Source organism: Drosophila pseudoobscura, chromosome 4 (genome assembly GCF_009870125.1).
Source record: "Drosophila pseudoobscura strain MV-25-SWS-2005 chromosome 4, UCI_Dpse_MV25, whole genome shotgun sequence".
In the NCBI taxonomy this organism is placed as follows: domain Eukaryota; kingdom Metazoa; phylum Arthropoda; class Insecta; order Diptera; family Drosophilidae; genus Drosophila; species Drosophila pseudoobscura.
The window spans coordinates 29648089-29779771 of NC_046681.1; the positions used below are offsets into that span (position 1 = coordinate 29648089).

The 131683-nt window shown below is 45.1% G+C and overlaps 26 protein-coding genes and 5 long non-coding RNA genes across 52 annotated transcripts; 15 read left to right on the forward strand and 16 right to left on the reverse strand.

Moving 5' to 3' along the window:
• Positions 1–3691: 3691 nt before the first annotated feature.
• Positions 3692–10951, reverse strand: Wdr81 (WD repeat domain 81). The gene is made up of 4 exons (XM_001357125.4): positions 8723–10951; positions 6243–8668; positions 4388–5969; positions 3692–4325 (listed from the first exon to the last, which is right to left on the reverse strand). Exons 1-4 carry the CDS (start codon positions 10393–10395, stop codon positions 4091–4093), a joined length of 5916 nt encoding a protein of 1971 aa, XP_001357161.3. The 5' UTR covers positions 10396–10951; the 3' UTR covers positions 3692–4090.
• A 1100-nt stretch (positions 10952–12051) lies between these two features.
• On the forward strand, positions 12052–13212 carry LOC26533932 (uncharacterized). 3 transcript variants are annotated; one of them, XR_001451038.2, is made up of 5 exons: positions 12052–12221; positions 12276–12520; positions 12595–12803; positions 12880–12992; positions 13045–13212. It is a non-coding gene; the product is annotated as an uncharacterized lncRNA (long non-coding RNA). The 3 variants fall into 3 exon arrangements; XR_001451037.2 differs by having other exon boundaries at positions 12056–12221; positions 12902–12992; XR_004469213.1 differs by lacking the exon at positions 12276–12520 and having other exon boundaries at positions 12059–12221; positions 12902–12992.
• Positions 13213–17536: 4324 nt separating this feature from the next.
• Positions 17537–24673, forward strand: dmGlut (Dietary and metabolic glutamate transporter). Its single transcript, XM_001357124.4, has 5 exons — positions 17537–18160; positions 22397–22578; positions 22635–23081; positions 23147–23770; positions 23836–24673. The coding sequence occupies exons 1-5, from the start codon at positions 18121–18123 to the stop codon at positions 24067–24069; spliced, it is 1527 nt and encodes a 508-aa protein (XP_001357160.2). The 5' UTR covers positions 17537–18120; the 3' UTR covers positions 24070–24673.
• An 864-nt stretch (positions 24674–25537) lies between these two features.
• On the forward strand, positions 25538–27487 carry LOC6903304 (putative inorganic phosphate cotransporter). Its single transcript, XM_002132456.3, has 3 exons — positions 25538–25677; positions 25744–26558; positions 26620–27487. Exons 1-3 carry the CDS (start codon positions 25638–25640, stop codon positions 27361–27363), a joined length of 1599 nt encoding a protein of 532 aa, XP_002132492.3. The 5' UTR covers positions 25538–25637; the 3' UTR covers positions 27364–27487.
• Positions 27389–29871, reverse strand: Tom70 (translocase of outer membrane 70). The gene is made up of 3 exons (XM_001357123.4): positions 29717–29871; positions 28534–29540; positions 27389–28478 (listed from the first exon to the last, which is right to left on the reverse strand). The coding sequence occupies exons 2-3, from the start codon at positions 29507–29509 to the stop codon at positions 27694–27696; spliced, it is 1761 nt and encodes a 586-aa protein (XP_001357159.2). The 5' UTR covers positions 29510–29540; positions 29717–29871; the 3' UTR covers positions 27389–27693.
• A 136-nt stretch (positions 29872–30007) lies between these two features.
• On the reverse strand, positions 30008–32107 carry LOC4817804 (endoplasmic reticulum lectin 1). The gene is made up of 4 exons (XM_001357122.4): positions 31824–32107; positions 31641–31758; positions 30757–31586; positions 30008–30694 (listed from the first exon to the last, which is right to left on the reverse strand). The coding sequence occupies exons 1-4, from the start codon at positions 31968–31970 to the stop codon at positions 30200–30202; spliced, it is 1590 nt and encodes a 529-aa protein (XP_001357158.2). The 5' UTR covers positions 31971–32107; the 3' UTR covers positions 30008–30199.
• Positions 32108–32196: 89 nt separating this feature from the next.
• On the reverse strand, positions 32197–35425 carry LOC4817799 (uncharacterized). The gene is made up of 3 exons (XM_001357121.4): positions 33379–35425; positions 32630–33320; positions 32197–32568 (listed from the first exon to the last, which is right to left on the reverse strand). Exons 1-3 carry the CDS (start codon positions 34026–34028, stop codon positions 32245–32247), a joined length of 1665 nt encoding a protein of 554 aa, XP_001357157.3. The 5' UTR covers positions 34029–35425; the 3' UTR covers positions 32197–32244.
• A 1454-nt stretch (positions 35426–36879) lies between these two features.
• LOC4817798 (nuclear protein 1) lies at positions 36880–37490 on the reverse strand. Its single transcript, XM_001357120.4, has one exon. It carries the CDS (start codon positions 37340–37342, stop codon positions 37136–37138), a length of 207 nt encoding a protein of 68 aa, XP_001357156.1. The 5' UTR covers positions 37343–37490; the 3' UTR covers positions 36880–37135.
• Positions 37491–37941: 451 nt separating this feature from the next.
• On the reverse strand, positions 37942–40169 carry Plzf (Promyelocytic leukemia zinc finger). Of its 2 annotated transcripts, XR_001451036.2 has the most exons (3): positions 39576–40169; positions 38504–39516; positions 37942–38434 (listed from the first exon to the last, which is right to left on the reverse strand). XR_001451036.2 is itself a non-coding variant. In XM_001357119.4 (2 exons), the coding sequence occupies exons 1-2, from the start codon at positions 40086–40088 to the stop codon at positions 38587–38589; spliced, it is 1443 nt and encodes a 480-aa protein (XP_001357155.2). In that variant the 5' UTR covers positions 40089–40169; the 3' UTR covers positions 37942–38586. The 2 variants fall into 2 exon arrangements, 1 of the variants encoding a protein (XP_001357155.2); XM_001357119.4 differs by having other exon boundaries at positions 37942–39516.
• A 303-nt stretch (positions 40170–40472) lies between these two features.
• PLCXD (Phosphatidylinositol-specific phospholipase C X domain containing) lies at positions 40473–43046 on the forward strand. The gene is made up of 3 exons (XM_001357118.4): positions 40473–42092; positions 42154–42427; positions 42489–43046. Exons 1-3 carry the CDS (start codon positions 41147–41149, stop codon positions 42724–42726), a joined length of 1458 nt encoding a protein of 485 aa, XP_001357154.2. The 5' UTR covers positions 40473–41146; the 3' UTR covers positions 42727–43046.
• Positions 42755–48440, reverse strand: JhI-21 (Juvenile hormone Inducible-21). Of its 2 annotated transcripts, none has more exons than XM_015180195.2 (8): positions 48316–48440; positions 47107–47356; positions 45125–45320; positions 44761–44863; positions 44429–44696; positions 43814–44138; positions 43622–43746; positions 42755–43555 (listed from the first exon to the last, which is right to left on the reverse strand). In XM_015180195.2, the coding sequence occupies exons 2-8, from the start codon at positions 47304–47306 to the stop codon at positions 43282–43284; spliced, it is 1491 nt and encodes a 496-aa protein (XP_015035681.1). In that variant the 5' UTR covers positions 47307–47356; positions 48316–48440; the 3' UTR covers positions 42755–43281. The 2 variants fall into 2 exon arrangements, with proteins under 2 accessions (XP_015035681.1, XP_001357153.1); XM_001357117.3 differs by lacking the exon at positions 48316–48440 and adding an exon at positions 47983–48214.
• Positions 48441–48576: 136 nt separating this feature from the next.
• Positions 48577–49692, forward strand: RpL7-like (Ribosomal protein L7-like). Its single transcript, XM_033380084.1, has 3 exons — positions 48577–48705; positions 48772–49420; positions 49483–49692. Exons 1-3 carry the CDS (start codon positions 48695–48697, stop codon positions 49594–49596), a joined length of 774 nt encoding a protein of 257 aa, XP_033235975.1. The 5' UTR covers positions 48577–48694; the 3' UTR covers positions 49597–49692.
• On the forward strand, positions 49684–54091 carry LOC6903301 (WD repeat-containing protein on Y chromosome). The gene is made up of 6 exons (XM_002132453.3): positions 49684–50328; positions 50391–51630; positions 51694–52130; positions 52192–52390; positions 53057–53257; positions 53320–54091. The coding sequence occupies exons 1-6, from the start codon at positions 49719–49721 to the stop codon at positions 53975–53977; spliced, it is 3345 nt and encodes a 1114-aa protein (XP_002132489.2). The 5' UTR covers positions 49684–49718; the 3' UTR covers positions 53978–54091.
• On the reverse strand, positions 53988–58564 carry Rab3-GAP (Rab3 GTPase activating protein). The gene is made up of 7 exons (XM_001357115.4): positions 58440–58564; positions 58066–58375; positions 56217–58013; positions 55921–56137; positions 54581–55861; positions 54328–54525; positions 53988–54264 (listed from the first exon to the last, which is right to left on the reverse strand). Exons 1-7 carry the CDS (start codon positions 58513–58515, stop codon positions 54088–54090), a joined length of 4056 nt encoding a protein of 1351 aa, XP_001357151.3. The 5' UTR covers positions 58516–58564; the 3' UTR covers positions 53988–54087.
• Positions 58565–58697: 133 nt separating this feature from the next.
• firl (firelighter) lies at positions 58698–61425 on the reverse strand. Of its 4 annotated transcripts, none has more exons than XM_015180193.2 (6): positions 61323–61425; positions 60314–60455; positions 59719–59875; positions 59506–59660; positions 59079–59445; positions 58698–59018 (listed from the first exon to the last, which is right to left on the reverse strand). In XM_015180193.2, the coding sequence occupies exons 2-6, from the start codon at positions 60334–60336 to the stop codon at positions 58755–58757; spliced, it is 966 nt and encodes a 321-aa protein (XP_015035679.2). In that variant the 5' UTR covers positions 60337–60455; positions 61323–61425; the 3' UTR covers positions 58698–58754. The 4 variants fall into 4 exon arrangements, with proteins under 4 accessions (XP_015035679.2, XP_033235974.1, XP_033235973.1 ...); XM_033380083.1 differs by having other exon boundaries at positions 58755–59018; positions 61248–61409; XM_033380082.1 differs by having other exon boundaries at positions 58755–59018; positions 61207–61409.
• Positions 61426–64023: 2598 nt separating this feature from the next.
• On the forward strand, positions 64024–65953 carry LOC4817732 (uncharacterized). Of its 3 annotated transcripts, none has more exons than XM_001357113.3 (2): positions 64024–64251; positions 64772–65953. In XM_001357113.3, exon 2 carries the CDS (start codon positions 64786–64788, stop codon positions 65797–65799), a length of 1014 nt encoding a protein of 337 aa, XP_001357149.2. In that variant the 5' UTR covers positions 64024–64251; positions 64772–64785; the 3' UTR covers positions 65800–65953. The 3 variants fall into 3 exon arrangements, with proteins under 3 accessions (XP_001357149.2, XP_015035677.2, XP_015035676.2); XM_015180191.2 differs by lacking the exon at positions 64024–64251 and having other exon boundaries at positions 64280–65437; positions 65509–65736; XM_015180190.2 differs by lacking the exon at positions 64024–64251 and having other exon boundaries at positions 64288–65437; positions 65497–65736.
• Positions 65954–71898: 5945 nt separating this feature from the next.
• Positions 71899–77903, reverse strand: prd (paired). 2 transcript variants are annotated; one of them, XM_015180189.2, is made up of 2 exons: positions 77252–77903; positions 71899–74080 (listed from the first exon to the last, which is right to left on the reverse strand). In XM_015180189.2, the coding sequence occupies exons 1-2, from the start codon at positions 77286–77288 to the stop codon at positions 72207–72209; spliced, it is 1911 nt and encodes a 636-aa protein (XP_015035675.1). In that variant the 5' UTR covers positions 77289–77903; the 3' UTR covers positions 71899–72206. The 2 variants fall into 2 exon arrangements, with proteins under 2 accessions (XP_015035675.1, XP_001357148.2); XM_001357112.4 differs by lacking the exon at positions 77252–77903 and adding an exon at positions 74536–74923.
• Pex19 (peroxin 19) lies at positions 75379–84751 on the forward strand. 2 transcript variants are annotated; one of them, XM_015180188.2, is made up of 5 exons: positions 75379–75541; positions 83495–83606; positions 83681–83984; positions 84041–84204; positions 84271–84751. In XM_015180188.2, exons 1-5 carry the CDS (start codon positions 75535–75537, stop codon positions 84515–84517), a joined length of 834 nt encoding a protein of 277 aa, XP_015035674.1. In that variant the 5' UTR covers positions 75379–75534; the 3' UTR covers positions 84518–84751. The 2 variants fall into 2 exon arrangements, with proteins under 2 accessions (XP_015035674.1, XP_001357147.1); XM_001357111.4 differs by lacking the exon at positions 75379–75541 and adding an exon at positions 83360–83408.
• LOC4817727 (probable ribosome production factor 1) lies at positions 84662–86044 on the reverse strand. Its single transcript, XM_001357110.4, has one exon. The coding sequence runs from the start codon at positions 85947–85949 to the stop codon at positions 84753–84755; it is 1197 nt and encodes a 398-aa protein (XP_001357146.3). The 5' UTR covers positions 85950–86044; the 3' UTR covers positions 84662–84752.
• A 21-nt stretch (positions 86045–86065) lies between these two features.
• On the forward strand, positions 86066–87238 carry Mt2 (methyltransferase 2). The gene is made up of 2 exons (XM_033380081.1): positions 86066–86183; positions 86240–87238. The coding sequence occupies exons 1-2, from the start codon at positions 86123–86125 to the stop codon at positions 87220–87222; spliced, it is 1044 nt and encodes a 347-aa protein (XP_033235972.1). The 5' UTR covers positions 86066–86122; the 3' UTR covers positions 87223–87238.
• Positions 87239–87244: 6 nt separating this feature from the next.
• On the forward strand, positions 87245–88764 carry LOC117184044 (uncharacterized). Its single transcript, XR_004469210.1, has 2 exons — positions 87245–87730; positions 87812–88764. It is a non-coding gene; the product is annotated as an uncharacterized lncRNA (long non-coding RNA).
• LOC6903299 (histone-like protein 18C) lies at positions 88737–89461 on the reverse strand. The gene is made up of 2 exons (XM_002132451.3): positions 89219–89461; positions 88737–89156 (listed from the first exon to the last, which is right to left on the reverse strand). Exons 1-2 carry the CDS (start codon positions 89369–89371, stop codon positions 88800–88802), a joined length of 510 nt encoding a protein of 169 aa, XP_002132487.3. The 5' UTR covers positions 89372–89461; the 3' UTR covers positions 88737–88799.
• A 1353-nt stretch (positions 89462–90814) lies between these two features.
• On the forward strand, positions 90815–91324 carry LOC117184046 (uncharacterized). 2 transcript variants are annotated; one of them, XR_004469215.1, is made up of 2 exons: positions 90815–90901; positions 91001–91324. It is a non-coding gene; the product is annotated as an uncharacterized lncRNA (long non-coding RNA). The 2 variants fall into 2 exon arrangements; XR_004469214.1 differs by having other exon boundaries at positions 90815–90897.
• Positions 91325–93147: 1823 nt separating this feature from the next.
• Positions 93148–93550, reverse strand: LOC117184045 (uncharacterized). 2 transcript variants are annotated; one of them, XR_004469211.1, is made up of 2 exons: positions 93475–93550; positions 93148–93371 (listed from the first exon to the last, which is right to left on the reverse strand). It is a non-coding gene; the product is annotated as an uncharacterized lncRNA (long non-coding RNA). The 2 variants fall into 2 exon arrangements; XR_004469212.1 differs by having other exon boundaries at positions 93471–93546.
• A 701-nt stretch (positions 93551–94251) lies between these two features.
• On the forward strand, positions 94252–94996 carry LOC6903300 (histone-like protein 18C). The gene is made up of 2 exons (XM_002132452.3): positions 94252–94514; positions 94577–94996. Exons 1-2 carry the CDS (start codon positions 94362–94364, stop codon positions 94931–94933), a joined length of 510 nt encoding a protein of 169 aa, XP_002132488.2. The 5' UTR covers positions 94252–94361; the 3' UTR covers positions 94934–94996.
• An 858-nt stretch (positions 94997–95854) lies between these two features.
• On the reverse strand, positions 95855–97192 carry LOC26532583 (uncharacterized). 5 transcript variants are annotated; one of them, XR_001451031.2, is made up of 5 exons: positions 96676–96891; positions 96531–96608; positions 96326–96410; positions 96171–96237; positions 95855–96114 (listed from the first exon to the last, which is right to left on the reverse strand). It is a non-coding gene; the product is annotated as an uncharacterized lncRNA (long non-coding RNA). The 5 variants fall into 5 exon arrangements; XR_001451034.2 differs by having other exon boundaries at positions 95855–96111; positions 96510–96608; positions 96676–96885; XR_001451033.2 differs by having other exon boundaries at positions 96510–96608; positions 96676–96881.
• Positions 97193–97308: 116 nt separating this feature from the next.
• On the forward strand, positions 97309–107485 carry LOC4817780 (ubiquitin-conjugating enzyme E2Q-like protein CG4502). 2 transcript variants are annotated; one of them, XM_015180187.2, is made up of 6 exons: positions 97309–97810; positions 104424–104515; positions 105749–106277; positions 106359–106479; positions 106546–106895; positions 106982–107485. In XM_015180187.2, exons 3-6 carry the CDS (start codon positions 105964–105966, stop codon positions 107064–107066), a joined length of 870 nt encoding a protein of 289 aa, XP_015035673.2. In that variant the 5' UTR covers positions 97309–97810; positions 104424–104515; positions 105749–105963; the 3' UTR covers positions 107067–107485. The 2 variants fall into 2 exon arrangements, with proteins under 2 accessions (XP_015035673.2, XP_001357144.3); XM_001357108.4 differs by lacking the exon at positions 104424–104515.
• A 431-nt stretch (positions 107486–107916) lies between these two features.
• Positions 107917–110979, forward strand: LOC4817765 (flocculation protein FLO11). The gene is made up of 3 exons (XM_001357107.4): positions 107917–108065; positions 108618–109527; positions 109596–110979. Exons 2-3 carry the CDS (start codon positions 108644–108646, stop codon positions 110260–110262), a joined length of 1551 nt encoding a protein of 516 aa, XP_001357143.1. The 5' UTR covers positions 107917–108065; positions 108618–108643; the 3' UTR covers positions 110263–110979.
• A 2413-nt stretch (positions 110980–113392) lies between these two features.
• LOC4817742 (zinc finger protein 70) lies at positions 113393–116585 on the forward strand. Its single transcript, XM_001357106.4, has 3 exons — positions 113393–114136; positions 114248–115031; positions 115102–116585. The coding sequence occupies exons 2-3, from the start codon at positions 114251–114253 to the stop codon at positions 116073–116075; spliced, it is 1755 nt and encodes a 584-aa protein (XP_001357142.3). The 5' UTR covers positions 113393–114136; positions 114248–114250; the 3' UTR covers positions 116076–116585.
• Positions 116569–119778, reverse strand: MICU1 (Mitochondrial calcium uptake 1). 4 transcript variants are annotated; one of them, XM_002132450.3, is made up of 9 exons: positions 119377–119778; positions 119118–119310; positions 118498–118660; positions 118331–118368; positions 118154–118268; positions 117937–118097; positions 117729–117737; positions 117007–117466; positions 116569–116944 (listed from the first exon to the last, which is right to left on the reverse strand). In XM_002132450.3, exons 1-9 carry the CDS (start codon positions 119670–119672, stop codon positions 116790–116792), a joined length of 1590 nt encoding a protein of 529 aa, XP_002132486.3. In that variant the 5' UTR covers positions 119673–119778; the 3' UTR covers positions 116569–116789. The 4 variants fall into 4 exon arrangements, with proteins under 4 accessions (XP_002132486.3, XP_015035669.2, XP_015035670.2 ...); XM_015180183.2 differs by lacking the exon at positions 118498–118660 and adding an exon at positions 118808–118967 and having other exon boundaries at positions 119377–119775; XM_015180184.2 differs by lacking the exons at positions 117729–117737; positions 118498–118660 and adding an exon at positions 118808–118967 and having other exon boundaries at positions 119377–119774.
• Positions 119779–128060: 8282 nt separating this feature from the next.
• Positions 128061–129068, reverse strand: LOC6903297 (beta-1,3-galactosyltransferase 5-like). The gene has a single exon (XM_002132449.3). It carries the CDS (start codon positions 129066–129068, stop codon positions 128061–128063), a length of 1008 nt encoding a protein of 335 aa, XP_002132485.2.
• Positions 129069–131683: the final 2615 nt, after the last annotated feature.

A 131683-nucleotide genomic window follows, 5' to 3' on the forward strand; every position in this document is an offset into this window, starting at 1 on the left:
CATTTCCCCACTCTTCGGATAATCCAATTTGTTTACTGTACACTGACGCGCAGAAGAAGAAGTGGCCGCATTCGTTTGTTTGCACCATTTTCTGTGTCGTTTTCGACATTCCTCTTATTGTGTGCGGAGCGACTTGTTGCATGTAATAATAATAATAACGAACGAAACGGTATCTCGTAGCTGTTTAGTGGATGATTAAACTGAATTTAATCGTTTGCGAACAGGCGCACAGCGTCGGCCAGTCCCTCGTTCGGCCATTATTGCTGCATTGCGTTTCTCGAAATGAAATCCATACGATTTTAAATTGCCTCTTGCCTACAGAATGGGCGCAACACACCATAGAGCTGTCCCGCTCACACACTCGTTTGTCTGGTGACGTCAGCATGTTGAATCCCGTTAGCGAATTTGCCATGCACTTTTCGGTTAGAATTGTTCTAAAACAAGAGCATGGAGTATTACGACTCTTTTAGCATTTATTCCATTGGACAGATGTAAATATAATATATTTCCTCTGTCACACCATGTCCCTTAAAATTATATCATGTAATAATTACCAATATCTTTACTCCTTAAATTTTGAAGACTGCTTTCTGTTTTCCTTTCCTGCAATGTTTCCCCGTTAAATGTTAATTTTAATGTGTTGTGTTATTATATATTTAGATTATTATGCACTGGAACTATATTAACATTAAAGGCTGATGAAAGAGCTCTAGCAATTATCAGTATCTTAGAATGGAGAATATTCTGTTTTATCCAGCTAGCCAATTGGCAACTCGGACTAAAACTAATAAATAGTATATCCATCTCACTTGCTCTCGTAGAGACTGACGCCTGAAGAATGAACCGAAAGTACCTCTCTCAGCGTTAATCGTCTTGCTATGATTTTGGCAATCCTAATAATGCCATTTCATGGGGTGGGCGCCTGTTAACTAGCAGCAGGCATTCAGCATTAACATGTCGCAAAAATCAATAACAGATGACGAAAACAAAACTGTGCGGCGCCAAAAAAACACACACCCTGCCGCACAGCTTATTTCTTCTGTGGCTCTGTTACCATTTGAACGTTAAAAATTCGATTTTATAGAGTTCCAGCAACGCCCACAAAACCAAAAGCCAACGACGGCTACCAGCAGCGGCATCCAAAAAAACGAACAGCGACCTGTGGAAGAGAGAGGCGTGTTGTTTACTGCTAATTATACAAATACAAACACCAATGGCGGCCTTTCGAGATGATGATGACGGTGTGTTGGTTGGGGTCTGAGTTCTGCGGCCTGGGGGACTGGGGCACCTGGGGAGTTGGGGAGTTGGGGTTCGCGTTCGCCTTGGCTTGACTTTAGTGGTAACAGTGTGTGGGTTGAACGCTAACAGTACAGCAGCTACGCATTCTGCGCGCCTCTTAGTTATTATGTCAGATCTGCAATGTGCGACTATAAAATACGTATGCGGCCGGCGAGAATTTATTGACTCGTCGCCCCCGGCTGTGGGTGTGAGTTATAAAATTGATGGCATAAACTGTCTCTCTTGAATTTATAAACAAGGGGCTCTCTATCGTCTCGATGCATTTGCATTTCCTGTTCGCCTATTCCGGTTTTTCGAGTGTATGGTAACATTTTGTAGACATTTTCATGCGCGTTTGCACTGCTGCCACTTTGCCACCACCAGACCCAGGGTCCATGGATGGATCAGGGGAATGGAAAGGTGGCTTCTATACTCAGCCGCTCTCTCGCGCGTTCACGATTTGCATTTGCTGATCGCCTGGTTGGATTTTTCGGTTGTATGTTGGTAACATTTTGTGGTCCTCAAAAGTGTTTGCTCTGGCAACGCTCCACGTGCCGTCTCCCTCGCTCTCGCTGGCATGTCGCGAATGTTAAGCGGCTGAATGTAAAAAAAAACTCACACCACACACGGACGGACCGCATTCTTTTCGAAATATTTGGAATGGCAGCATGCTTGCATGTGTGTGTGGGAGGAGCGTGGGGTGGGCGCGCTGGGAAGCTAGGGTTGTCAGACCACCTGTTGTGATCGTCGGCAGTCCGGTGGCCGCCACCAAAACCGCACTCTGACAACCCTGGACAACCATTGCGCTCACAACTGACAAGCATTCCGAGCATAACAATGCCGTCTGCTTTTTACGCTGCTTGCCTGTTCGGGCAACTAAGTGAAATTTCATGCAATACAATTCTCGGAAATTTCGAATTCCCCACATATTTTCATGTCGTGTCTGGCATTTTTGTTATTCGTTCACCGCGCATCGTGATCATGATGTTAGCGTCACTGGGGGGTTGGCTTTTGTGGGCTTTTGATGAGTGTATGTATGTCTGTCAGCTGCAATGAGAAGCTTGAATGTTGGGGAAGGTCAGACTGTGGGAATTCTGAATTAGGGAAAGGAACTCAAGGAGGAGAAGAAGAACCTTAACGGGAAAAATGTAAAGGAAATTTTAAAAATAACCTGTTGCTATTTATTTTGTTTGATGAATGTTTATGAATGAAAGCGGATGGCTATTATCAACTCTAATGACGTTTGATGTAAATGGTAATTTAATATGATAATTTACAAAAAGTAGAGAATTACAAAAGGAATTAAGTGTTTCTTAAGAAGATTAAAGAGAAAACCTAACAAAATAGGCCTTAATCCCAGTTATTTGATTAGAAAAAGTAGAATTTCGAATGCGGAAAGAATTACAATTTGGATAAGATTTAAACCAACTTAAACAAAAAATAAAAAATTAAAAAAAAATTTAACTAATTTTAACTCACATTATTTTATGTCCGGTGCCTCCGTTACTTACTTCCTTTTATATGCGAGTAAATTCAACGTATATTTGTCGTACATTTCCAACAGGTCCAACTAGTTTGATTCAGTGGAGAATAAGGGCCGGGCACTGGCTCTGGCTCGGGCTCCGTTACTCACATCACCCCTCCACGCATTCAGAGTTTACGCACTACATCCACAGTGCGATATAAAGACGACTCGACTCCTTAAAGTCAAGGTGACAGCCTAAGCAAAGCATCGCATCGGATCCCAGTGCAGTACGGAGCACACTCCAATCCCGAACTGGGTGGAAGTAGGGGCCCTGCTGGAGTTAGACGCACTATTGTCCTCTGTAAATCCTCATTGTAACAAGCGCCCAGAATCATTGTCTTACGCATACGTCGACGACCTGACTCCAGAAACTCGGAAATTGCAGCCGGCAATAACAACAGCAGCAACAACAAAAATTCCAATGCAAAAAAGTTGCCATAAAAAGGCGACAGCATGCCCCCATCTCCACATCGTTGTCGGGGCATCGCCCAAAAATAAATGCAACGCGTTCGAACGGACGATCTCCCATATAGTATACGTCCTCTACGCATACTACCAGACGGCCCTGTCCTCTATCCCTCTCGCTCTCTGCTTCTCCACACAGCCTCAAAGATCTCGGCATTGTCGGATGCAACGTCCGCTGCTGCTACTCCCGTCAGTTCATTGGCCCAATCCAAGGCAATGTGCAAAAGGAAATCAAGAAAAAAAGCAAGGCATTAAAAACGAGGGAGCAAATCATTTTGATCGCGTCCCGTAAACTGGTTTCAGGGCAGACCTCCAGTCAGTGGAGATCGAAAGTTGGTGCTGAAAATTACATACATATCGAATCGAGTAGATTTGGGTATATTTCTATATAAATAAATTTTACCTCTTTCCAGCTTAAATAAATATTTTTAAATACATATTTATATATTGTTTTGTACGTACTAATGGAGAGTACATACATACATATGTATGTCTGTAAGGGCATATCTGGAATGCTCACATTTTATAATCGTGAATGTTCATAATTTGGATAATTTTAGAACAATTTCTTTATGTTATAAGGACACGCCTCAAAAGCATACACTGACCAGACTGACTGAATTGTGCGAGAACTCTTAAACATATCGTATTGTAGTAAATTCCTTCAGTTTACAGCAAACATCTATAGACAGTCAGTGGAAATTGAAACGTGTCTTGCGTTAAAGTAATATTTGGTGCCATTGAGTATATAGAGAGAGTAAACTAAATATATATAGTGTAGTATAATGTCATAATATTGTACAAGCATTGCTTCCGCTGAGGCTAGCAGAGCAGGGCAATGTTTCCGCTTTCGTTGCCAGTGAGAAAGGCCCGATTCAATGGCAACACAGCCAGGGAGGTGAGGACGCCACGGAAAGTTTCCGAACGGAGTTTTGTAATCGTGTTAAAGGCATGCGAGTCGGCCACATCTGCATAGACACCCACACGATTGCCGGTGGTGGCATACACCAGGGCAGGACCCACACTCTGCAGAAAGTGAGCGGGTTCCGGTGGTGGTCTATAGGAAAGATATCTCTGATTAGTTGCAAATTTCGCTACAATAATATTCATGAAACTCACTTGAGCTGATAGTGCATGATCCCATCCAGAGCATGCCACACGGCCAGGCTATGATCCAAGGCGGAGCTGACCAAAAACTGATCACTTGGCGCCGTCAGCTGGAGTAGATCGCATTCCATGGGTCGCCAGGAGTTCAGAACCATGCCGGTTCTCGTGTCCAGCATCACAATACCGCCAGAAGAGAGGCCAGCGGCCAGCCAATTGCCCGAGGGAGCAACGGCCAGGCAGCGAACGGTCGCATTGGGCAGGGCCGGGTGACAGACGCGCCACTCGTTGACGTACTCCATGGATCTAGCATCGATCACCTTTACCGTGGACTCGGCTGTCCCCGCAATCACCAGAGGGGAGTGGGAGGGCAGGCACTTGACCACGGTCACGGCACTGTGTCGGGGAGCGTCTAAGATTCCAAGAGGTCGTCCCATGAACGGATCCCATAGATGCACTCCCGAGTCACAGGACACCACGAAGCGCAGCGACTCCAGGAAGCTCAGCGAGTGTATGGACTTCTTGTGGGCCGTGTAGGTAAACTGGCAGGCGGTGGTCTTCCTGCCGTCTCCCTCGCTGCGCAGCGACCACAACTTCACCGTCTTATCCTTGGAGGCAGACACGAAACTGTTCTCGTTGTCCAAGGCGTAGATGGCCCGCACAGAATTTGTGTGTCCGACGAACGATTGCAGGCGGATCTGCTTTAGGTTCAGGGCCTGATTGTCCTTCTCGCTGCGTGTGGTCTCGTGCCGCCAGTAGGCCAACCAGTTGCCCTTGAGATGGCGACTGCTGGGAAGCTGATCCAACTTGTAGGCCACCATGTCGAGGAGTTCCATGCTACTTCTGACCACCTGGAGGCGATTGCCAACGATCTGGGTGCCAAAACTGTTGGCAGCCAGCTCGCAGGAAGTGTCTACGGTGTCCTCATCTTGTCCGGGTATCACACTGGAAGCCAGATTAGATTTTTTCTGGCCGCCGCCACTTGGTTGCTCGTGCTCGTGGCACAGGGTCAGCACAAACTCCAGATTGGTGAGCGTCCTCTGCATGATGGCTTCGCCCAGGAAGCGCAGGAATGCCAGGTAGGCGGTGTGCGCCAGTTCCGGACCAAAAACATCCCTCAACTCCTCCAGGGCACGCTCCCGCTGAGTAGCACCGCCCACCAGGGACAGATGTGCCAAGTCGCAGCCGAACTCGTTGGGCAGACCAAAGGCCTTGTTGAATATAAGAAAGAAGGGGCAGAGCAGCGACTGGCAGAGATGTTCGCGCGTCATATCCGATCCCAGGCGCACACTCAATGCGTAGATGGCATCCAGGAACTTCCGTGCCAGCAGCGAACGACCCAGATAGCCGCTCGGCATCAGGAGATTGGTGGAGCTAAGCAGCCGCAGAATGGGCAGTAGGATGGCGTCCAGCAGTATGTGCTGCAGATGCTCCATTATACTCGAATCCGTCAGACAGGGCACCATGAACTTGAGCAGCTGGAGCGAACTAATGATGGCCCCCTCCAGGCTGCCAGTGATTCGCTTGGAGCACAGGCCAATCAGCTCACTGATGTGCGGGAAATACTGCAGAAGGAGAAAGTTTTCCCCATAGAGAGCTGGAACATACAGACATAAATGCATATGTGATTGTGAGGAGGGTTTCTAGTGGAGCCCTGCATGAACAGGCAACCGAATCGATTCGCTTCTTGTTTCAGCTTACTCGTTACTTTTTTAGTGATTCGGGCTGATCCGAATCTGACTGAAGGAAGGATTCGTAATGATGGAAAGCGTTAAAGAGGCTTGAGTATAGCTGGAGTACTGTGGATTGGACTCATGCAGGGCCCTTGTTTCTAGAGATGACATGACATTCTTTAATGTGGCACACTCACCAGCTATGGACATCAGGCACTCCAGTACACGGGCCGCACTCCTATCCCCCACAACGCGTGCATTGGCAATGCTAAAAAAGTTCAGGTTTGCCGCTTCAGGGGAAGAACTAACGCCATCATCATCCAACTCCGGCAGGAGGTTCTCCTGCCCCACATAGCACAGGGAGAGCAGTTTCAATAGGTTCCTGGTTATGTGCCGAGATGTGAGCACCGGACCCAGTCGATGCGACAGCCACACTAGACTCTCGGCACTCATCTCGCTAATGCGATTGTTCTGCAGGGCCTTGGCCTCGGACATCCTCGATATAACCGAAGCCTGTAAGGAGTCTGATCCCTCCGCCTCCCCTCCGCTAGCCGCTGCTGGCTGTGTTGCCTCCTGCTGAACCGCCTGAGTGATCATCTCGAAGCTGTCCACGCTCTTTCGCGAGCCAATGTCGCAGTCGATGGCGCTCAGCTGGAAGCTGCGTCGAATGCCGATCGTGGGATTGGGTATTTCAATGGTGGGAGAACGCGGTCCCAGGACGGGTGGGGGGGCCAGAATTGGTGGTGTTTGACCCTCTTGTAGGGAGAGTTTGTCCGGCGAGAGTTTGGCTCCGTAGATGAGCTCGTTAATGACCAGTTTGTCGGGTGATCCGCCACCATCCGACTCTCGCGCCTCCTCCGCACTGGTGGCGGTGGCCGGGCGCATGTCAAACGAATCGATGGATTTGCTTTCCTGACTGGATATTCTATCCTGATCCTCCTCGAACGTAAAGAGCTCTTCGATGTCTGGCTTGGAGGCTTCCGCCTCCGCTGCTGGCGGTGGCTGTGGCTGGCGCTCATCCTCCTCGGCGGCAAAGTTAAGATTCTTGCTGGTTCGTCGACTGCCGCCGCTGTGGTAGTGATATCCGTTGCCCTGCTCCGGTTCCTTGTAGCCGCCCACCGCCTCGATTAGGGGAGCGATAAAGTGCTGCAGGAAGCAGCGCAGGCCGAAACGCACAATCAAGCGGAGAAGGAAGCTGTGGTGGTAGAGCTTCACCGACTTGCGCGACTTGAAGGAGCTGCTGGAGGAGAAGCGCAGGTGTCCGCCATTGGCTGCCCCTCCAATGGAAGTGCCATCATCGGTGACACTCGTTCCATCCACATCGTACAGCTTGAGCAGGGGCTGCAGTAGATGCTGCTGGGTCTGCGCCACACCCAGAGCCTGGGCAATCGAATCAAAGAGATTCCACGCGGTCAGAATAGAGGTGCGCTCATCCCTAAGCAGATCAATAATGTGGGGTAGAAGCAACTCCACGGGCGTGTACTGCTCGTAGGCAAAGGCCACGGGTTCTAGGAGCCTCCGGACATGCGCACAGCATGACATGACCTTGCATTCGGCTATCTTCCGGTCGAACAGCACTCGCTGGCGATCCATCTCCGTGTAGCGCGCACACTCCCTACCACCCTGGCAACTGAAGTGTGTGTGCAGCTCCAGTAGGATGGCATTTAGCTCGAAGGCGTGCAGAGATCTCACCAGGGCATAGACGGCTATGTAGTGGCTGGGGAAGGGCAGCAACAGGTTGGCGAACATCGGTTCCACCAACTGCGCCGGGCTGGGGGGCTGCGGCAGGCCTTGATCCTTTTCCTCATCCGTTTCCAGTTGCAGCAGCAGTCGGACCACATGGCGTACTGGTTTCGGCAGGTCCTGGCGATGCAGTTGGGCCACGGTGCGGCAGGCGGCCAGACGAGCCTCAAAGGCCGCCGTCAATCCGCTGCCCATAAGGAGCGGCCGCAGACGTTGCATCGCAAACAGCTCCACAATGAGACAGCCCAGGACTTGCAGCTCGCGTTCCCTGCGCACACCTAACAGATGCAGCAGCGAGCTCTTCTTCTCCCGCAAGAGATTCTTGGACTTGGTGTGGATCTCGGCGCCGGCAAACAGTTGATTCGTGAACGAATGATCCGCCGAGTTCTGCTCGAACATGAGATCGCTGTTGATCATTTTTTCCTCAGGATTCGCAGAGGCCCTCTGCTGTGGGAATGTGCGGGCATAGAAGGCCTCCAGCGTCTCCAGATTCTGCAGCAGCACGGTGGGATTGTAGTTATCGGGCAGGTCTATAAAGTTGGTGATGGCATAAAAGTTGGAGGCGGAGGCCGAGGCCGAACTGCTGTGGACGGAAGCTCCGCTCGACGAATCGTTGTTGGGGCGCAGTGAAGTGTTGGAGGAGGAACTGAAATCCGCATTCAAGTTCTCTGTGCTCCTGGCCAGACGCTTGGAGGGGCTGCCATACAGTTGACTCATCCGCGGGGCGGTCTTGTTGAACCACGGCGTGGCGTACCGTCGTGGCGGATGGGCCTGGGTGAACAGCTGCACAATGCCGCGCTGGCTGAGATTCCGATGCTGGTCCACCAAAGTAAGGCAGACATTCTTCGACTTGACAGCCGCCTTTCCACTCAACTTGTAGCTGGACAAAGCAAAGAACAAGTTAAAAGAAACCTCTAGGGGACACAAAACTCACCCAAAGTTCAAGTCAATCCAATGATGCAGTCGCTCGCTCACATACTGCGACTCCAGGGCCTCGCGATGCTTGCAGATAAAGTCCTCCGGACAGGTGGCCCATGCAGGCAGCTCCAAGTCCGGCAGATCCTCGTGTATGCTCTTGAAGATCATTGGATCCGAGTAGAATTCCGGTATGCATTCATCGGGGGTCCACTCCTGCAGTCGCTGTATGGACACCGGGTACTCTGCCGGCACCCAAATGGGTCGCACATGGGCGCAGAGTATGGATTGTGGCGTCCGTCTGGCCATGTACACAAAGTACGTAATTTCGGAGAGAAAATCCGAGACATGATGGGGTACTTGTTCCCCACCCAAGCCATCGACAGCTCCATGCTGGCTAGCATGGGCATACATGAGATCAAGGTGAACATCGCCCTTGTTCAGCCGGTACTTGCTTCTGGACAGATCCCGCCAGTTGGCTCCATTGCGGCCGGCAAAGTCTGTGACCCAGGGCATTATATGGTGATGGGCGGCATTCGTGAGGCTACGTCCACAGGCATTGTTCAGGATGGTGAGGTAATCAAAGTTAGACAGCTGTCCACTGCACCACATCTCCGCGTACTCCCGCAGATTGAAGTGGGCAGGATCGTAGGCGAGCTTCAGGTCGAACACGGTACTGCTCGTGGGTAAGTGCAGGTGCAGGGGCGGATCGGCCAGATCGCCCAGCTCGGGCGTGGTCAGCGGTGTGAGGGGCGACATGTCGGCGCCCGCACCGGCTGTGTCCTCCTCTAGGAGATTGCACTGCAGCCGTGGCAGGACCTGCAGCCAAAGATTCTCCCGCAACACAATGTGTTGCAGCCGAAGATCGCCCAGGAAGAAGCCCTGGCTCTGGAGCTGCTTGGAGAGCTGAAGGATTTGGTAGATGATGAACAGCGTTTTGTTGTAGCCCTTGCCTAGTAGCGCCGGGCTGTAGGTGATGCAGTCATAGAGGCTGCACTCCAGTGCTGGTGGGTAGAAGAACACACTGAAGTGCGTGGAGGACTCGATGGCTACCAGGGCGGGCAGAATATTGGGGTGACAATTGGTTGTAAAATCCGTTCCAGCGGCAGTCGGAGAGACTGCCTCTCCTCGATCCGCCTGACAGTGCAGCACAGGGCAGTGGTAGACACGCTGAATAAGCTCCTTGAGCACCATATCATGCGGCTGCAGCTGTCCCTGTCCAGTGATTGGCTTGGACGACGACAAAGTGGCTGCAGATCTGCAGAGTTTGACATGGGCCCCATTATACTTCTTGTATGCCTCCTCCCACAGCTGCTTAAAGTTGCTGTTGGCTACAAATGCCACCGCCTGGGAATACGACATCGGCAGAGCGTCTAGAGCATGTCCATTCCCGCCGCCGCCTGATGATCTCGGCAGGGGGTATACCCTACGTGGGGGCTGCTTGCGGTATGTCTGCACAAGGATGCGGGTCCAGGGGTGCTCCAGTTGCCCTGTGGGATGCGCTCGTCGATCCAATTTCGGCCAGCTGCTGAAGCTCGTCAACTTTCGGTGCTTCTCCAGCGCCTGCAGCCACGACTTGTCGCATATGACCTGATAGCGCCCCTCGCTGCTCCCATCGCCTGACTCACACACATGTTGCAGATCAATGCCGATTTCTTGCCATATCTGCTCACTCTCGCTATCGCCCATCATTTTTTATTGCGTTTTTGGGTCTGCTTCCGAGCCTCACTTTTGTTACACCACCACTTACAATGCGGTGTGCTGGTGCTGCGGCGGCACTGAGAATCACATTTTATGACTGTGCAGTCCTCGAATTGGGAGGGGAGGGCTTTCGAATATATAATCCACCGATTTGTTTGGATTTTCTTATCTTTGTCATAACAATTTTCGTTGGGACCGCAATTTACACCTAACGAGACGACGTCACAAATTTCAAAATATACCGTAAATATACTGGCGAATTATTTGTATGCAAGTTGCATCACATTGCTCGTTTTGGATATTCCGTGGAATATAACTAGCTAGCTAAGTCCTGAGGGTCTAAACTCATAAATTTATCCGATTATTACATCCTACAATACTGGTTAATTTTAAGCTCTCATCATTATCGGATTGTTTATAAAATAAGGTTTGAACAAAACCGCTCAACAACAATTTCCAATAAACTAACTTAATTACACGGTAACTACACATTCGCTACATATTAACTACATTTTCATGTAATTACCAAAGGCGACACCTGAAGGGGAAATGTGTACGTTTCAAAAATTTTTGCCCGTTTTTTTTTTCATATAAGCCCCATGGAAGCGCCAGTGTGAAAAACCTCCGTTATACATGACTTTTTTCCGACATTTTTGAAAAAATTGAGATTTTGACGGCAAACGATCAGGAGTTCGATGCTGATCACGAATTAGTATTCGATGTTGCCTGGAACATGGCTCTAAGTGGCATTTCTACACGGTTTCTACATTGGTGCATTGGACAAGAGGGTGAGTCCATAACGCGTCTTAAAATATACTGGAAAATACTAGGAAAAACTATGAAAAGTATAAAAATTGTGAGGTGTGTGAGCTAGACGTGGTGGCAAGAAAACAAGAAAATCCGATGAAGTATACGGTCTGACCCTCAGAAATATACCAAAATATATGCGATGAAAAACCGAACTTAGCCCACTTAGGCCCCCTCTACTTAAATAGTTCAACAACTTGAGGTAAATGGCGGAAAATATTAGAGATTGTTAATTCTTCTTGTAGATTCATGCCATCTTTTTTCTGAACTTAAAAAAAAACACGATATTTTCCACCTGAACTGCGCTACATTATTAAATTTTCATCATTTTCGGTGGCAAATTGAAATAATCCCTTGGCCTATAATAGGCTAATCGTTCTCCGTCAAGGATTGGAAAGCATATTGCTCAATTTTGATGTTTCGCCTAAGATTATTAGCTATATAGAACATTTAGCCATGCCCAAGTAGTTTTATACGATTGATGACTCAATTTTCTACTTAACTGGCTTATTCTTAATACTGGCTTTTATTGGATCTTGCGCAAAAAAAGGTTATAGCGAAATAGATAAGTGGAATGTCATTTCTTACATTTCTTACTTACTCAACCGGAGTAAGGGGTTTTATTATAACCTATTTTGTTAATTTAATATGAAGATACTGTTTTTCCAAGTTCTAAATTGATTTAAAACATAATTAATAAAGAAATTATCTCCAAATTGATATGTTTTAGACATTTTCATGCATATGGTTAGGGTCTTGTAATATGTAATATGTATCTATGATATAATTCTATTATATAATATTCATTTCCCCACGGTATGCAGGATGTTGCTCAGCCCGACCATGTTGAGGAACAATGCTGCTCGAATTCTCGGCACATGATTTCTCACATTCGTGTAGAATAGAGGGCGCCTGTGTATGTAAGAGAAAAACAGTTGCTGGCCGATAATAAACGCCATAGTTATCTGAATTCAAGCTATCAAAAAACAAATTTCACAAGTATTCACAAGGTATAACAACAAAGTAAATATTTGTATCCCCAAAATGATTGTAATTTGCTTTAGATTTGGTGGATCGGGTCAGCTGTTTGCAGCTTTTCCACACAATAGCCACACGTGACTAGACTGTAGAGAACAAAATGAGACCGTTCTGAAATGAAATACAACCGAAATCCATTCTTGGGAGATTTCGTGGTCTGTCGAAAACAATAGACGCACGTGCCTGTAATAAAGTTGTCTAATGCAGATGCATACCCATGACAATGACAGCAAAACATTGTTGAAGAATTTATGCATACAAAAAACTAAAAGTAATTAGTTTTAAAATATTACTTTGAAATAATACAAAGTTGTGGTCTACCTCCTCTGTTTACTTTTCGTGCAGCAATTCCCACGCTCCTCTGCCCGAAATCTCTCTGGTTTCCTCCAAAACCTAATCTTATCAATACGCCATCCAGATCTATACAGTGCCGCCTTCGGGGTTCTGTTCATAATGTACTGTTTGCACTGTCGGCATTTGAAAGAACTCCAAAGCCAGCATCCACATAGCGACATTTGTCGCTGCGGTCGAAAGGTCAAGGTGGGCCATTGTCTGTAGGTATTTTTCTTACATTTTGAGTAGTTTGAACAGTAGTAGTAGTAATTTTCTACTATATTTATACTAATACAGTAGCAACTGGTTTTTTGGGCAGGCCAGGCCCCAAGAGAGTGCCCCAAAATGATCTGGCGAACCTTTCCCAATTGGAATTACCGAATTCACTTCCGTTTTGCACAAATTAGCAGGTTAAATATTGTTTATAAATAACAGAATCACGTGTTAAAGGCTTGCCTCCAGTTCCAGGTTCAGCTTCTGCCCCGCAGATCACTCGCAACCCGGCAGCTGAGACGTGTTTGCGTGCTAAAAGTTCTTACAACTTTTCACACTTTAAATGAGTTCTGACGACAATTAAAATACTTGCATTTATATTACATATTTACAATAAATGTATATACATATAGTATATGGCTGTAGAATGCCGGCCCCCAAATTGGGGAATAATGAAGTTTTTAAAAATACTCGTACTTCCCTTGGATATGGCTGTGCCGCGCTTTCGCCCACTATTAAAGCCCAATCATAAAGCGGCGCACACGACTCGTGGTGTTCATTGCAAGCCAATTTGGCAATTAAGTTATTAAAAACACCTTATCGATGACACATACATACGATCGCAGACCCGGCTCCAGAGTGGGACTGACTCCCGCCCATAAATCGAGTATCAATGGGACTTGACTTATTGTATTTTAAGTCGAAAAAGTCACATGCTGAGCTTTATGCCTCCGATTTGCAGGAACAGAATGGTTTGTCCTCAGTTGGTGTGGAGATTCCCATCTGGCCTCTTTGCCAATCTTATCTCAAGCCGAAGGCTTTGGTACAAAAGTCATTGTATTTTTTTGTTCACTCTAGCATTGTAAAGTCTCTGTCGGCTATAAAGATTAGAGCCGATATTATGGTTAGTACCATTGTAAAAGACATATTTAAGATAGCTAGCTTTGCTCGCCGCTCCTCGCCCAGTTTTTTTTTTTTTTTATTATTTGGCGGACGCAAATATGGCCGTAGTATCAATCGGGCAACAGAAGAAAAAACCCAGAACCAACGTAACCCCATGACCCATTGGTGGTGGTCAGCCTTCGTCTCAAGCGAGAGCACTCAACGCTCAATACCTCCCCCCCAGCTCCAACTCCAGCTCCCACTTCACAGCAAGCCAATCCACTCCATTCCACACTCCAATTTGTGGTCTCAGTTTTTGTATATCTCTCGGCTTCGATGACCCTCGAAATGTCAATTGGTATGGCAATTTCCTTGCCGCCACAATTCGTTTTTCGTCTGTGGCAACTATTTTAATTATTTAAGTATTTACTTACGTATTTTTACTAAAATTGTTCTCGCCTTAACCGGCGTCGATCAATCAGTATGATTTCGTTTGATTGATTTATTGTTGAGAGCGAAACTTGTTTGCGCCTCAAAACGTTTCGATCGTTTTTGTGGCTACTACGGATTGGAATCGTAATGTATACAGGCTACAGATCTCGAAACGAAATCACTAAACTGGCGAGAAAGTTACCTTGGGATAAGCCAGTGCATGAGTACGTCAGGAATATGAAGAGTATCTAAGTTAGAATCATGTGTTGGCAGATAAATCATATCTTATCTGCACAGTAATCACACAATCGAGATATTTTTAGTTTACAACATTAAGATCCCTATGATAAAGATGGGTTTTGATAAAACTTTTACTTCCATGTGTCAGCCAAAGATATATTCGTTTTAAATGATGAATATTCATCAGGCATGTTTTATGGTTGATAGTAACATTCCACTACTTTCTTAGTGCTTTGACTTGTGTCCTGTTCTATTGCAACTCTTTCCTTTCCCGAGATAAAAATTCACATTTAACTGCCTGTAATATGTTGCGTTCTTTTTGATATGAGCTGCTCGTACATTGATTCAAAGGTCTTGGCTGTTTGCTTGACAAATCGAGTTTACATTTGCCAGGTCGAAGCTATTAATACTCTTTTATTTATTGTTTGAATATATATGAGAAAAATTATCATATTTATATTTAGTTAAAATGGTATCCGATCAAAATGTGACCTATGAATTTTGTGGATAAGAATTTGTCTTTTAGCCTTATCCATTCCAGTCTTTGCCTAAAATATCAAAAACTTGAGTACTGTAGGGTACGCTAGGGAATTACCGTATGAATATTTGTATCATTTTATTTTGGCGCCCCATCGCATCCCATTTAATGGACATCAAATATAAAAGACTTTCTGGCCGCTTCAATTAATTTGCTGTACGAGTATATAACGCAAAATATTTTGTATGCGAGCTAAATATTGACTGCTATGTTTTCTGTCCGTCCGGTTACCAGTTCAAGCTGGTAACATTTTCGGTCATGGACGATGAAGCCAGTTTGAGCTAGATTTTGGATATATGTAGTAGCGTGTGCCAGGGGGGGAATGGGACGGGACCCGAGGGAGCCTCAGACAACCGTATATTTATATTTTTGGGTTGATATTCAGAATTTTCAGATATTTATTTGAGCAAACATTTCAATTGCAGAGTTTCGATTCGCGTAGCATGATATGGTATGGTTCGCTGACTCAATTGGAAATGACAATGCTAAAAAATAGAAAACAACTTTGAAGATCATCTCAGCATAGTGAGAGCTTTACACAGCTTATAGTGTCGTATTGCTTGGATCGTGCTGGATGGTATCCGATCCGATGTACATTTGTTGCATGTGCGTGTGGTTAATTGTTTGGGCGAGCAATTATTGAAGTTTGTCACTTTTCATTAAGCAAAAGATGGAAAAATCCCAGTACACAGATGCCAGAATGTGTACAAGGAAAGTTCTATGGAACGGAAAGACACCTAAATGGAGTATCTTCAGCACTTTAGTATCTTTATCGAGCAATTACTGCTCGTACCAGCGTAATTATCTTGTAATCAAGTTGATCTCAAGTCTGGAAAAAGTGTGCCATCGATAAGGTCGAAGATAAACCAGGAATGTAAGTCGAAATTCTTGCGAATCTGATTTACAATGTGGAAAGTACCAGATTATCTAACTATATATCAGCTGACTGATATAGAAAGATAGGTCTCGAATTGCTCATAGAGTCTCTCCCTCTCTTTATTTTAATATAACCGGAAAGTACTACTATGTGGGGAGGAACTTCTCACAGCTCCATCGAATATTTGCAGTTTCCAGTGAACTAATTTCGGAAATGATCTGACAATGGCTAGTCATTAAGATCGCTCATTAACTCAGCCATCTCTTAAAACAAATATACATAGACAGAGATATAAATATATACCCCAGAGATACAAATACAAGTCTATATATTTATGCCATGACTCGACTGCATTGAACCGCATCTGTAACTGGTAAAATCAGACAAAAAGTTTCTGTGTTGTGTGCACCAATTTATGCAGATAATTATAAAAATTGAAACAGCATTTGACTGGATCGGAATTGAGCGAAAAATGCGATGCACAATAGAAGAGCGTCAGTGGGGGTGAGGGTGAGGTGGTTCGAGGTGGTTCAACCGACTAAAACGATAAGCACACTCCCTTTCTCCGTCTCTCACGCTCACGCCTCCGTCCCGTTCCGTTCCGATCCGTCTACGTCTCCGTCTCCGTCTGTTTTGCACTAAATTGCATTGCATAAAGCCCGAAACCCGCCTCTAACCGGTAAACGTTACTAACTAACTATCTAACTATCTATGTCTCTGGTCGGCAAAAACAGCAGCAACAGCAACAGCAGCAACAATACTAATTCTATTGGAGATACAACAAGTTGTCGCATATATTGGACGCACACCCTACACTCCACACTTTGGGGAATGTGCGATCGCTGTAATATTCGCTGACCAGAGAATTCTGTCAACAATTTGGATTATCTTTATACATATATTCATACATAGTATACTCATCAAAAGACATTTAAAGTCCAAGTATATATGTTCATATGTATTTCGTGTTGTTTTTTGAGTTCTTCAAAATAATCTACAGTATTTCTTACATATAAATATATGTATGGTAGGGAAAAACTTTTGTTTTTTTCAAGTAATCAAAATAAGTAAAAGTTCTTGATATTATATTTATACAAAATTTAAGAAGAAATGTGTTTTTCTTTTTGTTGGGGATTATAATGCCATGATAGTGCGGGCATTCCACTTGATCTCAAATATTTAAAAAAGTCTTTAAAATGTTGTATATATGTATGTATGTACATATGTATGTATGTACATCCCTTAAAAATGTTTACAGTCTACGCGGATTCCCATGAAGAGCAGAGTGCATTGAAATGTATGTAGTTTTTTTTTGTGGGTTTTTATGGCTGCTGTGTATAGAACGGGATATAAAACAGGCGCGTGCAGTTCAACGACGGCAACGGTGTGTTCCGCTAAGTATTCAGCGCATAATCGATTGTTCCTATAAACTGAAATCGAAATCGAGTTTGAAATGAGCAAATAAAATAAAGTTCCTTGGGCGGCGGCACAGTTAGACTTTTGGGGTTCACGCTTTACGCATGTAGACGGCGTCTATGTCGATCGATTAAGATAGCAACAGTTTTTATGATCATACATATACGTATGTACATATATACTATATATGTATGACAAATCAACTCCTTGATCCACGATCGTTGGTTGACGAACCGAACCCCGATGTCGCGCTAATAAAAAAAAAAAACTCCAGCAGCAGCAGCAGCAGGCAGGCAGCAGCAGCGACACCAGCGCCGATCGTCGCTTATCTGCTCACATATAAACTAAAGTCGGGGGGAATAATTTCTCATTTGTAATTTAACAGGCGGCGTGCGCGGATCGAGCAGAGAACAAAGCGCCAAAAGCGGGGATCGAAGATCGTTAACAGTTTTACAGTTGTTGCGTTTACGTGTGTGTGTGGAAAACATTGCTAAAACCAAATTCGACTCAAACACATAGACACACACACAGACACACTCCTCAGTCTTAACTCCACACACAGAGAGAGAGAGCAGAGCGGTGCAACACTGAATAACGGAAGAGGGGCCAAAGCCAAAGCCCAAGCCAAAGCCAAATCCAGAGCGAAAGAGAATCAAAGAAGTGCGTGGAGGAGCCGGAGTCGGAGTCGGAGAGCCCCCATTGCCGTTTCGTTCTCGCTGCGTGTGGTTTTTAGTTGCGTTTTGTAATTGTTACGCATGCGCCAGAGCCAAGTGTTAAGGAAGTAGAATTTCTTCTGGAGAGAGATACAAAATTGTGTTTTGTGTGTGTGCTCGTGTGCGTGTTCGCGTGATATCCTTCACCTATATAGCTGAACCGATCCTGTGTAATCGTGGCGAAGGAACTGAGCAACTTGCTAACGTTGAAAAGCAATAATCCCGAGATGACACAACAGCCGCAATGGGGCATAAACCTATCACGGTGTAAGTGTCCCATGCCCAAGCCCCTGCCTTCGGGGGGATCCGCCATCAAAAGTTATTTGGCAAAAACTTTCTGTGTTATCTTCCACATCCGTAAACCCCGAGCCCAACTTTGGGAGTGTGCTTTATTGAATAATAAATACGAATCGATGGGGATGGGGTTGGGGCTGGATACGTTGAACTCCGATCGGAGCATTCTTGAAATTAAATGATTTAACAAAGTATATTTGAGTGGTTTAACCGACATTGACCGACAACAAAATAAATTCCTAAATATATAATACACACACATACCCATACGCTGTATACAGCGGTCCGATGTATAATGCATAAATGAAAACAATGACAGATACAGAAACAGAAACGCTTCTGCCAGCCACTTCCGATTCAGTTAGTGGATTTATTTAGTATTTCGTGTCTCGAATTTTACGCTCTTTTATTTCGGTTTTTTCGGTTTTTGTTTGTTGCCATTGTGGACTGCTTCTTTTCCTCTCATGTCCGAACTGTTGGCATTCCCGGCACGCGTTAACATAATTCACATAAAATCGTGTATATATTTTGCATTCGATTTGCATGTGAAGTGACTCGTGGAACGGGGAAGTCGGTGCGTCAGGTGTGCAGGGTGTTCCCAGTGCCCAGTGCCCAGTGCCCAGTACCCATCAATCGGGCCCGTCAATTTTCATAATCGCTATGCCATGGAACCCATTATAACGAAAAACAGTTATTTATTAACTGGGAATTAATGGGAAAACAGTTAACCCTGTTTCCTCTGACACCCCCTCAGTTAGTTATTCTTTTGGACAAGGTCAATGCTATTTAATAAATGTTTATCCTGCGCGTTGTTCTTTTGTAAGGGATCGTTTCTTTTGTAAGAACTTGCCTACTGCGTTACACAAAGATTTTGCATACCCTTGTAGATCCATATTTTTGTAGGATCTATCTGCTGATGAGTTTTGAATGTTCCCTCTCTGGAATGTCCAATAATTACAGTTTCATTCTCTCGTTTGTTAGCTTTTACTTTGGCCATACAATCAATAGCCTGTGGCTGTTGTTATTTGCCTAGAAAACAAACACAGAAAGTCGAATGTGCCTGGGAATGGGTTTAGTTTAACATCTCGAAACGGGCAAACGAAACCCCCACATGATTAAACGTGAGTTCTAAAGTATTTTGTTAGCCTAATGAGTTGTTAAGTCTATGACTTGGCCATAAATCATCGGATGCAGGGCATTGATTGGCACTCCAATGAATAATACCCGAGTGCCCAAACACCGAAAAGTCCATTCCCAAGCTAATCGCTTTGTTTCATCACTTTCCCTGCACGCACTCGTCGTCTGCCCCAATTGTTCTATGCGATGCACGCTTATCGAACATGTGGAGGACGGGCGGGGAGGCTCGGGTAGGTGGTGAGGGCCACTTGCCTCTGAAGGGGCATATCTCGTATGCAGCAATCGCACATTACACTCGCCCCCAGCCCGCCCATTGACATAATTTTCGCAAGACCGCGGAAATGCAATGCAAGCGCCCCAAGAAAATGAAGTAAAAATGTGAAAATGGAATATTTGTATTTGTGCCGAGGCCGTGCTATCAATGCTATGATCTGGGACTGGACGCTATAGATTGTCTGGAACTATATAATATACATGTATGTATATATGTAATTATGAAGACAAAGAGTCGGAGAGTCAGAAATGTCAACAGACAGACAGGAGATTGTTTTATTCTTTTTCACTTTCCCATTATTGCAATGATTGCATGGACCTAACACATTGCTGTATATATACATATGTACATATATGTAAATGCATATAAATAATTACTGATATATTTCGGATGGATACAAACTTTTCCATGCTAGGAGTTTTCCCAGTATGAACTTATCTTCTGGAAAGTTTTACTCGACTACTATGCATATTCTAGAAGTTATTGGAATTTTCTTTAATACAATATTTACTCTATGCTTCAATGATGTCCTACGAGTCCCTTATTTATGAAGTTCTCATTGGAGATTGTACGATTTTTCTTGCTTATAAAGTACTCAAAGTAATACCTAGCACCAGCTTTATATGCGATAAGACTGTGGGTACTACACAATTCTGATTAGATCTTAACCAGCTTATCGTGTGAAGTGATGGGACTTGCATCGAGTGTGGTCATATATTAACGCCAATAAGCGTGATTGGTCAAGTGAAATATAGCCATACTTCTCGAAATGAACGAGAAATATGATTAGCGCCTGTATTTACATACATATGTATAGAAAGACGGTGGCCTAATCAACTTATCACTTGGGGGAATTGTATGAAAAGGAGGTTGTTTTTTTGATTTTTTACTTTTTATTTGACACTCGTGCGACTGGTGCGCGTATAAAGTTTCTTGTCGGCTTCGTTAAGCGATTTGTCAAATATTGACACATTGTTAATTTAGCCAGTTTTGGAGTTTCGCTTTTTCAACCAGCAGCACTCATGCAAAATATTTAATAACAATGTTAATTTATAAACAAAATAAGATGCTAGCCAGTGACGTCTGTGACACCCACCGGGCTATCAAAATAAAAGAGTGGTTTCATTATAAAATCAAACAGCGCGCTTTTTGGATTTTACGTAGGTAAAATGGATGGGGAAATGCCAATAGATGATCTAATAATACTCATGAATTGGACTGCGATTATATTTGCCTTAGAACGATGCAGACCCTCTGTATCGTCAGCAATATTGTTTGTTTGCTCTTCTGGTTAGAGCGGATCTCTTCATATATGTAGGTCAATGTTGACCCTTATTCTTAGCAAACTCTATCAATTAATTGATCAATTTAACCTTCAAAACTGATGAACTTGATCCGGATCCGAATCGCCCAATTAAGGAGGTTCCTCTGTCCCAAAATGGGAGCCCTATAAATGTACACTGAAGACCAATTAATTGGCAGTGCCCTCAGTCCGTTGTTTTATGGTCATTGTGGTACTCCGCTTGAAATACTCGAGATTGTGCCATACACACTCAAAGTATTTTATCGCAGATCTATCACACTTGGAACCTTATCAAGGCATAATTCCGCTTAACAATTTGATTATGATATGAGGGTCGTATAACCCGCTCGCTTCATCGATGGTTCACTTGCTCGAAGGCGCTTGGTGATTGATAATGGCCCAAAAAACAAGTGCATAGCGCCGTTCATATAGCGCCTAATCGCGTGCCGAATGTTTTCCATGGGTCATAAACAGCACAGGAAGCACACGTATAGGGCCATAATATTCACAAAAAATTCCTTAAATTCCATTGAGTAACAATATAGTACAATAAAATAATCTATACATGATGGCCAATAAATTTCAACGAATTTAAAAGAACACTTGACTTTAGAGACGGTACATAATACTCATATATTATTTAAATGGTTTGTATTAAATGATTTAAATGAATATATGGCTATAATATAATATGTGTTGTCAAGGCAACCACTTTTCCGAGAGGCTGTAGATAATTATATGACGAATGATCGTGCTTGCGAAATGTATGTTCCTTGCATTTTTTTTTTTAATGCAACGGAAAAGATCTCTGGATATTTTTACTTATATATATTTTTAAACTTTACGTATTAGGATTCATTTAGCAGTCGCAATGTATGATAAAAGATGCAACAATAAATCTTCTACCCCTAATTATAGGTATTTCCTATGAAGAATAAGGAAGATTCTATCATATAGCCTGTGAATGCGATGATGCTATCAGAATATTTGTAGAATATTTTATCCATGTGGTCTAGAAACCAACAGTGGATAAAGTTTTTAAAGTTATAACCGTGTGAAGGAATAGATTGTAGAATATTTTAAATCAGGGGGAATAATCAATCACTATTCTTTAGGTGCAATCTTGTGAAAGTTAGGTCGTGCGAGATAAATGATGTGATGATCACCACATGTGTATGTACATGTGTACGTTCTGGTGTACGCTCAACTACTCGTATGAAATTGATACTCGCATAACGCTGTAGGGCAATCAACTGCAATTTGAAGTTTATCAGCGCAAATTGATTTGTACCCAATTGACCAGCCCCGCCATGAAGAGCAACTCGTCAAACTATTTATTCGCACGCTAACCAAATTAAATTGTCTAAAATTGTTTAAAACAATATGCGATGATACCCTGAGATGGAAACGTTTGACGCAGACAATTAATACACAATACAAATGTTCGATTCACTCTCTCATCTGTCCATTTGGACGCTTCTTTTCTGTGTTGCAGATTTTATAATACCGCAACGTGTTATATTGGCCATCATGGGGTTTCTGGCGATCCTCAACGCCTACACAATGCGTGTGTGCCTCTCCCAGGCCATCACAGTGCTGGTCATAAAGAAGAACGTCACGGATGAGGATAGTGATGTGGCCATCTGCGAGCCGGATGAGCTGGATGATGGCGTCAGCGTAAGGGTCATCACTTGCCGTAAAAGAAACCCATTTTAATCCTAATATCTCTGCAGAGTGGCGGCGAATACGATTGGTCCGAGGAGCTGCAGGGCCTGATCTTGTCCTCCTTCTACATTGGTTACATTGTCACGCACATTCCTGGGGGTCTGCTGGCCGAGAAGTTTGGTGGCAAATGGACCCTGGGCTTGGGAATCCTCTCCACAGCCGCGTTCACTATGCTCACACCTTTAGCTATTCAGCAGGGAGGCTCCGACTGGCTAATCGTTTCCCGTGTGCTAATGGGTCTGGGGGAGGGCACAACCTTCCCCGCACTCAGTGTGCTCCTCGCTGCTTGGGTCCCCGCAAACGAACGTGGAAAATTGGGTGCTTTGGTCTTGGGTGGCGGACAGGTGGGAACTATCATGGGTAATATGTTATCGGGCGTCTTCCTGGATTCATACGATTGGCCATTTGTGTTCTACTTCTTTGGCGGCCTGGGTGTCGTTTGGTTCGTCATCTTTGTAAGTATCACTCACCTCATCCTCTACTCTGTCGGGCGCTAACAATTTCCCTTACTTTTCAACAGGTTTTCCTCTGCTACAGCGATCCCGCCAGCCATCCTTTCATCAAGCCGAGCGAAAAGGAGTATCTTGCGAAGGAGATCGGGACAATTGGCCGAAACGAGAGCCTGCCGCCCACGCCCTGGAAGGCCATCCTTACTAATTTGCCCATGTTTGCCCTGGTCTCTGCCCAGATTGGCCACGATTGGGGCTTCTACATCATGGTGACGGATCTGCCCAAGTACATGGCCGATGTGCTGCAGTTCTCAATCAAGGCCAACGGCCTGTACTCTTCCCTGCCGTATGTGATGATGTGGATTGTGTCCGTGGGCAGCGGCTTCGTCGCCGATTGGATGATCCGCAAGGGCATCATGAGCACGACAAATACCCGGAAGGTGATGACGGGTCTGGCCGCCTTTGGGCCTGCCATCTTCATGGTATCCGCCTCGTACGCCGGCTGTGATCGCGTCTTGGTTGTGATCCTTTTCACCATTTGCATGGGCCTGATGGGCGCCTACTACGCAGGTATGAAGCTCAGTCCCTTGGACATGAGTCCAAACTATGCTGGCACCCTGATGGCCATTACAAACGGCATTGGAGCGATCACGGGCGTGATAACGCCGTATCTGGTGGGAGTGATGACACCAAATGTGAGTGCAATAGCTCGTTTTTAGTCACGGATATCCAATCTAAACTGATTTTCCCTCTGATTTAGGCCTCGCTGCTCGAATGGCGCACTGTGTTCTGGGTGGCCTTTGGCGTGCTGTGTGTCACCGCAGTTGTCTACTGCCTGTGGGCCTCGGGAGAGGTACAGCCGTTCAACAATGCACCCATTCAGCCCCGATCCATGGACTTTGAGGCCGAGGAGCGCAAGACCACAGCCTTCAAAGAACCCGAGTACAACGACAGCAGTACAGGAGTACAGAAGCGAATGGAGCGAAGCTCCTAAATCGGCATCGCCTTAAGAATGTGCCATATTGTACTCTAGTTCAAAATGCTGTCCCCGTTCACGAGTCGAGGTTCCATTTATATACAATGTAGATATACGTATACGCCCTTACTGCTGTTCAGATAGCTAGTTTTATAGTATTTCCGATCTGGCCGAGATACCCGGCCCAGGGGGGCACAGGGCCACCAACTAATTAACTTTAAGCAAAGAATTTACTTACTCACCAAAAAAAGAAAGAAGTAAAAGAACGCGCATGGCAGTGCGTACTTCTATATGTACAATATTCCCGTTGTAGGTAGGATAATCCCTAATTAATACTGTCCTGTCCCCCGCTCATGTCCCCGTACATGCAACGTACTCTCTTAATTATTATTTAGTATTTAATCGAAACCTGAAGCAGCAGCTGAACCCGATTTCAACGTTTAAGATTAGATAGAGCAAGTGTATACCGAGTTCGTATTTCCGTACCGTGCTGTAAAACACCTTCCCTGAGTTTTAAATTGTTGATCAATGTGTAACGCCAAAACGTGTTTTTAACAAACTCCGTTAAGACATAACTGTTTTTATGATGTTAGCAAAATAAAGTGCATAAAGAAAAAAATGAGCAATGAAATCGAGAGACCTGGCCCAAAGTGACACACCTCCCTGAAAGACCTTTCTGGCCAGGTGTTTGCCTTGACTTTGAGTTTATCTTTCGGTACCCACGCTTTCTTTACTTAAAAGGATTACAACTTAAAGGATTACCATTAAGCATCTGGCTTTCTTCTGTTCTTGCTGCGGAACACCTCTAAAGGCCTTCCAGGACAAACTCAACGCTAAATGACATGGGAGCTGCCATATCAGTGCTCTCTTGTTAGATGCCTTTTTGATTCATAAACTCAGCGGTGGGCACGTCTATGACCATGTTCCCAAACTACATCTATTGATGGAATTTGTTTAAATTCTCCAAGAAAGAAAATACATGTCGCGTGCCTGACGAGGAATATTGATGCTCGACTCATGGCCGCTCGCCGCCTTTAAGGGTTCTATTTCGATGCTGTTATTGCTGCTCCCAAATTCAAAAAGCTTTCATATCTTGAATCTGGTGGATCTGATCTGTCAGAGTAGCTAAACAACATATTGACCCGATACATATACTTTTAGCCGAGTTTATCATACAGCACCGCTCAATTGCTTTGGTGTTTTTGATGTTTTGGTACGAACTGCATTTTCGGGTCGCCATTTCGAGGCGGCATGAAGATGGGATGCTGGGAGGGTTGTAGGTCTGCAAAAACCCGAGTCTTTGAGTTTCAATAATCCCTCGATTATTGTTTGGGGCAGTTTTGCACTGCAGTTTACGGCTGATTTTTAAACGAAAATTAGTTTTGACCGTTGTCACATTAAGCGGACAAATTTTGTACACTTATGTTTTATGGGTTACGGGGCTAAGTATTTTTTCGAAAGAGATTTTCGAAATTACAGAGATACCATTATGTTGATCAATCAATTGTCCAGTTTTTTGTCAAATATTTGAGTTGATTCAAACAAAACTATTTTTTCTTTGTGCATTTTACATAAGTGATTTACAAATGTTCTCCATTCAGCGTATGCTACGCGTTCTGTTTAGCTGTGAGTATTCTGAAGGATAATCCATCTCGAGGTATCGTTTTTGATATGTTTCCATCATCAAGGAAGATTTGAGGGTGCAGCAGCGTGTGGTCCTTTGCTGCTTCAGCCTCCTGGCCATCATCAATGCATACACGATGAGACTGTGCCTGGACCTTTCCCTAAATCGAATTGTCCTGGAAGGTTGTGCGCATTCTTCGCATGCAGTTGCAAAGGTCAAGCCACACAATTGGTTAACAGAACTGGGCGTCCGATTGAATCAGACTGAAAACCTAATAAGAGCCAGACTCCGGGCTGGCAGGGAACATTTTTACCACCCACCGGAGTACCGCCCACCGGAGTACCGCCCATCGGAGTGGAAAGGGCGTTTTGCAGCAATCAAGCAACCGGTAAAAGTGCCATCTATTGAGCCGGTTTCCGTATCATCTCGCCAGCGCATTAGCTGCTCCGAGATGTGGTCGAGACAGACCCAAACCCTGGTCACGGCGGCCTTCTATGCCGGCTACATGCTCACCCACGTCCCCGGCGGTCGTCTGTCGGAGTGTTGTGGCGGCAAATGGATCCTTGGAACAGCCATCATGTCCTCGGCCATTCTCACGCTCCTGACTCCGGTTGCAGTGCGTCATGGTGGTCCGTATGCCCTGATGGCCATCCGCCTCGGCATCGGACTTTGCGAAGGCCCCACCTTTCCGGCGGTGTCTGCCATGTTGGCCCAGTGGGTCCCAGAGGGAGAACGCGGACTGCTGGCCAGCGGTGTTCTGAGTGGTGGAGAGATTGGCATTACCCTGGTGCAGCTCCTCAGTGGGCTGGTAATGGCGGAAGAGGATTGGCCGGTGGCCTTCTACGTGGTCGGTGGTGGCGCCGTTGCCTGGTTCCTGGGATTCGTGAGTTACGTGTACGACAGCTTGAGCAGTGGATCTCTAACTTTTTCCTGTTGTTCCATAGACCCTGATCTGCTATAGCAAACCCGACAACTGTCCGTACATTCAGAGCGAAGAGCGGGAGTACATTAGGAGCCATGTCAGTGCCACACTGCTGGTAACATCCAGCTCCGCGGGAGAGGACCGTGATGAGCTCCAACCACCGTCGAATGCGCCCTGGAAGAGAATGCTGATGAGTACCCCGCTGTGGGCGCTGATTTCCGCCTCCATGCAGCACGATTGGAGTGAGCAGCAGTTCGCTCAGGAGCTGCAGAAGGTGCTGGAGGATCTCAGATCTAAGGGCAGCACTCTGTGGGATGAGCTGGAGGCCAGTATAAAGGTGACGGCTCCCCATGTCGGCAATTGGCTGGTCTCTCTAACCACGGGCACCCTGAGCGATTTTCTCATAGCCGAGCGAATCCTCAGTCGCACGGAGACGCGTCGACTCATGTCCTGGCTGGTGTTTTTCTGCGGCTCCATGTACATGGTCTCCTTGAAATCGGCTGGCGCGCGTATCTGGAGAGTCCTGGCCGTGGGTGCCTACTACGCGGGCATCAAGCTGCTGCCTCTGGATATGAGTCCCAATTACGCTGGCACTCTGATGGGTATCTCAAATGGTATGGGTGCGCTACCTGGCCTACTGCTGCCCTACCTCCGGGAGTTCGAGGCGGACCATGCCATTGTGGGGAGCGTGCGGTCCGCCCTCTTGCTAATCTGTTCCGCATATATATCTGCCGAAGTGCAGTCTTACAACCAACCGGCAGGCTAAGTGAGTGGGTCTTAAATAACGGCGATACAGCTTGTACTTATTTTAATCTTACGCTTAAGCATAGGCTATGTGTTTGTTTGTTTAGTGGTTTCCTTAGGCAACAAAGATTTTACATACAAATGAATCTAAACGCTTCAACGGCGAGATATCGTCATCGTCGTTAAATTTTATGCTAGAACTAAGAAGGGCGCACAAAAAAGCATTCGTTTTTATATATATAAATAACAGCATAAACTTAACTACAAATAATTGGGTCTGCTTCCCGGTGGTGGTGGTGGTGTCCGGCATGCCAAATGCTAAATGCACATCTCTGCCGATGAATACGCTACTCTACATGCCCGTGCCGCACATTTGACTCATGGCCGAGATGGCGTTCATGTCAATGCCCAGGTTCTTGGTGACATTGATTTGAGCAATGGCCGCATTGCGCAGCGAGTAGGCATGAACGACCTCTTCAAAGCTTTTGGAATAGCGAATGGCCTGCTCAAAAAGTTCAACAGCTCGCTTCAGGTTCGCCCGCTGCACTTCGACGGTTCCCAGAGTCTCGTAAGCCTGCTCACATCTGGGATCCAGCTCAATGGCCTTGTTGAGCGTATCAACAGCCGACTCAACATCGCCACGCCACTGCAGAGTCATGACGGCCTGGTGCACAAACAGTGCCGCATTTGTGGGCGCCAATTTCATGGCCTTATCATAGTATTGCTGTGCCTGGTCGAAATTCTGCTGGTCGGCCATCACCTGGGCCAACATGCTGTAGCACTCTACACACTTGGGGAACTGATCGATTGCCTGCTCCAATTGGCGGACGACACTCTCCAGACCTTGCTGGTTGTTGGTCATGAGTGCCAGACGGTACTTTGTATAGCATTTCTGGACGTAAGCGATCGCATGGTTGGGGGCCAAGCGTACTGCCTTTTCGAACTGTTCCAGAGCAGGATTAATGCTGTCCAATAGGAGCAGGATCTGGGCACGCTGATGGTATACATCGGGACTGTCGGGCTTAAGCTTCTCTGCTGCATCGAAATCGGCCAGTGCTTCGTCGCGCTTATTCACCTGCATGTAGAGGGAAGCACGCTTCATATAGGCATAGGCGCGGATTGTGTCATCCGCATCGACTGGAAAGAGAATCCTGTTATGGATAGAGACCATATTTAAAACAGAAATTCTTACCATTGCCTATTATGGCATCAAAGTCTAGTTTGCTCTCTGTGTAGGTGCCACAAAGAAGATGGACTGTGCCGCGCAATAGCAGGGCCTCCACCTTGTACTGGGACTCGGATTCAGAGGATTCAATTTCCTCTGTGCAGGCAGGTATAATGTCTTCAAACTTCTCTTTTCGGAAAGCGCTATGGGCACGCAAGAAGCCGCGCGCCGGTGTGTCCGCCTCAGTCGATGGCGGCAGGTTTATAGTCTGCAGGGGATCTGCTACAAATGATTGCAAATATGTCCTTATAAAGGAAGTGGAGGGCACTACAGGAACCCGGTTGAGCATATGCTTTTCGGCATCCGTGCGTCCCGTCTCCTTGAGCACGCGATCCGCATATATTATGCTCTGGTTGTTCTGGAACATTTCCAATATACAGGTGGCAGTGACATCGTTCAAGCACTCCAGCATGTCTTTTGTTGCCTCGTGGGCCCGAGCACGACGGAAGTAGGCCTTTGCATAGCGATGATTGTATGCCAAGGAGCTGGTGCAGTCTTCCTTCACTTTACTCCACTTTTGTAGCTTCTCATAGGAGGCGGCGCGGTTCTGGTAAAAGATTGCCATGTCGGTACCGTTCTCGGGGGGGCACTTGTCAATGGCCTTGTCGTAGAAGGTAATTGCCTCGTCGTATTTGCCATTGCGATAGCAATTGTTGCCCTCGTTCTTGTAGCTATTGGCCTCCTTAACGGGAGACAATTTCTCCCCCAGCTCGGCAGATTTCTGCTTTAGCTCCAGTTCCTTGTCCGGCGCTGTTCCGTCAATGGATGTCGCTTGCTTGTCGATTTTCCCCTTGGACCGCTTCTTTTCCTCACCCTTAGACTCGCCACCGGGCGCGCACATCCTTCTGACCACATAAGTTCCCAGGCCGATGGCCAGGGGTGTGCCGATAATGAACGCAATATGCCATTTGCTCAAATTTACTGAGTGAAAGTTATAGGCCATTCCGATGCTATAGAGTGTGTCTACTGTTGGGCTGCAAATAAATAATACAACAAATTGTGTAATAGTCCGTTTGCTTATCAATGAGCGCGGGTCGGGCTGAGCTCCGCTAAATGCCGGGGCGCACCGTGCACGTCTCCCTAACCCTCAACCCCATTGATTTTTTCACACACTCATTTACGCCACTCAACGCCACGGCACAGTACTTACTCTTTCACGAACTTTACACTAAAGTCAATTTAGCAAATAAGAGTTGTTATTTGTCCTATTTTCCTTTTAGGATTGTGGATTATACGTTAAAATTGTATTTCAGGGCCTGCTGAGAAATGGAAAACAGACTTATCGGTGAGATATGCTTAACCCTCTTAAGCCCCCTTCTTTTCAAACAGGTGAACAACGTGAGTTAAGCCTCGGAAAATAACACCAATAATAATTATTTTTGTAGATCCATCCTATCCTTCCTCCTGAATTAAAAAACCCCACAAAATCTTTCACCTGGACTTCCCTCTATTACTTCAAGATTTATTACAATGGTCTACAATGGGTTAATCGTTCTTCGATTTGATACTTGCGCCGACGGTACATGTGCGCTGGCAGCTGTTGCGTGCCACTCACACTGTAACGTAAATTTGGCAAAAAAAATGCCGTTTCATTTACATTTACATGTATTTAAAATTAATTCACTACAACAGCCTATGAGCGTATTTTCTCTTCAGAGTCATCAGTGGTCCCATCCGTGGCAGGTGCGGGACTCTCTGGCTGGCGTTCGTCACTAGTGAAGACCTTGTAAAGGTTTTCGGGTTTGACCAGACCGTGGGAGTCTGCATAACGCAGGAGATCACAAACGATGGGCGATTCCACGACCAGGATATACTGGCATGTCTTTGGCTCCAGCAAGTACATAGACACTGCTGTTCCACTAGTGGCCACGGGGGTGCACGTCAACTTGACATCCACCTCCCGCGGCTGTTTGGTGCGATCACAATGTGTTCCCTTCACATAATGGTGCCAAATGGATGAGGAGAAGCCGGTGCGCCGGGCTCCTTTATCGGGATTGGCGATGGCCCACTGGCGGTGTGACTCCTCTGAGAAGTAGCCAAGAAACAGCTCAATTTCACTATTCTTATCCTTGTGGAATTGTCGCACATGCTTGCCATAGCAGAACTCATACCTCCACCAACCGTTGCCCTGCAAAAAAGATAACATTGCGTAAATTGATTTCACCGAAATGCTTTGGCGAGAATTCTCACCCCAGTTAGACAGTTGGCGCCAGATATGAACTCTCTGATGGGCGTAAGCTCATCGATGGGGGTTGGTTGTGTTCCAAGAGTAGCCCCTGCTTTGGCGAGCAATAGCTGTTGGTATTCTTTTTCGGAGTCGACGCCACCTTTGTTCATCAGCTCCATTATGATTTTGTCCACATCTCCGCTATGCTTGAAGGTTACTACCTCCCCTTCCTTTGGCCACGCCTTAGAAACGGGCTTATTTTCGGTCCCCTTTGAGAGAATCAGATCGGACTCATTTTCAGCCCATTCGCTTAGCTCTGAGCGCAGCATGCTCAGTGGCTTATGGGGCTCTGTTTCCGAATTAAAACACTTGATGGTGGTCTCCTTGGTCTCCTCCGCATGGAAGGCAGGAATGACACACAATGCAGAAGTGAGTATAATGGCCTCATAGTTGCACGAGGAAGTCTCTTTGAAGGAGTAAATATCGTCCTTGCCATGGGGGTAGCACACATAACGAACCAATGTGGTGCGAGTACCTTCGATAATGTCACACATAGTTCCATCGCTAAACTCCATTTCAAAATACGGATAGCGAGTGTTGTCAATCTTGATAGTCTTGTACTTGTGCTTTCCCCCATCCTTCTGTTCCGACTCCCACGCCCTTGACAGCAGTTCCGTCTTCTCCTCGCTCCATTTGCCCAGATAGTACTCTTGAAACTTGACGGACTTGCCCTCGCGCTCTTCGTGATACTGGCGCACATGATGGCCATGGCAAATCTCGTAGGACCAATAAGCTTCGATGCGGTACGAACAGGTTTGCCCAGAGAAAGTCGGTTTCAGCAAACTGATTGGAGCTGCAGGAAACGTACATTTGGAGAAATCCGATTTGTCAAATTAATATCGCTTACACAACTCCGTCTTGTCGGACTTCTCCTCCTCCTTCGGTTTCTCCAGGGCGGGTATAAGACACTCGTATTTCTCTTTGTCGGTCGTAATGAAAGATGTCAATCCTTCGTTGCCCAAGTCCTTATAAACATACAAAAAATATTAGCTATATACCTGGGTCTTATATGTATTATCCATAGACTTACTGGTGAACCACCAATTAAATCTGGCACGGCCCAGTCAATTCTGTACAAGATTGAATCGTCAAAATCTTTGGCTTCGTGGCACGCCGCAACAGACAGTAGGCCCAGCAGCAGTGCTATTTTTATTGCATTTACTTGAACGTCATTCATGTTAACAGTTTAAAGGTTGCCTACTTTGAGTATTTTCATGTCAAATGCAAGGGCAAAATATAAATAAATACGTGTTGTTTTCTTCAAAAAATGTTGAACAGCTGTTTGATAAAGCCTCAGGTCTGTGAATGTTTGATCAGAAAGAAGAAGACGTCACAAATGGTTACGTGGCACTGTGAATTAAAAAATAATCCATTGTAGCCGCCATAAGTTAAAAACGGTTATGTTCATTTTTATTTTTTTTTTATTTTCATAAGCAAATATAGTGGGTACCCTAAGTCGTTTCCTCTGCCGTCGCTGTTTCCGTGCTCCCCCAGCCTGGTTCTTTCGTCTCCCCATGATCCAGTGGCATCTTTTCAATGGCGTCTAAAATGAATTTTACGGAATGCGCTGTGCGTGGTAGCCACTCCATGATGCGGGATGTGGTTGATACCGGTGGCGGCGCATCGGCATCATCAACGAAATCAGCATCACCGCCAGATAGCGAGCGCACACCACCCAGGTAATCTGTATAATCGTAGTCGCTGGTCAAGGGATTTACTTTGGAATAGTAAATGGCAGCGAATGTCGAATAGATAATCAAAAGAGCTGTGCCCACCTATTGGTTAGAGGATTTAGTAAGTAGCGGGTAGGATTCAGCTGAGGAGATGTCAACTAACCTGAAAGGCAGCCCAGAATTTGTAGGAGCCCTCCGTAATGACGAAATCGTAGTAACCCTTGAGGGGATCACCCTTGATGTAACGACCCTCACCCACATCCGTGTCAGCCCTGTCCCCTTCCGCCGCTTCACGTCTCTGGCGGAGGCCGCGAACGGAGCTCACATCAGCCTTCTCCCCCTTCTGAGGCTCTGGCTGGGCTGATGGGGTTGATAATGTCGCTTCTTTCTCCTGCTTCTCCTCCTCCTCAGAGCTATCCGCAGCCGGAGTCGTACTCGAAGTGGATGTCGGCCTTTTCGTTGTGGTGCTCTTCTTGTTTTGATTCTTTTTGTCTCCTTCGATACGCGGTGGCTTCTTGGAATTAATCCTCAGTTTTTGTTGCTGCTGCTGACGCAGGCGATCCTTATCGGCCTGTTTTTCCGCCTGCTCCTTCCGGAATTTCTCGGTGCTCTTTTGATGACGCTCAGCCATGGAATTCCAGGCGCTCATTAAGGCCTGGTAGAGATCCCAGAGTTGCTTTAGACTCTTGAGAACTGTTACCAAAGTAGATTCCTCCTGAACGGGAACAATAGCGGTATGTTGTGTAGGTTGGGGTTGGGTTTGGGCCTGCTTGGCCAGCGGTGTCTCTGCCTGTGGGCGACGTTGGAAACCCATGGGATAGTCGTACACCTCATCGTAGGCAGGGTAAGGTGCTCTGTAAATGATAAAAGTTCGGGTTGGCTCTAGCTTTAAGAAATAAATTGTATTCTTACCGATTTGGAGGAGCTTGGAGCTTCCTGTTGTTTCCATCAGCCGTAGGACGTGATGCCACGGGCGATGCTTTCCAGGGCGCGTAAAAGCCATCGTAGGGACGAGGCTGAGCCGCTCTGCCCTCAGAGGAGCCATCTCCATCTCCATAGAAATTCTCCTCCGACTGCTGTGGCTCCTCCTGCTGATATGGATAATGTCCTGGCCCGTAATCATCGGCAGCATCATAATAGGGATCCTGTTCGTTGGAATCTTCTCTGCTCTGGGGTGGACCAAATGAATCTTGACGCTGTGCCACAATGGGATCCATGCTCTCTGCATTCACCACCACCGCCCGCTGCTCCTCATAGAAGTCCTTACTCTGCCTGGTTGTTTCCAAAGGCTGGTTGGGAACACTCGAATTACTGGCCTCCCTCGCTATGCGCTCCACAGTGGCAGTTTCTTCTTTCGTGTCGTTTCGAGTTGCCGTTTGAAAATGGCTCCACATGCGATTCAGTATTAACACGTCAGCATCACCAGACTGTGCCCGTTCAGCCTCGATCAAAGCCACCACCGTGAGGGTCGACACGAAGAGCAGCAGGGTGAGCAGAAGGAGCCATATGGACGAGAGACGCTGCTGTGGCTGCTTCTGTGACATATCTTCGTAAGCTGACATTGTCCGTACTCTATTGTTTTCTTCCTGAACTAAGGTTTTTATTTTTCTGGAATCCTTAATTTTGGATTTCGAGGCGCGGCACGGCCAGTCGGCTTGCGGTTAAGTCGTCAACTAAACGAAGAATCTCCAGCGATGCTCCAGAAAAGCCTTGTACCATCGATGGCCAGTGCGATGGTGTTAATACAACGGAAATGTATCCACATTTACTATCTAGAACATCTTCGCTGGGCCCCATCTTCATCTCGTTGAAAGGTGCTAATCCGTGTGCCGCGTGCATCATCGTTATTGGGCCAGTGCTCCAGTTTCCGTTTAACGGTTCATTCGCCATCGAGTGCCACACCAATTAACATGTCCCCAACATCCAGTATGTCTTTGGTCCATCTCCATTCATTTTGATGCATAATTCCCGACATTGTTGTTGACCAGAAATTCGTTTTTTTTCGCGGTGAAAGTGTGCAATACTCGTAGGATTCTATGGGACACAGAATATGGGAGTAGTAGATCTTGGCCTCTCGCCCAATGACGCGTCGTGGTGCATTGTCTGACGTGTGGCACGCGCACACGCACGATTTGTGGAGTTTACATATTGACGAACAGAGCATAACAGAGTATACATACATATATGTACATAAACATAATTACAAGACGAGCGTGTGTCTTTGATTAAGGCAAAGATACATGTCTACAATCAAGATGTCTTTGGGTACCACAAAAGTGGCTGATCCGAGTGTAAGGAATGCGGCAGGTATTGATTTCGGCTTGGAAGACCTGATACAGGCATTCTAGCTTTTAAGTGAGTATAGTATCCCCCGAAATCTAGTATTTTCTAGAAGCTGCTTCCAGACAGGCCTCTGGTATCTGGTATCTGGCATTGATTGTCTTTTATTTGAACTCTTTGGGGGATCTGAAACCCTTCGAATACAATGAGATTTATTTTATTGATAAAAGGTTTCATAATATAACAAATTATTATTTAGAAATCTTTCTATACTTGAAAATGTTGTGTGTGTGAAGTAATCAACAAAGCTTTTACTGTAGTGTTTGCCATTTCAATTCTAATGTTTTCTTCTAGATTGTGCTGAATTTCTAATGCGTCATTTTTTTACCGCAGAAAACGCAACGCGACAAACTAGTTTCATTACCCCCAAAATTGTTTATATATAATTCTCGAGATAATATCCAGATGGCTCTCCTCTAAAAAAAGCTCTATCACTTTTTGTATTTATTGTTTGTTTGAAAACTACAACGTGGTGATGGCAGCGTGATCTTGGTTTCTCTTTCTCACGAGCGCCTAGGTTACGATATTGGACATGACCCGAAGTGCATCCGTTAGAAGATGGGACAAATACACTTATGGTCTTTTTCAACAAATAAATAAAGTAAGCTAAGTACAAACATTTATAAAAAAAACACTATACATACATATGTACATATGTATGACCATATATTTACATATATGTACATATATTGTCATGTCGTGGTCACGCAAGCATCTCTAATTCAAACTAAAACGTACTGTCAGAGAAAAAGCGATTTCTGGAAATAATGCGTGAATACGGTGTTGTTTGAAACAAAGCGATGCATCGTGAAATTCAAGTAATTGAAGTATATTGCTTGGTAGTATCTCATGATGATTAATATTAATATTCAGCACATCATATGTACATATATGTACATACGTACATATGTAGAGAAACCACCTGATATGCCGCCTGTTTTATTGTTTACCAAATACCGAATATAAACAGAAACAACGCAATAAAAAGCCGGCAAATTGTGCAAAGAGAGGGAGAGAATTCCATTAGAGTGGACCTGTCTCGAAAAGTGGCTTTGGGATACAAAGGTTTATGAACAAAAAATACAACAAATCTATATGCTTTATTTATAAGCATTTTAGTAAATAAAGACATTATAAAGTATCATACATTCATATTTTGTTGCTTTCTTACTACCGTATGTAAGCTTCAGGCGGAAGAATTACATACATACGCGTGTAAGCATGAACTTTAATGGAAGGTCAGGGGAATATTTCCGTTTTGAAGGCAATTTCTAAATACATACATACGTATGCACAGATGTATTACGTATGTGTGATACTGCAAGTGGTTGCGTTGATAAGTGAAAACAAAGAGATCACTTGGTGTAACAATTGCATTGGCGGTCGTCGCTGATACTTGAAGATCGACGAGACGGCTGAGCTGAGTGCAAATGAGTTCAACTAAAAGGCTATAAATATGCACTCAGATCGTACGCATTCGCTCACGACTACACGGAGGGGGACGTGGTGGGACGCAACTACACACCGCCACATACACAAACATATTCGTCGACAAGGTGCATTCATATAAGGTGAGCATTGTAGTTGGTGGGTCGCCTGTAACTTTTTAGCTCATGTTGTTTTTGTGTGTCTATATGTAATATGCGATGCGAGAGTGGGAAACCAAATACAAGGTGATGCCTCCATATTTGGTTAATACACCTTCTGCATATGTACATGTATGTATTCATACATGTGTGTATTAGCATGAATACAAACACCACCTGGGAGAGCGTTGATTCCAAATTCTGGAAAGTTCTCGGCAAACAAACACACAATACAAATGCAACACCTGGGCGAATCGATGTTGTGTGGGTTTCTGGAAACTTCTTTAGCAAAAATGCAATAAATTCAGTATTGTGTTTCTCTTTATTGTAAATGTAATATCTAAATCAAACTTCATAATGTGAAACTCACTATAGCTTATTAACTAGAAATTGTAAGTCTGAATTAAGTTTAGCAAATAGTTTAAGCTAAGAATAATCTTTTTTTGTTTGTGAAGTTATAAGCAAATAAAATTATTATAATTTTCACAAAATTTTTTTCCGCTGCTTCGCCTGCTTCATGGAAATGCAATGCTTTTATTTCCAGTGGCTGTTGCGTTCCACTCTCTTTTCTTTCACCAAACGCAACTGCGACACAGCCCGCTGCGCTGCTTTGATTTTCAATTTCTTCTTGTTGCCTTTTCTTCTCGTTTGCCTTTTAGTAACTTAAATTCGATTATTTCTTCGTTTTCTACTCTCTTCAACTCCTTTCCTTTCTTTGATTCCGCGTTAGCGGCAGCCCTGCATCAGTTTTTGCAGGCCTTCTTAATGTTGTTGGTGTTGGTGTTCATCAGTTTGGTTAGGATTTTTCTGGAGTGACCGGAGGGGTCGAAGTGGTTGGTGTGCACACTGGCCTCCTTCTTGGAGCGCTGCTTGCCGCCGTGGCCAGAGAAAATGTGCTTATCATAGTCGAAGTTGTAGTGCTCGTACTCATCAAAATGCGACTCGGACATGGTTGTTTGCTTTTTCTTTAAATTTGACTAAAACAATTGCAATATATTGCGCTTTTTTGTTGTTTTTCTTTGCTGTGGCCTTTTGGCTGCAACTCTGGACGAATTTTTCACCGTGAAACTTTCCCCTCGATACAGATATTGAACTTTTTAGTGCTTTGGCGGACCTTTATATACACCAAGAAGCTTTTCGAGCTGACAGAGAGCGATATGTCAAAGGCTCCAAGAAACTTTTAAACGGTCAGAGAGTTTTGTCAAATGTTCTCACGTGAAGTTGCCAGACTGTCTGCGAAAAATGAGTTTTGTGGTCTCAAAAAAGCAATATAATACATTTAATGGAATAGTTTCGATTGAAAAGACAGTCTACATAAAAGATGTCTTAAGATATTTATTATATTTGGTGATAAAATGCACATTTCAGCTTTTTCAAATCTGAAAAATATTCTTCAACAGTATGGCAGCACTATCACAACACTCTCTCTCACTCTCTCAGCCAAAGAGAGTAACGAGCAAAGCTTTTCACAATTTTTGCTGCGCAATTAAATTGTTGTTGCTTTATTTACAAAGTGCGCGGTAAACAAAAAAACACACAACGCCAAACATATTTTTTTTGCCTTGTCCATTTATTTAAATTATTTCAGAATATTCTCATAATATACACGTTTTCAAACAGCTGGAGGGGCAGGTAGGGCCGAGCAAGCGGTTGTTATATAAACTTTTCGCTTGCCACCCACCTTGGTCCGCCCTCATGTGACCCCGAGGGTGCATTCAAATTGCATCATCGTCGGAAACGTTCCGTTACATTTCAAATACTATTTTTGACTTTGATCGGGAAACGTGATCGTACGCACATATCTACATATAGAAGTGGGCTTGTCAGAACCCGATCCGCTGACCCAGTTCTCTCTCACTCCAATCCATTTTTGTTTATTTTGATATAAAGCTTTTAATTGGTTTTGCTCTAATTGTTTTTTATGAACAACACTGGTTACGTACGGATCCCTCCTTCGGTCTGATAAGATAGTGCTGTCAACTATTGCTCTGGTTATGGTTCATTAGTCACTTGAGGTAGCAGATGCCGTGGAGTTCCACCTGCTTTGAGAGAAACAACGCAATAGAACGGAATCGTTATCGCATTCCTCGATAAGAAAGCATTCCCCTTACATAGTATTGAGTCTACATTGTAGAGTATATAACCTTTCACAGAATATCATCAATCAGTTTGACTTTTCAATTTAAGCGCTATCCTATTTGAAACTTTCTTTGGGGAGCAGCGTTTTCAGGCGCTTCTGGCTTGATGAAGTGTTTTCTTCCGTCTGCTTGCGGGAACCTTTGGGTTCTCTTTGCTTCTTTTTGCCCGGCGGCAGAGTGTCTTCGATCATGGGGAGGTCGAAATCATCTGGCATTTTGTTCTCAAATGAACTATCCACTGATTCGGACAGTTCCAGCTGCACCGCCTTCTCGGTGTGCACACGCTGCACATGCTCTTTCATCTTGTCGGATCGATGACTACTAAAGCCACACAGCTGGCATTTGTAGCGATTCAGACCGTTTTCCGTGTGCTTGAGAGCATGTCGCTTGAGGTTCTTGCTCTGGCTAAACTTGCATCCGCATATTTCGCAAATAAAGTCCCGTCCCTGCTTATGCGTCTCTATGTGCAGCTTCAAGTTCTCCTTGCGATTGGCCCGATGCTTACAGCCCGACACGGTGCAGGCGAAGAATTCGCCCGTGTGGAGCAATTTGTGCGACTTGAGTGCCTTCATATGGGTGGTGCTATAGCCGCACACATCGCAGAGCATTTGCTTCTCCGGATTGTGGACTAAAATGTGATTACTAAGGCCCTGTTTCCACTTGAAGCCCTTCCCACAGTGCGGACAGATGTGCGGCGTTTCCGTAGAGTGCTTGGGCTGGTGTACCAGGAGAGCAGCTCTGGTGGTAAAGTGAATCCCGCATTCTAGGCAAAAGAAGGGCTTGCGCAGATCTCCAGAGTGGCGGCGAAGATGCTTGTCATGCTCTCGCCAGTCCAGGAAGCCGACCTCGCACAGGGAACAGGTTAGATGCGAGGGCTCACAGCTGCTCATGTGCTCAATCATCTTCTGCACTTGGTAGCATTTGAAGTCACAGCCAATACAATAGTTAACCTTGCTGCTGGATTTTACTGCCCGGGGATTCTTCAGCTACAAAACCAGAGAAATTTAATGAATAAAAGATAATAACAACAAGCTCCACAGCATACCTTGAAGAAGCTCTGTTGATTCTCAAATAGATCTTCGGGTTTCTTTGTGGTTTCCAGGTTTACCTCAGCCTCTCCGGAGGTCGTCGCCTCGCATGTGTCTCTAACCTCGTCCACGGGCTGCATCTGGTACAAGTTTAAGAGCTCCGTCACGGCCAATATCTTAGCCAGCTCCCGGAAATGCTCCTCATGCTCCTTGGAAACGGACACAATGTCCTCGTAAAAAAAGTCCACAATTGTGTGCAGGCATTGAGTGCAGGCGAAATTGCGAATGGTTATCTTCAGCGGATTGTGTATGGAGAACTGCTGCTGCTTTTGGTTGGTGCCAATGAGCTTACTCTGAGCGGCCAGGACACAAAAGTGCACGCTGAGGCTCAACGCCTCGTCCGAATCCAATTCCAGCAGCAAATCACAGAACTGGCCCGTGCGTCGCTGATTGTTGAGGTAATTGGATACCTTCGAGTGGAGCGGCTGGTGTAGGGTGGGCAGAGATTGGACAGCTGGTGCCAGTAGCATTTTATAAAACAAAAATTTAGATGTTTTCGCAATAAAAATTGTTTGTTTTGTTTGTATCGCAACAGCTGATCAGCGCAATGTGACCAGGGGCTCGGAAGATCAAAAATACCATGTAATACGTAGTAACGCATTATTTAGGTGTCCGTTAAATTAAACTGGTTTATCTTTCGGTTTCATAAATGGAAATGAACCATTACAAATTAAAAATTCCAGTTTTTACACCTTAAAAGATGCATTTAAAATTAGCATTTTAAATAAAACACACAAACAGAAAGTTTTTCATCAAAAGAACCCGGTTAAATAAGCTCTTGGACATCTCGAGGCATGGGTTTCAGTTGAAAAGCCAAACTGGTCTTTGAAAGACCTCTCCACGGATCCCGCTTATGTGCGGTGTTTATTTAAAAAAAGTTTATTAGAGGGCAACGTTTCTATTGTTTTGGTTTCCATTTTTATAAACAAATCTTACACTGCCAATTAAAAACGAGCACGAATAAATAAGGTGATACATTCTTGAGAATTTCTCGCAGCCATTGTCGGGAGTTTTATCAGATTGTAGTCAATTGTTGTTCCATTTACGCAAACAATAAAAAACAGTCTCGTTGCGATTTCAACTCAAATTGCATGCAGATTCTATATTGATTGTCGGATTAGACTAATTGGATGTGATCATATCGTATAGAAAGTCTAACCTTTAATTACTGGAAATCCCAACATAAACATACTCGTAGAGGAAGTCTATTTACGCTTCTCACTAAGCTATCGTATCGCGTTGGATTCCAATTGTTTGTATACCGGACGGACGACTTGCTTGCACATGTACTTATAGGGGCACCCAACACCCAAGCAAGCAAGAAGAGGCTGATGATGATGATGGGGCTGGCTGATTCCGATCATAACGCTTAAGTCTGGTGTTGCGAGCAGTTGATCTCTCGTATCGCGTCACGATTCAGATTCCCACTGCCGTCGCCCGCTGATTAACGCGGAACGCAATCAGAGCAAATCAGCATTAATTCAATCAAAGATTAAGACTGACAGGGATCGTCAGCTGTGCACAGAAGATGTTCCTTCAAACGATTATATTCATCCTGGCCCTGACAGGGCCTGCCACTGCCGGTCTGCCAGAGGTGCAGACAATCAAAGCGGCCCGGACCGATGACGATGGTAATAGACTGAAGCTCTGGCTGACAATCAATGCGCGCAAGCGTTTTCTGGAGATCTCCTGGAAGAATGCCCCCGCCAGAATGGGAGACAATGTCCTGCTGACAGTCCAGGATCCGCACAGCTTCGAACTGCGTACACTGCCAACGGGAACGCCTTTGGCTTCCTTTGCCTCTGACGAAGGCAGTGGATCCGGCGATGGGGCTGCCGACTATGTTCCTGTCCAGGGATTCACAAGGAAGCCGCTTACTTCGCTGGCTAAGTCGACCAAGCCGCCGTCGTCGCGCCAGTACTGGGTGGCCAACGAGGGTACTGCCGAAATTGTGGCCGCCATTCAGCCAAGCCTCTCCACCCAGTGGTTCACCACGGGAGTGCCCTTCGACTATGCGCTGTCGCGTAATGTGACCGCCCAGACCTTCTGCTATGGCTACTGGGCCAGTTACATCAATGCGGAGGGACGCATTCTAGCCAAGACCTGTGTGAGGGCCTACCCCCGCTGGATGAACGAGCTGCGTTCGGTGGTGGGTGAGCTGCGGCTGCGGGATCTCTTCATACCGGGCACCCATGATTCCGGCTCGTATCGCCCCAATTTCGATCCACTGATACGCGAGAGTCTAGTGACCAAATATGCCCTCACCCAGGACGATGACATAATGGGACAGCTAATGCATGGAGTTCGATATCTGGATATACGCGTCGGCTACTATCGAGCATCCCAGGAGAAGTTCTTCATCTATCATGGCATCACCAAGCAGCGTCCGCTGCAGGAAGTCATCAATCAGGTCAAGGATTTTGTCCATGAAACCAATGAGATTGTCATTTTCGGACTCAAGGAGTTTCCAGTGGGTAATGTGGCATCATCTTTCCCCCTCTTAATTTTTGCTTAGAGTCCCGTATTGTTTTTTAGGCTTCGGCAAGAGCTTGGGCGTCCATCGGCTGCTGGTCAGCTATCTGCGCGAACAGTTCCAGGATCTGATTGCACATCCCTCACTGACGTGGCGCGCCTCCCTGCTCGACATTTGGTCCAGGCAACAGAATGTGATCCTGGCCTACGACAAGCATGCCATTGTGGAGGAGTTTCCCCAGCTGCTGTTTGGAGCCGTGGAACAGCGTTGGGGCAACGTACAGACCTGGCCGCGTCTCGAGACCTATTTGCGCAACATCAATGACTTTGATGTGTCGTAAGTGTAAGAGAAAATTGATAATTACCAATTACTTATGGATTGTTCTTCTCTTGAGCAGACGCTTCTCGAGTCGCCTGGTGGCAGATATGGCCGAGTTGACGCCGGAAACCTGGGATGTCATACTCGATAAGCACGGCGGACTCCGTAAAATGGCCGACTCTATCAATTGGCGTATATCGCAGCTGTATCGGGATGAGCTGGGCGAAAATTCCAACATTGTGGCGGTTGACTTCATACGAGGCACCACCATTGTAGAGACAGCCATTGATTGGAATCGTCGCAAGATTGCACATTAGATGGAGTTCATTAAGGAGACATTTAGCATTTAAAATAGCAACATTTATCAGCAAAAACGTTTACAAATTTGTGGCCAGAAAGTGCCCGTTGTTTTGTTCCCTAAACATGTCACAATACGAGTATGCATGCAGTTTGCTCCCATCAAAAGCAGTACTTCCTGACGTATATTCAAAAAAGGAATGTGGCATCAGGAAGAAATTATAAAATGCGTTCTACAGAGGAAGGCCTTCGGGGCTATACTTGTATAACATATACGGAGAAAAAATATGTTAACTGTGGAGCTTGCTAAAATAAATATACGTATTATGGGGAAACTAAATGTATGTGTGTATAAACTAAACAATTATAAACGATACCGATTTCGATGTGAGGAATGCCAGTTTCTAAGCACAAATATCATACACATGGGGGTTGGCCGATCACAAAGAGAATGCAGGCTAAAGGCAAACAGCTCGGATAGCTACTCTGAATATCATTTGTCTTTTTAAACTAAAAGCATCATTAGGTTTTAGCCGATACATGAGTTTTTTTTTTTTGTTGGGGGAAAATTGGTCCTAGTTTATGGCCTCATTCGATTCTATGATGGTCGTGTTGAACATGCCGCGACAGAGCTCCACCACAGCACTGGACAGGCGGCCATAGCACTTGGGCTTCTGCTTCCAGGCTATAAATACATAATAAAACGGAATGCCGGCGAGAGTGATGGCAATGCCAATGAGCAGATTCCCGGGCTCCTCGAAATTGGGCAGTAGCACCAATGTCACACAGCAGACCATAAAGGTTATGGGCAAGACCAGATGTACTTTAATTGGTCGTGGCAAATCCGGCCTGAAAGATACACAAATATTCAGCATTTATAAGGGTATGTATGATACATATGTAAGGAATACAAACTTCTTGTGCCGCAGCCACAACATGCCTGCTATGCTGGCGACGACAGATAGCCAGAGCACAGAGCTGAAATAGTTGATCAACTGGTAGACATTATCCGTCAAGAGCATAAGCAGCGACATCAGGCACTAAACAGAAGGCGAAATAATGCTTAAGTTTTAATAATTACATTAACAAATATTCAACACAGCCTACGGTGAAAATTAACGACGGTATTGGTGTCTGTTGCTTCACATGGAAGAGCTGGAAAAACTTTGGTAAATGTCCCTCCTGGGCACCAGTTGCAAAGAGTCGTGCCGATGTGAACAGCACGCCATTGACGCCGCCAAAGGTGCTGAGTGCCACAAAGATTGGTACCATAAAGGCCAGGGGTCCAAAGACCTTGTTGCCAAAAGTCACCGCTACGGCCAAAGAACTGAGCATTTCCGGCTTGTTAACCACAACAAAATAGGCCAAATTCACGAGAACATAGATGGCCGTGACCAGGGGCATGGCTATCCAAATGGCCCGTGGAAGATTTCTGAAAATACACGGACAGGAATGTCAGAAACGTGCTTTTAGCGAAGGGAGAAGCAAGCAACCCCAGCACTTAAATTGATTGGAAGTGTTTCAAGCGTAAATTGAATTCATTAGGGAGCCAGCCAGCAGCATCCTACCCCACCCCAGTTACAACCCCATATCTATTCATGACATCAAGGACACTCAACAAGTTACCACTTGTTGCGGGCTTGCGCATGACGCAAAAGGCATCCCCCAGCCATCGCCGCTTCCATTTGTCTTGCTGACAGGCCCGGTCCCTACCCTACTCACTTGTATGGATCCTGCAGCTCCTCTGTTACAAAGTTCAAGTAATTCCATCCGCCAAAGGCAAATAAGCCAGAGTAGAAGGCATAGCCAATATTCCGAGCACTATAAGTGCCCTCCCAAGGATTACTAAAATTCTCCAGCTTGCCGATGGCCATGTAGTAGATACCAGCAATTATTATCATGATGAGAGCCAGCAGCTTGCCCACTGTAAAGACATCCTGGACTTTCATTGAGACCTTGACGGACAAACAATTAATGGCAGTGAGCAAAGCTGTAAAGGGGGAGAATATGTATCTTTAATGTAATTTTTTATGTCATTGAAGGACTTTACTCACTCAGGCACACCGCTGCCAGAAGCTTGACCGAGTTCTGAGGTGGATCGCAGTCCTCAAAGAAGGGTTTGGCGGCATAATGGGCAAAAGTAAGAGCTACAATGGTCTGTAAAGGAAAATCAATAATGTAAGAAGAACATTATCCCAAAAATACATGTTTAATCCAGCTTTCCACTTTTGTTTCATTGGAGAAAGTTATTTACTTAATTGAATTCAATTCTGGTCGAAGGTTGCCGCCACTTAATAAATTTATATATTTGTTGTGCATCAACAACCAATTCAAATGGCAATCCATCAATTAAGAGAAATAGTAAACATTCTATAATTCAATTGATTGGCCCCCGCCCACCAGGCAGCCCTTACTGACCTGCGTCGTTGGCCGGATGATCAGCAAAGCTATCCAGAGGCGTAGGAATCCAACCAAAGGACCAAAGCAAACCAGCAAATATGCATAGTCTCCACCAGATCTCATAATGCTTGTACCCAACTCCGCATAACAGAGGGCTCCAATTGTGGACAAAATTCCACAGGCCGACCAAATCAACAGGGAAGTTCCAACGGATCTGAGAACGCAATAAATAAATGTATAAAATGTGAAAATAGACCATCAGAAGGAGAGATAAAAGTACTATAAGTAGTTCCTTCATCTAGAATATACCACGGAAATGGAAATGTATGTAAAGATATTCTCTCTCAACTAAAGAATGAAGAAAGAATCGAATGCAGTTTGAAAATCATCAAACTATTACTAATGAAATCGATCTATCATTGAATTTTTTGTTTCTCATTCAATAACACCCTTTGAATAACTTAATTCCTTCCAACCCTTGGAATTGTCTACAAGCTACTATTACGAAAATTTTCGTAATAATTGTATCCTTCTTAGCCATGTCGAAGAAACAAAACATATCTGGTCACCTCAACCAAGAGGATGTTAATAAAGTCAATTCGATTGGTAGCTTCTTCCCAGCGGTTCCCAAACTGGATAATTTGCGTCGTAGTGAGGAGAACTTTCGTCAGAATCAGTACAAGGCCGAGTTGTGTGATGTGTTGAATACCTATGGCACTGGTATGGCACTTACGATGCAGATGGATCGCACCATAGCTAACCGTGTGGGTCATCCCTCCCATATGTCGCCCAGCTACTTAATGGACGACATACTGACTGGCCGCATTCACACTTTCGGTTTCGAGGACTACTTGAATCTGCCCCATCACAACGAACAGATACGCAACCCCCATTTCGAGATGGAGAACTCCCACAAATAAATCCACATCAAACACCTTTTGTCTATGACTTTCCTCCTACACACACATGCCGTTCATATCTAACAGAGTTTATGTTCATTCAGCAATTTAAATGTTCCCCTTAAATTTGAGCCAGCATTTGTTTTTCTGCACTAACTGGCAATGTTCTTTATGATTTTATCTACTAGAACAGGGGGTCTTTTCAGGAGTTTTTGAGACGGAAGAGGTTAGAGTTATAAAATGTTAAGATATCCTAGTTTTTAAAGAACCTCGGATAGTAGGAGTCTTGGCCTCTAATATTACTTTTTGTTGTTGAATGCCTTCTTTAGTTAAAATCTGTCTAAATCTGTTAGATTTTCGTGCCAAACCTTAAACATAAAATTAGATTGTTTAATTTAAGAGTACGACCAGCCATAGATGATATAACTTGAAAGATAATCGTGTACCAATAGATTAAGTTGGGTTAACTGGCAGTACATGGAGCTTTTTGATTACTTTCGAAGTGGATTTTTATAGACTAGACAAAAGCATTCGATTTTCCCAAGAAGACGACTGGTATGTATCTCTGCGGTGACTAAAACAACTGGATTAAACAGTCTTATCTTGAATAACGCCTAATAAAAACACTTTATTATCGCGACAGATAAAGCTGATAAAATGGCATACAACTACTATTTAGTCAGTAATAAGAAATTCAAAGATAATATTATTACACTTGGCTTTTATTATTTTAATTTTCATGATTCCAACGAACTTCTTTATAGTTTCGTCAAGCACCTTATGCATACATGATATCCATAGTTTTTGGCATAGGAGCGATTCGTTGTTGGCAATCTTGTAATTGGAGAGAAATCGACTTGAAAGCTGACGCAATATTTTGAAAGAATTTCTTCACAAACGAAGGGAGGGCGGGCTTTAACAATCAACTCAAGGGAAAATCGGGTACTAATAAATTCCACTTAATTGGTGCCAAAAAGAATTTATTATAGCATTAATTGACCTTTTTGTGAATAAATTAAATTAAGGATGATACTATGTATATGCATAAAGAGATGCATATGTAAATATGCAGATGGGATGATGCCCTGGCAGCTTACTCACTCTGTATAGAGAAAGACTCCAGTGGGTGCGATGAATATGCCAGATCCTATAATGGTGCCCACAATGATGGCCACTCCATTGAGCAGAGTTAGCTTCCGTTTCAGTACGATCTTTCCATCCGATTCGGGGGTTTCCTTGGGTGCACCTTCGGAGGAGTCCACCAAGCTGGTGGTCACACCATTCGCATATCGTTCAGTCATTATGTGTACGGATATAGTTTGTCTTTAATGCGCAATAGTTGGCATTGCCACTGGAAAGGAAAGGAATGCACAAGAGGAAGTGTGTGTTTAAAAGATGCAAATCTATTTAGGGGAATCTATTATTATCAAGGGGAGACACGTCACGTGCTGGGCGAAAGCGAAACCTAGCCAATTGTAAACAATCTATTGCACAGAGATACTACAACCTGTTGGTCGTTGCTCCCCCCGTCAATCGCAGACACATTGAACCTCAAGTAGATCTCTGCTGCGTTGGCACCCAAACTAATCTCTCTATAAGTACAGCGATGTTTCCACATCACTCCATTATCACTCGACAGACACACAATTATGATTTAAAGTTGAAAGTGTCGCAAGGCGAGCGTCGGCACTTTGGTACGTCAGAGGAGTTCTTTTCGAGGTGGCGCCGCCTCGTACCTCGTGCTAATTTTCACGGTTTCGTCATACCCATTCCAGTGCAATACAAACAAATCGTTCCCTCCGCCATAAACACAGTCGCGTGGCAGTGAAAATTATTGCAATATTTCTGCGCACTTGTACACCTTTTTCTTCTATTTTTGTGTGTCAACGTTTGGAATGCAGTTTAGTTGATTATTTGGTTTTATCTCTCGCGTCGCGGGGTTTAGTGTCGGCTCTACCATAAATTGCAATTTTATACCTCACGAAAAGCAAACACTGCGTGGTGCGGACACACAAATCGGCTCCAAGTGCGGGTTGAGACTGTGCGTTGGCATCGAGACCGGCATTTTCATATTAATGTTGACGCATTTCCACCCCAGCGTAAATTATAGTACATATGTATATAGAGAGCCCAGAGAATGAATGTGAGCGTCATTTGAGAGAACGTGGGTAGCATGTTTTGGGGGCCAAAAACAGAGAGTGCTCGAAACCGGAATATGTATGCCACATGTTTACACTTTTTTCAATCAGCTGGGGTCAGTCGGATATTTTTATTAAGATAAAATACATTCAGAAAATGCAATATATTCACCAAAATCTTTAGTTATTTTATTGGTTTAAGTATTTGTTATAATCAAAAATATTTGTTTGCGAAATGAAAATTGAATTCCCGCTTAAGTGGCATTCTCTGTGCAACGTAGACACAGCTGATTCAAGTTAAACGACTAAATTACGAGTTCAATAAATTTAAAAACTATCTGTATTTATCAAAACGAAATGGCTAAGAAATTGGATGTGTTTTCTGTTATTAGTTAAACTATTTTGAAAAATAAAATGTAATTTCGTTTTGTCATTCCCCACGTAACGTAGACACAGCTGATTCGATAACGATTAGATTCCTTTTAGTTATTGTTTTGATTGCGCTGCACGTGTTTTTTCTGATTTCGTTTATTAAAATAAAAAGTACAAAGATGTCGGACAAGTAAGGCTAATGAAAACTATATTAAATTGCTTATTCAATCCAACACAATATAATTACACTAACTAGATACGCCGTGCCCAACAAATTACCCGGAAAAACCGTCTCCGTGCTGAAGCATCGTAAGCGACGTATTCTGCAAGATCAGGCTGTCATTGAACAGAAGAAAAATGATCGCATTAAACGCAGACAGAAGACCAAGACGCATCACAAATTCCGTCGCGCCGAATCCTTTGTCATGGGCTATCTGAAGGCGGAACGTACCTCAAACCGGATCAGGCAAACAATCCTAAAGACGAACGTAACCGAACAGAGTGCGGCGGCCGCCGATGATTCAAACCCCAAACTGCTGTTTGTGATGCGCCATGCGGGCAAGAAAATCTTCGACAAGACCACAACGGACATATTCAAAACGCTGCGCATGGGCCAACGTCACAATGCCGTATTCCTGGAGAACACCAAGGAGAACCAACTGTTGCTGCGCGTGATCGAACCCTTTGTGGCGTACGGTAATCCATCATTGAGCACAATACGCGAGCTGGTGTTCAAAAAGGGCTTTGCCCGCATCGACGGCAAGAAGACGGCCATACAGTCGAACACCATGGTGGAGGAGCATCTGGGCGAGAAGGGTGTCATATGCCTGGAGGATATCATCCATGAAATTTGCACAGTTGGACCCAATTTTGCTGCTGTTACACAATTCCTGTGTGCCTTTACGGTGGGTTTCGTATGCGAATTCTTAACAATTTCCTTATTCCACGATTCCGATTCTCTTCGCAGATGTCAAGTCCCCGCAATGGCTGGCAAAAAAAGGTCTCGGTTTCATACAAACGCGGCGGGGAGTATGGCTATCGTGGAAATGCCATCAACGAACTGGTTGCCCGCTGCCTCTAGAAGCCCCCAATCTAGTAGACTTTTAAGTGATTGTTCAGTCTATAATACTATATTCTATATCTAAGTCCGATAATACACATTTTTCAATCAATTGAACAACTATATATAGTTTTGTGAGCAAAATGTCGATGATCTTCAATGCCAGTCAGGATAGCAAAACGGAGATCGAATACCAGACGATCTCCTCGACTCAGACCTATCTGGCGGAAGAGCAGTCAGAGCGTCTACATAATCTGATATCCAAGGAGCAGCTCGAGAAGCTGAATCAGGCCTTCAATGAACGTCCTGATTCACAGGTCGGCTTCGATGACCTACGAAGCCTTTTGCTGGAACAGGATATCACCTTCAACGATGCGGTGTACAACCGGCTCTTTTTGAAGATCAATCAGAATAGGGACTTTATGGTCGATTGGAACGAGTTCGTCTCGTATCTGATCTTCGGCTTCCAAGAGGAGGATCCCAGCAGCCAAAAGGAGTCGTTGATCCTGCCCATTTCGGTGGCACCTTCTGTGCGGAAAACGGAGCACCGATCGACTGTGTGCTGTGTGGCCCTGCTCAAGGCCAAGTCCGATCAGGTGCCCATCGAGGAGGTCACCGAGACGGTAAACTTCTCCTTTGGCGGTGAAGACTCCCCCGAAGCCTCTGGCATGTGGGTGACGGCCAGTCACGAGGGCATGCTGCGCTTTTGGACCTCCCACATGGAGCCCATTCGAACAGCAACCTCGGAGAGCAGTAAGTAGAGCAGTAAGCCTTGGTTCTCGATCCAGGGGTACCGTAACCCTCTCTTGTCTCAGTCCACCTGAAGATGCCCACTTGGATACTGGCTGTACAGGCTCTCTCGGATGTCAGCATAGTCTGCACTTCTTCCACAGAGCGGGAGCTGCGCTTCCACGAGACCATCGCCTCGACCTTCACACTCCGAATGGTCATCCGTAGCATGCCCCACGCAGTCTACTGCATGAGTTATGCCTTCTACAACAACGGCAAGGTACACTCGAAGCTGGTACTCGGGGATTATGCTGGCAACGTGAGGATTCTCTCATACTCGCCGAACCTGCGTGGTCCGTTCCAGGCCAAGCCGGGAGCTGCCCTGATCGAGGTGGTCTGGGCGGACGTGCTAAAGGGCAAGATACCCCAGATGATACCCAAGGAGTACATCAATCTGCACAACGAGATGATCAGCTGTGTCCACTATTCCCTGCACATGAACGCCTTGTTCGCCACTGCGGAGTACAGGAACACAAAAAAGTATCGCGGACGGTGTCCGGGCATGATCATGGTCACATACGATGAGCGGAGCAATTTTCGTGTACCTTTGGGTGTTTCCACCTTCTTTGTGGCAGAGAGCCATAACATTGTCGTCACTGGGGGACCCGATACGTTCGTTAGGATCTGGGATGTCTATATACCCACAGAGCCGTCGGCAATCCTCACCGGCCACAATGGTGGCATTGTCATGGTATTTGTGCAGCCGGAGGAGAACAAGGTGTACAGCGTGGACTACCAGAAGATCATTAAAGTGTGGGATCTCCAAGAGCACACACTGCTCCAGACCTACGGCGAGCTGGTGCGCCTCATACATCCCAGCGAGACGGATATGACCTACTTCTATCACTCGCATTTGCGCGAGCTCATTGTGGCTGGACGCAAGCTAATCTCCATCAAGTGCTGTCCACGCGTGAGAGTAGATCTAACTGATGGCAATACCCATGCGGCACCCGTGTCCGTGGTCCTGTACAATCGTCTGTTTCGGAATATCGTCACCTGTGGCCTCGACAGCTACATCATTGTGTGGGATCCTTGGAGTGGACGGCGCAAGATCATCATGAAGAACTGCCACACGAAAATGATCTACGGCGAAATAATTGACATTGAGATTACGGCCGCCACCTTCGATCCACTCGAGCAGTTCCTCCTCACGGGCGCTCGCGACGGTACCCTGAAGATCTGGAACTACAATAACGCGGTGGTGGTGCGAAACATGAGCATCATGCCGGACCAGGAGGTGACTTCAGTCATTTGGGTGGTGGATCGGTAGGTGTTTGACTCTGGCAGGCATACATACATACTTACTTCTCAAATGTCTCGGACCCGTAGTATTCTGGCCATGGGTTGGGATCGTCAGGTAACCGAATTCAATGATGTGGAGGGCCGCGAGTACGGGGATCCCAAGAAGTGGTCCAAGTTCCACACCGACGACATCACCTGTGCCGATGTCAAGCTGGGGGAGGGCGTGGTCACTGCCACCTACTCTGGCGAGGTTATATTCTGGAAGCTGGAGACTGGCCAGCCCTACCGAAGGTATAGCGTCATGGATCCCACACGCTTCATTGAGCTGAAACTCACGCCCGAAGAAGAGAAGTTAATGCGCCGAAGCAAGCGATTGATGTCTCGTTTGGGCTCCAGTCGCATGAGTCGAGCGACCGCCATTACTATGCCCAAGGCAGACGATGGCCGAGACTATGGCCAGAACGTACCCATCTCCGTTCAGGCCGTTCTATTCCTGCAGACTCGACCCCAGACAATACAACATGGTAAAGTGCACACCATATCGCAATTATTTTTATTGCTGGAACTTCCTTTTATTTCATCCAGGCAGTGTGTTTATCTCCCTGGACACTGGCTATATTCAGGTATATTCCCATCATTCCCGCGGTGGCTACATGAGTCAGTTTTTGTCCGTCCACAAGACCGGAGACTGTGTCCTTACCATGTGCACTGATCGCAAGAATCGTTACATCTACACGGGCACAGCCTTTGGCTATATCAAGGTCTGGCATATAGTCAACTACTGGTGAGTGTTGGATTAAAAGACTTCGGGTATATTTCAAGCTAAACCCCTTTGACGGGACCAAGATTTGACGCGTCCCAACAGGGGCCCTGTTCTCACACATCGCAACACAAACATGCATATGTAGATACTTGACAGGAGAATTCCCGAGAATTAAAAAAATATCATACCTGTCGTGTGCTCGACCCGAGTCTTACTCTGATTAGGCCTTTTGATGTTGGGCTGCATCCCAAATTCCAAAAGATTCCCCCCCGATGATTTAGAATTGATAATACTCCATTACTTTTCCCACTCGCGTCTCCTTATCAGAGCACCTACTGTATCCGCCATAAAAGCAATCCTCAGGCCATTAAGAAACCACACGAAACTGCCTCTAACGACATTCCTCATTATCCTGCACGTTCATCAAAACGAATTCCACCCACAACAAACCAACTTCCTCCTCGGTTGGCCTGTCTTGTGTCTTGCGTGTCTCAACAAAGTTCCCCCAATTGCCAAAAGCAAAGTTTCTTCTGTAAAAATAATAAATAACTCATAACTGGTCGGAGAAGGCACTCGCGACTACCTAGTGAGGATCACTTGTTGCCATGAACGATGTTTGCCTGATTAGTCGAAGCCCGACGAACCACTAACCTAGTACAACCTGTCTCGTAACATCTCTCATTCTAGCGTGCCGGAAGCGGAGAAGGTGCACGTGTGCATGCCCAGGCTGCGGCTGGAGTTTATATTCATGAGAAAGGAGTTCTGGGTCACACGGGCCAAGAGGGTGGTGCGCCATCAGCGTGAACCGCTGCTGGTCAGCTCCTACAAGGCTCATCTCAAGGCAATCAATTCGATAGCCTTTATTAATCTGCCAAAGATTGTGTTTTCGTAAGTTTTGTAGCAATAAAGATTGTGTGTGGCGAAATCCGCCATTAATCTTCCACTTTCAGGGGCAGCCACGATTACTCCTGTCGCCTGTGGACACAGGGAGGCCGCTACTTGGGCACCCTTGGCACAGTTCTGCCTTGGTCCAAGCTTTCACCCTTCGAGCGTGCTGGGAGTGAGAATCAGGTCTATCGCCTGCCACCGGACATCAAAAAGGTGGCCAGCTCAACTACACTTAAGGTGATCTCCGGCGTCCAGATGGATCGACCCGCTAAGCGAGCCGAGGTCAAGGCACCCGAGGATCGCGATGAGGAGACCGCCCAGACGGACGATGGCTATGATTTAAAGAAAATCTTCGATAAGCCCCTCAAAGAACCCATTCTGGGCAAGCACTTCACGCTGCCCGGTAAAAGTGTCATGGATCAGCGCATCGATGTGGACACCACTCAGAGCTACATTGCTGTCTACACGCATCTTAAGGTCCATCACACTGAAATGCTCGAACGTCTGCCCACGCCAGCTGTGATAAGTCGCGTTGCGGGCGAGAACTACATGGATCATTATGTGCCCGTCGAGGGCAAGGTGGACTTGAGTGGATCGGCTCTGAATATCAAGCAGCCGCCGCGTCGCAATGTGAGGCCCAACGACCCACGAAATATGCGCATGGCCAAGACTCGCGGCGACATGGGTCCTGGTCCCAGTCCCAGCCAGCAATCTGAGTAGTCTCGTCTCGTGTCTCTGTCAATGGATAAAATCATATATATTTTTGGGGGTATTGCTGCTCAATGATTTGATGGTTAAATTAAAGTGTTCCTTTCTGTTGCCTTAAGCATTTAATTCTGCAAGATGCGTACAGCATTGTACATCTGGCCGATGATGGGCAGCTGCTTGCACTCGCGTCGACACAGGCACTTGTAAGTGTGGCCCAGCAGCTTGTCCAACGCTACCACATCGATGTCTTCCGGCTTGGTGGCAGTAATCGGTATGCTATGCTCGGTTAGGGGTTCCTTCTGCGGGACGGTGAGAACGGGGACGGATCAGTTCTGTGGGTGGTAAACGCTGGCAGCACTTACCAGGTTATCCAAGTAGCCCAGCAGTTGATGTCCCACAGAGGCTATCTTGAGAAAGGTGGACTGGGAGCTCTCGGCATACAGATTGAGCCGTCTGCCGGCTATTTCTAACAGTAGTCTTCCCAGTTCCTCGTCCTCGCTGATATCCTGGAGCAGCGTCTGGGCTTCGGCATCATAGCCAAATGCATAAAGTTCCACAATCTGTTCAAGAAGGTGTTCGGTATGTGGGTGCAGACAGAGATGATTCAAGGCTCACCTGTCGCCTCAATATCGGTAGCTTATCCAACTCCCAGCTGTCGGCCAGCGTGCAAATCTTGGCCATGTAGTAGACATGATCCAGTATGTACAGCTGCTGGAGATCCTCCCTGATCAGATCCATGGTGACAGACACGACGCGGCAGAGGAAATCTGTGCGATGCTGCTGCAGGACTAAGTCAGGGCCTGGCAGAATGTAGGGCAGCTCTTTGTTGATCTCCGCCAGCAGGGCTTTGTTGCCCATGGCATCGAAGAGCAGCGTAAGCGGCTTGGTCACGCGTAGCTGGAAAAAGGCAATAAAATGCAGAACACTGCAGAGTTCTGTCTGCAGCTGGAGAAGCTTGGGCATGGCATGGTGCTGCTGCAGGGCCAGAAACTGAAGGGGGAGTGCTCCCTCGCTGAGCGACTGCTCGAAATGTAGCTCTCGCTTTTCGTGCTCCAGGGAGGTGGAAAAGTGCTGCAGAAACTCTAGGCTTAGCTCGAGAAACTCGGGCACTTTGCCGGCCGACATTTCCAGATCCTGCTGGCACATCTTGTCGACGGGCAGGCGTCCCACCTTTTGCATCAGTTTGGCCGCTGCCTGCAGCGGGAACTTCAGGGTGGCATTCCACAGCATGCAGCAGATTCCATGCTTCAAGGCCCAATCAGGGGTACGGAACTCGGCCAGACAGAGCAGAGCTGACCTCATGTGATCCAGCGATGTGAGCTGTTTGCTCCACTGCACCATATACTGCCAGGACATGAGGCTCAGCAGCACTCCGGACTCCAGGCTAAAGGGAAAGTGGGCTCGTAACAGGGCCAGTCGCTCCAGTACCGGTTCAGGTGCAGGCACTTGCACTTCCTTGGCCAGTTCTAGCTCGGATTCGGTTTCATCGTTTTCTTGTTTCTCTGCTGCTGCTGCTGCCGCGGCAACTGCCGCCGCTTCTTCCTCCTTTACTTTGGCTCTGGTGAACACTCGACTTTCTTCATCCTGCTCGTTTTCTGGTGCCGTAATCTCCACGATCTTGCTGGGATGAAGCTGCGCACTGACCAACCATTTGGCAGCCAGCTCTGTGACGATGCCTTTGCCACCGTTTACGATGCTCTTGAGGCTGCAGTCTGGTGTCTCGTATGGCATTTCCGGACCCACTGGATCCCGGCAGGTAAGTGGCTTTCCTAAAATGGCTCCTAGGACAGACACATCTTCCAGTTTTCCGGTGAGCAGACCCCACTGTGCCTCGTCATGGGATATGCGTTCCCAGCGTTCTTCCTCCTCGTTCTGGGATGATTCGTCGCACGAGCCCTGGAACATGGAATAGTAACCAAGGGGAACGAATATATAAAAGATACGACAGACCGCACCTCCTTTCGATTGCGCCAGAGATTCGTGGCGACCGTTTTGCAGACAATTGCCACCAGAAGACCAGAGAACTGTTTGCTTTCCAAGAGCTGCTCGCGCACCTCCTGCCACCAGGGGGAAATGGCATTGTATGCATAGTCATGGATATGATCGCCAGCCAGCTCGCAGATGGTCTGTACCATTGCCGCAATACGCGACATGTCCTCCACGACTTCATCACTGGGAAAAACAAAGCAAAGAAAAACAAATTTAAATTTAAGAATAGATGAGCTTAAAAGGGGGTTTCGTTTGCTCCTACCAGTTGTTGTACTTGAAAGGCTTTTCCAGCCAGAACCAAATTATTAATGTCAGCAGATCCTTGCTGGGCAGGCAGGCCTGACCGATCCACTCCTTGAACTGACCAAAGCACAAGCCTTGGCCAAAGAACTGACTGAAGAGATCAATGCTGACGGCACCAAATTTTTCGGCCTTCTCTGGGAGCAGACTGATGCCGTCTGGGCTCTCGATATTGAAGATGCTCAGGTAATCGATAAACTCTTCGGACTTGTGGCCATCCCTTAGCTGGAAGCTGACTTCTCGAGTGGTAGATGGTTTATCCTTCGCACTGCCATCGTCCAGGAGCAGAACCAACTTATTGATCGTCACCAGATCGGCGTCCGAGAGCTCCAAGTGCTCGACTGGGGGTTCGTTATCATTTCTATGGCTGACTTGGCTGAGGGCCAAGTAAAGGTCGGTGAGGCGCTTGTAGTTCTCGATTTGATGTACAAACTCGTGAAAATCTTCGCCAGATGTAGGTTCGGGTAGCGTCTTCTTAATGAATGCATTAATAATGCATTGGAATACAAAGGGCTGCAGTTTCTTGCTCTTAAGTAACATTTCCAGACACTGCTGTCGCACCTCCAGCGTCTGCAGTTCGCTGGCCAGCTCTGCAATCTCCTCTAGCTTTTGGTCATTGGCCTCATCGTGGCTTAGAGCTCGCATTTGGTTCCTTAGACGCCTCAGAATATGGATATCGCGCGATGTTTGCGAGTTGGTCTCGCTCAAAGCGTAGTGAAATGGTATGTGGATCTCTTTCAAGCTGCTGTCGCTCGGATCCAGGAACAGACAATGGTTTATGACAGCCGATTTCCTTGAATGCCCTCCTCCTCCGCCCGTTGCTGGTGCAACACCAAGTGCACTGTGGTTGCTGTAAATCAATTGGCCGCTCTTTGACACAGTAAAGGCGGCCACTTTTGGACCATTCTGCAGAGCCCAGATGTCCAGACAGCCCATACGCGGCGCATAGATCACCAAAAACAGGGCCTTTCTCTTGTGTGTCTTTATGCCACGCACAGACTTCTCCTTGACGGGCACAAAGGCGCATTGGGCATCGCGATAGCCCTTCCACACGCGCAGAATGATTGCCTGTTGGGTGTCGATCATCATCACCCGATCTAGATTATCCGTGACGACAGCCAAGCGGCCGCCCGGGGCTATGGCCAGGGTTAGACCATCCCTTTTGCCGTCATACAGGCGGCATCGTATCCTCATGGGCGCCTCCTTGGTAGGCAATGGCAGAGGGGCATCTTCGGGGGTTGGCGGCGGTCCCGGGGCACGCTTGAACAATCCGCCCAGTAGATTATTATAGGCTAAGCCTATTACACCCTTGGCCACCTCACCCAGTGACACGGTCTTGTAGCCCTCCTCAGCATGAAAGAACCCCAAATAGGGTTCCGCTCCGGCTGCCAGCACTTGGGAGCTTCGCGGCGGTGTGGCATGCACCTTGGCGTAGTAGCCGTGACCAATGCTCTGCTGGACAATGTAATCGTAGGTCGGGGGCCGTTGTGTGCTCGATATGGCTGCGTCGTTAATGATGCCCTCGCGCTCCTGCTTGAATTTGAACTTCTGGAACGGCACCACATCCGCTATGGGATAGGAACCTCTCTCAAGAGCGCCACGCTGGACATTATGCCGACAGTTGGTCAGCGTGGGTAATATATCCTGGCCCTTTATGAAGCACAAACAGCGCGTGTACACAATGTAGAGCAAAGCATCTCCGTCTGAATGGCGTGGAGGCGATTGCAATTTGACGCCAATCACAGGATCCTCCTGACAACTGCAACATATACTGATTAATACCTGAGTGTGGGAAGGGTTTAATGACTAACCATTGAGAGAATAGCTTTTGGCCGGCGTCTGTGTAAAAGACGACCAGTCCAGATACCAAGCCCACTGCCACGCAGGTCCATTCTATAGCTCCATCAGTGTTCCGGCTCTGAGTCATGGGCAGACACGTCAGGCTGGTCACAATCTGATTGGGATCCTCCAGCTCGCCGCACCACCCCATGGCGTAGGTGTTGGCATGCCCATTGCTGCTCCAGCAGGTCGATAGGAAGGCTAGCTTCTCCCCCTGGGCCAGGGCGATCAGCTCCCCCGTTGGGGATATGGCAGAGTTAATGCCGTTTAGCCAGTTATCGTCTGCTCCATGGGAAGATTTTTTGATTAACTACGGTAGTGCTAGGCTTAGCTTTCAGCGTCTCACCATGCCCCAGGCCAAAATATTCCTGAACTTTTCTAAAATCGCGTATTTCCCCAAATGTTTTCACTTCACAGGCCATTTTCTTTTGTTGTCATCGCACAGCTGTTAGATGATGATAGTTTTCGAAGTAATATAAACGGCGCTATCGATGCAACAGGTATCGATAGCACTGTTTTTGACATTCACAACGAGATTTGGGCGCAATGTTTTGAAGTGCAGTGCTTTTGTATGTGTGTATGCACGTGTGTGTGTATAAGGTAGTTTATTTCAATACATATTCCGTTTATTTTATTTTACTGCAGCATAGTCAAGGTAAATCTAAATTAAGTCCGACTCCACACCACTGTCAATGTAGTCCTTCAGCATCAGACCACAATGATCGGGAAGAAGCCTCGTCCAGTTGTTGATGTGCAGCAGACAGCTAGGAATAGTTGCCTCTAGCGTGTCGGAGCGATGCGCCTCCACGATGCGCCTTGCCACCTCCTTGGGATCCAGCAGACCCAGAATGGATGGGAACTTTACCTTTGGATGCTTGCACAGGCCCGTATTGGTCATGTACGGGAAGATGGTCGTGGTTTTTATCTGTGGACAAAAAGCGGGTTATTTCTGAACCGAATCTCTATGTCCAATTAATAGTCCTACCATATTTTTATGTGGTCCTTCGCGTAGTTCTTCATGGAGTGCCTCCATCAGACCGCGCACTGCGAATTTGGTGGCACAGTACGGGACCAGATTTGAAAGTCCCACCACACCAGCAATCGAGGACAGAGCGATAATGTGGCCGCGATTCTTCTCCTCCATGTGGGAAAGGAAGGCCTGTATTGTCCAAAACTGCGAGAACACATTCACATCGAAGACACGTTGGATCTCTTCAGCCGATTGCTGTAAAATGGGGTGCGTGGGCATGATGCCCACATTATTGACCAGCACCGATATGGGTCCGATATGGGGATCTGTCTTGACGCGATCCGCCAGTGCCAGTACCTCCTCACGCTTCGAGACATCGCAACTGGAAGATTATATCAATATCAAAATGCTGATTCCTCTGCTTGAGTTTTGGAATACCAACATGAAGCTGTGAACATCGCCCAGATTAAGGCGCTTGGCCTTTTGGACGGTCTGAAGGTTGTTCTTCTCATTAATGTCCACACATACCACAGTGCTGCCCAATGAGGCGTAGTGCAGGGCAAGCTCCCGACCAATTCCGTGGCCAGTGCCGGTAATCTAGAACGAAGCATTTTATACTTTTAATTAAATATGCAATAGAAAATTCGTTACATACCAGAACAACTTCACCGCTGATATCCTTAAGACTTCTTTTGGGTAATACTTTCTGGATGAGCATGACAAACATTTCCAGGAAGATGCGCAAAAAAAGCAGCAGAAACTGTACAAAATCCTGCAGAACATCAAATATTCTCTTCGATGCAGTTGTGGTGCTACAAATTATAGAACAAACATCAGACTCAACACTCATTGTGTATTCCATGGCCAATAGCTCAACAATTAGTTGGGTCAACTACTAGCTCAAGTAGAAGCAAATATTTGCCAAAAGTCGAGGCTTGGCAAGCCCCGAAATAATATAATTTGTCTATTTGTATGCGGTTGCTGCATGTGCAATGTTCAAACGGTCGAATAGATTGCATTCGCCGGACTTTGCCATAGTATCACCCAGAGCACAGCACATAGCACATCGCAGCAAGCATAATAAGATAATGGAAAATGTTGAGACTGATTCAAGTGTTGACTCTGGGTCTTGGCCCCTTTTGTAGAGCGCTTGGGGTTCGGTTCTCTGAGTTGAACGTTTCGCTGGGGATGTCAGCGCAATCATGCTCTGCTCCCACATACAATACATACATATTGCGACAAACACTTACTGGATAATTTCACGCTCAATCATGGCGACAGTTGGATAAGAATGGTATGGTATTTGGGTTTGTTCCTTTTTTATCTTTTGCTCTGACAGCCCTTTGAATGCGAAGCAAAGTCAAGCAGAGCGCCTAGTGATATTTGTAATTTCTATAATGAAAAAATTATAATGATTATCAGTCACTGCTAGCTTGATTTGCCCTTTATTATTTATTATCTCTTCCGTATTTGCTGGTTTCTGCTTTGCACAATTTTTGGTTAGCTTCAGCATTGTGCAGTTTATTGTATTTTTCCTATACTTTATACAGCTGGCGGCGTAGGCGAGCGCGAAAAGCAAATGCAACATTTCCACTTTCGTTTTCGTTTCGTTTTGCCCCTAAAAATGAAAATTACGTACACTCCAATGTGGCACACACAGAGCGAGAGAGAGGACGACTCGATTACGCCTATGCATTGGCCTATGCCCATGCCAAAATGTGCAACTAGCCAAACGGGCCACTTGGAGGTGCTCTTGGCGTATTCTCTTCGAGTCGATTCGGACTGCGCTGCGGCTGGCTGGGACTCTCACATGGCTTGTTGCAATGGGGAAGCCAAGTGTTTGTTGCAACAACCAAAAGCCATAACCGTACAATGCACCGAGGGTTGCTTGGTTTGTTGTGATATTTTGGGGTTGGGAATCTATTGGGTTTGCAAACTGAACTTTAGTCAAAAGTGATTGAGTTATGGATGTTTATTTTTTTTTTTGAGTTAAAATAAGCTGTTTCAGTAGAGAATGATGCTCTTTCAAAATGATGCCTTATGATAATATTACACAAAAACTCTGGACAAAAAGTTCAATTAAATATTTCAATGACTATTTTGATATCGTTGGACACTGTTTTAATGTTGTTCACACTTGTACATTGCCAATTTTCCACTAAAACATTGCACCACTCCAATTACAAGACTCGAAATCCCAAGATTCCTTTGCACATATTCCGAAAACTGGAATGAAAACCAAGCTTTCGCAATATTTACACAATATCCCAAAGATCCGAAACACAGATTGTTTTCCAAGTCAAAGCCTGAGCGACCCGTTAAGTCTCGTTGCTCGCAGCAAACTGATTTCAGCGGCGGGTGCTGGGAGCATACAAAGCCTTCAATTCCATCTGGCTGAGCCGAGCTGAGCGACGGCTCCAAGAGAGAATCACTTTGGGACATCAGAGAGCGAGAGACCGGCCACAGCCCACAGATCCTTGAGATCTAGTCGGTAAATGTGATAAATGATCATATGTGTATATGGCCGTCTTTGTTTACACGTCTCCAACTCCAGGCAGATGTGACCTTCATTCAGGGTGGGGTAGGGTCCATACTGAAACAAAAGACCGGGAAGCAACAGCTCCAACATAAGTAAACGAAGCTAAGCATGATTTACCGTTTCTTTGCTTAATGTTTTCTTTTTGTTTTTGTGTTGTTGCGGTTTTGTTGGATGAGCAAGCAAAAATTGATCTGCCGTCGGAGCCAAGTTCAAGTTCAGCAATCAAAGCCGAGACACAGAGAAAGAGAAAGAGTGTTGCAGTCATGAGATAAAAGATAAAAGAGAGGAGAGTGCGCGAGAGCACAATATGAACTCCGTTTCTGGATATAAACTCTTTTCCAGCTCTTGTCCTTGAGGCGATAACCAGTATTTTGTTCAGAAAGTGACTTTTACTTTGATCTGCATTACTTTACTATGCTTATTATTATTTTGGTGTTTTGGCATACCCTTGAAGAGGGCATAATATATTTTTCACTGCACAGCAGAAAATGTTTCCGCTTCTATTTTCATGATAATAAGCATCGACATCAGAAACAAAATATGAGTAACCATGTCAGTACATCCGACAGACTGACTGTTCGTTCATTTTTTCCTATACGTTGCACATACATATCCTCCACAATCGGATAGCTAGGAGCTGCGATAGGAACGATTGATAAACAATTCTTTGTGCAAAAAATTTGCATATTACCATCGACCGAAACGTCACATATTGGCAAGATGATATTGCTGTTGCTTTCTGCTATAAAAATCGCTAGCTTCCATTGGAACGATCAGTGTGCAAGGGCATCATAAGCTTCGGCTCCAGATTCTGCATACATTTTGATTTATCTTCTGATGTTGTCTGTAGATAACCCTCGTTGCTGTGGGGAAGGTCATTGAAGGGTTGCCCGCATTTTCCGTTCAATTCTGTGCAATCGACGACCCGTTCACCTAATTGGTGTCAATTTGGTGTCGGGACAGTAAGTATGTACATAGCAGCACATGTAGTACATAGCACAGTAAAAAGCTGTCTTAGTGGACAGGGGCCCTACATTTTCTTGCTCCCAGTTGCTTAAAAATAGTTGTTCCTTGTCGATCCAATCTCATAGGAGGACACCTTAATTATGCTAGAGCCCTCCCTCCTAGAGAAATACCACTGTACTTACACTTTCCGGACTGTTCGTCAAATGTCATCGCATATAAAGGTCTGTAGAGCATAAAGCATATAGCACCCAACCCTAATCAAATTTCGAAATTTGAGTTCCCTGAGTGCCATTAAAATAATCATCGACTTCCACACAAATCCAAATAAACAAAGTTTCTGGTTATTATGTCCTCCCTTCTTCCCAAAAACCATCGCATTCCCTTTGGTTAATGGCTGTGTTTGTGGTCTGTGGTCTGGGGTCTAGCTTGTTGCTTAATGTTCGGGCTTTATGGCACCCTCCCGCTCCCCCCATGCCCATGCCAGTCTTCTAGTACAAGTATTTTCTCCTTATCGATATGGCGTGCATTAGCAATCAATATGACATGTCAGTCACAGGGTGACGGAGGGGGGGAATAACAGCAGGTAAAGCTAAGGCAGGGGACTCGGAGTACATTCATTCGTATCAGATCTGATTTGATCTGATTTCTGAAACGGGTTACTAATGTGCAATGCATACAATTTTTATGTTTCTATTTCTGAGTTAATTAAGGAGGCTCTGTACTGTCAAAGCTTGGAACAATAATGCTTACTTCAATATTTATGTGCCTAAATATATTTCCGTTGACGGTCAAAAACCAATTAAGAAGTTTCAACCGATTTAGCCAACCTTGACATTGAGATATTGCCCTCATATTAATGCATGTAGTACTCGACGTACATCACTGAATATGTACATACATATATATACATATATACACTGCAATGCATATACTAGTAGATGTTCCATTAGCTTACCTCATCTTTAATTTGAATATTTATAAAAACATTACACTTGGTATGTTCTGCTAATTGTCAACTATCAATCCGTCTACTCGTCCTGCCATTAACATGCAATACAGAATCAGATGAAAATGCCGCAGATTGAATACCCTTTCTTGTACAGAGATACATAATTATAAGTTAATTGATCACTAATAAGATCTGCAATATTTATATATTTAAGCTTAGATTCGAAATGAGCTGAAAGATCAGTGGACTTTTTCGGATTCTACAACACCTTTTTCTGTCATTCCATCCCAATGATGGTTTTTCTGATGATAGATTCTGTTTGATCGTATGGTATCTTAGAAAAATCGTAGAATAAAAACCCATTGTGTTCATATTCAAACGATGATAAGATCATAATCATAATCATAATCACAATACCCTGATAAAAATGAGATATGTTACTCTCTTAAAAAAAAAGACTCTTTATTTCAAGTCAAAGTTATCTGTGAACTTTGAGCTAATACGCCATTCAAACAGTTACGCATACGTCCTGATAAATTCGTTGGGGCTTCCCCAGGGGCTAGGGTATTTTCATTGTCCACGCATGTGGCGGCAATGCAATGTGGCAGCCCGAAAGGCGGCTTCAGTTGTCGTTGGAAAGCCAGGCGGCAAACAACGTCAGGAAAAAACATGCGGTAGTCAGTGGAACGGGGATACCCGATGAAGGGGAACGGGAAAAAGGAAAGCCAAAATATGTGAGTGTCTAAGGAGATAGGCAACATGGCAAGGACCTGCATATTGTTTTTTTATACTTCCTGTCTGTGTTAGTGTCTGTGCCTCTATATGTTTGGGTGTGTGTGTGTGAGCTCGTGATTTGTTTACCTGTCAAAATAATAAATATAACTTTTGTTTTCGTGGGGCGTAAAATACGGTTGGCATTGGAATTGGATCCAAACAGCAGCGAAGCCAACCAGGGCGAAGGACTTTGGGGCGCTTGTCTGGCATGTCCTGTGCTGTGCCAAGTGCAGTGTCAAAAGTCAGGCGAAGGATAATGGCCCAGAGCCAAGACTGACATGAAAAATGCCCCCGACACTTGCCAGAAAAATTCGAAGAGAAAAATTGAATTCCTAGACATTTCTCGTTTGCCTTACAGTATGCAACAGTTTTGGCCTCACTTAGTTGTATATTCAGTTGACTTTTCTTTTAAGTTCAAATAAATTTACAAACTCGTACTATATCTGATCACATAACTACTCCAACAAATCACCTTGACAGGCACGCTTCTCAGCATGCTCCTGTCACCGTCTAACCAGACATGCCAGCGCATCCTGTCCTTCATTGCTAGGATCATCTCCAGGCAGCTGAACCAGATGAGCCAGCACCGAAGGACGTCCCTTGTCCGTGCAGCCTTTGACCAGTTCCCGCCCCAGGAACTATGCCAGCGTCAAGCCTTCATCCCTCTGAAGGCGACACCCGGCTTGATGGCCATGCAGCGGAGTCAAGTTCGGTTCGGAGAGGATTACCGCATTTATCAGCAGAACATCGATCTGGACTCCTTCTTCGGAGAGGAGCCAAAGTATGACAAAGTTTCGGATGTCTGCCTGCTCAACGATCACTTCATACTGGTGAAGATGCCCCAGTTACAGCAGCCCAACAGCCCAGCAGTAAAGGCACCAACAACACAATCGCCTCCCCAGACGAAATCGAAGCTGCCGCGTTGCTTCAAATGCAGTCGTAGCAGTCGCGTCTCGCCCATTCTGGAGGAGATGGAGGAGAAGCGTCCTCAGAGGAGCTGCCTGAAGCCCTGGGCCAGCAGGGACATGGATGAAGTTGAAGTTTTTGATTCCACCACGACCATAACAACCATCCCAAGTGAGGCCAGCAGGAACGGCCTAGACGATATTGAGACCTTCGAATCCATCACTAAAATAACATTTCCACGTAAGAGTTTTGTTCGTGCTCCTCCTGAATCTGTGATAGTAGAGCAGCCACATCTGCAGCCGCATCCGCAGCCTCCTCCAATCCCTGCTCTTCTGCAGCTGGAAGCGATTCATCCAGCAGCATCAGCCCCAGTCGTCGAGACGCCTCTTCTTAGCCGCGCTCCAATCCATTGGTTTCTGTGGCTCTTCCGGCGACGGCTCCACTCCAGACCCAAGTCCAAGCCCCCGCTGGCCGCCGTTCATAAGACGTACTTTGTGCGCTGGAGCAAACCCCCGGACACCATCTGGCAGGGCTACGGCGTGGACAGAGGCGAGAAGGAGCATAAGATGGGTCTGCGGCGCTGTCGTTCGGCAGTCTTCTGAGCGAATCAATCATCAGATAAAGATAAGATATATTTTTAAAGATTACTTTGTTAAGGGTCCAGTAATTTTCTTCTTAAAGAGCTTAAATGGTTTAAGTTATAATTTTGAACAAAAAAAAATAATTAATTATAATAATTATCGATATTTGAAATTATGTACAAAGGGGATCCAATGAGATCCTGAGCTCAATCTCACGCTCAATATAAGAGAGCATAAATACTCGTGAGAGCATTAGAGGTTATGCAATATATTTCTAGAGCTTTACAATACATTTCCTCATGTAAAAGATCGCATTAATTCGATGGGTTCTTGATTTCTTTACATTTATTTATTTATTATAAAAAATGGGTTTATGGGTTTTAATTTTTCAAGAAATCATTCGAATTTTGTCTAGATTTTAAAGATCAAGGATTAAGACTTAAGATTAAAGACTTAAGGATAAGTAGGAATTTATAGAGATTTAATATGGATCATATCATTATCGTTGTACGGATCCTGAGAGGTACAAGTGTATATAAAAAGTATGCAGTGAAATAGTTACTCATTTTATAAAGAGTTTAAGTTTTGCAAGTATAAATTTTGATCATGAAGGAAGGATGACATGAAAATGTTATAGAAAACGCTTTGTACATTAATTCAAGCTTAAGGATAATTATAGTCTGTGGAGGACGGACCACGTCGAACCCTTCGAGAGCACATGTCAAACTTCAATTTCCGCATGCAAAATTAGTGCCTGCCACAAACACACAAACTTTAGCCACATTGTGGAGAGCCTTACAATAACTCCAAAAGGAAGGAAAAAGCACTACCAAGAAGGCAACAAAATGCAAACTACGTAAATTGCTGGGGCCAATCCACTGCAGATAAAGTGAAGCAGAAATGAGAGAGAAAAAAAGCAAAACTTTGACTCCTTTTTTCAATGGAATTTGCACGCGTCCGTGAAGCGTTGATGGAGTGTATGGTGCTCTGAGGAGGTAGGGGGGTGCTTCATTAGCTTCGCGCCTGCAAAAAGTCGGGCAATGTCGTTCGTTACTCCCCGGTATGGCCGCTGGATTTCTCTGCCGCGTAGTTCTACAACTAATTGCAAGAGGCCCCGACGTTTGACCATAAAAAACAACAAGTTCATGATAAAACTACAACTACTGTCTGAAAGTATGACGGTGGGGAGACGAGGGGGCGTGGATGCAAGCCCCGTGCGCCACAATATACATAATAATAAAATAAAATTAAAACCGTCACGCCAGGCGTCAGAGGCAGAGGCAGAGCGGCAGAAAACAAAGCACCCAAAACCGTACCACAACCGAGCCCAAAGGAGCTGCCACTGAAGCTGAAGTTGCAGCACACATGTCCAGAATGAGACCCCATCCAGCCCTCTGCCCTGTGTGACTGCCACTGAGGCAGCAGGTCACCATAACGAACCATTAATATGCAAGTTCCCCTCAAAATTGGACGATAAGAACCCAAACGCTTTTCTTTTATCGAAAATCGAACTACGAACTTTGTGTATAATATTGCTCTCCATTGTGTTTTCACATTGATTGCCCCTTCTGGTCTGGTCTGTGCGGCCCGACCTGTGCTTGTCATTAATTATAATGTCGGCATGGAGGCGAGCGAGCACATTACCATTTTGGCCAAATGTTGAATTAGATGGCTTTGAGTTGGGCTCAGGGGATTGAGGAATTGCTTTGCTGTATGTTGCGGTATAGCAAGGGGAGGGAGTAAAACAAAAGTGAAGGACGGCACCTGTTTGCTGCAACAAGGGATTTCCACGTGGTAGTATCTGCTGTAGATTGCGGGGAATGGAGATAAGTAAACTGATATGTATTTCAGTAACTTGTTCTCTTATAAACATACAGAAAAGATTTAATAGTTCAGGGATTCATCCGCCTGGACAAACAGCAGCCACAGCAACAGAAAGACACTTTACTGTATGATTAATAAACACTTTAGAGAGTTACAAAATGTCTTGATGGAATAAAGAAAAGGTTCATATTTCAGAAAATCTATATTTGAATGACTACTTCACATGCTACCCCCTAAGAATTCAAAGATATGTCATGATATCGTCTTAACTCTATACTTTTCAATCTCACAATGAAGGTCATTCTTTCTTGAAGTTTCTCAGAGAGTCATGTTTATTGCATCCTTTTTTTTTTTTACTAATTACTATGTAGAAAAAACACTTTTTCTATCTGAATCAATCTAAATGTAAATCTAACTAAATAATTCGTTTTCAATAACTTCTTTGTTATCTTTTTGTGTGGCCCATATCGCAATACAAGTTTCATTAGCCAGCATATTCGACTTGCAGCTTCAGTTAATTGGCGGAAAGTTGCATATCGGTTCCGGCCAACTGAAGTTTTTGGCACCCCGGAGTCCGTAGTGCGGTGGATGGCAGACAGAGGACACTTGCTGGGCCAAGATGCCAAAAGGAAGCTGACAAGTTGCTAACATCAGCCATAGTCCATTGGCCATTGGCCATAAAAGGAGCAGCAAGAGAAGCAGCAGAAACTAAAGTCCCGCCAAGCATTCCAAATCGATTACGACTATTTTGAGAAGATCAAACAGAGAGAGCAAACTATACATATATCTTTTCCACTCTCACAACAGCAAGGTGTTTATTAATAAAACTCCAACTATCCAAAAGAAACAGAGATGGATATACAGGACACTCATAGACAGAAGATGGAGAAAGAGAGACGTCGTCGCGAAACAGAAACAGTTGGTGGTAAACAAAGTGTTGACAATACCCAGATCTCAGAGAAGTACCATGTCAGAGTCCGTGTCTGTGTCCGTGTCCGAGTCGTTGGCACCGACTGCGCAACGGCCTTCGGCCCGGTACGGGCAATCATCGTTAATGATGGCAATGTCCTTGTGCGCCTCAATTTGACAAATCAATTTGTGCGCTAACAGCATGCGCTCTACGGCCAGGACACGGCTGTCCCGAGCTGTCCCACTGACTTGGACGAGGACACACAGCACAACGGCAGATCGGGGAGAAGAGAGAGGGATCACAGTACGAGTAGTTGGACCGACAGACCAAACCGAAATGTTTGCCAATACACTGGATGGCAACTGTTTGGATGTGTCGTGGGGTGTCTGTCGCATAAATGGGTATACTACATCTAGATCTAGTCGGATCGTAGTCGGATAGAGATGGTGATGGTTCCATCAACTTCATTCATTTGGCTGGGATGGGATGGGATCGGATCTCATTTTGCTTCCTCTAATCCTCCTTATTCCCTATTATCCTTGACTTACAGACTTCGCACAATCTCTTCTTTCGAGCGAGATCTCTCTCTTCGGACAGAACACCTCATTAGCAAGGATTATCGCTGCAGTTTGAGAACTACCTAACCCTCTATCGATCCTCAAATCCTACCTGACTTTGACTCCGCCTGGCTGACTGAAAGCTAAGCCTTTCTTGGCTTAACTCTTGCCAGGACGGCCGACTGGGACTGGGAAAGGGGTTTGTGTCCCGGCTGAGTGCTGCGCGCGAGGACGAAGAATGACAGCAAATAAAAGTTTATGATGTCGATCGTAAAAGTGCCAGAAACGAGTTGACCTGGTCCAGAGGCCCAGAGGTCCAGAGGGTTATGGTTTAAGGGCTGTGCGCCGTTTACTGCATTCTTCCTGGCAGCAAAGGATTATTTCCGAAATATCCTAATCCCTTAGAAAGCAGCAGAGAGAGAGAGCGCTACAAATCCTTTCGCAACCTTAGGACCTCGCTGCCCTCCTGGAATTGGAATTTTTGATTCGCAAATCCATCTCGGGGTTAGTCCACCTTGCTGTCGAGTAAATATTTTGAGGTTTTGCGCTGCTTATGTCCCAGGCACCGCCTGACGATCTCTGGCCAGGAATTTTATTGGTCCATCATGTGGCAGCGCAGGTAGATAGATCCGATCTGAACCGATCCGACGTCCAGTCCAGCAACAATTAATAAAAATATTAAATTAAATTTCATCTTGAGATTCGTTGTAAATTACTGTTTTCCCTGCCTTTGATGTTCAACACATTGTCGGCTCATTAATCACCCGGAGAAGGCAGTAGTCGCAGCGAGGGAGCGAGAGCGAGGCCACAGCCATAGCCACAGCCACAGCCTGCTCTGTCCCTGATCTCTGGACAGCACAGAGTTGAGAGTTGAGCTCCACGACTTCCATTTTCTACCCAGAGAAGCCCCAGAAAGAGGTTACCATCGGAGCTTTTCTTTTGCAGACACTTTGCTTAGTAATTTTGTATCGCTACCGAAAATTAATGCGTTATATTTTAGATTTAATCCATTCTCAATCGAGGCTTTCTACAGTAGCTCTCTCATGGCATCGAGTTTTCCCTGAGTCGTCCCGCTCAGTAGGTAGCGAATTAAAAACGTAATTGGTTTATTAACCTGAAAATATGGTGCGGGGTGCTATTAAATTGGCATTAGAAGATGGCTAGGAAATGGGGCATTCAAGGCGCAGAAGATTCCCACACTGAGAAGAGAAACTCCAAGTAGAATAATGATTTCAAATCCTGTTTTCAGATATTTAGAAACTTAAGCAAAGAAGGCACAAATGTATTGGTATCTCGGATTTACCAGCTGAAAAATGAGATAGCAAAAAAATTGCATATATGGTGGAGATATTCAACCGAAAAATGCAAGGCAGGAACCCAATATTTGGAAATTAGGAAATTTAGGATTTAGGAAAAGAGAAGTGTAGGCTATTAGCAGAAAAAATGAAACGGTCTTTTCCTACATGGTGTGGACATTGCTTCTTGTACTTTGGTGCACCTCTAAGATTTATTGATTTGATATGTGTATACCTTGAACACGAAAAGTGTGCGGAACACTGATCTATGCTAGCGTCATCAAAGCGTATGCTTACGCATATATATATGTAACACAAATTACACATTAAGGAGAGAAAGAAATATGCAAAATATGAATTTGCATGAGAGTCCACTTCCAGCACCACCAATATATTTGTCCGCTTTAAGTTAAATATCATTATGATTATACCTGCTATCGGGAGAGTAAATAGGTATATGTTATTCTTATAGATGAACAGGAATATTTATAATACATAAAGGATCATATTGTACTACGAGTATATCTAGATTCGTGTTCGGAATCAGTATTATCTTTTCTCGCTGTCTCTATAAACATCTGAATTTTGGCTGATCTTTTCGCTCGTCACTTTGGTTTTTACCGATTATCAAACTTATTCTTCCCTTTAATGTAAACAATCCCAATGTATGAATGTATGAGCCCAACATTCAAGATTCAAGATTTTATCTAAGTGAGGAAATATTTAGCCGAGACACACCAAGATCCCTGATATAAATCAAATGGATCTCAATGGATTTTGTGCAATTTTCTCTGCTAATCTTTCGCACTGCCTTGGCTCTTTGTTTACCTGGAAAACCCCCTAGGTATAGTAGGACCTAAGCTGATTGCAAAGTCAATATTTGTTTTGCTGGCTGGTTGGGTTAGGGGTAAACAAACAACGATTATCCGATTTTTCTGGATTAAAATAATAGAGCCACGACCTAAGACTGTCTGAGCTGCTTCGGATTGTATCGTTCAAGGATCATTTGGAATAGTTTGGGATCGTTTTTGGGGTAATGACTTCATTAATTGCCATCACCCAGACACGTAGGATGGCCAGTGCTCGAGTTCTTGGATGAGGTGTGAATTTGAGGTAAGTCTGAAATAGGGCAATTACGAGGGATTCAATTCGGAGGAATCGGAAGGGCAATTAACACCTTGGTTGGAGTTTGCCTCAATTCTGATAAGCGGTGAAAACTCAGGGAACACTGCAATTTTCCCGATTCCACTTTTGGATGTCTTGTTTTTTTTTTCGGAAAAACATTTGGCATTGGCACAGCTTGACATCCGAAATAGGAGTTCCGAGAGTTCTCTGCAATGATGTCCCTGCTCCCCGTAGAGTTTGTTGAAATCTCCAGCCAGGTCCGGGGAATGTGCAGCTACTTAAAGGCTCTAATGTGCCACAGCAATGCCGGCAGGATTTCCATTTCCGATTTCCTGCTGTGAACAGAAGCGTGTCAAGGCTGCTGAATGGAACACTAAGGGATTTCGAGTGTAAGGAAGGACTGCTATTATTTTTAGATAAATTAGAATAAGTATTTATTTTCAAGGCACTTGCTACTTATCATAGAGATCTTAGGATGGACATATATAGTACTTATACGTATACTTATTATAGGATGGACTATGATCTAGACTTGGCTATAGAAAATTGGTGCTACTCGGGGAAGTCCTGAAGATGTTTTCCATATGGAAAATGTCTCTACTTCCCCCTCCCCACATCTTCTCCCCTGTGTATGTATGTACATCTTTGGCGACATCAATCACGGATCAGGTGACACCTGCTCCCGATCCTATACTCCTGCGATCCCCAGCTCCACTTCTAATACCAGGAGTGGTGATAGAACGGCTGCGGGGGCATCGTCGCGTAGTTGACCTTCGAGGGCGATGCGAAGGCGGCGGCATTGAAGTTCTGCGGCATGAAATGAGTCGAAGAGGTGGGCGGATAGTGAGGATGTCCCGCTCCGGCATACTGTGGATGGTGCGCATGCGGATGCGGATGTGGAGCGTGCCCATGATGCGATCCGTGCGAATGGGGATGGCCGTGAGCATGATGCGAATGGGAATGCGAATGCCCCGTGGCCGTGGGATATGGGGCATATTGCGGCGTGTGCTGATACGGATGAAACATTTGATGGGCGGCTGCCGACATCTCCAGGGCCTGGCTGGTGGAGCTGGTCGAATTCAAAGAGTCTTCCGGGGAGAGCGGGGCGTTCGGGCGCAGGCTCTGCATCGAGCTCCAGCTGCTGTAGAGCTGAGGCTGTCCAGCAGCTGCGGCGGCGGCTACCAGATCAGCGGCCTCCACTTTCAGTGCGGCCGACAGTTCCTCACTGCCACCGCTGGCATTGATCAACGACTGCGAGGACTCGCCGGTGGGACCGGCTCCACCCACAACCGCAGAGAGGCTGTTGGGTGTTGGCGGCAGCTGACCAAAACCGGAGGAGACGGACTCGTTGGGACTCTCGTTACGTGGCATTGTCTGATGCGGCTCAGATTCAGTGCTGTAGACGGAGGAACCCACTCCAATGCCCACTCCCAAGCCCAGTTGTGTCTCATAGCTGGGAGTGACTCCAGAGACGATGATATTGCCGGAGCCTGAACCGGAACCGGGAACGGAACCAGAGTTGGCGCTCGATGGCATGATGTAGCTGGCCGTGCTGACGGCACTCGGATTGTAGAACTGGTGGTGATGCGGTGGTGTTGTGGCCGAGTTCAGCGAGGATAGGGTCAGGCTGGAGCCGGGCGAGAGGTTGCTCCCCACCGCCGTGGCCGTTGGGGCTGCGGTGCTGTAGAAGTCGTACTGTTGCTGGTATACGGCTGCCGCTTCCATGCTAGGCATCATTGCCAGGGGCGCCATGCTGGGCACGCTGGAGGGTATGGAGACGGACGGCATAGAGGAACCTACTCCGGATCCGGGGCCGCCCGAGACGGAGTTGTGCTGCTTGCGAAGGCGTGCCCGGCGATTGCTGAACCACACCTGGATGCGGGCCTCGGTCAGATTGGTGCGCTGTGCGAGCTCTTCGCGGGTATAGATGTCCGGGTACTGGGTGCGCTCAAAGGCGCGCTCAAGCTCGTCCAGCTGGGCTGCGGAGAAGGTGGTGCGGCAGCGACGCTGCTTGCGCTTGAGGGCGATCCCGGGCTCGCTCTCGCAGTCGGAGAGGTCGTCGTCGGAGGGCTTGTTGTTGTTGCTGTTGTTGTTGTTGTGGTGGCCCGACGAGAGGTCGGAGCCGCAGGAGCTGGACGGGGCCTTGTGGTGGCCGGCGGAGGAGGAGGACGGCGACAGCTCGCTGTCCAGTGGGGCATCGCGGCCGCGCACCAGGCGCGATATGGCGGACACGGATGGGGCCGTGCTGCGGTCACAGATGCCCTCGCGAATGAGCTTCTCGCGTATCTCCCAGGAGAACATGCCCGGGTTGGTGCGCTTGTAGTCCTCGATGCGGTTCTCGATCTCGGGCGTGGCGATCCTCGGCTTGGATCCCCCAATCACTCCCGGGCGTATCGAGCCGGTCTCCTGGTAGCGGTTCAGAATCTTGGACACGCATCCATGGGAGACGCGCAACTGGCGTGAGATCACGCATGGACGGATGCCATCGGCGGCCATCTCGACGATCTTTAGACGTATATTATTTGGCAGTGGACGTCCGTTGATGAATACTCCGCCCAATTGATTGACTCGTCCTTGGCCGCTGTTCATGTCTGCAAAGGGAGAGACGGGAGGGAAAGTTAGACAATTTTTCAAAGATAGTTTCCAATTTGCCAGGTAGGAGGCTGCGCGTGTCACGACCGTAGCCACTTGATTTACGACACCTCTCGCACAATTGACTTCCAGGGAAGGGGAAGAGACAGTCGGCATTCGGCAGTCGGAGCGAAGGTCATTCCGTCTCAACGACGCGCGACTCTCCCGCCGAGAGCAACTAATGGCCATTAGTGAGTCCTTGGAGAGAAGATGGACTGTACGATCTGTTGATCGCTCAATTTTCGAACCGTTAAAGGAATGTCCGAACTCGACCCCTCAATACCGAGGGACTGTTGAACGACTGTTTCATCTCTCAATCTTCGGAGAAGAGAAGGACTGGACATCCCAAAGCTTTAATGGACTGTTCGGTCTCTCAATCCCCCAAGATGCCTTTCGGATGATCCAAGACACTTACCTTGCATAGTGGAATATCCATTGAAGAAGGGTCTGTGCATTGCGGCGGCAAAGGCGGTTACAGTCATAGTTTCAGTGGCTCCCAGTGGCAAGACCACAAAATATTTTCCCGGAACTAACCGGCGTGCTCTGTTCCGATTGTTATCGCACTTTCTTTCGATTTTCGACACTTGACAATCGATCAGAGCATTAAGTGAGTGTAGCAAAATTATAATTGGCGATTTGTTTCACTATTTCGATAAGCATAGCCACGACACTGGCTGGTGACGGAGGCAACGGCAACGGGGCGAAACGAAACGCAAGACGAAGACGAGATGTGGTCTGACTCGTTGCGCAGTCTGGGCCTAACTGACTTCACCAGACGAACGGCGGCCAAGATCGTTGCCTTTCTGTGAAGAAGGCGACGGCGACGGCGACGACGACAGCGGCAGCCAAGATGTCAGCCATCTGGCAGGTAAAGCAATACGCGGACCAATCGCCGCTCGCTCAGCCCTGGCTTCTCCCTCGCACTAGTGCTTAGATCTCAGACCAGCCAGCACGCCATCCCGCTCTTTGGGGGCGTCTCAGCAAAAGCAATTGTAAAGACGGGAATGAGTAGCAGAAATTGGGGGGGTGTACCATATTGTCATATTCCAGCCTGGTCTTCTGTTGGTCATGGCACCAGTCCTGGGCATAGTTTTTCATGAAGAGGGGTTCCGGGTCCCACTTTTACCCCTGGAAATCAAATTAGATATTCAATGGAACGCATAATGCAATCGAGTATGCATTAAACAGTTTACAAGCGTAATATATCCTTTATTGATACCTCATTAGCGCCCTCAATTTATATGCTTCCAGGCCTCTACCTGTCCGACAGTTGGCCACGGCTTCCGGAACCGAACAAAGACCCATCGGACTTGGATCGAACTACTCAAGGAAGCTTCTTTTCGGATACGAAGGAACGAAATGCTTTTAGAATGCTATTGCAGAGACATTCTAGGGGGAAGCAATGGATACATAGATGAAAGGTGAGACGAGATAGTACTTCCATTAGAATATTTAAATGACGACGTGGATATTCTTAGCATGGATATATTGCTGTGTTGATCTTTTTAGTCCGGTTTTTTTTGTTAGGATATGAAGGATTCCGAAAGTTTATAGAGTGGGTTTTGATCATGCAATAATCCTTATAGCTTAAAGTCGAGATATTCCATAAGAAAATATAAGAATGAAGAAATGGACAATCTATTTGTAAAAGATTGAGCTTAGATTTGATTCGAAAAATCATGGAATTATTCAACAGTACGAACACTAAAACGGTTACTAGAAATATAAAGTCAATCAATTAGCTTTCAGTTCATATTCGAAAAGGAATCGAACTCAAAGTGATGATCTAGACAGGTTCTTCTTTGAAGCGAAAACTGTTCCCATGCATAGGCCTTACCCTAGTCGTATCCTAACCATATCCTTGTCACGCTTTTCTCTCCGTACTATTATGCACCAGTGGGCCCAAGCTGACGGCTGATTCAAGCTGCTTCTGGTGGCCAGTCTTTGGGCTTCGTGTGGGTTTGATTAATTATGAAATTTCACGCAACAGAGACCCCTCGAAAAGGTTAAGTAAAACCGCTGGAAAAGAAAGCGAACCGATGGCTGTTGCAACCACTGAAACACACAAAAACCATGGAACAATGGAGGAGCGCCAAGAGTTTGAAGAATTAATGATGGGCCAGGGCCCGGGCCGGGCCCCAGCTGAAACGCCAGCGAGGAAATTGGCCCACAGAGACGTGACGAATTCCGCATCCTCCTGAGAGCCAGTGAGCGAGGATCAAGGACAACGGAGGCCGCAAATCAACAAAAGATTTGGGTTTCTACTGCTCGGTACGGCTGCCCGGTGGGTTTTTGGTTAAGCAAACCCAACGGGAGGAGTACCCAGTACGGAGTACGGATGTGCAGGGTGTGCAAACATTTACGCCTAGCAGGAGACCCAGGACGACCTTGAGCCACTGATCTTGGCCAAAACAGGAAGAAGAATTGGGGTACGCGGCGCCGCAACTGCCGATCAATCCTATTCCGATTCCGATACGGCGTTGATTTCTCGATTTGGCCAAACAATGAGCACTGAAAAGGCCACTCATATAACGCTAATTTTGCGCTATCAACGCGCAAAATATCCAGCATCATCATAGGGATCGGCTCCGCAGCACAGGAACAGGCCGAGTGGAACAGGGAGAGGGCTGCGAGCGCGGTATGAAAATGCAGAAAACAGTAGGAGGCAACGGTGCCATAAACGCTGCGAGCCAGCTTCAATCGCATTTCCACGAACGGACTGGACGACAAGCGGAAAAATGAAAACACGTCCATGCAATGAATAAAGATGCTAAGAGACTTTTTATGATGCCACCTAGGGTGCTATGAATGAAAATCATCCTCGTGATCGTTGTCTCAGTCCTCAAAGCCAAGTTTCGTCCAGGCCCATATCCGTACCTGGTATATCGTCTTTGAAAGGATCGTGTGATCAATCAATCTGTGCAAACTAACGATCCTATTAGCCAGGGGAATGGGGGAGCTCTTAACTCCTCCCTCTTTGTTATCAACTCTCCACATTTCCACCTGCAATCTGTTGATAATTGTTTAGCTTCGCCCTCATAACTTAAAAGATGGAATAACAAATTCCATTTCTTGGCAAACTTTCAAACCTTCTAACATACATATGTGGGTTCGATGGGTAGATTACTCACAAGATCTTTTGCTTCTTTCTTCATTCAAATTTAACATCCTTCAAATGCAATGATTCTCCGCATGATCATATGATCGGTCAGATCATAAACAACTTGAACTAAACTTAATTTTTGCTTTAAGAGAGCTTTTAGTAAGTATCTCCCAAGTCTTGAAATCTCATCTGATCATCAATCTTGCATAGTTCTTTCCAACTTTGTGTTTTTGCTTTTTCCTCTTGATTTCTGTAGCTGTTTCTGTTTGGCAATCGATTCGCTTTGGGCAAACGTAATGTGCTCTGTTGTCACACATTGGAACGGCCTTGATTGTTTCCACGTTCCACTGCTTCTAATGTCTTTATCAGGGGTCTCTAGCTTTGTTGTTTTTTTCTCTCGGTCTTGTTTGCTGTCGTGGATGCCCTGCCATGCCTGCCTGTTGCTGTGCAACGAATTTCCATGCAGACCACAGAAGGCGAAGGCGATTTTTCCAACCGACCACTCAACGGGTGTCTGGGATGCTTATATAATGAACTATTTAGAGCCATAATTTGTAGAAATTAGGGAACTTAATTTAACATGCCAGACCTTTTAACTTGTCCCATACGTGATCTCTGTGACAGATCCGAATAATGCTCAGAACTTCTGTGCAAGTCTATCTGTTTTTCAAGAGGTGCCAGATTCTCTGCGTGATCTTCCATTATTTTTTAGTGTTGATGTTTCTCTATAGATTATATATGAATTTTCTATGTAATAATCGTCACATACCTTTAATATGTTTAAAAATCTACATAAGACTGACCAAGCAGTTAAAGTAATTATTCAATTATCTTTTCTCTTAAACTTTTAGCTATCCCTTAAATATGGAAACTTTTTTTCCGATCCTCAAGTTTAATGCTGCAGCAGTTCTATAAATGATCTTAAGGAATCTGCTAATCTTTTTATTCCAACCTTGACTTAAACATTGATCCGCCTCTCTGATCCTCAAGCTGGCTGCTGATCCTCAAATATTTCCGTTGGCTCAACCAGATCAGACCAGGCAGGCGGCGATTGACTTTTCGGGTAATCCTTAGTAAGTTTTAGTAAATACGCGTCTCGATATGTAGGCAGAGAGGCTGCCCCTGGTCACAGCCCATGCCTCTGCCCTAGGCCCTGCAGACACACATATTCTACGAGTATCCTTATGTGTCCTTATAGTTCCAGGGAGCGATTGTAAAACGAAATCCCTGCTAAAGCATGCAAACAAATAGCACCAAAGTGCGAGATTAGAGGGAAAGTCGCATCAGCTTAGTGCCGGAGAGGAGAGGGAGACCCTAAAGATCGCCAGTTGACTTTTTCAAATATTTTGGAAAAGTTCTCAAGTGTTGATCTGTAGCTGGGCATGATTATAGCGGATAATCGCATTACAGTCCAACGTTTTATTGATCAACATTTGTAAACGATTTTCCATGGGGACAAGTTAAACCGGGGCATCGCCACCCCAGGTAGTCCATCCAGCCCATCGAAAAAAAAAAGAAAAACAAAAATGCTGCGGCTTAACGCAGCCAACGCCCATCGATAGGATGGGCCAGGGGCGATCCAGCTTCTGCGAGTGAGGGTCTTTCCCGATCTGCAGGCGGCGATCAGCAGCAAAGCGAATACGATTAACCCTTGCACTTGGTGGCAGCCGAGCGAACCTGGTCCATGTTCAAGTCCTCCATGACAGTTTAGCCGGGCTAATTGAAGGCATTAGTTGTTTGTGGGTCACGAGCTTGGGTTGGCGTTCCCGAGAAATGGCATTGTCTGCAAATTAGCATATTTCGTACGAGTATAACGCATCGCATTTCGATTGAAAGGAACTCCTCGAACTCTGCCCACAATCCAGTGGTCGGTTCGCCGCAGAGTCTTGGTCAGATTCGTCATGGCTGAGACGACGCATTGTCTGGCGGAAATTTTCGCTGACTCTTGAAGGGTGATTCCCGTTTCCCGATTCCCGATTCCCGAGGGCCAAAGGGCCAAAGGGGAGCCCCTGACACATACACCCACTTTTAAGAAACTCATTAGCCTGGGGCCTAAACAAAAACAAAGCCATCCAATCCAATCGACTGCTAAACGCTGTCGGCACACATCTGAGACCCGGAGGCCAACAAATTGATCATTAAACAGAAGGCGCAAAGGTAGGCGCAACACATCGTTGTCCAACAGCAGATCAGGGGATCAGCATCAGGTCGAGATCAAACATCTGGAGGCACTGAACTGCTGGGCTCTGGCTCTGAGTCTGGCCTGCAGCAGGGCTCTGAAGAAAGTGATGAGGCGCGGCGATCAAGCCAAGACGTCAACAAGATTAATTTGTTTTCCTGTCGGCCGTCAAGGGGCTTCCACCAGCCATCCATCAGCCAGCAACCTGTTGTCCCGAACTCTTGCTGGCTCGCTTGCGCCCGTCCGTCCGCTTTCGGGAGTTCGTTCTCTGATTTGTAATTGCTCTGCTTTGTAGCCGATTGTTGTGGATCGGATCATCATCGATCGTGGACGGATCCACCGTCCACACACCATATACACATCATTAGCTAGCCGTCGAAGATCACAGCACACAGCACTTCAAAAAGTAGGTGGCACTTTTCTCACATCTTCGTGGGTTTCGATTATGTAGTTTGTTGGACCTGGTCTTGGATCTGCGGCGGCGTTTGTCCATTAGCCACGCTTCGCATCGGATATATGCGAATTTAAATAATATTATTCAATTGTTTCATTAATCAAAGGCCTTGGAGCTGCGTTTTCTTTAGTTGCTTCGAGAAAATGCAGTGCACAAACAGGTTAACAGAGATCTTAAGATTTTAACTTAAGATAATTTAAGCTGTGGTAATATTTTTTCCAGTCATATTCATATACTTTTCATATTCATATTTTTTAAAAGTTCGAATAGAAATTCATATTCAACTGATCGCCTTTATGCTTTGTCTATAACTATTAGTGAGCATTGGATTTATTTTAGTCAACAATTTAAAAAATATAAATAAATATGGAATATTTCGTGCTCTAAATATGATTTTAAATGGTAATTTAAGATTAAGTTAATCCTAACAAACTACCAGAATTGATTCAATTTCGATTTCCAGAATATGAAGCATTTAAACTCTGTCGTATTGCCAAGATCAATGATCAAATTCTTCCGATCTTTGAGTAGATCTAATAAATCTAATAAATAAAATGTAGGCCCATGGTTCTCTCCATCAGCTACAAACACAAAAAATTTACTCAAAAAACTTGACATGCCAAATTGATCAAGAAACATGAAAAATAAAAAATATGTGCAGGCCGGAATAAAAAGGCAGCCATGGCGAATCGCATGGGGCGGCTGCAACCGAAACGCACACTTAATTTCCGTTTAATCAAACAGAACAGAAAACCAGGGGCAGCAAACAGCAAATAGCAGCCCACATCATCTGGAGCAGACGGCCCAATCTGGCCCGGCCGCCGCCACCGCCGACGCCCGGAGTCACGACAGACGCAAGGGCTCATTTGCATGTGGGGAGCGAGCGTTAAGCGCTTTGATGGAGAGCGATGGTGTCAGAGCATGAAGAACTCAGTGCCTCATTGCGCAATACCGAAGGAGATGCGGCTGGGAATGGGGATGGTGATGAGGATGAGGATGAGAAAGAAGTTCTTTAGGGGGTGACTTGAATTTCAAAGGAAAACTGGGAGTTTTCCAGGAAAACATTGCAGGCCCTGTAATCGCAATTTGTATGGCCTATAGAAAATATATCAAAAGATAGCGTTGACGATGATCTGTGATCCTGGGCAGACACACGCCACGACCGCGACCTGAATGGTGGTGCTTATAAAACCGCAATCATTGCCATTACTGAACAATCGCGAAAGTCTATTATGGCATGATCAATAGCTCATAAAATTGCGTCTCTTCCACCTTCTTTCGCTGGAAGGATGCGGAAAAGTCGGAAAAAATAAATATATAAATGCTGCGATCAGTGACCGTGAAATCGCAGCCAATATATGGAAAGGTTATATCTACACAAAGTTTCCAAAAAAAGATGTGCAAGAAGGAAGTAAACTCTGTAAAGAGAAAGAGAGACAGAAGGAGATGCTGATGCGCATTTTATGACGGTAAAGGCGACCAGGACCAGGACCGGGTCCTGAGTTCCGTTTCAACACTCTTCCTGAGAAGCATAGCGTGCGCTGGTGCCGACCGAGACTCAGGTAAACTCGCTAAACTCCAAACAACCGATTATATGCAAATAAATAATTTTATGACAAACCTCTTGTTCATTAAAAATTATGTCAAAAAAGAGCAAAGGACCATCCAGGTTTCGTATATTGTGATCAGCTGTATGGGCCAATACCGCATTGTGTTCTATCGAAAGGGTTTTTACGTTTTCGACTTTTGTTTTTGACTTTTTGACGGTTGTCTTGACTTTTCGAACCGTTTAAGTTCCAGGAAATCTTAAAGATGGTATATTTTGCCGTTGAAAAATGGTGAGAAAATAAGTTTTCCCCTTTTTCATAAAATAAAACAGCTTAAATGTTTTCTATAACACCCTTAATGCGTGCTGTAGCCCAAAAATAAAACACTAAATTATGCATTATTTCAACTGAAGCTCCGCCCATGCTGGGCACGTTCATGGAACCCTCAGCAGTTCAGTTCATACGATATCGTCGAAAACTCCGCCCCAAATGGAAGAATGGAAGTACACATTTTACCACAATATGTACTTCGCTGCGTGGGCGTGCCGAATCGTGAATTCGTTTTGCTCTTTCGGTAAACTAAACTGTGCGGTTAAGGTAGAAAAACACCCAACCCAAAACCAAACCAATTGACCATATGAGATGAATCGAAAAACTAGCCAGGAGAGATGACCTTCGTGCAGAAGAGAACACTCAGACCGGCTTTGACTCCCTACTGCAAAAACCCCTGTGTCCTGGGTGTGGGTGTGGGTGTAGCGTTCTGGTTTTAGAATTGGTCGCGCCTAGGCGTAACCTTGATGGATTTGTTGACTTGGTGATTGCTTTCCCCTCACCGCTGCGATGCGCTACGCTGCGATGCTCTACGCTGAGCTGCAGTACGAGTATGTGCGGTTTGGGTTTCTGGTCGCAGTTTTGGTCGCCGATCTTCATGGACGCACAGCAAGGTGCTTGTCCCAGCATGTTTGTGTTTCGCAGAAGAACCGTAAATATTTTGGGTGATTATTTTAGATAATCTTCGACTAATGTCCTTGGATTGTTTCATTTTGTTACCGAGTTTTGCACAAATATCTACAGTCGTAATGTTCAATGTTGGAAACTTAAGTAACACAGAATAAATTCAAATGTTTAAAAACCTATAAAACTTGAGGGCAATCTGTTTTCTTTATTTAAGAGGACCCAACTCTTTTGTTTGATTTTTCTGTAAAATTGTTTATTATTATTATTATTATTATACCCGTCATTTATTAATTTACAAGGAAATATAAAAACACGTTGATTGTATTTCTGTCCCGCATAAACGGATTTATCCATTTCAATGCTCCCAATAATTACACATTTAAATTTGAATTTTCAACTGCCGTTCTGTCAGTAAATTGAACCGACGGTATATTTACGGTTGTTTGTTTTAGCCAAAATACACTAAAAGCAAGGCCTAAAAACTAGCCAATCTTAAAGAAAATGTATTCCTCAACGGCCTAAAATTATGTGGGCAGGGCTAAATGTTCTATATAGCTAGTAATATTCCACGGAATATCACAAACGAGGAATAAGTAAAATATAACTTTAAATCGTCAGTATATTTACGGTATATTTTTAACATGACATAACGGTATATTTTGGTATATTTCTCAGGCTCGGACGGTATATTTTATCGATAAGTATTTTATTGCAAATACGTTGGTGGTAATTTCATTTTTAACGTAATATAGAAATGCAATAAAAGCAAGTATTTAAATAAAGCCAGTCAATTATTCATTAATGGGAAAAAATTATGTGGGCATGGCTAAATGTTCTATATAGTTAGTAATAAACCACGGAATATCAAAAACGAGGAATATGTATAGTAGAACATAAATTCGTTAGTATATTTACGGTAAAAGTCCGCGGTCACACTGCTCCCAACCCCCTTCCCACGGAAAATTAGAATTAAAAGATTTTTCTTTAATTTTTTACAAAATGTCTGAGGAAAAGCAAAACGGAGATGACTTAAACGACCTGCTGGACAGTGAGTGGATGGCCCATTCGGAGCCTCATTGAATTTTGACAAAATTATGTAATGCTCGATTTCATATTAAAATTTTCCCTCGGCAGGTGCTCTGCAGGATTTCGACAAAAGTGGTAATAAGAAGGAGAAGGGCAAGGCCACCGATGCGGCAAGCACCGAGGTCGCCGAAGGTTCCGAAGACCCTGATGCATTTTTCATGTGAGTCACGGGAGTCTGCAGCAGCTGCGCGATGTCATGAGCCAACTTTTGAACTTTGTATTCTCCAATTGCAGCGAGCAGGCCAAGGTATTGGCCGACCGCATGAACACATTGTTCGGTGGTCCGGATACGCCCAGTGGGGATATCCCACCGTTGCCGCAGGACCCAGATCAGATCATGTCTGGCTTCAAGAAGATGGCCGAGGCAGCCGCATTGACTTTGAGTGGCGAGAACTCGGCCACCGATGAAGACGTCTCCAAGTATTCAGACAGCATTTCGCAGGCCCTGAAAGGTCTTCAGGAAGGCACTGACAATCTGGCAGCACCTGCCTCCGAGAATGACATTGCCAGCATGTTTGGTTCCTTAAATCTGGATGGTGTAAGTGTGGTCTGAAGCCTAAGTCACGTGAAATCAATCATTATTCAAATTTTTAGAGTGGCGCCCCTGATGGCAACATGTTCCTACCCTTCATGGAAGGCATGATGCAGAGCCTGCTTTCGGCTGAAATTCTACTGCCCAGCATTAAAGAGCTGTTGGAAAAGTACCCCAAGTACCTCGAAGAGAACGATGCCAAGCTATCGGCTGAGGACAAAGAGAGGTTGGCTAGACATTGATTTAAATGGTCATACATTTCTAAACGGTTACATGTCCCGTGTCTCCCTAGGTACCAAAAACAGATGGAGCTCTACAAGGTAATCGAGGGCCACTTGCAGTCGGAAAAGCCCGACGATTCGGCCACCGTCAAGCGCGAGAAGTTCCGTGTGGTTCTGGACGATATGCGAAAACTTCAAGACTATGGACAGCCACCAGCTGAGATTCTGGCCGAGACGGGCGGTGATCTGCCGTTTACCGATCCCACAGCAGCTATCGCCGGTGGCAATGGCCCAAATCCCCAGTGTCCCACCATGTAGGTGGAAGAGAAGGTGCAATTTCTTTTGGAACACTTTCCCCGTAGTGTGCCAATTCGGTTAACTGTTGAGTGTTGCACATTTTTAGGATAAGAACTTTGTATTTTTATTATTTTCTGTATTTCTGGACAAAACAAAATGTCAATGTGGTGGTCTCCTCAGATGGTTATCTCTCTTGAGCTGAGAAATTGTTTTTATTTTATGTTCTCTAAGCTAAATACAAAGAATCGAAATACATTTAGAGGAAGAAGCGTCGTCGGGACTCCATGGCATGTCGTTTGTTACTAATTATCCAGGCATAGTCCCCAGTTTTGCTGTCAAATGTTCCCTCCTGAAGCGAGCGCAGCTTGAGCGTGAACCTGGGCCCCAATTCGCGAAGCTTCACGCGCTTTCCTTCTTTGGAGAACTCGTAGCGATGGTGGCGGAAGAATATGTAATCGCGTTGATTGTGAAACGTTGCCGCGCGCCGGCCCTTGAACTCTGGATCGTGATGGAAAAGGGCGCCAAGCATACGGCCGACTGTGAGACCCAAGCGCGTTGTGAAGTTGGTTAGAATCACCTCGGGCCTATGCTTGGTTATCTCCTTGTGATCCCGCTTGATGTCCGATGTAAGCTTGACGTTCGACAACTTGAAATGTGCCGTGGGGCCGTTAGGCAAGTGGATGACCAACAAACCATTCGGTTTCCTTCTGTCCTCATTGATGATGACCACATCTGTGAATTCCTCGCGTTCGGCGCTTTTGCAGATTTTCTTAACTGATGCCTTATTCCGAATCTTAACCAGGGCATTGGGGAATATGCGAGACAGCTCCAGGCCAAATTTTCGTGTCTTGGTCACGGGATTGTCGGCGAAGGTAATCAGGACTTTGGGCTCGTACACGCGTTCAAAGTACGAACTGAAGTCATCGATTTCCAGCTCTTTCTGCAGTTCCTCGTTGTCCGAATCGTTCAGATTGGCCACCTCTGTCTGATCCTTCTCACGCAGGCTTTCAATTGTGTGGCCCGGATTGACCGGCACGCCAGCCTTGCGACGGGCACGTCTTTCTTGCATCTTCTTCTTGTGCTTCTCCTTCTTCATTTTGCGATAGAGAGCCAAGCGCTGTTCCTTGTTTCTCATCAAGCTTAGTGGATTGAAAAGAGGAATGCGTGCCTTCTTTTCATCTTCATCATCATCCTCGTTGTCGTCATCGTCATCGTCATCCTCATCCTCATCTTCATCTTTGATGGCAGTGTCCTCGGCATCGTCGTCGACAGCACCGTCATCATCTTCCTTTGGCTGTTGTTTGCGTTTGCTAGTATGTGGTTCTTCGTCTGTGCTATCGTCCTCTGGGTTTATTTCTTTGTCCTCGGTCTCCTCCTCTGCGAAGCTCGAATCGCTGTCCGAGTCCTCGTCCACTGGAGGCGGAAGCGGGAGTTTTTTCTTTATTTTAATCATTTTTCTGTAAAATAAATTCAAGCCCCGCACGTGTTGATGTTGTTCTTCTTCTTGAAAAATTCATTCACATTGGTACGTCGACAATTTTTATTAATAACCTTAATGGGTTAAAGCTGACAGCTGACAAAGTCACTGAAATACAGAATTTCTTCGATATAAAGCATTTAAATTTAATGGGATTCCGTGTTTTGGAACTATTCAGCGGCATCGGGGGCATGCATTATGCCTTTAAATGTGAGTAGATATTATGTAGGAATGAAAATCCTATTGACATTCGTATTGCATTGCAGATGCCCAGCTAGATGGCAATATTGTGGCCGCAATGGATGTCAATACAGTGGCCAATGCTGTTTATAATTTTGCGCTCAATTGCCATGTGAAGACGAGAAACATTCAAAGCCTCAGTGAGAAAGAGGTCAGCAAGCTGGGAGCTACCATGCTTCTTATGTCGCCGCCGTGTCAGCCGCACACCCGCCAGGGATTACAAAGGGACACGGAGGACAAGCGATCGGATGCACTCACCCATTTGTGCACTCTCATTCCGCAGTGCGAAACTCTCCAGTATATTTTGATGGAAAACGTTAAGGGATTCGAATGCTCTCAAGCTCGAAATCAATTCGTTGAAGCCCTGGAGAAGGCTGGATTCTATTGGCGGGAGTTTATACTGACGCCCACACAATTTAATGTTCCCAATACTCGCTATCGGTACTACTGCATTGCTCGCAAGACTAAAGACTTTGCCTTTGCTGGAGGTAAAATCTGGGAGGAAATGCCTGAAAGTCCCTCAACCGAACAGTCTGTTTCCCAAATCTCCGCGATCCTTGAGGACAATGTCTCTTGTGAATACCTTGTACCCGACGACGTTCTAACCAAGCGGGTGTTGGTCATGGACATAATACATCCAACACAAAATAGATCTATGTGCTTTACCAAAGGCTATACGCACTATACTGAAGGCACGGGCTCGGCCTTTACACCGCTTTCTAAGGAGGAGTCCCATCGTATATTTGAGTTGGTGAAAGAAATCGACAATAATAACCAGGATACCAGTAGTAGCTCTGAGGATGTGCGGCAGCGACGTTTGGATCTCCTGCGACAAATAAAACTACGTTACTTCACACCCCGGGAAGTGGCACGGCTGATGAGTTTTCCCGAGGAGTTTGCCTTTCCCCCTGAAACAACAAATCGACAAAAGTACCGGCTGCTCGGCAACAGCATTAACGTTAAAGTTGTTGGTGAATTGATTAAACTGTTGATCGCAACAAAGCAGTAGAAAAAACTGTCCCATGTTCCGCCGTTTCAAAAAAAAAAATCGTTGGTACTGTTTTTGTCAAAATGTTGCCACGGCTCTACTTTATACCCGGTACTCAGTCAGTATATGTATATGTGAGCTTATGATTTATGCAACTTGATCATGATTAACTTGTAACTGTCATCATGAGCCAGCCACGCTTTGCAACGCTTTTTTCGCTTTCAGAGTTTGGTTTCTGTTGTTTTTCATCACTTTTCCATGTCCTGCGCTGCTCTGGTGATTTTCTCACTTTAAAGTAGTTGGCGGTCGCGAACTTTTTTTTAACTGGGCGCCCTACGGTGGACTCAGCTGTTTGAGTGTTGCCGGATTGGATTGATACTGCATCCACGATCGCATGCATCCCGCCAGCAGCTGGTACATTATTTATTTACCTGTTCTTTTTACGACGTACGACCTATGTGCTTCGCATGTGCATGCATTACCGACATCGTCTTCCCTCATGCACGATGCTTTACCTCATCGGCTTTGGGTAAGTTGTCCTTGTTTACCCCATTTTCATAATTTCCATTGATAATTTTTTCTTGGATCTTCTCTTATTTTTCAAATCAAGGATTTTCTGACGATCCCAGGAAGCTGTCGCACGCCTAGATCAGACCACAAATAATGAAGAAATCAAAATATGTTTGCATCATGAAATTTGCCAAAAATCGGACTCATTTTCATAGGCTGTTCGACAGTATGGATCCTCTCGATCCTGACAGAGTTGGTCCTTCAACAATCGTCCCATAAATAGTCGAGATATAGCCTTTTGAAGATTTCGATTTTGCATTTCATTAGAGTACTGGTTTTTTCTGAACGCCATTTCTTTGCTATGCTGCAGCCGATCTGAGTGCGGCATGTCTTTTCGTGATCGGGAGGGTCCTGCCAATCGACTGCCATCGGAAAAAGGGACATCCCTTTTTTCACGATTTTCGCAAAAACGAAACGAAGATTTCGTCGTTTTTTATGAGGGCGCTGGACTCGGACCGATCCAGCAAAGGTTCTGCCTTACCAAATAAGGTGCCCGAGGACTATGAGAAAATGTTCGAGACGATCGTGAAGGTCACCAAGGAAATGGTTGACTTTCGTAAGTAGTATACGTGATGCTGTATCCCACTCTGGCCATTGCTTACCTGCAAATGGTGTGGAGCGGAAAGTAGCAGAGGGCTATATCCTTCGTGGGTGGGAACAAACACGAGCTGGACGATTCGTACAAGAGGCGCATCGAAAAGCTGAAGCTGATCCGCAAGCCACTGGACGTGCCACAAAGAGCCCTGGAACAGCTATCTGGTGCGGACAAAGTGAAGTTCTGCATGTTCAGAAGCACCTTCAACCTATTCAAGGTACCCCAATCGCAGCTTTGGTCGAATGGGCACCTGAATCGGCTTTTGGTCCACTTCGAAATCCTAACTTACACTGACGACAGGATGCCCCAGGAGCGGATTCTCTGCTGTCTAAAAATAAAATTGTTTTGTTTACAGAAAAAAACGAGGAAATACGAATATTCCAGTCTATAAAACTCGACTTCGACACGTGTAATTTTCTTTGGTTCTTTTTAGTCAAATTTCTTGAGGATCATCATCAGTCTTCTTGCACTTTGACTTGTTGGATTTGCGGGATTTGCGAGACTTGCGGGGTGGCTTTGAGCAGCTTTTCTTGGACCTCCTGCTTTTGCGCTTTTTGCAATCCGACTTCTTGCGTCTGCGCTTTTCACAACTCGCCTTCTTGGGCTTACTTTTAGCACAGCTGGGCTCGCTTTTACGCGTCCAGAAACATTCCTCCTCGTCCAGGGAGGAATCAGTCGACACTACTGCAGAAGCTGTTGTGCTGGCTATGGCATCCTGTTCAGTGCAGAGCAAGCTGCTGCTGTTGCCTTGCTTAATGCGTCCTATGGAGCTTGCAGGTCGATAGTCAGGCTGTAGGGTGCAAAAGGGAACTGCTGCACTCATTAGTGGATTTAAATGCGCAAAGAACTCACCCCACGGTACCGAGCTCTGTGGCCTGGGGACATCGCACGCCAACGCTGCGCTGCGACGTGTACCACCCTCTGTCCGTGGTATATGGATCCAAACCGGCGTTTGCAGTCCCGCAGGTAATTTAAATATGCGTTAACATAGCTCATCTTAGACATTTTTCATAAAACCAAAGAATAAACAACAAAAATTTGGAAAAATTACAATAAAAATACTAGTACTAATTATTTGAAATAAAAAAAAAGGAAATTTGTAGCTACAGATGTTGCTCGTACAGAGAACAACCTTCAACTAAACTGAGTCCTGGGCGTGGCTTTGCTTTCGATCCGACATAACATTTCATTAGAATACTGGGTTTTTCTGAACGCTATATCTCTGCTATACGGCAGCCGATCGGAGTGCGGCATGTCTTTTCGTGATCGGGAGGGTCCTGCCAATCGACTGCCATCGGAAAAAGGGACATCCCTTTTTTCACGATTTTCGCAAAAAATCATGATGGTTACATCATTAAATTTGCCAAAAATCGGCCTCATTTTCATAGTCGAGATTTTGATGCTGTTCGACAGTCTGGACCCTCACGATCCTGGGAGAGTTGGTCCTTCAACAATCGTCCCATAAATAGTCGAGATATAGCCTTTTGAAGATTTAGATTTTGCATTTCAGTAGAGTACTGGTTTTTTCTGAACGCTATATCTCTGCTATACGGCAGCCGATCGGAGTGCAGTATGTATTCTTGCGATCGGGCCAGTCCTCCCAATCGACTGCCATCGGAAAAAGGGACATCCATTTTTTCACGATTTTCGCAAAAAATCATGATGGTTACATCATTAAATTTGCCAAAAATCGGACTCATTTTCATAGTCGAGATTTTGATGCTGTTCGACAGTCTAGACCCTCACGATCCTGGGAGAGTTGGTCCTTCAACAATCGTCCCATAAATAGTCGAGATATAGCCTTTTGAAGATTTAGATTTTGTATTTCATTAGAGTACTGGTTCTTTCTGAACGCTATATCTCTGCTATACGGCAGCCGATCGGAGTGCAGTATGTATTCTTGCGATCGGGCCAGTCCTCCCAATCGACTGCCATCGGAAAAAGGGACATCCATTTTTTCACGATTTTCGCAAAAAATCATGATGGTTACATCATTAAATTTGCCAAAAATCGGCCTCATTTTCATAGTCGAGATTTTGATGCTGTTCGACAGTCTGGACTCTCACGATCCTGAGAGAGTTGGTCCTTCAACAATCGTCCCATAAATAGTCGAGATATAGCCTTTTGAAGATTTAGATTTTATATTTCATTAGAGTACTGGTTTTTTCTGAACGCCATCGCCGGAGCCGATCGGAGTGCGGCATGTCTTTTCGTGATCGGGAGGGTCCCGCCAATCGACTGCCATCGGAACACCGATTCGCTTGTTTAGCAGGGGCATCACCTTTTTTGTCTTCCGGTCATATGAGCGAGTGGGTGCTCGATGACGGCTGTCCACTCCAGGAGTCTGACCGACTGACATCGTGAACCCCCGCTGGCTCCTGCGCACGTGGCCACGATGCCGTGCGAACCTCGGGACATGATTCTTGTCACGCGAGGCTGTGGCTTTCTGTCTGACATTTTGGTCCGGCCACTGCTACGGCCCTCTTCCTTGCATGCCACGCTGTTTTCTTCGTCTTTCCAGTTCGCTCGCTGTCGGTAACTCCTCGTCCTCTGTGGCAGCCACTGGCTGGCCTGTCCTGATGACGCTGCTATATATAATTGTGGATATATTTTTAATTCTATCTTCCTTCACAGAGAACTTACATATGTACCCTACGCTTTGCCACAAACCATGTCGTATCTGATTTGACCCAGCCAGATGGTCCTATCCAAGCATGAGCGAGGCGTTTTCGAGTCAGACCGAGTATCCCATTGCAAGATTCATACCTAACAAGCCATCGTCATCCTTCAACATGGTGATCGACAACAAGGACTTTGGCTATGGCCACCAAGGGAGGCACTACGCGGGACGCTAGATACACGCATCTATTCATTTAGATAGTACGTAAAAAATGTTTTCCACTTGTTTATTTATTTATACTAAGCTAAGTTTTGATGAATAAAACTATTGAAAAATCATCCTTGCTGTATCCTTAATCGGGGAAACTATCTCGATTGCAAAAAGGCGCGGCACGCCGAAATCGGTTCGCAAATAGCGGAGAAAACTAAATATTTGTAGTTGGGGAAAATGTCCTTGATCCTTGATAAGGACTAGCAAATCAGGGACATTTTTCCGATCACAGGGAGCCATCGCAGGCTCAGAGCGGTCCACAAATAGCCGAAAAAACTAAACATGTATGGCTGGGGTTTTTGGAGTCCTTATCAAAGGATCAAGGACATATATCTGATCAGAGGAAGCCAGGGCACGCCCCGATCGGGCCACAAATAAAGGAGAAAACAAGATATATAGGTCTGGGGACAATATCCTTGATCCTTGGTCCTTGATAAGGACTGCATTAGATCAAGGATGCTATTCCGAACACAGAAAGATGACGCATGTCCCGATCGGGCCACAAAAAGCCGGGACACTAGATGTGTATGGTTGGGGCGGTTGATGTCCTTACCGAAGGATCAAGGATCAAGATCTGAGCACGTGGTTCCTTGGCACGTCCCGATCGAACCTAAAATAATGGCAAAAACAATATATATACGTCTGGAGTAAATATCCTTTATCCATGGTCCTTGACGAGGACTCCATCAAATCAGGGACATTTTTCCGATCACAGGAAGTCGTCGCACGTCCCGATCGGGCCTCAAATAACGGAGAAAACAAATATAGGCTGTAATTTGTTATTTTTGAAAATGTAGTTCAAGAAATCACCGATAGGGGCACCCCCGTACAAATAAAATAGCTCGCGTCAAATGGCTGGGATACCAGGCGAACAGAAATCAGCAGAAGGTCGATGATTTTTTTTAATTTCGAGCCCCCTAAGGTATGCTGCGAAAATTTTTTGCAGTTCCTACAGTTGCTTGCTGCTGATTTCTGTTTGCCTGGTATCCCATCCAGATTTTGGCCATTTGACGCGAGTTTTTCTCTTTTGTACGGTGGCGCCGCTATCGGCGAATTCTTGAACTACATTTTCAAAAATAACAAATTACAGCCTAGATTTGTTTTCTCCGTTATTTGAGGCCCGATCGGGACGTGCGACGACTTCCTGTGATCGGAAAAATGTCCCTGATTTGATGGAGTCCTCGTCAAGGACCATGGATAAAGGATATTTACTCCAGACGTATATATATTGTTTTTGCCATTATTTTAGGTTCGATCGGGTCGTGCCAAGGAACCACGTGCTCAGATCTTGATCCTTGATCCTTCGGTAAGGACATCAACCGCCCCAACCATACATATCTAGTTTCCCGGCTTTTTGTGGCCAGATCGGGACAGGCGTCATATTTCTGTGCTCGGAATAGCATCCTTGATCTAATGCAGTCCTTATCAATGACCAAGGATCAAGGATATTGTCCCCAGACCTATAAATCTTGTTTTCTCCTTTATTTGTGGCCCGATCGGGGCGTGCCCTGGCTTCCCCTGATCAGATATATGTCCTTGATCCTTTGATAAGGACTCCAAAAACCCCAGCCATACATGTTTAGTTTTTTCGGCTATTTGTGGACCGATCTGAGCCTGCGATGGCTCCCTGTGATCGGAAAAATGTCCCTGATTTGCTAGTCCTTATCAAGGATCAAGGACATTTTCCCCAACTACAAATATTTAGTTTTCTCCGCTATTTGCGAACCGATTTCGGCGTGCCGCGCCTTTTTGCAATCGAGATAGTTTCCCCGATTAAGGATACAGCAAGGATGATTTTTCAATAGTTTTATTAATCAAAACTTAGCTTAGTATAAATAAATAAACAAGTGGAAAATATTTTTAAAGTACTATCTAAATGAATGGATGCGTGTATCTAGCGTCCCGCGTAGGGCCTCCCTTGGTGGCCATAGTCAAAGTCCTTGTTGTCGATCACCATGTTGAAGGATGACGATGGCTTGTTAGGTATGAATCTTGCAATGGGATACTCGGTCTGACTCGAAAACGCCTCGCTCATGCTTGGATAGGACCGTCTGGCTGGGTCAAATCAGATACGACATGGTTTGTGGCAAAGCGTAGGGTACATATGTAAGTTCTCTGTGAAGGAAGATAGAATTAAAAATATATCCACAATTATATATAGCAGCGTCATCAGGACAGGCCAGCCAGTGGCTGCCACAGAGGACGAGGAGTTACCGACAGCGAGCGAACTGGAAAGACGAAGAAAACAGCGTGGCATGCAAGGAAGAGGGCCGTAGCAGTGGCCGGACCAAAATGTCAGACAGAAAGCCACAGCCTCGCGTGACAAGAATCATGTCCCGAGGTTCGCACGGCATCGTGGCCACGTGCGCAGGAGCCAGCGGGGGTTCACGATGTCAGTCGGTCAGACTCCTGGAGTGGACAGCCGTCATCGAGCACCCACTCGCTCATATGACCGGAAGACAAAAAAGGTGATGCCCCTGCTAAACAAGCGAATCGGTGTTCCGATGGCAGTCGATTGGCGGGACCCTCCCGATCACGAAAAGACATGCCGCACTCCGATCGGCTCCGGCGATGGCGTTCAGAAAAAACCAGTACTCTAATGAAATATAAAATCTAAATCTTCAAAAGGCTATATCTCGACTATTTATGGGACGATTGTTGAAGGACCAACTCTCTCAGGATCGTGAGAGTCCAGACTGTCGAACAGCATCAAAATCTCGACTATGAAAATGAGGCCGATTTTTGGCAAATTTAATGATGTAACCATCATGATTTTTTGCGAAAATCGTGAAAAAAGGGATGTCCCTTTTTCCGATGGCAGTCGATTGGCAGGACCCTCCCGATCACGAAAAGACATGCCGCACTCCGATCGGCTGCCGTATAGCAGAGATATAGCGTTCAGAAAAACCCAGTATTCTAATGAAATGTTATGTCGGATCGAAAGCAAAGCCACGCCCAGGACTCAGTTTAGTTGAAGGTTGTTCTCTGTACGAGCAACATCTGTAGCTACAAATTTCCTTTTTTTTTTATTTCAAATAATTAGTACTAGTATTTTTATTGTAATTTTTCCAAATTTTTGTTGTTTATTCTTTGGTTTTATGAAAAATGTCTAAGATGAGCTATGTTAACGCATATTTAAATTACCTGCGGGACTGCAAACGCCGGTTTGGATCCATATACCACGGACAGAGGGTGGTACACGTCGCAGCGCAGCGTTGGCGTGCGATGTCCCCAGGCCACAGAGCTCGGTACCGTGGGGTGAGTTCTTTGCGCATTTAAATCCACTAATGAGTGCAGCAGTTCCCTTTTGCACCCTACAGCCTGACTATCGACCTGCAAGCTCCATAGGACGCATTAAGCAAGGCAACAGCAGCAGCTTGCTCTGCACTGAACAGGATGCCATAGCCAGCACAACAGCTTCTGCAGTAGTGTCGACTGATTCCTCCCTGGACGAGGAGGAATGTTTCTGGACGCGTAAAAGCGAGCCCAGCTGTGCTAAAAGTAAGCCCAAGAAGGCGAGTTGTGAAAAGCGCAGACGCAAGAAGTCGGATTGCAAAAAGCGCAAAAGCAGGAGGTCCAAGAAAAGCTGCTCAAAGCCACCCCGCAAGTCTCGCAAATCCCGCAAATCCAACAAGTCAAAGTGCAAGAAGACTGATGATGATCCTCAAGAAATTTGACTAAAAAGAACCAAAGAAAATTACACGTGTCGAAGTCGAGTTTTATAGACTGGAATATTCGTATTTCCTCGTTTTTTTCTGTAAACAAAACAATTTTATTTTTAGACAGCAGAGAATCCGCTCCTGGGGCATCCTGTCGTCAGTGTAAGTTAGGATTTCGAAGTGGACCAAAAGCCGATTCAGGTGCCCATTCGACCAAAGCTGCGATTGGGGTACCTTGAATAGGTTGAAGGTGCTTCTGAACATGCAGAACTTCACTTTGTCCGCACCAGATAGCTGTTCCAGGGCTCTTTGTGGCACTTCCAGTGGCTTGCGGATCAGCTTCAGCTTTTCGATGCGCCTCTTGTACGAATCGTCCAGCTCGTGTTTGTTCCCACCCACGAAGGATATAGCCCTCTGCTACTTTCCGCTCCACACCATTTGCAGGTAAGCAATGGCCAGAGTGGGATACAGCATCACGTATACTACTTACGAAAGTCAACCATTTCCTTGGTGACCTTCACGATCGTCTCGAACATTTTCTCATAGTCCTCGGGCACCTTATTTGGTAAGGCAGAACCTTTGCTGGATCGGTCCGAGTCCAGCGCCCTCATAAAAAACGACGAAATCTTCATTTCGTTTTTGCGAAAATCGTGAAAAAAGGGATGTCCCTTTTTCCGATGGCAGTCGATTGGCAGGACCCTCCCGATCACGAAAAGACATGCCGCACTCCGATCGGCCGCCGTATAGCAGAGATATAGCGTTCAGAAAGAACCAGTACTCTAATGAAATACAAAATCTAAATCTTCAAAAGGCTATATCTCGACTATTTATGGGACGATTGTTGAAGGACCAACTCTCCCAGGATCGTGAGGGTCGAGGGTGAGACTGTCGAACAGCATCAAAATCTCGACTATGAAAATGAGTCCGATTTTTGGCAAATTTCATAATGCATGCATATTTTTATTTCTTTGTTATTTGTGGTCCGACCTTGGTGTGCGACAGCTTCCTGTGACCGTAAGACAAAAATACTTGATTTGGTCCTTATCATGGGCCAATCAAGAATATTTTCTGCAGTCAAATTGCACTCGATCATATGAACCGGAAGACCAGAAGCGTGAAGCCCCTGGTAAACGATGGTATACATATCGCTGACCGCGGGCACGCAAGAGGAATTCCTAGCCACCAGAGGGTGCGACCTGCTAAAATGAAAGAGTTTAATAAAGAAAATGAATAAATAATAACTTAATAACTTTACCGGGTGGGGCTAGAGGAGGGATCGCGGAATATCAGTTTGTGTCCAGAAAGCGTGTCACCAAATAGAGCTGGAGGGAATACAAGAATAAGAGAAGCAGAACCAAGGAAAAATAGTCAATGGAAAAGATAAATATGGGGGAAACAAGGACAACTTACCCGGTCCAAGCCGATTAGGTAAAGCGTCGCGCAGGACGGAAGAGGAGGGCACTATGCTCCTATGCCCCTAGCTCCATAACTCAACCTAGTGTAGAAAGGGAATTCATAATTAATAAATTTCATATTTTACTGTTTAAAAAGATTACAAAGTTATATAAAATAAATATATGGAAAAGTAACCTACATATAAACTTTTGGTACGTACGTAATACGTATATACATGTTTTTATTTCTTTACAATTTAACCCATTAAAGGCCGGTTTTAAACGCCTTGCGAGAAGATCTGAGGTGTAGGATGAGCTTTGATATACAAATTATTACAAAAGTTTTTTAACATATTCACTTCATACCCTTAATGGGTTAATTTCAAGCGATGTCCGCAGGCATCATTGTTCCTCCAGTCAAGGCTTCGATATTTAAAGGATTCACGTCTTATGTAACTAATTCGATTGAAGGTTCATCACGCACTACGATGTAAGACTTACGCCCATACATTTTAATGGCGAGCTTTTTAAACAGACTAAAATGAGCATATAAAAAACAGCACCGCTACCTAGCTACCTAGAAATTTATTCTAATACACTTCAAGGTAATGATAAAACTTGAATAATTTTAGCATAGTTCAGGTGAAAGATATCGTGGTGTTTTTTTTTAAGTGAAGAAAAAGGATAGGATGGATATATAAGGAACACTTACAATTATTTTTCGCGGTTTAGCTCAAAGATTTCGTCTGTTTAAATAGCGGCGGGCTAGGTGGGTTAAGTTCGTTTTCGCAGGTACATCCCTGAGAGTCAGACGGTCACACTGTTTCATGCTCCAAAACTCATACTTGCTACGCAAAAATAAGTAAAATCACTCTCCTTGGTTTGATGGACTGTGGAAAGGTATGGACAACATGTAAAAAAATCAATGGAAAATTGCAAGACTAGTACCAACGTCACCTCGGCGTTTTTACACATGTGATATCATATGATCATGGTATGTTGTGCAAAAGGGGTGCATTTTACCTTGCAAGCGTGGTATTTTCTGGGCTATTTGGCCTGTTCTCCATACCCTATTTTTCCGCTATTTTTGAAAATCCACTGATTTATTTCAACCGCCGCCGCCGCCGATTCCAAAAAAAAGCTCCGCGCATGCTACTGACAAGAAACGGAAAACGAGAAACTTGCAAACAAAAAGGGAGAAAAAGTGCGGCTCACAAAAGGAAAACGAGACAACAACAAGAAAACAGTATCGGACGGCGGGCGGCGCAAACTATTGTGTACCTACGGAGCGGCGTAATAATATTATAGAAGAACGCAGTAAACAAACGAAACTTCTGCAACGGGCAGGGGAAAAATTGCATTTGATTGATTTTTGCACAAACGCAAAAGAAGAAAGAGATTTTTATTTGTTTGTACATGACTGTGCACATGTGTGTGTATGTGTGAGAGTTGAACATTGATAGGACGCTGGATCGAAGAAGAAAATCGCATTACGCTTGTGGTAAGTAACGGGAGTTCTAATTTCTGTTATCTCTGCTTTTTCGTCTTTCCTTTGCTCTCCTCTATCGCTTTGTTTGGCGCCTGCGATGCGCCCTTCCCGCTCGCTGTAACGCGCCGCAGCATTCGACAACAATTCGCCAATTTAAAGCTTTTGACCTCTCCCCCCACATTTCCACCACAGCCTCGCTCCCTGACAAACAGAAATTGCTGTTATTTGAGATGCCTTCTTGCTGTCTCCCTCTCTCGGTGCCAATCTATGGTTGTTTGTTACCAAGATATATTGAAAACTCAAACTTGGTTTGATTTCTACAAATTTAAGAGCATTTTAATAAATTGTTCTGCCCTCTGCACTCTGGAACACAGATTTGGAGGTATTACGTTTCCATTTTATATATGTACATACATATGTATGCATATGTATATATGTACCTAGCACAATGCGTGTGCGTGTGTGTTTTGTGGATGCGGCTGTAATGTATTTGTGTTTGTCCTATCCATTGCACTCTAGCTTTCTGACATTGACAAGATTTTGAGTGCTTTTTTTAAAAGCAAAATGCAAAATAGATGAGAGCGAAAGGGATCGACTGTCCTGGGGATGCTGTCCATCGTTTCAATGTCAGCTTTTCATTGAACTTGACTTTTGTGGTTTTTGTTCTGCTTTGTGGCAAGGCCACAGTCATGGCCACACTGAGAATTCCAAGGAAACTGTTTTCCTCTATACATATAAAGGCAGGCTCCGTTTTTTACTTACTTTTGCCGATTACGTTTTCAGCCGTTTTAAGGTTCTGGCAAATTTTTCCAGAGCCAAATTTGAGGTTAGGTTAAAATAAAATTATTTATAAAGAAAGAAAAGTTTAATTACCCTGATGTAGGTGTCAAGTTTATGTTAATGAGTCAATAAGTCATCTATTTTTTCCTTTTGCAATTAATCTTCGTTTCGTTGTAAAAGAAGCCGTTTACTTTTCAATTCGTCAACGAAAATATTTTCGGAATCTTGCGGAATGTGAAAACGGGCCCCAATTTATGTGTATTCAAAATTAAATCGGAAAACTTTTGTGAATGTGAAAAACGGAGCCTGGCTGATAGATACATATATACATATACATATAAGTGAGAGATAAGAACAATGCAATGTGCAGTTTTCTTATCTTTAGAAGGTTATTTTCAAGAATTCCCTATTTTGTAAGTACATATGCAGTACTTACATTTTTATAGCCATAACTCATATCGCATTCGCATGCCTTGTTCAAACATGCCTTGTGGAAACAATGTGCAAGTTATATACACTATCTTTTTTGCATATTATACGCCCTTCAAAGGCGTTAAAGAAAGCAGATCGATTAGAATTTTTCGCACCTTTTACTTTTGAAAAACAGGCCAACAAAACAATTCGTACTCTTGGTGGAGGCATTCATGATAAATATTTTCTGTGGAAAATGGGTCTAAGCCAATGATTTATTGAGCTTAAAAAATAAACAAGTGCTTGTAGGCAATATAGTAGGTTCCAGTTACAGGGAATTCGAACTTAGAGAAGCTAGAAACAGTGGTTCTTGGGAAAGGTTTACCTTCAGATTATCAGATTTCCTATTTCATCTATGTATATTGCTTTAACGAACAGTAGAAGTTTGAGCTTCCAAATAGCGATAAAGCTCCGCTGAAAAATTTCGATTTGCTTTTGGCGCTATGCTATCTCGCTGCCAGTGCTCGTTTCAGTTGCTTTTGTTCTTGTTGTTCATGGATATTTGGTTTTTATTGCCTGCAAATGCCTGTGACAGTCAAGAATGAAAGGCATCAGCACAGAAAATAGTATTAAGCAGAGAAGGAATGCCAGCATAGGAAGAAAGCGGAATAAATCCAAGAACGAATGAATGAAGCTCCAGCAACGGCGAATGCTCAAGTTTTATTTACTGCTGACATTTTCACGCCCCCACATACGGTACAGACACACACACACAAACACACATATGGACCATACACTCAGAAAAGCATGAGAAGTCGAAAGGGCGCAAAGGGCTCTCTCATTGTTTGCCATTCATGAATGAAGGCCAGACCCACGTAGGAGAGGAGCACCAAAGTCTAGATAATATGCCCTCTGCCTGTCTGCTCTATCGTTCTTCCTTTCCCGCTGACTTAACACAATGGGACACAGCACTTTGCATCCTCTTTCTTTCTTTCCTTCCTTCCATCCTTCCTTTCTTCCTCTATTACTTGGACATGTTGTGCATTTAAATCGCGCTTGATCAGTGGAGCTTACTATATCCTATTCTCTATAGGCAGTACTCGTGTGTGTTTGTGCCTTTATGGCACAGTAGGCATTTTATTTTTACGGCTGAATTAATTTATAGATTTAACCCATGTACGATACATAAATTGATTATGCATAGCCATGAAAGTCAGTCCCGGGCCCATGTATTCCCTGGTGTGGTGGCGCTCTCTCTATAAATAGCAGACCAAAGGGTCGCTAGCAATTAGAGGAAGAGAGAGGGAGAGAGTTTGGGTTCAGGTCATGGTATTGCTGGAATTTATGCATTTTACATGAGTGGGAGAGAGTGGGTGTGTTGTGTGTGTGGCAGGTGATAAACAATTTCAGTCAGCATAAACAATATGGCATGTGGCGATACGAGTGCTGAAGTCTGTCTGTTCGTCCCTGTCTGGCTCAGGCCCCATTGACGTCAGCATTGTTAATCTTTCAGAGGAGGTGTGAAAAATATCCAGCTTGCTTGTACAGAAAGGTTAAGCCAATCCTTGGAGAAATGGAACGACACAAAGAAGGAGGAATCATAATGCGACGACCGCATTAAATGGATCTTTTCTACACCATTAAATATATATTAAATGCTATAGCATACTTTCAAGTGGTTAATGAGAGTAGAGAGAAATTTAGTCACATGCTTGGACCGCAAGTAAGAGCTTATCGCGTCGTGTGCATGTAATATCCAACGTGCTTAACAGTGACAACCGACCAAAGCGAAATTGACGGGTTCAACAGACACACATACCAGAGAGAGCGAGAGAGAGAGAGAGGGAAGAGAGACCCAGGACAACGGTTACACAGCCACAATCGAACCACTAACGTCATCAACTGAAGCGCTAAAATGACGCTCCATGTCAAAGTCCACTTCTCGCCCATGGAATTTTTTGTTATTTTTGTTGCCTGTTGAAAGCAATTTTGTAAATGGCTTCCGTTTGAACAAGACACGCGCCAGCCAGCACTGAAAGAAGCAGAAGAGGATCTGAAGCACTAGGACTAGGACGCAGGCTTTGCATCCAAATACCCCTTATTTGTTTAGGGGTGTCGGGCATGCTTTATGAACAGCTGTTGAAGCATGGACGACTTGTCGCATGAGATAATAACAATAGAAATAGATATCACGCGAGGTACCGTTTCCAGGATGTGTGTTTATACACACGTTGCTACAAATTAAAATAAAAACATTGCCAGAGTATGGAAGTTTATGTCAGTAGAGGGTATCTAGCAGTCGTAATCCCCTATTCCACAATGCTGGTTCACTTTTCTCCTATTCCTCTGCTATCCTTTTACCACTCTCCTCTCCAAACTCATATATTCCCATTTCCTAGACGCTTTCTACGTGCCTGGCAATGCCTGAGAGAGTCTTAATAAATACATAAGCAAATGGCAAACGAGTGCGAGTGCGAAAGGAGTGCGAGTAGTACGTATGCATGTGTGTTTCTTTTCTGTTGGCTTTGCTCGGTTGTCCCTCCGTTGTGGCGCCACTCACTTCAAAAAGATAAGCTCTGAGAAAACAGAGACATATCAAGGTCAAAGGAGAAAGAGGGAAAGGCACATCTATTGTTCGTTTCTTTACCCTGGCGGCTATAATGGGGTTAAAGCATCAATCAGTCACAGTCCGTTAGTCAGTTTAGTTTATCTGGAATTCCACCGAATAAGTCAATGAACCAGAGAGACCGCAGACTCATCCAGACACGACACACGACGACAGAGCATCTCATCTGTACACTCTCTGGTGGGAGGGGGAGTAACAAAATGATTCGATTGGGTTGGCGTGCCCAGCCAGGAAATAAAGGAAACGCCTGGCATGGCCTGGCCTTGATTAACACTGAATGCATATTTAAAAGCTCTCCAAAGAGGGGCAAACAGAATGCAATCCGTGCTTGATTCAATTTGCATGCGCCCGAGAGTCCGAGTGGCGGCTGACAGGCATTCAGGCGCAATTGTTTATAAATAAATTAACAGAGAGCTGTAACAAGCGATGACTGACCCTCACTCACTCGGACGACGACGACGATGGGCAGGAGCGCAATTAGAACAATGCTGGCCAGGGGCAGAGGCAGCAGCAACCAGCCCCTCCTCTCAACAAGTGCATAAGGTGGGAGAAATAACATAGAAGGGAAGCGTAGTCGCAGCCATTGATACCCTTTAAGAAAAAAAGTCTTATGGATAGGAGGATATACGAAGATGCCATGCCGTCTGCCTTGCAAATATCTCCTAAAAATCAGCAGTCTCTCAGCAAAGGGTATCAAAAAATGGAGGTGCGTGAGTGTGAGTGGGAGAAGTTGGGTTTGGATGACAGGCGCGTGGCAGCGGCTGAATGCCATGACAACCAAAGTGAGAAGGAGAGTGTGAGAGCAGCACAACGCAATAACCGACAGGACAAAGAACTGTTGCTGGGGGGACCATTAGTCAGCATCCCACGTACCCCACCCCTCTTTTCACCCGCTTGACAAATACTTCCGCATTTCTGCTGCAGCACCCCAGAACCAGCACCAGTACCACTGTTGATTAATGAGCAAAGCTCTCACTGTTGAATAATTCCCGCATATCATTTGAGGAGAATGCAATTAAAAAGTCACTCACCAGTGATGAAAATCAATAAATCGCATAAGAAACGAGAGTTTACAAAAATTTATTTTGCAAAAACTGGCACAGTTTTAGTTCTACTTCTTTTTTTCCTCTCGTGTTTGCACATGATATACCGTATTCGTATTGTTTTTCGTTTTTACTGTCGTGTTTACATTGGGAAATTTGCATGGGGTGAACGAGGGGAAAAGGAAATTTGCATGCCATGGAGAAACAACAATAAACACGTCTTAAATCGTTTAAACATGAACGGACATGCACACAAGCAGATGTCGGTCTTGCGGTATATCGTCTCTCTCTCGGTCTCTCGGATATGGACATATGTACATATGTATGTACATACATATATTTAATTATGAATTGTGTGTATAATGTAATGCATTAACCGATGCAGCACTTTTAAATTGTTAAATGAATTGTTTACCTCTGTGAAATTTCCCACGCTTCTTACGGGCAGCGAGGCAAAGCAAACCAAATGAGTTTAAACTATTGAAGTGATTTAATTTTAGTTGAAGAAGTTGCCATCCGTAATTATTGGTCTTATTATTTTCTTATGAACATGATCCCTTACTTTTGATATTGCAAATAATTTTATGTTTTGGGATTGAGTGAAATAAGAAGGAGAAGGTTTCATTACAATATGTTATTACAACTTAGAGCTGATAAAGTTATTAGAACTTGATTGGTCACCACCAAGCACAAGGCAGTGCTGTTTAACGATAAAAAGTGCTCACCAAATGGTGTTAAGTTAGCAATAGACAGGAAATATTTTACACTTAAAGCGAGACAAGATAAAGCATCGACTTGAAGTGGAAGACCATTCCGAGTATGGATTGTGCAGTGGGAAATTCAATTAAAAACTCATTTAGCCCACGCCCCCTAAAAGCAGTTAAGATAGCCGCTCCCCGCCACCTGACTTAACGACACTCTGGAGTCGAGAGCGCTTGGGGCAGAGCCAGAGGTCCGCCAGCAGCTACATATCTCTATATTTGGATCTGCAAATAACATTGATTCAACGCTGGCGTACCGAAGGCAAGGCTATTATTAAATACGTATGTATCTGTATTTGTATCTGTGTCCGGGGTAGGTCAGTGCGGGAATCGTGGGGACTCTATCGATTTTACTGGCGCCAGATAAGATATATTCTCGAATTTGGTGTGTGTGTTTGTACTGTAATTTGCAACCCTCGCAGTCAATTTGTCGCCCAATCTATATAAATACTCGTATTTCAAGGGCCTGTCAACAGCTCCTCCTCGGTGGGTGGATGGGGAAATATGTCAACCATTCTTGACATTTATTTTGTTCAATTGGAGACCAGACTACTTTTTTCTCTCTCTCTCTCTCTCTCTCTCTCTATCTCTTTGTCTGATTTTCTGCTGTAACTTGTTTTGATCTGGCTCTGGCTCTGACTCTGCCTGTGGCGCCTTTTGTTTCGGACCAGTGCCACAGCACTGTGGCAGTCCAGTTTTCCCTCGAGCTGAAAGCAAAAGTGCAAAAAGTTTGTCTTAAAATACTTTTAGTTGCACGGAAATGGACCACAACTAAGCGAAAGAGAGAACAAGAAATGGGATAGCAGCACGAGTTCGAACTTTAATGAACTCTTAATGAGGTTGGTAGAGGGGGTCAAAAGAATACATCTGCCAGGGTCAATTAATCAATCAATCATTCATAATTTGTGTAGCCTAACAAGCTCGCAAAGAGGGAACTACTATTACGATGTGATATGAATAAAAGATGAGAAAATAATCACTGTCTAAAAATCTGTACCTTATAGGGAATAGGGAATCCTGTGATTGAGAATACAAATTGTGCAGAAAACAATCCAAAATCAGAGCCAAATATCGTGTAAATAGGATAAATAATAAGGTAAGACATGCAAAAACTACTTTTAAAATATGTATAGCTACAAAATCATATAATTGTTGCCCATCTTTGGCAACCAACTCCTTTCCCTTGGTCTCTCTGTATCTGCTATTTTTGGGTCTAAACTTGGCTCACTATTATCTACTTTCTTTTATAACAACAGCAATAATAATAATAATAGTCCCTCAGTCATACCCGCTGTAATGCGGTTGGCCTTAGTCCAACCCAAAGACTCGACCCCAACCAATCACAGTGCGGGGGGACCAGAGCTAATTATGCGCAAGACAAACAATTTGGCGGAGACCATGGTCAACACCTCGAAACACCTCTAAAGAGGCGTGGGTGTGGGTGGCCTCTTGGTCTTCATTTCTGTATCTCTGGCAGCAGCATCAGCAGCAGCGCCCCTCCAGAGGCAGAGGCTGTGTAAACTTTGGCCATAAAACGGTTCTGTATGTGTGCCGCCTCGAGTGTTTTGGCTCTAGCCGCATCACAGCTCCTCCTCATCCTCATGCTCATCCGGAGACGCCTACTCCTCTTTCAATTTCTCCTCCTGGCTGCCTGGCAGCGGCTGGCTGCGACGTAATAAGTTTTTTTATGTCGTCCCTCTACCAGAATTTCTTTACGAGTTCTTACGAGCTGTTTTTTGTTGTCGTTGAAGTGTGGTATTTAACATATTTTGTTGCTTGAAAATGGTTTTCAAGGATGTGTCTTGTGCTCATGGCCGCTGCTGCTCTAGACATCCTAAAGTATCTGGTGGCTGTGGTGTCTTTTTGGTAGGGAAAATGCGTATGTTTCAAGGTCACAAATGCCTAGAGCCAGGCGAGGGAGGGAGACCACTATGAAACATGAAAATAGCTTCGAAGGAATCAAAATCCAAGTAGATGGCACCCTTGACAAAATAAAATATGCTAATTTCTGTTTAACATTGGGTAAATCTATGGAGATTTGTTCTAAATAAAGTTGAAAACAGATAAGTTCTACTTAGAATAATGTTGACTTTTCATCTAAAAGTGCTGTCCCATCTAGAAGAAGTTAGGTCATGGAAGATCATTGCACATTTTGCTATCTATACGAATAAATAGGAATCTTTTATGCCGTTCTCCAACGTTTTTCCGTATGTGTTCTAGCCGGAGGAAAATGTTAGGAATCTATATGTACTTTTTATATAATTTCTGATATTCTTGACTTGTTTAACAATAATTTCTCATGGTCTCTTCACTTTACTCTCCATTTCAGCATTCACTCAACGCCAAGCCACCCACAAACCATAATCATTGCACACACCACAAAGACAAATGTTGGAAAAAGACTGAAAAACGACACACACACACACACTCTCGCACAATATTTCTGGAATATTTAGCTGGAAATTCAAGCCACCGCTGAACAAGAACCAAAACCACGCACTTAAACAGAAACAGAGACCAAAAATAGCAAAAATCATTGCTAAAATGTCATCGCGTTCTAAGGAGAGAGTTGTCACTGCATTTCGTAAAATCTTCCATAAATCGAACAACAACAACAACAACAATAATAATAATAACAATATGAACAACAATGATAAAGTTGATGGAGCCACCGGCAACAATATTAACAACAATAATGAGGAAGCCACCTCCGCAGCTGCGGGAGGATCTGGATCAGGACCAGCTGGAGGCGGAGGAGCCGCAGCTGGAACGACAAACTCAAAAAATCCTGTAGTTCGCATGGCAGGCGAGCAGGCTCTGTGCGATTCACCAGGCAAGCGTCGACGACAGGATCATAAGTCAGTCGAGGATTTAAAAATTATTTAAAATTTTGTTTGAAATATGCCTAAAATAAAACCAACTTGTTCTTGTGATTCTAGAGTGACGCCGACGGCAGGGCGTCAGTTGGTGCCAGCCGATCAGAGTATTCGATCGCGTCGCCTCATGAAAGAGTACCGTGAGATGGAACGACTGCAGCTCAAGTCCGACGCTGTTTTTACGGTAGAGGGACACATCTATTTGCTCTTTTATTGGATTTTAGCTACTCTTTTTCTATTTTTTGTGCAGGTGGAACTGGTCAATGATAGCCTATTTGAGTGGCATGTGCGACTCCATGTAATTGATCCGGACTCGCCGCTGGCCCGTGACATGATGGAGCTGAATGTTCCAAACATCCTGCTGCACTTGAGCTTTCCCAACAACTTCCCCTTCGCGCCGCCCTTTATGCGTGTGGTTGAGCCGCGCATCGAGAAGGGCTATGTGATGGAGGGAGGTGCCATATGCATGGAACTGCTGACGCCCCGTGGCTGGGCCAGTGCCTACACCGTGGAGGCCGTCATCATGCAGTTCTCTGCCAGCGTGGTCAAGGGTCAGGGTCGTATCATGCGTAAACCAAAATGTACAAAGGAGTTTAGTCGGTGAGTGTTACAGCACAGAATGAGTGTTACAGAATGGTTGATTAAAAAAACTAAAATCGATTGTTTGCTTACGTTTGCTTTCACAGCCGTCAGGCAGAGGAGTCGTTCCGTTCGCTGGTGAAGACACACGAGAAGTACGGCTGGGTCACGCCTAGCCTGGCCGATGGTTAAGTACCACGTCGAACGTCCGCTCAGATGCCCATGTGTTTGCCAACTCAACAAAAATTACATTCAACACACAAAAAATCTCATTGAAAACCAAATTCCTCATTTAACATTCAAAATCTGTCAAGTAATTAAACGATTTCAATTGTAAGCCATCCATGAAGAAAGATTAACGAGATCTAGAGAAAATGAAAAAGAGGGCATTAAGCAACAAAAATTAGCTTAAAATGTAATTTTAGCTTATAGTAGAAATGCAAAACAAAATGAAAGAACATTTATTGCAAATCTTAAGTATTATTAGTTCTGAAAGAAACATTTATAATTTCCATAACGATCTTCGGTACGATCATAGCGTTAAATATTAATTTACATTCTGAATATAATGTATAATGATTTACTGATTCAATTAGTCTGAATAATGGAGATCGACTGTGTTATTATAATTTCATGTGATTTTTGTTAACTAAAACAAATGCCAATCCCATAGTCGCTGAACGACAAAAACAAACCATAACTAAAACTACAGCTGAAGCTTGTAAACACGATTGTTTTCTCTTACGACATTTTGCATTTAAGTTTCGCATAATAAATAAAACATGTCTCTATAAAAAGAGTTTTCATTTTGGGGCGGCAGCAGCAGCAGCGAGTGTATTTCAAATTGCGCGCGCGCACAATGTTGGGCAACAGCAAAACCCAGAGATGCATGATTATAAATGTATCAGGCAAAAAAATGACGAGCTGTTGCAGCAGCGTGGAAAAGCAAAACGAATTGTTTGAAAAGCGGGACTACATAAACTAAAATAGAAAGACATTTTTGCCAGCATTTACCATTATTATCAAATAGTTTCCGATGAAAATACAACCTTTTTTTAAAGATATTTGCTACCAAGCTTGGTAGTTTCAGTCAGCTTGAACGTGTTTCTCATCAATGCAGCACCGGCGCTATACAACACTAGAAAAAAACTAAACGGGTAGCTGAAAATTATAATCACAGGACACAATTTTGTAAGTGAATTAAACCCCCTAGATACCGCTAAGTACCACAAGAGTTTAGATCAAAGTGTGCCACACACTCTGGACAAACTAATTTTGGCCACATTTGACATCGCTCGCTAGGAACAAGGCGCCAAAAACGAAGCAAAAAAGTGCCTCGCTGGGCACGCATTTTGTCGTAGAAAAAAATCGCCAGGCAGCTGAAGTCGCCAACGACGGCAGCGGCGCCGGCAGAGGGCTGCAGGCAGCGGGCACTCAAAAATCCTGCCAGAGCGAAACTGAAATAGAAATTTCTTTGGGAATTTGGATATTGCCCGCTGAACGAGGGGAGGGGGGCACTCTCGCATCAGCTGTGGCCAAAGTGGAGCCAGCGAGAACAAAGTGTGTGCAAAAATATAGAGAAAAACAAAAAACAAAAAAAGCGAATAAGAACCGACGAAAAAGCAAATTGTCGAGCGATCGGTAGAGCAACGAAACCCGAACGAAACCTTCGCCCCAGGCCGCTGGCCCCAGAAATACCCACAAGTCGAAAATAAAACATTTGCCGCTCTATTATATTTTTAGACTTGGATTTCGAAGAGTGCAACGGAATGGAAACGGAGACGAAAGCCAGCAGCGAGGAGCAGGCCAAGACGGCGACGCCCGTGGCCATGGACACCCTAGATCCGCCGCCGCCAAGCAGCTCGAAGACCCTTAAACGCTGCCTCAGTGTGCCAATCATCCGCACGCCCTCAGGGCGACCCTCGCCACACGCACCCATGACCACACGCGCAGCCGCAGCTGCTGCCGCCGCGGCCAAGGAGCATGAGCAGACGCCAAAGAAGAACCCACCGCAGCACCAGCAGATGGAGCACTACTCCTCCAAATGCAACTCGACCATCGATTACTTTGGCAAGAGCATGCACATCCGATCGCAGCCCAATTCCCGCGAGGTCTCGCCGGCGCCGGTGTTCAATATATTTGCACCACGTGCCCGACGCTACTCGGCCAGCTACAGTCCGATGTCCACCGCCAACGGAGGGACCAACGGGGCCGCGCTGTGCCTGACGCCTCGCGTCTCCCAGCTGCGACAGGAGGAGTGCGCCGATCTGAACAGCCGCGAGGTAAACCACGAGCGGGAGGTGCATCGCGAGATACAGATCTCCCAGAGCTGGGAGGACCTTACGCTGGTGGCCGAGAACTGGTCGTGCAAGTCCGACGAGCTCTCCAATCCGCTGCAGGTCACACTGCCACCGACAGGCAGCACCAGCTGCTCCAGTCCCAGTCCCACCAGCAATCGGGCGGGCATGCGACTGCCCTACTCGCCATCGCCCACGCGGCGCACCTTTGCCACCAGGCGCTCCATGTCGCCGATTGCCATGCGCCCTTCCCAGCTGGGGCCGGTGAAGCGCAAGTTCGAGCTGGACGACAATCCCGGGGGCAGCAACTGGAGTGTCTACTCGCCGTCGCCCATGAAAAAGATGTTTACAGAGAGGTACGTCTAAATGCCGCCTAAATTCCACTTACAGATCTTCCAATGATAATTTCTCTCGCCTTAAATAGTCGCGGCTCTTCGCCCGTGTGCCAATCCCCCTCCTCTGTGTGTCCCAGCCCCGACTCGGGCACCTACGATGGACGCATCACCCCTAAGCTGTTCATCTCCAAGCTGTGCACAAATAATGCCGTCGGAGCCGGTGGCCAGAACAACAACAGCAGCAGCTCTGACTGTCCCTCTCCCAGTTCCGCTTCGCCCGGAGCTGGTGGTAGCAGTGGGCCTGGTATGGATGCTGGCTCCTCATCGGAGCCCATGTGTCTGGCTCTTTCTGGGAGCAGTCAGAGCCAGAGCATCGATGAAGGCATCTCCATACCGGAGAGCGAGCCCAATTCTTGCCGCAGTCGCACCTCCTCCATACTCTCCACGGCGTCATCGAGCACCCAAGTGCTGGTCAACGATCTGGCCGACGATGCCACCCTAATGGACGATGCCAAGAGCGAGACCTCATCGATCGGGGGCTGTTCCACGATCAGCATAGAGTCCTCCTCATGCGACAGCGGGGCCAAGACGGCGGCCACCTTTCTCAATCGTCTGGTGGTGGACGACGGTAACTCGCCGCTGGCCCAAAAGAGCTTCTACATTAACAAACAGGGCCTCTCGGGGGCCAAAAAGTATATTGTTAACCATCACGAGGGTGGTGGTGGTCCCAGCAAGGATGTGCAGCAAAAGCTTTAAGCAATCGAGTGGCGGATTGTATTGTCCCACATGTACATTAAGATTATAAATAATTTATATACTAAAGCACTCCCCAAGAAGTCCCCAAGCCCACTAAGGATTAAAACCATTGATCCCACATTATTTAATAGCTTTGTTGTACATAGTTTAGTTGTTTGTGTCGTCACATCGCCTTCGATTAGAAGCATATCATCATGTCCTCTCCCCAAGCAATCCAGTTCCCCAAACGCAATCCCACATTATCCTAGCAAACATTGGTTTTAATATGTTTAGCCTAAGGTTTAGGCATAGGCAAAAGAGTTATTAACTTAACATAATCCTCTATATGTTACTATATGTTTTCTTCTACCAATTTACAAATTTTCCACTTTTTTTTTGTATATTTATATATAATCCATATAGTTATGGAAGTTTAGTTGTTAGTTAGTAGTAGTCCTCAATCCCTTAGATGATAGCTACCAAGAACCCAATTTTGCCAAATATTTTTCATTTATGTAATCGAAAATTATACGTACATCCATATTATGTGATCCAATTAAGTGCGGGGCTACAAACATACAAAAATCCCCGCCATAAACTGATCGATTTATACAATTACTATAGTTTTACGATTCGTTTGTATTTATCGTAAGCGAATTTACGTAGTTTCAGGAAATGTTATACCTAGAAAGGAACCACAGATGGAAAGAAATGCATATTAAACATTTTTCAATAGTATTCGATCTTCATATTTATTGATTTTGTGTTAGACGAATTGCAAAGATATTTTGGGTTTTTTTCTAGACATAATCCATCTATATATCTCTGACAGAAGAAAAGTGAGGTCAGATTTGGAAATTATTCTTTTAAATGTATCTTTCGGGTTTGGTGATCTAATCGAATGGAATGCTGAAACAGAGATGGGAGGAGATATTTAAAAGTGAAATATTGCTTCATATCGAATATATCGCGGGAGATATAGCAAAAAATTATTTGGAGAATGTAAATTAAAATATCAATCCAGAATACAATCGAATAGATGACCTGTGGTCCTATTAACAAAATATACATATATGTATCTATATGATTACAGAATTCTTCAAAGATCAAAGGAACTAATCCTCACGAAATTAGCTCAGATATACAAAGATTCCTTGAGCGAACACTTGGGTCAATAATAAAGATATGGGATGTATTGAATGGTTCGAAAAGGTGTCGTGCCTGAAATATTATCTGAAATCTGGTAATCGCATTGTATTTATTTTGTAGAAAGGCAAAACAAACCCTAAGAAGATTTTCTTGAACAGTAATTAAAAACTAAACAATTAATTAACAATAATCAGAATAATCATAATATAAAAACAAGTATTCTGTTCCCCTTTTTATAACATTTGAAGAATGCATGCAACACTCTGGGAAAACAAATTAAAGTATCACGAAGTCTAGGATTCCAAAAAGATTGGGGAAACGAGATAGTTGCTCTTACCAGTCCTTTGCACATATTCGTACATACATTGCACTATCTATACTATAAATTTATTTGGATATATGTATGCATATGTGGATATGAAAAATTAAAGTCTTGTGAAGGATAGAGGCATATTAAAGGAGGTACTGAGATAGTCGATTGATATGCCCCATCTAACATTTACAATAAAGAAGAAAAGAAGAAGATGATATATGTATGTCTTCCAAATAAGGGTGATTATCAAATATTCAAACGTATTGCAAATCGTATATCTCTGTTGAATATTAGAAAGGTAGAGCAATTAGTATACAAAATAGTGGCATGTCAAACACAAGTGAATACAAATGTACTTTCAAAGCAAATTCCCAATGTTTATCGTGATGCTTAATAAAAGAATATCAAAGTTTTTTTTGCGTATTTATTTATTTCAGAACAAAATTGCGGAAAGTTGTAGCACCTGGGAGGTGTTACCTTCCCAGCATTTCTTTCTAACCAGAAATACAATTGTCGTTTATGATCAAGGAATTTTCGGAATTACATATGTAAATATCACAAACACATATTAAGAAAACCCTGAGAATGTTCGTCAAAGGTACATATGTATGTACATTCCTTCTAGTAGTAATAGAAGAGTACGATGTCAAGGAAAATGTAATCCAAAACAGATTGCCACTAATTATCATATCGAAATTAAACCACTGATGCAGAGTTTTCTCGTCAAACAGAAGCCCAGCTGTCGTCCATAATAAAGGACTCTTGAGAAAGGGTCCCATCAGTTTTACAAGCGCAAATAATAAATAAATATGAGAAAAAATTTAGCAGTCAATGAAAATTGAATATTAAGGAATTGCGAAAACAGATTGCCCCCAAGTATCGTGATATCATGATGATTGCCAAACCCTATACATATGTACATATGTATATGTATCTACGCGTATGTATATTCCATTCCATATACAGATACATTTCATTTACACATTGCGAAAAAGTTCGAACACCTGGGGGCACTATCGTGCCGAGCATTGCACTCCAGATATACACATATGCAGCAGCCTCACACGAACACACATACACCCGCACACGGCATGCGCATGTACAGCCAGGCCCCGACACGGATGTTCATGACGGCGGCAATCCCCCAGGCCCGGGCCGAGTGGGCGTTTGCAGCGTGTGGATGTTGATGGTGGACGGTGGGGATACGATATAAACAAGTTTTATAGCGAAAACTGAAAGAGCAACAAGAAATAAGTGTGCGCGGTGTTGCTCGTACTTGTAGTCACGATCGCCAATCCAATCCAATTCTCATTCCCGTTTCCATTGCCCCCGTTCCCGGATCGAGAGCCTAGCCAAGCATTGGAGGAGGAGATCTCTAGATCCGAGCCAGAACTCTCTATGAAATGGGTAATGGGCCCCCACGCTAGAGGCATACAAATGAGCATTTCACACGCCATTACAGTACTTCTTTCTCTCCGCTGCATCTCACCTCACGCTATTCCAAAACCTCGTGCAAGTTTCCACCGAAAAGGGTTCGTTCCCCGCGATGTTATTCACCACTTAAAGGCCGATCACTAAGGCGTAAGGTGTTAGTGGTTGGGGAGGGGAGGGGAGGAGTGAAGACCGGCAACAGGCAGGAAGCACAAAGAAGGAGATGGAAAAGAAAAAGAACAACAAATAAACGAAGAGAACAAAATTATTGCGCACGGCGCTCGGACGTCACTGAGATTGCCGTCTGTTGGGTGCGCTGCTTTGGCTCTCCTCTGGCTCGGGCTCCACTCTCAGAGTAATCTTGAAAATCGTGAGTTTGTTGCTGCTGTTGCTGCTCCGCTTCGGCTGTAGCAGTTGCAGTTGCAGTGTTGTTGTAGCTTTGGGGCATGCTTTCGGTCCGCCCTGTGCGCATTTTCTTTGTTTTTTTCGATTTGTGTGTATGGCAGGCCAGGCAGCAGGCAGGCATGCAGCGCCCCCCAAAGAAAAATCAAGTTAACAACCAACGCACGCAAACACAGTGGATAGGGCGGTGATAGGAGAGGCAGAGCACCAACGCCAACGCCAACGCTGCGCTCGTGTGTTGGAAAAAAGCCTGCAGCGCAGTTGCCTTCTCTCGTGCTCTCGCGCTTCGCTGATTCACAGACAGCGCAGACCAGGCAGACGGACCAGACACCAACAGGGGAGGGGGCAGGCAGACAGGGGCAGGGCACGTTGGCGTCGCTGCCAGCGTCGACTGCTGAAACTCGACTTTTGTCGAGAGGTTGCTGAGCCCGAGCACCGAAGCCGCGAATCCAGTTTCTTCTTCACTCGCACGGCGTCAGAGGCAGACGGGCAACCCGGGAGCGAGCGCCAATAATATTATTCGCAAAATTTGCAGCGCAAAAAACAGAAAGTTGGAAATTGTTTCTGCTCTCAGCCTTTGTTGACGCTGATCCTCTGCGGGTAAGGATAAGCAAGAGTGAGGGGGATGCATATACATACATACACGACTGACTTTAAGTAACTGTTAATTGGTGTGTCACTATTTCTATCTCTCTTTTACTTGTTTTGCAGGCCATGGAGCTGACTTTGAGTAAGTCTACGTGCTCCGCTGGAGCACCACCCGCTGCGTCCTGCATGGAATGCTGCTCTGAATGCCCCCTCTCTTGCTGCAGTGCGTCGTCGTGTTGCGATGCCAGCTGCGAGATGCTGCCACAGGATGCCATTCGATACGAGTACCACGAGCCGGAGGAGAACTTTGTATCTATCGATGATGTGAAGATCAAGGCGCTGCTTTTGAGAATCGGCCAGCAGCAGCAGCAGCAAAAGCAGCAGGAGGAGCTGGAAAGGCAGCGTCGTCTGAAAAGAGAGAAAGATCGCCTGGAAATCATTGTGCTCGATGAAGAGGGAGTAAAGCAGAAGGAACAGCCACCGTCCGGTTTGATCATCAGTGCAGCCAGAAGCTTGGCAGGAATTTGGCCACAGCAACGTATATCACCCGACATCCAACTGATACCCAGAGTAGAGCAGCGCATTGTGGCAGAGATCGAGCTAAGCGACAGCGATGAAGAGCAAGAAGAGGATCCAGAAGAGCCCAGCGATGAGGATACTCTGCCACTGGCTGCCGTCAGCTGTGAACTGGAAGAAGAGGAGCCGGCACAAGTGATTGTTCTGCAATCAGAGGATGAAGAAGAGAAGGAACAGCGGCCAACCAAGCAGAAGAAGCATGGTCCCCGCAGACCAAACAAACGACGCCCTTATGTTAACCGCCGGGGACGGCATCTCTTCGAGTGCGTCGCCTGCGGGAAGAAGGTGCAGTCCAACTATAATCTGCGGCGCCACATGATGATACACACAGGTGAGAGATCGGTCCCCAGACAGTACGCTGTTCCACCATTTACCATTTACTAATCCATTTCCTTTTTCAGGCGAACGTCCCTTTCCCTGTGATCTGTGCGAGCGTCGCTTCCGAGAGTTTAGCGATCTGAAGAAGCATCGCCGGAGGCATTCTCATGATCCGCTGTTCATCTGCATGATCTGCCATCTGGGACCGCCCATAGAGCAGGACTCGACGCGCTGTGCGGACTGCGAGAGCAAGAATCTCATGGTGAAACCGGATACGGAAGAAGCGGACCAAGCAGAGGATGATCCTGTGGAAGAGATGGAAGAAGATGATGAGGAGGAGCAGGACGACGGAGAGGAGGATCAAGAGGATGCCACACCACCACCGGCAGCGCCCTCGCTACCACCCACCTTGACCGTGACCCTAGTACCAATAATACCACAGCACACCCCACCCGCCCCAGTGGTAGTTGTGCCACCGCCACCACCAATACAGCCACCTGCAACTGCTCGCCCGCCCCTGCCACGCAGCTGCAGCAGCGCCAACTCATCCTCGTCCCTCAGCAATGACGCCACAGTCACAGCTCCCCCGATGAGGCCCTCTAGAAGTCGCCGCTCCTATCCCTGCCCGCTGTGCCACCGTCCCTTTGGAACGCGCCACAACCTCAAGCGCCACTATATGATCCACACCGGCGAGAAGCCTTTCAGCTGCACCAAGTGCCGCAAGCCATTCCGCGAGTGCTCGACCCTCAAGAAGCACATGGTCACCCATGTCCGGGATCGCTGGTACAAGTGCCTGCGCTGCCCATTGAGGTTCCAGGACTATCTGGACTACACTTCCCACAAAGCCTCGCATCAGGAGGAAGAGAGCAGTGGCGAACAGAAATCAGCCTATGAGAGCGATGACGGCGACAGTTCGGTGGAGGATTGGCTGGAGTGCTGCGAGTGCCAGCAGAGATTCACCGAACTGGATGCGTACACGGCACATCTCAAGCAGCACGACATGGAGCTGTACGGTATGAGTGTGGATGATGTGGACGTCGAGGAACAGGGGACCTAACTGGTGACCTAACTGTGATGCCACCAAACGGATTGAAAGAACGAATTTTCTTTACGATGATTGAATCATTTATTTATTTTAGTTATTTTATTAACTTCCACTGTGAGTGAGGAGAGGTGTGGTTCCTCTCAAACAGGATTAAAAATCCTGCTTAAAATCAAGACATTCCTATCCTGTAAGGCAGTATTTCCTATATGTATAACCTACTACAGCGAATGAAACATTCATATTTTATTTTAAGTTATATTCACCTACCTTTTTCCAGCTATACATAAAGTCCATCTAATCCAGTGAAAGGATCGCAATCGCAGTGGACTTCCAGTAATAATTACCGATAGAATGAAGCACGGACTATTTTTTTTTATATATCACTACTGCTTGGTTAATCCATATGATAAGAAATACATACATATCTATGAACTGAACGAAATGCCCTATAAATAGGGGCTTATCTTTTAATTTAATTATTTATATTTATTATGATATTAAAAAGTAAACGTATTAAGCGCACAAGAGTTGGTGAACTGTACAAGAGATATAATCATCATCGTCAAAGAACCCCCAAGGATAGGGATAAAGCTAAAATCGATTTCAGTAGAGAATAATTAAAAACAAAAAACATAAATAAGGCGAGACCCATAAGCGTAGGAGAAATGACTAAGATTGGGGCACAAGTAGAAGAAGAGTCCACAAAGGACCCCCGCGAACCCATTACTATATGTCCAAGAGAACGGGCTTGGTCTCCTTGGCACACTTGAACACCGAGCGCATCATTTTGAGGAAACCCGTATCCTTGGGCTTCTCCAGGCCGCGTTGAACGCGATTCTTCATCACCGAAATGAATTCCTTATTGCTCAGCTGGTTGTCGTCTAAATCAATGATAAAAGAGAGTTGTATAGCATTCCATTATATCTCCGAAGATTGCCCTTACTGTTCTCATCGAAGATGGTGAAGACAACATCCACCACGTGATCCGATAGATTGACCAAAGCCACTGTCTTGGCTACATGCTGCAGCGTTTGCTGATCAATGGAGGCGCCCGCAATGTGGTAGAAGGTCAGGGCAGTGTCCACGTCATTGATGTTGTTCAAAAAGTGGAAGAAGTCCAGATAATCCTGCTTGGATATGCCCGTGCCATGATCACGGAAGCGACGCTTCACACGCTTCAATTTCTTTTGTTTCTTCTTCAAGGGATAACCCGCATAGGCCAAAAGGAGCTCAGCGAAATCAGCTTCCGTGATGTTGCCATCATCATTGGGTTCTTTTCTCTCGAACTCCAGAGAGAGGATCTCACGCTGTAGCTGCTCTTGGAAGTCCAAGAACTTTTCAATCGTCAACTTCTCATCCATATTAGGGCCAAAGAAGTACGTGATCAAAGCGGAATTCACGCCCTGTGGAGAGGATTTCAAAGAACTTGTCACTGATCTTCCATAAAAGTTAGGGCAAAAACATCAAGAAGATTAATCTGGGGTGCATGGGAGCAGGTGCGTAAGTTACGTTCCGAGCGGAGAGGCAAATAATGAGTGTGTGTATGGTGGTGGGTGGGTGGTTGACTAGTTCGGTGAGAATATGGGGGTGTTGGGGTTAAGATAAAGGTATGTACAGATTTTGAGAAGGCAAAAGAAGTGAATAAGCATTATCACACAAAAGTACCTTCAAGGACTGTAAGTACGTCAAAAACAGAGGGAAGTTAAGATTTGATATGTACACAGTTAGACACGCGTTCAATATAGGATCAAAGCCAAAAGACAGAGAATATACAAAATATACAAAAAGGATTCGTTTAGTACAACATGTGGTGGTACTCTTTCGGTCTCCTTCATACAATCACACTCCAATCGATCTTTTACCCCGTGTTTACCTTAAAGGTATTGCCCGTATTGGCATGATCACGATGTCGGGTACCCATGCTCGTCTGCGATCTCACCAGAGTGGCCACCATCTCGAATTCCTCACAGTCTACATCACCGTCGCCATTCAGGTCAAACATGCGGAAGGCAATCTCAAAGTGGCGTCGGGAAACTGGGCAAGAATCATGCAAATTAATAGGGGAATAGATATCTCCTTAATTGAGTTACTTGAGAGCACTGTCAGCAGGAAAATGTAGTCGGAGAAGGTGATGAGACCATAGGAACCCAGCTTATAGAAGATGCTGTTCTTCTCCAAGTGAAGGTTCAGTTGTTCGCCAACAGACTGTAGGGGAAGCACGGTTTATTTTCAGCTATAAAGAGCCTCGTAAATAATCAAAGCCTTACCTTGGGATCATAGCGACGATACTGATCCAGACCAAGACCTAAAAAAAGCAGAAAAAGTCCGTTTAGTAAACTTAATCCATAATGAAACTTTCAGAGTATTAGTAAAGAACCAATTTCGCTGCTATCTTTGAGTGGGGGTTTTGATTGTTTGGTTATCAAGCACATACCATCGGGTTGCTTCATGCCTGGCGTCATGCTGGTTAAGAAATCGGTTGGTGTCATGTAGACCTCATGACGATCATCGGCCACTGGCACTTGGATGGTGGCAAAGTAGCGAAATACTTTGTCCGGCGTGGAAAACTGACGTATGCGATTCTCATACTCAATGATCTAAGGCAAAGGACATTAACTTAGCTTAGCTTAGGGAATCTTACGAGCAGTAGTAGACAGGCAAAAACAAAAACCCAAAGGGAACTACAAACTGATGTTAGTGGAGGGAAGGATGGGAACGGCATGAGAACAGGATGAAAGATTTACCATCTGGCTGCTTGATGCCCGGATAGATGGAGCGCAGAAAGTCCTCGGGTGTCATGCACACAATCGTCTGTGTGGCATCTTGCAGACGCACAGTGGCAAAGTATCGAAAGATCTTATCGGGCGTGGAGAACTGGCGGATGCGATTCTCATACTCAATAATCTTCATGGGTTTGTGTGTGTGGAGTGTAAAGGCAACGCAAAATACATATAGATGGGGACAACATAAAAGAAAAAACAAAAATATTGGTAAAAGAAAACAATTTAATGAAGGAAATGAGAGGGGAACAGCTTCCTATAAGCTGGATGGTACCTTGCGCTCGCGGAAACCAACTTTTTCCCTGATTTTCTTGCCCTCATGCAGATGCAGGCCGCCGCTGGATTCATCCTCATCGCTATCGTCGCTCTCGGAGTCGTCCGAGCTGTCCTCTCCATTCACGCCAGCTGCCGAAGACGGACGCTGGCCATAATCTGCATCCACTTTGGGCATCAGCAAACGTTTCACTCTAAAAATAGATTCCATTTTAGCCACAGAACGTACGTAGTAGTCTTCTTTATGGCTCGCTGCTTACTTTCCCCAATCCAGCACGGATATGATGAACAGACTCAGGATGAGTCCATGGAAGTATTTGGTCACTTGAGGGGTCTTCTCCTGCTGATGGCCAAAGCGTTTGTGTCCTCTAATCTGCATTTGGCAGGGATTCCCATCGCAAATTGTGGTGGCTGCCTTCAGACAGCTGTTGGTGCTGTTGCTCGCCAGAGTGGAGGCGAGTGCGACTTGTGCCCGATTCTGCAGCAGATTGATGGACGTCGGCCTGGACAGTGCGGCCAGGGCCTGCCGCGTCACCAGGAAGCGCAGCACAGACATTTTCAATATTCTTTTTCGGTTGTTTTTCGCTTTTCTCAAGAAATTTGTTCGGTTTTATATGCGCATTTTTTTTGGCAACAAGAGAGTGTGACCGTATGTGATGTTTGTGCACAGCTGTAACAGAGCAGCACGCTGGTGAGTTGCAAAGCGAGCAGCTTTTGTCAGAGAGCTCTTCAAATGGCGGTAAATTCGAATTTGTTCGGCTTTCTTTTTCCTGTCTAAAGTAAAGTGTTTACTCTATTGATTTGCCTCGAGGCGCATTTCCAAGAAGCTGCACTGCCATTGCATCGTCAGCACGCACGCACTTTAAATATCATTAATCAATCACAATCAATCAATCAGCAGATTCAATTACTCACACGCATGCACACACTCGCATGCACGCACGAAACTATAAAAAGTGACCACCGCGTGGGCGTCTGAGCAAATTGAAATGCTGATTGCACTCCCAATGCGGCGAAGGAGCAGTGCAACCACCAGGTGAAATATTCCACAGGTTTTGATTAATGTAACACACGCCCCAAATTGTCTGTCCGATGAAGTATTTATGGCGCGATGCTTATTTATCGCTGTACAGCACTGGGCTAACAATAGCACTGTGCTACAAAATTCAAAATTTTAAATGTACATTTTACAAGAGTTTAATAAGTATAAATCTTGATCTGCGTATTCGAAGCCGATGGAAAAATATTATATATTATATTCGGATACCTAGCAGATATGCAACGTTGTAAGCTCAAAACTCTCTATTGTGATCTCTGCATTTGTTACCATTTCATACGTTTCATAAACGTACATTTTCTGTAGCACAGTGTACTGTTTAGTGGCAACATGTTGCTTAGGCACTTGATTGGAAAGACATACTGGCAAGGCCCGCTCTTGGTTTTGTGAATCACGTTGCTAAAGCCTGCTTTAATTATTTTAGACTTCTTTTTCATTTTTTCTGGCAATTGAAAACAATTAAATCGACATTAGTCCAAGCCAGGCCTATGTCAAAATACCTCTACTGACAATCGCCTTAATTAAATCCCCCGGTTCGGCTCGTTTCGATCCGTTTGCAATGGAATTAGAATGGAGATCCGACCAAATGGCCAACCACTGCCTGTCGAATGCAACCACTTGATTAGCATTTTGCAAATTAATTTCTCATTAGTAACAATTTCAAATAGTTGGAGCTGCATACGCATTGACTGGCCTAAACGGAACAGACACGGACACCCCACTTATTTCCATTTCAGAGTCCCACTCCACGCCGTCGTACAACCATCCTCCTGCTGGACTTTCGTATGGAACCACCACTCAATAATAGAGCCCTGGCTAACTTTTATCAGTGCCTAGCTGGACTGGAGGGCACGCTAAATCAATGCAATTAATGTCACTTCCTCTCTGCATTTAATGTCTATGTTCTGGTAATCGGCGTTGGCGCCATTAGGCCTGACTCTGGGCACTCTGCCCCCCTGGTCCCTTTGGATGTTGGCCTTCATCCATGGATGAATCCATAGGTTAACCGGTTTCCCCCATTCCTAATCGCAGGAGAGACACGAGAACTCATGTTAATGGTATCCAGAGCTGGACAGAACTTTTTCTTAAGGTTGTAGGATGGCCGGCACTTGATAAAGCTACAATAAGGTTGGTTGGTCATTTCAGGATGATTCTCGGAAAGGGTAAGGGAAGGGTACCTCCTATGCGGATCTGATGATGGGTTAATAAGACATGGCGTAGGGGGGGAAGTTGATTTGCTGGAAGATTGAAATTGATGACAGCGCTATTAACATCCTATTAAGAAGAGGAAAGTTGCAATTAAAACGAAACATGTATTTTCGCGGGGATAGTTTATTTTGGTCTCTGGGGTTGGTCGCTATAGAAATGATCGAAATTGATATACGGCTAATTATTCTGTGAAGTTATTCAAGAAAATAAATGATGATGTTTTGATATTTAGGAAGCCTTTGGAACGATGTTTGCCAATTCTTTCAGACCTAACATTCTGATTTTAAAGATGATGAACTACTATTGGGTAATCCTAGCTCTTAAGGAGACGTATAATGAAAAAGCTGTGAGATTTCCAGATTAAGATTCTTAAGAGTTCCTTTCACCATACCAGTTTCCGTTCCTTCAATAATGCTACTTTCTTTCAATAGGAAACATTTTGAGTACATCCCCCAATCGTGTCTCCCAATCATTGCACTACACAAACGCAATAAAATTTCAACCTGTCTTTCTCTTTATTCGCTTTTAGCATTCTTAATCCTCATATCTTCCAAACAGACGGACAGACAGACAGCACAGGCTGCTCTTCCGTTAGCTCCATGTTTGCACTCGATGTCCAGTCCAGTGCCCCACAACCCACGTCTCTGGTTCGTGTTCATGTTTTATATCGATGCTCATGCGAGATCTGGTCACGCCATCTCCCCGCTATATTTAGAGCTTATGGCAGTGGCAGTGGCAGTGGCAGTGGCAGTGGCTGTGACTCTTTTCATTGCTTTATTACATTACCTTTTTGAGGAGCTGTTTGTTTGGCCAATTTCTGGTTCATTTGATTATATAATGACTCAAATTGTCTCTGGACGTGGATGCGGATGAGACTGCTCATGATTGTGGCGGGGACTTCCCACTTAATTGGGATGTTAATTATCGCAAGGACTGGCATTTGGCTGGGTCACCTTTAGGCAATTAGCTCGAGTCTTGGTCTCTTTGTCCCCGACTTCGTTACGTCTTTTGCTGCTTTGGCAGGCAATTGATTTACGCTTCAGTGGGGGACTTCGTATACTAGATCCTGCTACGAATTCCGTAACAGCTGGAAGCTGGGGAAACCATTAGCAAAGGACACACAATACAAACACCCAAATTGGCACACATTTTGCGTAGGACTTAAAGGACTATTTTGGGAACTGGGGTTTTTGCCCGACTTCTAGCTCTCTAGCTCATGCCACGCTATGTCCCGCTCCTACTGTTTCTCCGGATAGATTGCCTCCCTGCTCTCCGGATAGCTTTCAGGCTCTCTCCATCTCCTCCTTGCCGAGTCCTTTGAATGTGCAATGGCAACTCGATTGCGTCCTTGACTGCTGCAAATGCCTTTTGTCAATAGCACACCATCCCACACCCACACCCACACAAAGCCCCATGGCTAAGAAGAGGCGCAAGGACCTGGGAACAACAGAAGGAACACTGGGAAAAGGTGAATTTCCACATACAGAGAACATACACCCACATGGAAGCAGCACCAAAGAGCTTTTAATTAATCAAGGGGCAATCCACTTTGGCGTTGGAAAACTTTGCCCAATATGCCAATACCAATTGGGAGTAAGTCAACTCCAACTTCAACCCCAGCTCCAGCGTCCCAGCTCCGACTTAGCTCTATCTCCGGCTCCTCTGACACTCTTTCTCTCCCAAAAACAACATTCCTCTTGGCCTTTGCCCTGCTTGTTTATTCCTGCTCCTTTGTCCTCGCTTATGTGTGTCCTTTTGCCTTTTTCCATCCTGCATTGCATGCATTTATCGATTGGATATCCCACTTTCTCCTCTCTCTCTCTCTCTCTCTCTCTCTCTCTCTCTCTCCCTCTATGTTCTAGGACTGCTCGTATCCTTTCCTTGTCGGAGGATCTGCCTGGGCATACATGATTAGTTTGTTTCGTGTCCAATTCGCAGCGATTTGTAGCTGTCACTTAGGCCACTCTGTGTGCACTGCACATACAAATATGGGATTATGTGTATGAGCTCCACTAATTTGACAGCTGAACCACATTTGATTATCTGTGCGGGCACGAGATTTTCCAGCAGTATTTCATACGAGTAGTCAACTTGGTTGAGTAACTCGTTGGCCAGATGTGATTTATGACCAAACTTACTGCGCTGTTTTATGTTTGATGCAGTTATCTTTTGATAGTTTTGTTGGACGTACCCACGCTTCTAAGCCTCAGCGATTTCTAGTGATAAACAACACAAGATTCTAGGATAAACCTTTCTTGTACTAATCGCATTGTACCCACAAGACGTGTCACAAAGGAGAACATTATACATACGAGTACTTTACATGCGAGACGCACAGGCGCATGCTGCAAAAGAGAACGAACGAGAAGCCCGAACAACATACGTGTCGTGTGCATGACGCACTGACAATCGACTTGAGTTTCGCTGATAACTGTTTTGCTGATTAAAAGGCATCGGGCTGTCTAGCAATAGATAGAAATAAACTCGATCGTTCAATTAATTAAGCAATGAAAAGTATTAAACGGGAGGGAACAGTTTTATAGGTTATTCTTGGAAATATAAAAGAAGGTTTGATGGCCAAAGTTTCTGGACCATAAACTAATCCTTAGTTTATTTGGGATAGAGCAAGACTTTATAGGTTTTGGTCGAACAATGTTCGAGAGCCAATAGTATTGTATCTTTACAGATTCCTATGGATTCTTTACAGAATTACCTAATCAAAAGAGCTGAGTTTTATTAAAAGGATATTCAAACAGTTTAACACAAAGAAAAGTTAGTCAAAGTTACACACACACACACATAATCGTAAGCATAATTTCAACGCAATCCCAATGCAAACCGCCAAAACACAAAGTCTTTAAAAATTAAACACGTGCAACAAAAAGTCGCTTAAAAGTTTTACCCAAACCCAAACCCAAAGCCAAACCGAAGGAAAGCGTAATGGAAAATAAAAGAGCATCAAGTGGGGCCAAAAAGTGAGTGGGCTTTAATTTTTATTTACACGACACAAAATGAGAATGTACGTACAATGTTCCCTGTGGAAGGAGGAGAGCGTGGCAAGCGTTTAAAAAGGCAAGCGCCAAGATGGGACCAAGGGAACGGGTTGGGCTGGGCGTACCGCCGAATGTGGCATGCGTAAATATTTTACTTAATTAGTGCCGCCCACCAAAAAAAAGGAGGTCTCAAAATGAGCTTAAAAGCGCGTGAAAAGTGCGAAGCTCATTTTGTAAAATAAACAAATTCATTTAATTACGTTTAAGCGACATGTGAGTGGTGCGGCCCGACCTCCCGCGCTACCTCCATCTCCTCCACAGAAAGAGACAGCCAGTGCATGACAAATGAGATAAGAGATATAGCTGTGACAGGGACACCAAATGTTAACCGGTAATGGAATGGAATTGCGGCTTGAAGCCAATTTCCCCCTTTACCACTTTAAGCATACATATATCACAGGAATGAAAGGGTAGTGACGAAGACCGAAGACCGAAGGCTGACACACTCATGAAGGACGATATCTAAAAGTCCATGCTGTTGTCCAAGGATTCGGTAGGCTGAAACACTGGCCACATCCGCCCGCCCATCTTCAGCACATATTCGTATCACCCTCGTCAAGGGTATACAAAAGGTATAATATGTATGTATAAATATGTATATATTTTTTAATTTTATCAATTCGATTAACAATAAAAAGTCAGAGGAGAGCGCAAACACGGGAGAAAGAGAGAGCGGGAGAGAGGAAGAACTCTGTGGTGTGAGGAAGAGACACAAAGGCAAGAAATCAAAAGAGAAAAATGCAATCATGTTGAAAATATTTGCATACGCCAAACCCCCAGTCCGCTGCTCTCTTCCGCGCCACTCCACGCCACTTCTCTTCACTCGAATGCCCCCGTGGCCCATGCCAACCGGAAGCGGAAGTAAACAATGGCCAGAGCGACCCGTCACAAAAAGGCAAAAAGCTGCCCAGCCCACCGAGCGCCAAGCGACGACCGCCCCACGCCCGCTCTGAAAGCGCCAAAAGCGTTCCAATAAAACTGCAGGAAACAAAAGGGGGGTGGGAAAAAGGCAAAAAAAGATGGCCAAAGAAATAAGTCAGGCCAGAAGAAGAAGTGCTTCGCCATTGATGATGAAAAATCGAAAATGGATGCTCGTTTTTGGATTGCTCGCTCGTCCATTGTTGGTTCAGGATGAAACTCAAAAAAAAAAAAATAAATAAAAGAGCGGAGAGGAGGGGAGACAAGAGGGAAGGGGAAAAACTGATGAAATTGAAGAACCAAAATGGTTCACACACACACACACACACAGCGAGAGAAAGGCTAACTATATATGTATATAGTGAATGGTGGGGGGGATATTGAAAATTATATGACGACCAAAGGAATACGAGTATGTGTATGTATGTGCTATATACATATGTATATGGGAATGGAATGCCATTGTTCCTGTCAAACAAAACGAAAGAATCGGGATAAAAACGACGTCGGCATCACTGTGGCTGATTGTCCTTTTATTTTGTATGGGAATGAGATGTGATAAATATGGCCAGTCTTTAAGGGAAATATTTGGGTGACATTGATATGGCATATCACACATATCATACCTTCGACTGTACCTGCAGAATACCAGACGCTTCGTTGGGAAAACCCTCGAATGAAAGATGGTGCGTAGGAGGTACTACTGTACTTGCACAAGTTTTAAACCAATATAAATAAGAAAATAAAATCGAAAAATATACAACCAAAACAAAATCTAATCTGGCTTGTAGAACCAACCACAAATATTCTAGATCTACGAAAAGATACCACTCATTTTTCGTCCGAAATAAGCTATCTAATCTGTAATTGCCCACTAAAAGTCATCATTCACTTGGATGTCGCTAAATAGGCTTCATTAATCTTTAAATGTCAATAAAGATATTAGGTGATTGAACCACTTCCCATTTCGTTTCATTAATGAAACTTTCTGGAATCACCATGGAATAACCTAACATGGAAGCCTAAAGGAAAGAAAATTAAAACCTATCAGCTTATCAACGTCTTGCGGCTGCCTCAAGCATTTTAAAACTCCAAACTCGTCCATTCCATTGATAAGATATGGTCGCCAGCACATGATGCTATTACGAACAGTAGCAGTAGCAGCATTAAAGATTAGAGATTGATTGGCTTACATATTCAATTGCCACCGTAGCCGGAGCCAAATAAATTCGTGTCTGGCCAACGATTTTCAAGACAATTAACAAAATGTCTGTAATAATTTGCATATGCAACACTTTGTGGCGTGCTAAATATTGCACTTGGCCAGCAGCTGTGGCTGTCTGGGCCAGACATTAGAGAATGGGAACCAGACGCCGACGTAGATGCAGAATGGGATCTAGATACAGATACAGATACAAACGGCTAGATATGGCTCGAACAATGTTTGTACTGGCCTGCTGCTGTGCACTCGCATGTCTCGGGGGCCAGATGGACAGCTCCAGATAAGTCGGAAAATGCCTCTCTTTGCAATTCAAATTGCCAACCTGAATGGATTCCACTAACACTACCTCTGCCACTACGAGATTATCGCGATGGGAAACTGTGAACAAGATATGGCCAATCAGATAGGAACATATCAGAAATAAAGCCAAATGCCAGCCTGGCAACAAACCCCCAATGAACGATTATTGTATGTGTACCATTACCGTGTGTTTATCTCTTTCATAACCTTTGAATAGTCAACATATGTATGTGCATATTTAACCTATATGCAAAGGTGGCTTTTACCTCCATTTTGTTTTGGTTGATAAGCCGCACAATCATTTGTTATCTGATTGATGCCTGGTTTCATAGTTCTTGTGCAAAAGAGTAGAAATAAAACTCGACTGGGCTTTTATCATTGAAAGCAATCAATATATTTCTAAGGTTCACTTGATCCACATTTAAACACATCCGAATACAAGCACGAGCTTGAAAAGTATTTCAAGAGCTAATTTTTTCCATTTTCAAGGACCTGTGGCGTGTCCTTTGTGTCACAAGCTTGCAGGACAGGACTGAACGGGTGCAGAAAGGGCGGGCCAGAAGTATAAATGAACTTGAATGGCCATCTAGATAATGAATCATGGCCATATTCCACATGGCAGCTATTCATTCCGCTCCATTCGGTCCATTGTTGCCGTAAAACAGCTGCTGCAACGCATCCATCAGACACACACACACACACGCACAGTCGCACACACGCAGACATCAAAAAGCTACCAACTTTCGGAAAACAATGAGCACAAAGGATGGCGCCTGCCTCGGGAACATCACTCAGAAATGTGAACTGGGATCGGAAGGAAGGACGCCTCTGGGTCCGACTCGAGGCTCTGGGTAATCAGTTTCAGCTACAGTTCCAGTTGCAGGCTCTGGGCTTGGACTCGGGCTCTGTTCTGTTCTGCTAAACAATGTCCAAAGCCAGTTAGCCAAGGGCCTTTGTTGTTGTGATTTATATTGATGAGGAGTCGGCCAGCTAGTCAGTCATCCAGTCATCCAGTCAGCCAGTCAGCCAGCCATTCAGCCAGATGTTTCCCAAGAAAATTGAACGCACTTGACTCGCAATGAATTGGAGTTGGAGCTGGAGGTGGAGCTGGAGGTGGAGCTGGAGCTGAGGCCCCAGAAGCTGGAGCTCCAGATTGCGGAACCTCAGAGGTTCTTTGTCCTTCAGTTAGTTGTTTCCAAACAATGACCAGAGCGATCGCATCTGTGAGGGGTTTAAGTTATGCCAGGAAACCAGAAATTCCACTTGCTCGGTGGGTATTTCCTCCCCCTTCAGTACGCTTTCCATTTCCGATGGATACATGACGTACGGACTCAGATCGCTGATCGGGATGTGCAGACGCTTCGACAGTATGCCAGTGATGTGGACATCATCCAGGCGGAAGTACGGTGACCTTTGGGCTTCTGCGTAGAGTTTCCTGGCCACATCTGGACTGTAGAGGACCGAGAAGCCTGGACAAAAGTCGGGGTAACGAGAGTCGGAGTACTCCTTGAAGCTCGCACGCCACTTGGAGCGATACGACCGAGCAACACGATCTCCTTCTCTCTTCGCGCAGAGCAGAAGTCCGCTGCGTTGCTGTATGAGGCCGTCTAGGAGCCGTCTGTTGGAGCTATTGGAGGGTTTCGGGTCTCTTAGGTTCTCCAAAAGTGTCGGGGTATTCACAAAGATATCGTCGTCCACTTTCAGCAGGAACTGAGCACGATTGCAGTGGTAGTTGAACCATTGCAGGGCCATCAAATGCTTGTAGGTAATGTTGCTGTAGGTGTCCATGAAATTGCCCTGCAAAAGGTCCCCGTGCTGAGAGTGCTCTTCCAGAATCGCAGACTCCAGGGAGCTATTCCGAATGTTGCCCAGAGCAAAGATCAACCGAAGTGGTGACCCACTGCTGGCACTGTGGACGACTCCGCCCCAGGTCTCGCGTATCAACGAACGTTTCTCATGGTTGTTGGGAGCTGTGTGGACTATTATCAGGCCCCTGGTATCCGACTCGCAGGGGGACTGCTCTATTATGTAGCCGAAGTTCCCGAAGTCAATCAAATGCTCTTCATCGTTCGGAAAGTTCTGTTCCATTAATGGGGGCACATCCTCACGCGACTGATTCGGTGGTATCAGGTAGATCATTAGGCAAAGGGTCACCCAGACAATAAGAGTGACTAAGGATCGCAGATTGGACATTTTACGTCACTCTTTTCGGGTTTTGTAGGTCCCGGCACGGTCTGCACGCCACTCGTTTCAATACCGAACTGACAGACACTTCGCACACAGTCCAACGGGATCTGTACTCAATCCATTGCCTGGCTGATAAGAGCAGCTAATGATTGCTGTTATCTGAACAGAGGAATGCTTTGGAAGTAGGTTCGAAGAGGTTGAGGTGGTTACCATTGGTGACTGTGATTTCGTAGAGTTCAAGCCCCTCTTATCTTAAGTTCCCGATTATACGAGTATCTGTGGAAGAGCATCGCCCATGTACAGCAGCAGCAGTAAGGTTCGTCTGTTGGTTGATTTCTGCACCGATATTTAAATATCAAGGAGTCATTTCCCTCATCACATCATGACAACTTTCGATTTTGCTTTTAGAAAGTAGTGTGGCCTTTCGCCTGCAAATTAAATGCAAGTTACGTCAATTTCGATTGCAACTAAAGTTTTTCATTTCATCTTCTGGTTTGGTTCGGTTCGGTTTGGTTCGTTCCCCCCCCCCCCCCCTGGTTTTTTCCCCCGCCTAGTGCACATCATTTGCATGGCCATGCAAATTGCCGGGGCTTTTCATTTAATTGATGGCAATCGCAACAATGTATGAAGATTGCACACAATGCGTAAGCTTTTGTGCAATATTATGGCCATTACTGCTGCTTACACACACTTTGTATGCAATATATATTTAAATATAAATCGGAAGGACAAAGGATCTACCAGGTGCTACATGGCATCGCTGGGAGAAGGTTTATTATGGATTTAGCAGAAAGAATATTTATTATATTTATTGGCAGGAATATATCTCTTATATATTGTATTTATTTATATGTATCTACGCTTACCCGATTGGAGATTGCTTTTCTAACGCTTTTAAAGTGACCCTAGAGGCCCTCACCTGCTCATCGACCAAAGGTCAATCATCCATATATGTCAGCTATGCTCTACTTCCTCAAACTTCAAGAGTTTGGCATGAGAATCGATACGTGGGCGATTTCCATAAGAAGCGCATAAATATATTCTAATTTGGTTTCTCCTCCCTTGCTCCAAATACTTAAATTAGCTCAATTTGTCAGATCGTGAGACGCGAATTGACCTTGACCATTGAGAGCGACGCACGACAACAACAACGACCCGTAAACTGACTCATCGAAATGCAGATGCCTCTGACACCTACCTGCCCCTCAGGTCCCCTCAGGGGCAAGCCCCAGGCAAGCCCCAGGTATGGCTGGTATGGGACAGAACCAGTTTTGCGGCCTTGAATATTGCTCTGGTGGCTGCTGCTTCTCAATGCCCATTCACAAGATGCACAACAAGTTTACATTTTTCTGATTTCGATTAGGCCCATACGGATTTAATTGGCCAGCCAGAGGTTGTTCGGCCGGCCTGTAATTTGTGCCTATCAGAGACCTTATCAATTTATCAAAAACAAAGCGCGGGGAGCATTCGGGCATCTCATTATGGCCTGTACTCGTCCCAGTCTCGACAGCAGATGTCAAAATATTGAGACACGATGTACGTACGATGCACGTCCATCTTTATGGCTAAAGTTTCGGCGTGGGGAGAGATGGCAGTTTGATTGGGGTACATACGTCTCTTCGGCATTTAAATGATGGTTACATTTTGATTTAGGGCTGTCAGTTTACACGAGGGAATACGAGTGCCGTTTTGTATAGTAATTTATGTAATTGGGTTTCTTGTGGACTTTTTAAGATATTTTCTTCTAATGAAGGAAACCATTCGAGTGGAAATATTGTTTCAAGAACCATTACCTCGGCCAGCTAATAAATACTTTGAGTACAGAAGTGCATTAGGAAATCACAGACCAGGCCAAATGGAACAGAAAGTTCAACAAGGAAGTGGTTTCTCAAAAGAAGTTCTTTCAGCCGATATCTCATTGCTGCTTTGACCACTTATCGGGAATCCCACTTTGACCCACTTATGGCCCACTCTTCCAGGGGAGTGCACATTTCAGTGGCCAGTTTTCCGGACCATAAAGGCCGGCCATCTATTGGCCAGCAGCTCGACTTTGAGTTCACCTTTCAGGCAGCGAAACTTCAAACACATTTATCGGCCGCACTTATCGCATTTCGTTGCAAATTTCCTTTAATTGCTGCTAATTCTTTCCATTGCTAAGACAAACAAAAAAGCCAAAGCTAATCTCCGCCGCAGCAGTGGCAACAATTGGCCAACAGCAATGGCAATCTTCATTAGGTTTATCTTTTGCATTTGGCCGCGGCCCCTTTCAGTTTTCGGCCAACTCAGTGCCGCCCCAGGCGCCGATCCGAGCAAGTTTTTTGCACTGCTTCATTGGCCAATTTCCGCAGTTTTCTGTTAACGGTTTGCTTGCCTTTTGATTGCGCGCATAATTTGTCTCTTTGCGGATTATAAACTCGAAGACGGAGACGATGACATCTGGGGATTACTTTTGATGCCTCCTCCTCTTGCACTTTGACTTTATTTGATTTCCTCTCTTTGCTCCAATTTGTGGCAGATTTGCCCCCTCCCCGACACTTCCCGTGGCTCCAAATCTTTATGCAAATGCTAAGCTGCTGCATTAGCCGCTGTAAGCGCCGCAAATCGAACCGACTGAATCGACC

Excerpts from the sequence above, each read along its gene's own strand:
- Wdr81 (XM_001357125.4), bottom strand. The coding sequence starts at position 10,395 with ATGATGGGCGATAGCGAGAGTGAGCAGATATGGCAAGAAATCGGCATT. Across the intron at positions 5,970-6,242 it reads GTGCCTGATGTCCATAGCTG|CTCTCTATGGGGAAAACTTT; the intron begins GTGAGTGTGCCA and ends TGTATGTTCCAG. Across the intron at positions 4,326-4,387 it reads ATCATGCACTATCAGCTCAA|ACCACCACCGGAACCCGCTC; the intron begins GTGAGTTTCATG and ends TCTTTCCTATAG.
- dmGlut (XM_001357124.4), top strand. The coding sequence starts at position 18,121 with ATGACACAACAGCCGCAATGGGGCATAAACCTATCACGGT. Across the intron at positions 18,161-22,396 it reads GGGCATAAACCTATCACGGT|ATTTTATAATACCGCAACGT; the intron begins GTAAGTGTCCCA and ends TCTGTGTTGCAG. Across the intron at positions 23,082-23,146 it reads TCGTTTGGTTCGTCATCTTT|GTTTTCCTCTGCTACAGCGA; the intron begins GTAAGTATCACT and ends ACTTTTCAACAG.
- LOC6903304 (XM_002132456.3), top strand. The coding sequence starts at position 25,638 with ATGTTCTCCATTCAGCGTATGCTACGCGTTCTGTTTAGCT. Across the intron at positions 25,678-25,743 it reads GCTACGCGTTCTGTTTAGCT|ATTTGAGGGTGCAGCAGCGT; the intron begins GTGAGTATTCTG and ends TCATCAAGGAAG. Across the intron at positions 26,559-26,619 it reads TTGCCTGGTTCCTGGGATTC|ACCCTGATCTGCTATAGCAA; the intron begins GTGAGTTACGTG and ends GTTGTTCCATAG.
- Tom70 (XM_001357123.4), bottom strand. The coding sequence starts at position 29,509 with ATGGCCTATAACTTTCACTCAGTAAATTTGAGCAAATGGCATATTGCG. Across the intron at positions 28,479-28,533 it reads TGATGCCATAATAGGCAATG|TCGATGCGGATGACACAATC; the intron begins GTAAGAATTTCT and ends TTCTCTTTCCAG.
- LOC4817804 (XM_001357122.4), bottom strand. The coding sequence starts at position 31,970 with ATGAATGACGTTCAAGTAAATGCAATAAAAATAGCACTGCTGCTGGGC. Across the intron at positions 31,759-31,823 it reads ATTTAATTGGTGGTTCACCA|GACTTGGGCAACGAAGGATT; the intron begins GTAAGTCTATGG and ends TATGTTTATAAG. Across the intron at positions 30,695-30,756 it reads GCGCCAACTGTCTAACTGGG|GGCAACGGTTGGTGGAGGTA; the intron begins GTGAGAATTCTC and ends TCTTTTTTGCAG.
- LOC4817799 (XM_001357121.4), bottom strand. The coding sequence starts at position 34,028 with ATGTCAGCTTACGAAGATATGTCACAGAAGCAGCCACAGCAGCGTCTC. Across the intron at positions 33,321-33,378 it reads CTCCAAGCTCCTCCAAATCG|AGCACCTTACCCTGCCTACG; the intron begins GTAAGAATACAA and ends TATCATTTACAG. Across the intron at positions 32,569-32,629 it reads AATTCTGGGCTGCCTTTCAG|GTGGGCACAGCTCTTTTGAT; the intron begins GTTAGTTGACAT and ends TCTAACCAATAG.
- LOC4817798 (XM_001357120.4), bottom strand. The coding sequence starts at position 37,342 with ATGTCCGAGTCGCATTTTGATGAGTACGAGCACTACAACTTCGACTAT.
- Plzf (XM_001357119.4), bottom strand. The coding sequence starts at position 40,088 with ATGCTACTGGCACCAGCTGTCCAATCTCTGCCCACCCTACACCAGCCG. Across the intron at positions 39,517-39,575 it reads ATCAACAGAGCTTCTTCAAG|CTGAAGAATCCCCGGGCAGT; the intron begins GTATGCTGTGGA and ends CTGGTTTTGTAG.
- PLCXD (XM_001357118.4), top strand. The coding sequence starts at position 41,147 with ATGTTCCTTCAAACGATTATATTCATCCTGGCCCTGACAGGGCCTGCC. Across the intron at positions 42,093-42,153 it reads ACTCAAGGAGTTTCCAGTGG|GCTTCGGCAAGAGCTTGGGC; the intron begins GTAATGTGGCAT and ends ATTGTTTTTTAG. Across the intron at positions 42,428-42,488 it reads ATCAATGACTTTGATGTGTC|ACGCTTCTCGAGTCGCCTGG; the intron begins GTAAGTGTAAGA and ends TCTCTTGAGCAG.
- JhI-21 (XM_015180195.2), bottom strand. The coding sequence starts at position 47,306 with ATGACTGAACGATATGCGAATGGTGTGACCACCAGCTTGGTGGACTCC. Across the intron at positions 44,697-44,760 it reads TCTGGCAGCGGTGTGCCTGA|CTTTGCTCACTGCCATTAAT; the intron begins GTGAGTAAAGTC and ends CCCCCTTTACAG. Across the intron at positions 44,139-44,428 it reads GAGCTGCAGGATCCATACAA|AAATCTTCCACGGGCCATTT; the intron begins GTGAGTAGGGTA and ends GTGTATTTTCAG.
- RpL7-like (XM_033380084.1), top strand. Across the intron at positions 49,421-49,482 it reads AATTCCTGTGTGCCTTTACG|ATGTCAAGTCCCCGCAATGG; the intron begins GTGGGTTTCGTA and ends TTCTCTTCGCAG.
- LOC6903301 (XM_002132453.3), top strand. The coding sequence starts at position 49,719 with ATGTCGATGATCTTCAATGCCAGTCAGGATAGCAAAACGGAGATCGAA. Across the intron at positions 52,131-52,191 it reads ACCCCAGACAATACAACATG|GCAGTGTGTTTATCTCCCTG; the intron begins GTAAAGTGCACA and ends TATTTCATCCAG. Across the intron at positions 53,258-53,319 it reads CTGCCAAAGATTGTGTTTTC|GGGCAGCCACGATTACTCCT; the intron begins GTAAGTTTTGTA and ends TTCCACTTTCAG.
- Rab3-GAP (XM_001357115.4), bottom strand. The coding sequence starts at position 58,515 with ATGGCCTGTGAAGTGAAAACATTTGGGGAAATACGCGATTTTAGAAAA. Across the intron at positions 58,014-58,065 it reads CAAAAGCTATTCTCTCAATG|TTGTCAGGAGGATCCTGTGA; the intron begins GTTAGTCATTAA and ends TATATGTTGCAG. Across the intron at positions 55,862-55,920 it reads TCTGGCGCAATCGAAAGGAG|GGCTCGTGCGACGAATCATC; the intron begins GTGCGGTCTGTC and ends TCCATGTTCCAG.
- firl (XM_015180193.2), bottom strand. The coding sequence starts at position 60,336 with ATGATTGAGCGTGAAATTATCCA. Across the intron at positions 59,876-60,313 it reads ATTGAGCGTGAAATTATCCA|CACCACAACTGCATCGAAGA; the intron begins GTAAGTGTTTGT and ends TATAATTTGTAG. Across the intron at positions 59,446-59,505 it reads GGCGATGTTCACAGCTTCAT|TTGCGATGTCTCGAAGCGTG; the intron begins GTTGGTATTCCA and ends ATAATCTTCCAG.
- LOC4817732 (XM_001357113.3), top strand. The coding sequence starts at position 64,786 with ATGCTCCTGTCACCGTCTAACCAGACATGCCAGCGCATCCTGTCCTTC.
- prd (XM_001357112.4), bottom strand. The coding sequence starts at position 74,602 with ATGACTGTAACCGCCTTTGCCGCCGCAATGCACAGACCCTTCTTCAAT. Across the intron at positions 74,081-74,535 it reads TGGATATTCCACTATGCAAG|ACATGAACAGCGGCCAAGGA; the intron begins GTAAGTGTCTTG and ends CTCCCTTTGCAG.
- Pex19 (XM_001357111.4), top strand. The coding sequence starts at position 83,360 with ATGTCTGAGGAAAAGCAAAACGGAGATGACTTAAACGACCTGCTGGAC. Across the intron at positions 83,409-83,494 it reads CTTAAACGACCTGCTGGACA|GTGCTCTGCAGGATTTCGAC; the intron begins GTGAGTGGATGG and ends TTCCCTCGGCAG. Across the intron at positions 83,985-84,040 it reads GTTCCTTAAATCTGGATGGT|AGTGGCGCCCCTGATGGCAA; the intron begins GTAAGTGTGGTC and ends TCAAATTTTTAG.
- LOC4817727 (XM_001357110.4), bottom strand. The coding sequence starts at position 85,949 with ATGATTAAAATAAAGAAAAAACTCCCGCTTCCGCCTCCAGTGGACGAG.
- Mt2 (XM_033380081.1), top strand. The coding sequence starts at position 86,123 with ATGGGATTCCGTGTTTTGGAACTATTCAGCGGCATCGGGGGCATGCAT. Across the intron at positions 86,184-86,239 it reads CATGCATTATGCCTTTAAAT|ATGCCCAGCTAGATGGCAAT; the intron begins GTGAGTAGATAT and ends ATTGCATTGCAG.
- LOC6903299 (XM_002132451.3), bottom strand. The coding sequence starts at position 89,371 with ATGTCTAAGATGAGCTATGTTAACGCATATTTAAATTACCTGCGGGAC. Across the intron at positions 89,157-89,218 it reads ACAGAGCTCGGTACCGTGGG|CCTGACTATCGACCTGCAAG; the intron begins GTGAGTTCTTTG and ends TGCACCCTACAG.
- LOC6903300 (XM_002132452.3), top strand. The coding sequence starts at position 94,362 with ATGTCTAAGATGAGCTATGTTAACGCATATTTAAATTACCTGCGGGAC. Across the intron at positions 94,515-94,576 it reads ACAGAGCTCGGTACCGTGGG|CCTGACTATCGACCTGCAAG; the intron begins GTGAGTTCTTTG and ends TGCACCCTACAG.
- LOC4817780 (XM_015180187.2), top strand. The coding sequence starts at position 105,964 with ATGTCATCGCGTTCTAAGGAGAGAGTTGTCACTGCATTTCGTAAAATC. Across the intron at positions 106,278-106,358 it reads CGTCGACGACAGGATCATAA|AGTGACGCCGACGGCAGGGC; the intron begins GTCAGTCGAGGA and ends TTGTGATTCTAG. Across the intron at positions 106,480-106,545 it reads AGTCCGACGCTGTTTTTACG|GTGGAACTGGTCAATGATAG; the intron begins GTAGAGGGACAC and ends TTTTTTGTGCAG.
- LOC4817765 (XM_001357107.4), top strand. The coding sequence starts at position 108,644 with ATGGAAACGGAGACGAAAGCCAGCAGCGAGGAGCAGGCCAAGACGGCG. Across the intron at positions 109,528-109,595 it reads AAAAAGATGTTTACAGAGAG|TCGCGGCTCTTCGCCCGTGT; the intron begins GTACGTCTAAAT and ends CGCCTTAAATAG.
- LOC4817742 (XM_001357106.4), top strand. The coding sequence starts at position 114,251 with ATGGAGCTGACTTTGAGTAAGTCTACGTGCTCCGCTGGAGCACCACCC. Across the intron at positions 115,032-115,101 it reads CCACATGATGATACACACAG|GCGAACGTCCCTTTCCCTGT; the intron begins GTGAGAGATCGG and ends TTCCTTTTTCAG.
- MICU1 (XM_002132450.3), bottom strand. The coding sequence starts at position 119,672 with ATGTCTGTGCTGCGCTTCCTGGTGACGCGGCAGGCCCTGGCCGCACTG. Across the intron at positions 119,311-119,376 it reads TCCGTGCTGGATTGGGGAAA|AGTGAAACGTTTGCTGATGC; the intron begins GTAAGCAGCGAG and ends ATCTATTTTTAG. Across the intron at positions 118,269-118,330 it reads ATCGTCGCTATGATCCCAAG|TCTGTTGGCGAACAACTGAA; the intron begins GTAAGGCTTTGA and ends CTTCCCCTACAG.
- LOC6903297 (XM_002132449.3), bottom strand. The coding sequence starts at position 129,068 with ATGTCCAATCTGCGATCCTTAGTCACTCTTATTGTCTGGGTGACCCTT.